This window comes from Paroedura picta, chromosome 1, assembly GCF_049243985.1.
Source record: "Paroedura picta isolate Pp20150507F chromosome 1, Ppicta_v3.0, whole genome shotgun sequence".
Lineage (NCBI taxonomy): Eukaryota > Metazoa > Chordata > Lepidosauria > Squamata > Gekkonidae > Paroedura > Paroedura picta.
The window spans coordinates 73,167,086-73,292,797 of record NC_135369.1 but is presented as its reverse complement, the minus strand read 5'-3'; the positions used below and the strand labels follow the sequence as shown (position 1 = coordinate 73,292,797).

Sequence of the window (125,712 nt, the reverse complement as noted above, 5' to 3'; positions counted from 1 at the left end):
TTTTGATTCCATGCTCCCCAACATGCCACTAGCTGGGTGACCTTGGGCTCACCACAGCACTGATAAAGCTGTTCTGACTGAGCAGTAATATCAGGGCTCCTTCAGCCTCACCTACATCACAGGGTGTCATGGGGAGAAGAAAGGGAAGGTGACTGTAAGCTGCTTTGAGACTGCTTCGGGTAGAGAAAAGCAGCATATAAGAACCAACTCTTCTTCTTAAGCCCATTCATTGACTTAAGAGAACTTAAAGGGTGTAACTCTGTTTATAATTTCATTGCTTCTTACTGAGCACCAGGAAATGGACAGAGATAGTGCATACCTGTTGATTTCTGTCTTCTACACCTTTCTGTGACCTTTGATACCATGAGCCAAGATGTCCTGAACTGTGATAGTATTGGGAGGTGCCATGTTCATTGTTACCTTCTGCAGCTGGGATATCATTTAAATCAGTTTTCATTCTGCTATGAGCAGCTTCTAGAATGAAAAGGATAATAAAAAATTAATAAAGTTTCTCCATTGCGAAAAGCTTCACTAGCACAGGAGCAGGCAATTTTTTGTCATTGACAATCTTACTAGTTTCCCGCCTCCCAGTTTACATGAATAACAAGTAAGATGTATTTCCAACATGCAAGAGACTTTTCCGCCTAGAACCAATGAGAAACAAATAGTCCAGATCAGTTGATAATTTTTTTGGGCTTTCCCAATGGAATCTGAGAAGCCAAATATGCAGAAAGAAGACAGGAGCATCTCATTTCCTAATCTTTACTATCAGCACACCCATGGCTACTGGAAGAAAGTGGGTAGGTCTGTCCTTCATTGGCTAAATGAGCCAGATCAGGCAAGTGAGTGTTCTAAGTAAGAGCCAACATGAAAACATTGACTTGTGACCAGTTGAAGCATATTTGGTGGCTGACCTCCCCTACTCCATATGCTTTGGGTGGCATGTGCCCCCTGGCCCAAGCAAAATTTAAATGGTTCAGTTGTTACCCTGCACTTTTTGTGTGTGCAAACTTCAACAATATTAGGGTGCAGAATTTATTCATGCTTTGTTTGGGGGTGGGGGTTACATGCAGGATTTGAAGTGCAATCTTCAATATTTGTAAGTCACATTGTATGAAGTTATATTTTCCCCCTGAATAACCAGTCATAGTATTATTTGAAAGTCTGGGCCTTAGCTGAATTTACTCACCTGGTTATAGAATTGTTTGTCTACAAGGTATATAAAGCATCCTCCCTCCCACCCACACTACAGGTCTTCTCCTAACCCTAGCTGCTACCTGAAAGCTGCTGGTGATTCAACTCAGAAAGTGTAGGGTGGAGGCAGATTTTGTGGGGCAATTGCCCCACAACCAGGAAGTGGCTTCAACTTCAGTTGCTGTACTTACTGAACCTTTACTTGGAGAGAAAATTATTTATGTTTAGTTATTAATATTCTGATTCAATAATTGTAACACTCCATAGAGCTGCCTTGAAGAGATCTTAGAAACTGCAGTCGAACCAAAATGCTGCTGCCAGGTTTATATCTATTAAAATCCTCATCCAGCTGACAACTGCTTCTAGGATAGCTAGTCACCTATTGCAGCAGGTGATTCTTGCCCCCCCCCTCCTGTTCCTCTTCACAACATCCTAGAATTGTATGCATGGAATGGAATCCAAGTCTATTAATCTCATCAGTCTGTGACATCGGTGCCTGTGGGCTGTCAGATTTCTCTATGCATGTGTGTGTGACAGAGACGGATTGCAGGCTTGATGTTCTTAACTTGATCTCAAACTATTAATTCCTCTACTTCCCTGTCCTTTCCAAAATCTATAAAGTGTGCCCAATAGAAATACCTGCTAGTTTGAAGGCTATGTTTTACTTGTTTGCTAGACCAAATTTTTTTGATTAATTTAATGTATTACATCACATTGCACAATATGCATTGCAGCACATAAATGTAACCCACAGTGCAATATTATAACAAATTGCTGGCCACTGCTTTCATCTTCTAAAAGAGAAGCATATTTCCAGCCGTTGTCTGAGAAATGTAATGTCTATATTACCAACTTGGTATAGTGGTCACTCTAATTTGGTGAGCTGGGTTTGATTCCATGCTCCCCGACATTCAGTCAGCTGGGTAGCCTTGGGCTCACCACAGCACTGATAATGCTGTTCTGACTGAGCAGAAATATCAGGGCTCTCTCAGCCTCCCCTACCTCACAGGGTGTCTGTCATGGGGAGAGGAAAGGGAAGGCGATTGTAAGCTGCTCTGAGACTCTGTCAGGTAGACTTCTTCTTTTGCAATGCAATGCATTGAAGTTATCAGTTTTGAGCATGAGTGATTCCTGGTAATGCACCAATATATATTTAAAAGTGCATCCTAAGCACACTTGTTAGGGAGCAACTTTTTGTGAAGTCAGTAGCACTTACTGGATCACATGATGCAGGCTGTAGAATGTAGGTTTGAGGAGTACATATTGGGTGCATGACTGTCACGGCCAAGCCTGCTGAGAGTCACCATGGGACCCTGGACAAATATTCCTTCTGGACCACCCCAAGTGACCCCGATCAAAACTAAATATTAATGGTTTGCTGCTGCCATCCACAAATAGAATAATCGTTAAGAAACATTGAAAGAAAAAGGACAGGATTATTAAAGAACAGATTTGACTTAACTTATTTACCCAATGGAGATTGAAATAAAGGATGGAGCAACCCCCTCAGATTTTGAAGGAACAACTACCTTCCACATAACATTAAATGAGGAGACAAATTTGAAGAAAAAGAAAGCAGGGAAAAGAGGGACTACTCATCCTTCTTTCTCAGAAAGACTACCCCATCCTTCTTGTAAGATTTCTGATTTTTGAAAACCAAGCACATTCCCTGTCCTTAGACCTTACTCCAGTTAGCTGGATCCTGTGCTTGTTCTCAAAGGACTTTCCTGAACTGGTGTTTTCTTTTACTTTCATAGTACATTCCCGGGGGGGGGTTTCCTTATGCATTTCACCCCACTTTCTAACTGGACGTTCCTCCCCCCCCCCTTTCTGCATTGATTTCTTACTCTTCAGCTTTCAGAGTGCCTTCCATTAGCTGTTTCCCTGGGTTTTAAAGAGTGCTTTTGTGGAAATCTCCCCCTTTCTTCACCTTTGAGCCAAAGTTATTTTAAAAGTAGAAAGGCTTCATCAGTGTTTTGGTCCCCACACTTCCCCCAGTCCCGGGGAGGCCAGTCCTTCACTCCCCCACTGCCCATACTGAGACTGGTCCTCCCACTCTGTACCTGCCACTCTCCTCATCAGTATACCATCTCCACTGGTGTTCCAGTTTTCCATTTTTTAAATGTTTTATTTTTTCATTTCCACTGGGCTAGTAAGTCTAGTGCAAAAGCATGTGGAACTCTTAACTGTGTTGCTAAGGGACTAGATATTGGCATTAAATTAAATGATGGCAAAAAGGAGAAACAGAGTTCAAAAGCACAGGTCGTCAGGAAAACAAGGTGTCATCAGGAAGGGGAGTATGGGTTTGATTGAGGGGCACTAGATACTCCAAAGCCTCAAGGGCACAAAGGTACCCCCCTGATTTTTTTCATTGGGGCATAGAATACATACTCTGCAATTTCCAAGAGAAATTTGGATTTTTTTTAAAAAGTGCAGAATGCAGGATTTGAATGAAAGGAATACTGATTCAACACCTTCAATAACCAAAATTAAACTGTGAGTGCAGAAACAGGCAAAGTGTAACTAAGATGGGGTTTACGTTCATGTACAGGGGGGATGCGGCCTTAACTTCCCCCTCTCATTTATTTTTCCTGTCCCTGCCCCACAAATCCACCCAGCATCAAATCCTTTCCATTCACCTGCACCAAATGCCTGCTCCAATTCCTGCAATTGTTTTCATCCAGATCTAGGGATTGTTGGCTGCTTTCTTCCTAACTCGCACTCCTGTGTGTATTACAGTAGCAGAAACAAGCCAATAATAAGGGTTTACTCTCTTCTGTCAAAAGTTCCCTTGCTGATTTCTATAGCTCTGGCACAGGTGCTAACCAACCATCTTTCTTGCTCAGTTGGCAACCCTACCTGGAACTTTCAGTGCTTTTTACACAGAGATCTTTTCTCAGTGATCTTCATTTTGAGCAACTGCCCAGGAACATTTCCCCCTCTCCAGTTCTACAATGTGACCCTAGACAGCCCTGCCTCCTCCATCATATTCTTCTCTGGGGTGTGAGATAATGGAGGCTCCCTCTCCTTTCTTCTTTCATTGCCTCTAGCTAGGGCCTTATTTACCAGCTGACAATCCTTAGGGGAGAGAAACTTCGTTATGCAGTTCAGGAAATGGTACAGGAAATGGAGCAACTTTCATAGGGTAGTGGGCTGCAGAGTGATTGGCACATCCACCGTTCTGGTGAATACATTGTTTTGGCACCATTCCCAAACTTACATCTCCATTTGGGCAGGGGCCCAGCTGCCGGGGAGGGGGGCCAGCCAAGCTAGAACACCGCAGGCATGGAGCCCAACTCTGGGCATCCTTAGCCAACTTTACCTGCAGGGTGTGGTTCTCAATCTGTCCCGCCAAGTGTATTCATTCATCGAGTATTGGGAGCTCCCAGTGCATCAGGCACCATTCCAATAGGGCAAGGTCCAATCTGTTCTGAAAATGCAGGACTTTGGTGGTTTCATTCCAAATGGTCACTTAACCAATGAGGTGCCTGAAATCGTTCATGTAATGGATCAAAGGGCATCCTTTTGCTTGAGGTTCATTAGCTCTACCATGGCCTCCTCTTCCTGGAGCAGATCCCCTAAATGTTCCCAGAGGGCTCTGCCTACCAAGTCAAAGTCTGCTAATTCTGGGGTACAGGCATCATGCAAGGACACCCACTATCCCTCTGCTTCCTCTTCCAGTTGTGAGCTGATAAAGCGAAATTGGCTCGTCTAAGTAGGGAATGTGTGGCCCCACCCTTAGATAAAGCTTGTTGCCTGCACCAGGATATACTCAAGCCTTTTATGGACCCATTGTACTTTGCCAGTAAGGTGTTGGTGCTGGGGACACCACTCTTGGAGGTAACAGCAGTTGAGGTCCAAGGGGCATCAGTGCAGGTGCCAGGTCTGGGACCTCGAGCCCGGGAGGTGGCAACTGATATAGAGTGGGGAGTAATAGATGCTAGTGTTAGCATCATTGGCCCTGGAGGCAGCAATGGACAGGGACACTGGCCATCATTGCAGTTGGGGGTTGACCTTCTGGGCAGTAGTACCAGCTGGGCTGGTATAGGCCATCATGGTTGGGTCACTAGCCACTGACCCAGGAATCACCCCTGTGTGCTGCATCTGACCCAGTCTGGAGTGGGGAGGTGATCATGCAGCATCCTGCTGCACAGCAGCGTTCTGGCTGTTGCTGCTGTTCCACTCCTGGATGGCCACTGCGGGCACAGTTGAAGGGGCTGGAGCTGGAGTAGTGGGGCCTGCCAGAACTCAGGACAGGGACGGCTGCTTGTCTGGTTGGTGGCTGTCAGTGTGCTACCATGTCTGGGCCCTGTGACTGGCATAGGTTGGGCAACATATCCAGGAAACATGGTATGCATGTGGAGTGTCAGCTGCCGTGCTTGTTCCTGCAGGTCCCAGAACTCATATTCCAGGACACAGTTGAACCAGTTCTTCTCCATCTTCCATCTTCCTCAGTTCCTGTCTTGCCTGGGACACCAGTTCCTCACTCCCAACAGTCATCTCCAAGGCCTGCAACCACAAGGGATCAAATTCCCCAAGCCCCTCAGTCAAGGTGTCCATGGTGAGCTTATTCAGCTGATAGTTCTTTGCACAAATCTCCTGCAGAGCCTCCTGCAGTTGGTCTTCTCTGTAGCTGGTGGTTTTGCTGGTATCAGAGGTCACTGGCATCTCAGCAGTTTCCTCCAAATGAGGGTCTTGGCCAGGGGCACCTTAGATGATCAGTGTGGTATGGCACCCAGTCATTGTAGCTTGAAGCCTCCATTCACACTGTTTTTTGTGAATGTTGGGAATCTGTGATGCTCCGTGGCAATTTTCTTCATGAAGGCAGCTCTGAATCTTAGAAAAAAACTCTCAGTAGTTTATTGGAGAGACATAGTAATTGCTACTTAGGATGCTTCATTGCTGAAATTGACTACATACAGAGTTTGTGGTAATTACAAAGCTCTGATTGCCCCCTCCATGCCAGTTGGCTTCCCTCAGTTTGTGATCTTATAGAAGGTACCCCTTATCATTAAAGTGAAAGTATGACTTACGACTTAGCATCTAGAGCAGGCTTTTTCAGCCAGGGTTTCCTGAAACCCTGGAGTTTCTTGACAGCCCTGGAAGGGTTTCTCGAATACGTGAGAGTTAATTAATTTTTAATATATTTTTGAAATCTGTTAAAAATTTGAGTGATATGACCATATATGGTCATGCTGACTCACTGCTTCCTCCCATAATGGCCAATTATGGGCCTGGAGGGGATGGGAAGAAGCCTAAGGACGATGTGTACACTGAAGTAGAAGAAGAGTAATTTTTTATATGCCACTTTTCTCTTCCAGGAGTCTACAATTGCCTTCCCTTTCCTCTACCCCCAATAGACATCCTGTGAGGTAGGTGAGGCTGAGAGAGCTATTACCGCCCGGTCAGAACAGCTTTATCAGTGCTGTGGTGAGCCCAGGGTCACCCAGCTGGCTGCTTGTGGAGGAGGAGGGAATCAAACCTGGCTTGCCAGATTAGAAGCCACTTAACCAAGCTGGCTATACCAACACAGCTATGATTCCCAACCATATTCTGCACAGTTGCACCACTTCTGGGATTTCTCAACAGTAAAAAAAGTTGAGAAAGGCTGACCTAGAGGCAGGAAGAGCAGTCATAACACACAAAATGTGATAAGAGGTCAGATGGCCTCAGAGGCCAGAGAGTGCTTGAGAAAATGGGAGAATTTTCTCTACTATTCCAATAGTATAGTAGGAATAGTAGAACCAACCATCTGCCTGAGGGGCATCTTGGGACTTCGGTCAAGTTGATATAGCAGGTGCTAGAGATGAACATGATGCCTAATAAAGATATCAGTAAAATATTAGACCTTTTCACTTATTACATTTTTGGAACTGCTATCTCATGAATGAACTCTACTTACGAGCTTCCCAATACACACACATGCCATTTTGTACAAACTTGGATATTTTCAGGCCCATTCCACACAAGGATCAATGTGGCAAATTGCTTACAGAAAGAAAAAATGGAATTTAAAACAGTGGAATTTGGCGTAACACATACCTGCCTTTGTAATGGAATCCAGTTGCGTTTTAATCGTTTCCCACAGGTTTCCGGTCTCGCCAAAAATCGCTAGAAAGGAAGCAATTTTTCCCATCCCACCCTTGGCCATCAATCAAACGAGCAACCAATGGGCGGTTGTTACCATGCTCCGGAAAAGCCCCTACCCCTTTAAGAACAGGTTTAAAAAAACAAGAAAAACACACATTGCAACAAATATGCCTTGATTCCTTGCTTCCTCCTAATGTAGAGACCCATCTAGCTGGCAGCTGGCGTGTGAGCTGCTGATTCATCATTTCCACGCTCCCCCAAGTAAAAAAAAAATCTCCCTCCCATGCACGGGCACGATTTTCGGCCGAAAATAAAGGGAACTTGCAAATGGGGCTGTGTTGTGCTTGGTGACTTGAGGGGAGCTTTAAAGCAGCTCTGTGGATGGACTGCAGCAGGAGAAGTCTCGCTGGGTGAATGAAGGCTCGCCGGCTTGTTGCTCTCCGCTCGCTCCGAGAAAAAAAAATGGTGATCGCTTTGCCAGAAGTTCAGAGGAGAGAGCCAGGGGGAGGGACTTTGCTGAAACTGCAACAATGGGAACGCACAGGTCTTTTTCGCTAGTGTTGCAGATTGCTTGCAAGAGTGTGGCGCTTTCTAGAGGGTGAATCCACTTTTCAGGATTTCCCTGGAAGCGCTACAACGAAGCACTTTTCGCGGGTCTGTTTCAGGAGTGTGGCAGATTGTGTGCGATGTCGTGCATAACTGCAAATTAGTAGCGTTTGTAATTTGCCACACTCCTGCTACATTTAGCTTGTGCGGAATGGGCCTCAGTCTTCAGTTCATGAGTATGCATACCTTCAACAAACTTTGGTTTCTGACTGCATACACCGAAGCATGGAGGTATATTGATTGCCTTATACACAGAATGGCAACTGTCAAGAAGACTGTGTATGGTGTCCTTCCCTTATTCATTGTTTATTTAAAATGTTTATTAGCCATCTTTCTCCCTTGAGAAACTCAGGGTGTCTTACAACATAAAAAAACATTAAAAAAAACCAAACTATTTTCATGAAATAATGTTATAATTATGGTGGACATAGTGGCAAGTTTTTGGACCCAAGAATTAATAGGATGAAAGTTAAGAATAATATTCAAATTGAGAAAACAATATCGTCTTTAACTACTACTAGAGAAGAAACCTTACAAGAAACCTTGTAAAATTCTTCAGTAAACTTTATATCTCAGAGGTAGTGGATTAGAAATATCATATCCTTCAGATAAAAATTAAATCAATTACAGCTTAATGTAGTCAAGTGGTTCTGCTGCTTCAGACCAACATGACTTCCCCCCTGAATCAATTATCGCTTGTAAAGCAGTTAATGTAGTGAAAAGGCTGAAATTAAACAAAATGCCAGGGATACATGGATTTACCTCAGACAAACCCTTCTTGGAAAATTTGATTACCTCCATAATTAATGCTATAAAATTTTGATGCAATAATGCTAATGCTACAAATAAAATTATGAAACATGGACATGATTTATAACATGGTATAGTGGGAAAATTATTCTTGTGCACAAAAAAGATTAACTACCAACGAGCATTTAAGGATTACAAGATATTAACTACTATTCTAGCTTCTTGTATCTTGTATCTTATAGTATCTATATATACAAATTTGTTTATTATGTGCTATAAAGCTTCATATATTTATTTATTTATTATTAAGGTCACTAATCTAACTGATTATACAAAATCACAACATTTAAAATTCATGTTCTTGGACATGGAAAGACCTTTGACAGATTAGAAAATCAATTTCTTTTATCATGATTGAAAGCATATAGATTTGGACAATATTTTATACAATGGGCTGAGATTATATATGCTCAATCATGGGCAGGACTAAGCATATTAGATTCTTAATCTTTGTGATAACAAGATATTTAAAACTGGGATGTTCTCTATCTCCATTGCTTTTTGGCTTTGCTTTAGAACCTTTACCAATTCTTATCAGAGAGAAGTCTTTGATCAAGAAAATTATACAAGCTTCCAGTGAGTATAAACTTGTCTTATTTGCCAATTATACGGCTATATTTATACTGGATATTGACCAGTCATTTTAAGAGCTCCAATCTGTCAATGATGTCAGGTTTCTGACTATAAAATAAATACATATATAAAAGTCAGAGATGCCGTCAATAAATGTGGACCCAAGTGAATTAGATGTTAATAATTGATAAATTATTAAAGAGCCTCTTGTGGCGCAGAGTGGTAAGGCAGCCGTCTGAAACCTCTGCCCATGAGGCTGGGAGTTCAATCCCAGCAGCCGGCTCAAGGTTGACTCAGCTTTCCATCCTTCCGAGGTTGGTAAAATGAGTACCCAGCTTGCTGGGGGGTAAATGGTAATGACTGGGGAAGGCACTGGCAAACCACCCCGTATTGAGTCTGCCATGAAAACGCTAGAGGGCGTCACCCCAAGGGTCAGACATGACTTGGTGCTTGCACAGGGGATACCTTTACCTTTAATTGATAAAGAGATATTTCTAGTACAGGTGGTACAGTTAAGTGTCTTGGAATTAGTATTTCCTTGTCCAATACAGAAACATTAACTGTGAATGATACCCTGATGATAAGAAGTATTAAAGAAACATCTTGGCAATTATTAAATCAATCACTATTGGATAGGATGAATGGTATTAAAATGATAATTTTACCTAATCTTTTTTTATTTGTTTCAAGATAGATCAATCACTATTACTGAAAACAAGTTACTGGAATGTCAGAGTAGGTTGTCTTCTTTTAATTGGCAAAAGAAAAGGCCCAGATTGGCTTGGTGAGATGTTCAATATAAATGGAATAAGAGTGGTTTGACCATTGCAAATATCAGAGTATATTATACTGCAACAAGATAGTATTGGTTACCCCCATGGTTTAGCATGGCAGATCTAGACATGTTATCATTAGAACTATCATAAACTTCAATGCCAAGAAGCTGTTTCATTCTACAGAAACCAGAACATATCAACCATTATAGGGGTAATAATTGACATATATGTGTGGTATTAGAGGTATGGGACTAGTATAAGTTTCCTCCCAGATTTTCACCTTCGTATTCTGCAGTAAGGGACCTGTGGCCTCTAAAATAGGGTAGAGTAATTTGGATTGCAAGTGGTGGGAATGATGTAGTCTAGATGAATACTGAGACTTAGTTATTAATAAAGAAATAAAACAATATCAGAGTGTTGTAATGGGCAGCATCAAGAACCCAAAAAGGTCAAAATAAGGGGAATGAATTCAAGCATGAACACAACTTTAAAATTAAGTACTAATATTTATTGAATATTCTTTTAATATTTATTAAAATTCCAGAGAACAGCTAGAAGAGATAAGAATGCCTTCTTAAATGAACAGGGCAAACAAATAGAAGAAAACAATAGAACAGGGAAGGCCAGAGATCTCTTTAAAAAATTGGAGATATGAAGAGAATATTTCATGCAAAGATGGGTATGATAAAGCAGTGGTCCCCAACCTTTGTATTACCGGGGACCACTCAACGCCAGGGACCACTCACCGGGGACCACTCAACGCCTTTTACTGAGGCCCGGTGGGGGAGGGTAGTTTACTCCTCTACTCTCAACCACTGCCCTAACGCTCTCTGATTGCTATGGTCAGTCCTAGAGGAGATCAGCCCTGACTGCTCCTTAGAAGGCCAGATCCTGAAGCTGAAATTCAGATACTTTGGCCACCTCATGAGAGGGAAGGACTCCCTGGAGAAGAGCCTAATGCTGGGAGCGATCGAGGGCAAAAGAAGAAGGGGATGACAGAGAATGAGATGGCTGGATGGAGTAACTGAAGCAGTAGGTGCCAACTTAAATGGACTTCAAGGAATGGTAGAGGACAGGAAGGCCTGGAGGATCATTGTCCATGGGGTCACGATAGGTTGGACACGACTTTGCACCTAACAACATTTATTAAAATTAAAAACCCAAGGCTTATTTCATAGTCTCAATAAAATCAGTACACACAGAATTCCAAGCAGCGATAAAAACTCCCCTCATCCTCCGCTCCTGGTCCCGAGATATTTATACCTCAGGAACCAGATGTTTAGTGGTCTGAGGAGGTGCCCAAGTTCTTCCTGGGCCTGGCCTCAACCAAAAAACTGGCGGGAGACCTCTGTATTACAGGTTCTGCAGAATTGCAAGAGCTCCATCAACTTGGTGGGTCATAACCCACAGTTCTTGATTTTATAAGACTTTCCCAGATAATTTCAGGTTTACTGCTAAATTTCTTTGGTGTTAAAGGCATCAAGTAATCACAGATTGTGTGGGTACTGGCTAAATACCAGGAAAAATTTTTTCACAGTCACTAATTCAGCAGTGGAATTAGCTGCCCAAGGAGGTGGTGAGCTTTTCCTCACTAGTGGTCTTTATGCCCCCCGCAGGGTGTTACGCTCGATGGGGACTAATTTATTGGTGGTTCCTAGTACCCGAGATGCATGTCTGGCCTTGATCAGGGCCAGGGCCTTTTTGATCCTGGCCCCCGCCTGGTGGAATGAGCTCCCGGAGGAGCTGTGGGCCCTGTGGGATTTACCATCCTTCCGCAGGGCCTGCAAAACGGAGTTCTTCCGCCAGGCTTATAGTTGAGGCCAGCACCTCCCCTATTTAGATTGCCCCCCCTACATCAGTAGTGACCCCTGGTTTCCCGGATAGTTCTGCCACCATCAGGTGGGGTGGGTGGGGTGGGGATTGTTTTTAGGTGTTTTATATATTAGGGGTTTTATGGGGTTTTTACATGTTGTTACCCGCCACGAACCTCAGGGGAGCGGTGGGTTAGAAATCTAATAATAATAATAATAATAATAATAATAATAATAATAATAATAATAATAATAATAATAATAATAATAATAATAATAATAATAATAATACTTATCCTGGATGGTTTAGGCTAATCCTGCATTGAGCAGGGGGTTGGACTAGATGGCCTGGATGGCCCCTTCCAACTCTATGATCATGAGAACTGTAAGATATAAATTATGTAAAAGTCCAAGATATTTTCAAATAAAGGAAAAAGTAGTAAAAAGTCACTGTGTTCTTTTAACAGATCTATTTGATTTATAATCATTTTTATATCACTAAGCTTGTCCAGATATGGATTATGATTCTTGAATACTCCGAAATGCCTGTCTAGTTGCTTCTCTGTTATCATTTCTAGTTTTTTTAAAATGAGCAGAAAGTTATTGACCCTTTACCCAGTGGCTATTTATTCTCCTTAGTGTTACTGGGAGAGCTTTTTGACCAGAAAAATGTGCCTACTAGGTTACAGTTTTATTTACTGTGTTACTAATCCCACCCTGAATGCCTCACTGCAGGGCTTAGAGGACACGAAAATTAAAGGACCAGCTCACCAAGCATAAACATAAGGAAAAAAAATCCTCTTTACATGCCACTTTCTTATATCTTCATGGTACTTGATGAGCTGCATGGAAAGTTAAGGGCCAAATTATACATGACGATGTCCACAAGTTTGAACCATAGACACTGCTGCCAATTTAAAGTGATTTTAAAAGACTGCAAAGGAGCTCTCGTCCTTTTCCTTTACAAGTGCTGAAGCAGCTGGGGGTTGTGTGGCTGTTTGGGCAATTGAAAAACCATACTAGTTTGTGGGGGGAAAGAGTGCTTCAACTTTCTGGGCTGCATTTTTAAATCATTTAAACCCAGTTTTAAATGACGGTAGTGTCCAAGGTTGGGCCCATGAATGATGTCATGTCTAGTTTGACCCTAAATGAAGGGATATAAAGAAACTTGCTCCATCCTTGTAATATACTTTCCTGTTAGTTGCTATCTAGTTGAGTTGTTGCACTAATCATGCTTCTGAGGAAGGAGGGGTTAGTGCAGGCCTGATTCTTAAAAAAAGGTGTAAAGAGCAGCAGCTTCAAATCTGGTGAACCAGGTTTGACTCCCTGCTTCCCCACATGCAGCCAGCTGGGTGACCTTGGGCCCGTCACAGCACTGATGAAGCTGTTCTCACAGAGCAGTCTTTCTCAGAGCTCTCTCAGCCGCACCTACCTCACGGGTGTCTGTTGTGGGGAGTGGAAGGGAAAGCGATTATAAGCTACTTTGAAACTCCTTCATGTAGTGATAAGTGGGGTATAAAAACTAGCTCTTCTTCCTTTGGATACCTGAGGGTTTGTTTGCTTTGGTTCAAATAAAGCAGATTTAAACCCTTTACCCACTGGTGTGGACTCCAGCTTTTACAATGTTCATTTATGTTCCATTTCACAGGAATTTGGGATCCAAAAAGAAAACATAACAAACAACAACTCTGCTTTAGTAGATCCTTTCTAAAATGGCATGCATACATTTAAAAAGCTAGACTTTTATAGTCTGGATTCCGACACTTGTCCTTGGTAAAGATTACCAAGGGCAATTGCCTTTCCTTATGATAATGCTCAAATCCTAATAATACCCCTTTGATTTCTAGTTTCCCTATCTATACAGCTGGCTAAGCAGTAATCTTATCTATGGAAAAAATAGGGTAAGGGCTAAAAGCTTGTGTATGGGTACTTGACAATACATTTAACTGAAATAGTGAAAATTTTAGCTAAATTAGATCCAGGAGGGATTGTGATTTAGCGGTAGAGCATCTGCTTGGTTTACAGAAGGTCCCATATTAATTCTAGAATGTCCCATAATCAGATAGTAGGTGGGGTGAAAGACTTCTGACTGAGAACTTGGAGGACCACTGCCAATCTTATCAAAAAATATTGATTTTGATGGACCAGAAAGGTCTTATTCAGCATAAGGCAGCATCCGGTGTTCACAATGGTGGCAGATCTTCATCTCAATATTGGCTCTCAATACCTATAAAGCAAGTGACTGGGGTGAGTTAAATGGTTAAGCCTGTGTAGACTTGCTCACAATTTGGCTCCTGAGTACTGTATTTCTCTTTAGGAAAAAATACCACATGTGAACATAGAACTATTTGTATCTCATGTAGTGCAATCTTCCATCATCATCAATAAAACCAGACCCTGGAACCGTGAACAGCGAGGACAAATGGTTCTGTATACCTGAGTAGAACCCCAGATTTGCAGAAAAAAATGGAATCTAAAAACAAACTATGCAGAATAATGGAAACAACACAAGTTGCTTTAAGAAATGAATACCCCTAGTGCCCATTGCTTAGTGATCAAAAGAGTATTGTCATCCCTTGTTTCTGTGAAAAAGGCAAGGACTGTTTTGGCTGTACAGGGTAGACTTATTGGGGTCAGGCCTGGTGGAAATGCTGGCCAACCTGATGTCATACAACTTGCATGACTCATCCAGGTCTGGCTGCTGGTTATTGTCCAACAGTAGTCACTGCACAAAAGCCAGTAAGTTGTAGTGGTTAAAGTTTTAGAGTTGGATTTGAGAGACCTGAGTGACTTTGGGCCAGTTACACATTCATACCCTAACTTACCTCACAACCCCCAAAGTAGCTGTGAGGATAAAATGGAAAAGAGGAGAATGAGGTAAGTTGCTTTGGGTTCATATTGGAAATAAAAATAATAATAATAAGGTCACCAGAATAGTGCAACTGGCATTTTATCCTCTTCGCCAAGCTAAACTACTAGTTCCCTACCTGTCTTGGGAGCACCTAGCCACATGACAATTACCTCCAGGCTGGATTACTACAACTCTCTTTATGCAAGCCTGCCCTTGTCCCTGAGCCAGAAACTGCAACTGGTCCAAAATGCAGCAGCTTGGGTTCTTGCCAGAACACCATGGAAAGCCCATATCAAGCTTGTCCTCTGACAGGTGCATTGGCCTCTGGTTGGATTCCAGATCAGATTCAAGGTTCTGGTTTAACTTTTAAGGCCATCTGCAACCGGGCCCAATGTATCTAAGGGGCCACCTAACTGACTATATGAGTATCTGCAGGTTGCTAGCCATGAGAGAGGCCAAAGCTGGGAGTGAGCTGAGACTGGCCAGGGAAGCCCACTATAACAAGAAAAGCTTTTTCGGGTATGTGAGGAGAAAATGTAAGGTAAATGAGGCAATAGACCCGCTGTTGGGTGAAGATGGAGAAACTCTGACAGAGGACAGAGAAAAAAACATAAAGACAGTAGCTATTTTGCCTCTGTTTTCCCAGAAGGATATGGAACACATCTAGGGATGGTGGTAGGCAAGGTATGGTGTCTGGGTGGCAGGTTGACATGGATAGAGATGTTGAGAAGCACCTGGCTCCACTAGATGAGTTCAAATACCCTGGATTGGATGGTATGCACCTGAGAATACTCAAAGAACTTTCTGGAGAGCCTGCAGAATCCTTGTCCATCATCTTTAGGACCTCTTTGTGGACTGGAGAAGTGACAGAAGACTGGAGGAGAGCAAATGTTATCCCAATATTCAAAAAAGGGAGAAGAGATGACCCGGGAAACTACAGGCCAGAGAGTCAATTGCAGGGAAGACAATGCAGCAGATTTTAAAGGGGCAATCTGCAATCATTTGGAGATTTAGCGGACATCACTCTAAATACATGTAGATGTTATCTCACTAATGCCTCTCTTTGTCTTAACTTCTGGAAAACTGAACTAAAACCGTTATTATAGTATGGTTCTAAGGTTTCTGTGACATCCCCTACAACTCGTTGTGGTCCCCCACTTGAGATATTTTGAACCTGCCCCCTCTGCAGATCAAAAAACCTAGAGATCAAAAAAGCCTGGAGGTTCCCCTCAAAAGAGAACCTCTAGATAAACACATACAAATTGGGGCCAGGAACCAATTGAAGGATTGTCCCACAAACCAGATGGAAACCTGAGGTTTGCAGAAAAATCTGAATTCGTTAAAACAGCCCCGAACCTAAGTAATTGAGGATTTTAAAAAATACCAATAAAATAGTAGCAATGTTTGTGACTTTGAGAAAAAAAATATTTACTTACATTTTGCTTGAGTATATTCTGAGATCTAGTGGCCATTTTGATTGTTGCTAGGCAACCATAACAATATTGCCCAGCCTTCCAAGCCTTGGTCAATCAAAGGCAAGATGGAGGAGTCTGAAGAGGTAAAAAATGGAAGGGCAAGAAGGAAACAGGAAAAGGGGAGAAAAGAACTATATGCAGAGTGGGGGAGGACAGAAAGAGGTAGTTTGATGAGTGAGAGAGAAGAAAAGAGGGAGGGGAGAAAATGAAGATTGGGGTGACAGGTGGATTGGAGGGTGGGAGTGAAAGGGGAGAGGCTGTGGGACTGCCAGGAAGAGGTAAAAAGTGTACTGTAGAAGGGGAATGCAGGGGGGGAATCAGATACCCTCATGGGACTTCTGCTTGTAGATGTCTAACTATGACTGATTCTCTGAGGCTACTGTAAATGTATAAGCTCTTGCTGTTCTATTTTCTATACTTGGAGACAAGTTCACACAAATGCCTACCTTCCAACGGTAATTATTTAATAGGTGTAGTGCCTATTTTCTCTTAGTTCTTCCATTAGCTGGGTGGCAGTATGTCCTGAACATGTGCCTAACATGGCACATACTGTGCGTCCCAAATCGAGATATATGTGCCACATTAGACCTATTATTTATTTTGCAGTTTCCTTCTTTTATTGAAAGTTTTAACTGTTCAAGTGCTTCATAATGGATTTAACCCTAGAGATTTAGTATTATTCCACTCATAACTTTAGCGGAATTTCTTAGTGCACGGCTGTAAAGAGGTTAGCGAAACCAGAGAGGGCATGAATGTCACAAAAAATATAATTGACAGTCAAACTTAACTTGTCAGCAGTGTTTGGTTGGCACTGAGCACCATTATATTATTGCTTCCCTTGACAATTAACCCGGCCGGATGGATGTAGATTTCTAAGCAACTGAGGCAGGGAGTACTGACTGATGAAAGCTCATGCTGAAATACATTTTGTTAGTCTGGACTCCAGGCCACCCTTCTTCCAAGCAGCTGAAGAATTAATATATTGCACAGAGGAATATTAGGAAATTCTTTCTCTAGGAAGAAGAGTGTTTTTTTTTATGTTCCATTTGCTGAAGCTCCTAGTTAGCTCTGCCTGTTTCCTCCCCACTAGGACTGCCAAATCCTTAGAAGACTCTCTGTTCAACATGGTTTCCTCCTAGGTAACTCTGTGTAGGCCTACCAGACAAGTTACACCAAATAATCAACATTCAGTGTTAGTAGTCTTAAATGTTTCGTAGAAAAGGGATAAGGGAGATGTTACGAAGAGAAGCTGGTATAAAACAAAATCAAATTAAAAGAGGTCCAGTGGGGTTCCTTAATATTTCTCCCTTAAAGTACACCTTCTTACACACTAGTATTGAACATATCTGAAACAGTAAGTAAGCATTTGTTAATTCATGCAATTTTTGGGGGGTGGGAGTGTGGGGGGAGGAGCACGTGACTATAAGAAGAACTGAACTTTGGATATACTGAAAAAGGTTTTTTAAAAAGTTGTGTTTGGCTCCCAAACTGCTTAATGTATTAATTAATGGGAGGGTATCACATTCAGTAAATTCCTTAAGAAATGCTGAATTTTGGCCACTCCCAGGTGATTCTGTTTCTGGGTGTGCATACAAATGACTCAATCAGGAATGAGTAAATTTCCCAGGCTCTGTTACATCACTATTGTTTTGATTATCCTCATTCAGACTGTTCCCACATGGAGGTGGACAATGCGTGCTGCCTCCTGCTTGTAAAAATACGATGGCAAACCACATGTTTGGGCACTTCCTGATGGGGGTCTCCTCCAACCTTTTCCCACCATCTTGTTGCGGCTTTTCCCTTTCTAATGAGGCGGCGGAGAAGCTGGAAGCATAGTCAACCTGCTGGTTTCCGCTCGCTTCTCAGGTTGTCAATCAACATAAGCGACCAATCCCTCCACAGTGGTGGCTTCCCTGGCCCTCCACTCCTGTTTTTAACTTGTTTAACATTGTGACCAATAATACATTTTATTTCACTATCCAATACAACCTTTAATATGCAATTATCTGAATGACCACTGTAATCATACTGGATGTATATCTATGGGTGAGGGGCCTATTTGGAGAAGGGGAAATGGGTGGCATGAACCACTGGCCTCAGAAATGCTGTTCCCCAGGTTTCACAAAAACTGTGCATTTTGACATTGTACTTATAGCTAGATAACTAAATGCCTATTATTAATTTCATGCATGGTAAAATAAGGGAAGCCTCTCTCATCTGTGCACTGTTAAAGCATTCAAAATATCAAAAGTATTAAAGTATATATAATCTTTTTTTTTGAAGAACAGCTGTTTTTATACCCTGCTTTTCACTACCTGAAGGAGTCTCAAAGTAGCTTACAAACACCTTTCCCTTCCTCTCCTCACAACAGACTACCCCACGAGGTAAGCAGGATTGAGAGAGCCCTAACAGAACTGCTCTGCAAGAACAGTCCTAAGAGAACTGTGACTAGTCAAAAAGTCTTCCAGCTGGCTTCATTTGGAGGAGTGGAGAATCAAACCCAGTTGTCCAGATTAAAGCCTGCCACTCTTAACCACTACAAAGTGCAATAACACTGTATAAACATAGAAACCCAATATAGTTAGGGAGGAGGGACAATGAATATTTAATGGATGTAGCAAATGAAACATAAAAGTCTTGACCTGCTGGAAGGAAATGTTGACCAAAGGAGACAGACAAATTTCTCTGGGGAAGGAGTCCCAAAGTTTCAGGGCCATGACTGAGAAGGCCCTTTCTAGAATTGCCATGTGCCTAGCCTCAAATAGCAGAGGCATCCAAAAATGGGTAGGTTGGTGGGTAGGTTCATATGGGAGAAGGCGGTCTTTTAAATATGCTAGCCCCAAGCAGTTTTGGCTTTATAGGTCAATAAAAGCACCTTTAGGGATATGTACCAAGAAAAAAAATGATACTTTTTGGTTTTGAGATTTCCTGGTTCAGAGAAACCTGAATCCACTAAATCACTGATTTGGTAATGGATTTTAGTTAGGCTGATTTGGAAAATTCAAGCCAATTCACCTGAATCAGCCACTGATTCTGCTGTGGAGAGAAACCTCTCCAGGATTCTGCTTTTTGGTGGGCTGTGCATGTACATGGGGGGAACCACTCTCCCACATCCCAACAAACAGCTGCTCTCTGGAGAGAAGCCTTTTCAGGAATCAGCTGTTTGGTGGCTCTGGAAGCAGTTTTTCCAGCCTTGCTTGGGGGATGATGAGCACGTTCCAGCTCTACACCCAGCCCCCCATCCAAGCCTCCATCCAGCTCAAGCAGAATTGGGAAGGCAGACCTCAGAAGTGTCTGCATGAGAGAAAGACCCAACCAAACAGCTGATCCCAAGAATCACCTGTTTGCTTGGATCTTTAAATGTCTCTCCAGCAGACACCTCTGAGGCTGCAGAGAGTGGACTTCTTGCAGCTTCAGAGGGGTCTACAGGAGAGAAAGGTCCTACAAAACATCTGATACTAAGGATTGTCTGTTCAGCAGGCTTTTTCTCGACCCCAGACCCTAAACAAAATAAAACGTACATATTGCATATATATATACCCAATGGACAGAGCAAGGAGAAAAACATACCGTTTCTGCATTAGGAGAAATACCTCGCTTTGGAGTTCCTTTGGATGCTGTTAGTCGATTCTAGTGTTTCCATACTTGGGCCCTTATTTCCCAGGCTGAAATTCACAACATGTTCCATACTGAGTCCAATGTATGCAGCCTCCTATCATGCTTTGCTCCCTTTCCCTTTTCAAAAAAGGTTTTTTTTTTGTAAAATGGTGCCTACTTGCACCTTTGCTTTTGTTGCACCTCTTAATCCCACCAATCTGCACTCTTGATTGCCTCTTCCTTCCCACAAAGTGTCCTGAATGCATTTTTTAAAAACCCTGAGTTATAGTATTATCCTTATCCATTGTTGTTCCTCTATATATTTATGAAACAGCCTAGGGGGTGGGACATGTCCGGCTGTCCAAGTTGGAATAGGGCCAATCAGGGTGCAGCCAGCTTTGCCCTGATTGGCCCTGCCCCTGCAACTCCCGCCTCTGTCCCTGGAGTCTAGCCTCTTTGCTCTCAGATGCCTCAGTGACTGGAGACAGCAGCAGGTAAGGGGAAAGGCTCCTGGGTAAAGGATTGTGGTGGAGGGCTTGCTAATGAGGGCCTCTTGGCCTGCTAGGCTAGGCCTGCTGATGAGGTCCTTTTGGCCTGTAATAAGGGCCTCTTGGCCTGCTAGGCTGGGCCTGCTGACGAGAGCCTCCCGGCCTGCTGACTGCTCGTTAAGGACTGCTAAGGAGCCCTGTCAGCCCTGCTAATGAGCTGCTTAGCCCCCACCCACCTCACTTGATTTGTCTGCGAACTGCCGCCAAAGGCCACCTTAAGCTGCCGGGCCAGGGGAGGGGACCCTTTCAAGGCCCATTCTTAGGAATGGGCTTTGGAGCTAGTAACATTATAATGCTGCTGTGTAAGTTTGTGACTACTTTTTTAAAAACTTAGAAACAGTGTTGTAACCCGATCACCCTTTTAAAATAAAAACGGCAGATTTATCAGAATGGATGGAAGGAGAGGGAGGGAGGGGGAAGGGAGCGAGGATGGTGACATGGAAAGGGGCATTCCTAATCAACTCAAAATGGTGGGTATGGGGGGGAAACCCAATTGCATGCATTTCTGCATTGGGCAGCCCCAAATTAGATCCCATTAGACCCAAGATTCCTTTGCTGCAGCACAAGTGAGGGGGCAATTTTTTTTTGGAGGGGGGGGAAATTAACTCTTTAAAAATGAAAATCCAAATGATATCACTAGAGTGGAAACAGTCAGAAAGATGATAAAACTGTGATCCCTCTCATCCTAACTCTAACATATCCTAAATGACAGGAAATTAAGATAGAGTTTTAAGTCATGGACTTGCAAGTATTTAGAAATCCTCTATTACTGCATTCCAGTCTGTTGGGTTACTTTCTTGTGGTCTCAGTTACAAGTGCTCAAGATGGAGTTCAGATTAATGTGGATACTGCTTAGGAGTGTCTTGCAGTCATGGCCAAGAACTTCTTCCATATGCCCAGGGGGTTTATAATTTCCTCCCTGCCACTCTCTGTAAGATATTTTTTTCCAGATGCCTATTCAGACTGGAAATATCCAAATGCACATCCCTAATAGACTCAGACAACAAATCAGCAGCTATTCTTGATGAGTAGGGGATGTTGTGTGATGTGTATAATTGTCCTGATGTTAACATTTGTGATTATACACTTAAAGCACTTCTTAAATGAAGGCTGCTGCATTATAGGTCCCGTCTTGGCTGGGGAAGAGGGGCGAAGGTGAAACCTGGAGAGAAGGTGCTACACTGGAAGCTATCCAATAAGAAATAAACAGGAATGTGTGGCTCCACCACTATGGATATGTGTGGTCTCTACCATAGAACTACCTGCAAGCAGTAAAAGTTTCCAGATGTGGTTCTTTGCATGCACAGAATCCTATTACTGGGCCTGCACAGAGACAATGAAAAAAACCCCACAAAGTCATTACAAAGACATGCTTGATTAATCAAGCATCACTGAAACAGGGTGAAATCTTTTTGCAACTCAGTGTAGGGACAGCATCACAAACTTGCATTCTATTCTTAAATATTGTGACATTTTCTTATTTTTGAGATTGGCCTTTCATGCACTGGCGTTTCCCTGAGGGTTCATTCCACTCAGGTGTATTTTTCTCTTCTGCATGCCAACTCACTTTCACTTCACAAGTAAGTCAGACTTGTTTTCTTTCTGTTTTCAAAAGCAAAGGAAGAAAAAAGTCAGGACTCACAGACAAATTTGAACCAACAACCTTCTGATCCTTAGGGGGCAAAAGCAGACAGCAGCCTTTGGGAGCTGGGAGCTGGGAGCCTTCTCAACAGCAGGTTGTATGATGCACATGTTGGAAGGAATGGAGGGGGAAGCAGCTAGAGGAACCACATGAAAGACTTGTCTACAGTTCTGACATTCATGCTGAACCCAGATTTTCAGTAGATTGAAGGGGTGGGGTATAAAAAATTAAAATGCTTAAGCAATACTGGAGCTTAGACAACCATGAAGGCAGAAAAACCTTCTACTAGGATAGCTACCAAGAAGTGAAAGCAATTTGAAGAATCTCTCCTTACAAATTCAAAATGTACACCCTGCCTGAAACTGACCAATCGGCAGCACATGAAAAAAGAAAAAAATGGACAGGTTTTCCTCATTAGTAGGCAGAGTAATACTCTGTGATTTAGAGGAGAAATATCAGTGAAAGAAGAAATATGCAGAAACAGTGATAATTTAAATTAAGCTGTACATTGTTTCATCTGCCAAACTACATTTTGGGCTAGTTTTAAAATTAGTAGTAAAATCTTCACGTAACATTCTTTTCAGCACCATGACTCTATTTTAAAAATAAGCATTTATTTCTTTTATGCTTCCAAGTTTACATAGTTAAAAAGAGATGAGCTATCACAATAAAAAACTTTAACTCAGATCACACAGGCATATGTTGGTAGAACTTATAGTTGGTTGATATGTGAAATGGACTGAGAAATGGAATATTCACCCCATCAGGAGATGGCCTATTTTAGTGTGTTCTTGCTTGTAGCCTCCAATGGATAGTCAGTCCACTTATGTAGCAGCATAAAACAAGCAGTGTAAGGAAGAAGGAGGATATAAAACTAGTATAAAACTATTAATTACTTTAAAAAGTGTTTCCTGGAAAGGAAATTTCTCTCTTGAGTCAAAGAAACATTTGGCAGTTATTAGATTTCATTGTAACTTCTAGGCTCACCACCAGACACTGTGGTGTGAAGATGAAATATGTCTTGTTCCTACTTCTTCTGAAGCAAGAGAGGAAAACCTGATGTGTTGAAAGCTCAAGTCCAACGATAGAATGGAATATTTCACTTCTACAAAGTATGGTTTCGTTGTCAGTTGTGCTGTTACTATAACAAACTGTACCATTCACCGAAGACTTCTTTATTTCTTGGAAATGTGTGAAGCTTGCAGAAATGACTAAGAACTCTCGGACTGCCACCCAGCTCTGACAACACAATAAGAGAGCCTTACTAATGGCTGCCTGAAGCAGTTCCTCTCTGCCACCATAAAATCTTGTGTCCAAATATGAAAGAGATTTTTAAATGCAATACAGGTTTCCAGCCTCCTGCCATGATTATTAAGCATTGTTATTTATCAGTGTCCCTAGTCATTCTGCATATTGTCATCTACCAATAGGGAGTGGGTTTGGGAAACTTAAAGGTGTAATTGTTTTTATTGCTTTGCGTTGTTTATTTGTGTAGTTGAGTTGCCAATTTTCTCTTGGGAGGATGAAGCTGTGGGAGAGGGAGCTTGGACGTTATTGGTGAGGCTAGCCCTTGTGTCAGCCTTGCATGAATGATGGCATGTGCATCTGAGCACAAGACTGGTTTGTGTGCTTTCCCTGGGAACAGAAGGAAGCCTGCCTGTTGTTAGTTGAAGGTGGGTTTCTGGGGTTATATTAGTGTATTGCCTAATCAGTTTCAGCAAGAATAATCATGAGCTTCACATCATTACCTCAACAAACTCTTTTGCTGCTAATAACAAGTGAGTTCATTGAAAAAATCAACAGAGATGTTACACAAATGAGATTGGTGGCTGCAGAGTCTGACTCCTCAGATATACCTTTAGTTTCTTCCTTCTATATTCACCTATATTCACCCTAAAATGAATCTGTTTCTAGATCTTTTGCCATGCCATCCTAAGCAGAGTTTCGCCCTTCTAAATCCATTGGAGGAGGGTTGGCTCAGTTAATTACAGAGATCTAGGGGAAGATGTGTAGGTGGTATTCCAGACATTTACCAAGTAGTACACAGGTTCAATCCTTACAATGTTATTTATCTATTTATTTATTTATATACCACCCTCTGGGAGCTCGTTCCACCAGGTGGGGGCCAGAATGGAAAAAGCTCTGGCTCTGGTTGAGGTCAAGCAGGCTTCCTTGGGGCCAGGGACACCAGGAGGCTGGAGGTGATAGAGCGGTGTAGGCAGAGAGGCGACCCCTCAGGTATACTGGGCCCAGACCATGTACGGCCTTGAAGGTGATAACCAAAACCTTAAGCCTGATCCAGAATTCAGTTGGGAGCCAGCGCAGCTGTTGGAGGATAGGCTGGATGTGGGACCTCCAAGGTGTTGCTGTGAGGACCCTGGCAGCTGCATTCTGGACTAATTGTAGTTTCCGGATCAAGGATAAGGGCAGGCCAGCATAGAGTGAGTTACAGAAGTCCAGTCTAGAGGTGACCATTGCATGGATTACTGTGGCTAGGTGTTCTGGAGCCAAGTGGGGCGCTACTAGTTTGGCTTGGTGGAGGTGGTAAAATGCCAGCTGTGCTACTGTCGTGATCTGAGCCTCCATTGAGAGGGAGGCATCAAGTATCACTCCCAGGTTCCTGGTGGAGTGGGCCACTGTTAGCTACACTCCATCCAGATTGGACTACGCGCTTCCTCGCTTGGACCTTTCCTGCCCAGCCACAGGACCTCCGTCTCTGAAGGGTTGAGCTTCAGACGACTCTGCTTGAGCCACCCCGTCACCACTTCCAGGCAGCTGGCTAATGTTTCATGGGGAGAGTCAGGGTGGCCATCCATCAGGAGGAAGAGCTGGGTGTCATCAGCATATTGGTGGCAACCCAGCCCAAGCCTACACACCAGCTGGGCAAGAGGGCACATCAAGATGTTAAATAAAGTTGTTTTCTTGTTGTTGAATGTTCTGTGCATAGAATGACTGATCAACATCTGTAATTATTTGAAAAATAACATCGGTTCCACATAGTATATTTCTGATAAGGCACTGGAAGAGGAGAGTGTATCATGGCTTAAGTGCCACTCAGTGCTTAACACCCACTCAGGGTGGCTGTCCTGTGCCTGAGTGCCTCCTCCTCCAACTGGCTTGCTTGTCTGTCAAGCAGCCAGCCAATCACCTTCCGTCTCCCACTCTTGACCACTCCTCCTCCTTCCACTTCTCTCCAAGGCTTAGAGGATGAATGAGAACTGCCCCTGAAGGTGAATTCCCTTCCTGGGGGCCTCTAGTCTGCAGCATTTCCAGGTCCTGGGGGGAGAGGCCATTCACAGAGTTCTTCCACAACTTACAATATTTTACAACTTGTTATTTGGAGATCCTTCTTGCTTACTGTAAGTTGCTTAGCAACCTGCCTTACCATCAGTTGATAACAAAGTGGCTTACAGGATCTTAAAATATATATATTTAAAAGTTATGAGATTCCAGCATGCTGTCTTCACTCTTTACTTCAAAAAGCAAGGCCTTGTTCCTTTCAAGAGCAGAACAAAGCAATGTCATGAGTGAGATGACTTCTTAACAATGAAAATCTTAGACCTTGACATGTACTATCCATAACCTCTGAGCTACTGATGGTTGCTGAGCAATATACACCTCTCACGCTATTAATAAATCTCTATCTGTCAGCCTTGGTATTTATGATATTAGGACACATTGCCCTGTTGTGCAGAGTGAAGGCTAAATTCAGATGCCAGTTTCAAAGCTGGTGTAAAGTACACCTTGTGCCAGAACTTCTTGTGTGTATAAGCAATCACGTAACTGTCTTTCTCCGCATTATACAACATGTACACAAGAGCTTATCGTGCCATAGATATTCCTTATCTTTTATTTTGTTTATTGCTAACTAAGGCAGTTCAATTATATTTGAAACTCAAAATACCCCCTTGGGTTCAAAGGGACACAAAAGCTTAAAATTCTCTCTCTCTCAGTGTACTGGACTTAAAAAGTTAAACCTGAAACACCTCAGCCTCTCTGTGTCTTTTGCCACCTGTTACTCAGATGACTTTACTGACTTTACTTACACATGGCCACGTTGTGAAAAGTGTTATGATGTAACCAGTTGTGATTGTTCACATGTCCAAGTACCACTGCTACTATTAGAAGTAGTGATAAACATATGGATAATTGCAGAGAGCACTGTGTATGATTTAAATACCCATGAATGGTTTCACATTTAGGCAACCTGTGTGTCAGGATTAAACCAGGAGCGGAACTGTGTAATTTCATGTCATTTCCCTTGGTTTTTCTTTATGAAACACAGCTTAAAAAAAAAAGAGTGCAGCTTATGAGGCTATGATTTTATGGGACAAATTGTGCAGGGGGGTCAGGAATATGGACCTCAATTCTTCCTTCATTTTCCATCTTGATTGCTATTCACCAGCTACTTTTATGGTTTGTTAAATATCAAAGCCCAAACAGCTGCATCACCTCAATACCCAAACTCCATGCCAAGGACAAATAATTATTGGCCTTTCCCTTAAATCAGAGATGTAAATGATTGATGGCTCATATTCTACCATTGTGGTCAAGTCTGGAGCCTTCAGTCTAAGGAGCCTTCCTTCAGTTAAGAGGAGCTACTAATGTTGGCAGAAGGCTTCTACTCACATTTATTGAGTAAATGTGCTTGAGTATGGCTGGAGTATTTTTTAAAAGCATATTTTGATTACATTTCACAGAGGTGTCAAGGTCCCAATAAAAATGATCTACACCACTTTTGAATACAAAAGCTTCTCAAATAGTTGGCTTGGGAATGTTCATTTCCATTTTATAGGGATAGTGAACACTAAGGCCCACCCACAATCTCCAAGTGATATCCGATTGTTATTTGTTCAGGAGATCATTTACAGTACTGAAGTTTAGTCATTCACAGTGTTAAAGTAACAGTCTAGTGCCACAACTGTAGTTTGAATGCTTATAGATCACCTAAATGGGGGGGGGGACTTCTCAAAGGGTCTTGTTGGTTTCTACTATAAGGCCACCTATAATGATACCACTGATGCAGGGGAGTGGCTGGGACCTGCAGCCATAACTGTCTCAGGGTCATAGCCGGTCTGATTCTGCTGTGCCTGTGTACCTGGCATGGTTCCAAAGTGGCTTCCCTCACCTTGAGGGAAATTTCAAGGCCTAGGAGTCTGTCAAAGTACAACATTGCAAGTAAGAATTCTTTTAGAAGTCTGAAGTTCACATGAGATTAGAGAGATCAGACAAAATTACTTGTAAACCTGCAGTTTATATATTGCTACTTGCAAAATCATAAATCTGATGGTTCTTTAGTTTAGAAAAAAAGATGACTGACTGAAAGAGGACATAAAATGCAAAGTATTGAATTTTTCTTTCTCAAAATAAATAGCCATTCAAGGAAACTGAAGTTGGCAGGGTTTAAATATCCAGTGGAATTCAGCACTGGCTGCTTAAAGAATAAATAGCTTTATGGAGAATAGAGAAAGAATTCTGGAGAGAGACAGAGAGGAGAGTCCTAGCCATTTAACTAACTACCTGAAGGCAATCAGGGAGAAAGAATGCTCAACGGGGCAGGAAGCCTATCAGGACGCTGGAGGAGATTATTTGAAAAAGAACCCAATGTCCCCTGTAGGACTTTCTTCATATGCTGCTGAATCATGCGCACTGCAGATCTTGCATATTCCAGCAACAAAAAGGAAAGACTACTTTACCCAATGTATAATAACATTATACATTAACTTAAAAAATATACATGAATGATTTTTAATTACATTTCATTTTTTAAATATTAATATTAGGGCACAATTATGACCAAGCAAATATTTCTTAATATAATTTCAAAGCTACATTTGAAAAGTCAACATATGACAGAGAGTCAGGTCATGTTAGCCTGAGAAAAATGGACATGGACTAATCAGAATTAACACCAAAAGAAGCTACAGAGTGAACACATGAAGAGCCTTGCTGGATCAGGAAATTGTTAATCTATCCCTGTATATCACTTAGGGCCTTCCCCATCTTAGGGCCTTCCCCCTAGCACTGGTATTCAGAGATTGTTGTCTTTGAAGATGGAGTCCCTTTAGTTACCATGGCTAGTAGCCACTGATGGGCGTGTCCTCCATGTATCTGTCTAATCCTCTTTAAAGGCCATTATTATTATTATCTCCATCTACTTCCATACTTATTTCCATCATTACTTATTTCCATCTAATGGCAGTGAATTTCAGACTTTAATTATTTGTTCAGTAAAGAAGAATTGCTGTTCTCAAATCTACTGTCCATCTGTTTTCTTTGGGTATCCTCAAGTTTTAATATTTTTATAAATATTATATTTTATAAATATATTTATAAATATAAATTATATTTAATATAATTTTATAAACATCTAGCATATCCACCATCAGTCATTTTTTCTAAACTGTTAAGTCCCAGACTCCTTAGTTTTTCCTCTTAGGAAACGTGCTTCAGCCGCTAAATCATCTTGGTTACCTTCTTGTGCATTTTAGCTCTGAAGGCCAATTTGGTGATATGACAACCAGGACTATTCACAGTACTCCAAAGGAAGCCACAACATTCAAAAACTGCAATATTGCCATTTTTATTTTCAGTTCATTTCCTGATAATCCACAGCATGAATCTTAACTTTTCAAGGCATCTACACATTAACTTGACATTTTTGTTCAACTATGCACTACAAACTCAAGATCTCTTTTTACCTCAGTCTTTGTCAGCTTATATTTAAAGTTTCATACAATGTTTTGTTCTAACAATTTTGAACTACATTTGCCATGTTGTTGCCCTGTACTCTGTTGGAACGCTTGATAATCTGTCTTGGTTTCACCATCCTGATTAATCTGGGGCTATCAGCAACCTTGGTCACTATACTACAATTCCAAATAATTTACGAAGAAATTAGAATCATAGAGAATTAGAATTAGAGTCAAAGAGTTGGAAGGGATCTTCAGGGTCACCTAGTGCAACCCCCTGCACAATGCAGGAACTCAAAACAACCTGCCCACCCACTCGCAATCTGCACAGGGTTGTTGTGCAGATGAAACAGGAGACAAAAGAACCAGTTTCATCTGCAGAATAACGCTGTGCAGTAGGCCTCAAATCTTCAGAGAGTTGTAAAGAAGAAAGACACATGGCTTGGCTGTGTCTAACCCCCAGCCAGAGCAGTATTTTAAGTGAGAAGGGGCTTTTCTGTGGCCTCCCTGTCAACCAACTGTTTGGCAGAAGGGGAAAGTTCCCCACCCTCAAAAGGAATGCCCTCAGACTCCCCTGTGTTGCTCTTGGAAACGCCTCCCTCCCCTCAGTCAGGGGTTGTCAGAGGCTCCTTCGCAGCAGGCCTGAAGGGAGGGGAGGGAGAGCACTCACCAGCCTCCTGCCAGCTCTGTCAGGGTTATGAGGCAATTTACAGTTGGACATGACAGTTAGGACAGCCTTGAGGCGAAAAGGGCTGGCACAGCCAGTACAAACCTCCATTCTCATTCCCCTTGGCAGCCCTACTGACCTCCTCTCCCTGCGGTGGTCAGGAGCAGACTGACAGTGATGTCTCCTGATTGCCCTGGAACTCTGGCCTCTCTGCTTGTCAATCCGGGGCCAAGGGGCCAATCCGGGAGTTTTGATCATGGACTCAGCCCACCCCAACCCTCCTTACTGTTTTATTAAGAGGGACAGATGAGTCAATGGCAGATATGTGATGCAGGAAGCTGTAGAACTGTTCTACCACCACATACCCTTCCATCTTCCCTGGAAAAGGTAAGCAGGAGACTTCCTGCCAATGGCCCGTTATGTGCGGCCGCCGAAACAGCGATTTCAGGTCACATGGAAAACGTGGAGGGGGAAGACATGAAGCAAACCACTTACACACGGGACAGGATGCAATGGCGGCAAACCCCAGAGTAACCGATTATGCACGCGACTCCCGCGCCGCTTCTGGTTGTGCCCTGGTCGCCCGGAAGCTCCGTTTTTTATCACGTTATGCTGACGCGGCTTTTTCGGCGGCATGCACCAAGTCTGCAGCCAGTTGCAGCTGGCACCGTGCATTATCGATGATTTTAGGCGACGCCATTCCACCCCGAATGCGGACCTTCCCCTCTGTGCATAATGGGCCATTGTGAGAACTATTCATTTATTTCTACTCTCTGCTTCCCATTATTTAACCCCAAAAATCGATAACTGAAATGGCATGCAGTGTTACTCATCTAAGGCACCTGATAATGTAAGGGCTACTATCTGGTGAACATCAAGCACTTTTAAACCTCACTTATTTCAATGGGAGTGTTGTCAAATGTGCTTAAGGAGAGAAGAGCTGGATTTTTTATACCCTGCTTTTCTTTACCCAAAGGTGTTCCAAAGTGGCTTAAAACACTTTCCCCTTCCTCTCCCCACAGCAGACACCCTGTGAGGTCAGTGGGGCTGAGAGAACTCTGAGAGAAGTGACTAGCCCAAGGTCACCCAGCTGGCTGCATGTGGAGGCATGGAGGATCAAACCCTATTCTCCAGACTAGAGTCTGCCTCTATTTAACCACTCACTACACCATGCTGGCTCTCAACACTACCACTGAGAAAAATAAGACTTGAAAGTACTTCATTTGGCTGGATCATATGGATGTGCAAGGCAGGAGACAGACCTCGGGGAAATGGAATTTGTTACAAACAGTTCTCCATTATTATTTGTTTTCTCCTGTACCCTATCATTTGGATACACTGAGTTCCCTCATCTTTCTCATACACATGAGCAAAACAGTCTACATGTTGTTGAGATTTCAAGTTCTGTAAGCAAAGAACTCACATCATGAAAGAGGGAGCAGGAGGCGGGGGTGGGAGCAGCAGTAAAGTTTGACCAAGACACAAGGAAGCCATGAATTACTCTAGAGTCATAATTGTACTCTCTGTAGCAAATTGTACCTTTCATTTCCCAGAAAAATGGGAATAATGAATTAGAAGATTTCTTCCTATGAAGTGTGTGTGGTTCTTTTTTTCCTCTAGAGAAAAAATAGGATAAAATATATATTACAATCCTAAACAGATTAGGATTGTGCTAAATAGTACAATCCTTTCTAATTCCATTGACGTCAGTGGGCTAAGAAGGGTGTAACTCTCTTTAGGTCTGCACTGCTAGCCTGAAAACAAACCACATATTCAAGAGGGATTCATGCCAGACTTTAACTGCAAAAAAAAAAAGGCAAACAGATTTAATTGCCTGGTATGCAGACAGATCACTTAGATATGATCATGAAACATTCATAATATTCAAGAATGCCACAATATCATGAAAGATAGACCTCTCCATGGCTGTTAGCCCTGGCAGCACAGCATCTTTGAATTCAATGAGCCTCTGAATAGCAATGGCTAGGGCAAACAGCAGGGGTAGGCCATTGCTTTCATGCCCTGCATGTGAACTTCCTCACACCATCTGGCTAGCCACTGTGGGAACAGGATGCTGGACTAGATCAACCTTTGATCTGATCTAGCATGGCTCTTCTGCTGTTCTCGTATGTTTACCTTGTTCAAACATAAGCACACTAGAGTTGCACAAAGTAACTGCAAAAATGCTCCAGCAAAACAGGAGGGGGAGGAAAGCTAACTCTGTTTGAAGATGCATGTGAGATTTTGAACTAAACTGCTTGTAGAATATATTGGGACTGCATAATTTAAACTTTTTTGATATAGAATTTATATAGATATAGAAGTAGAAGATTTCTATCTTAGGCAGCTGGAAAATTTTATTGGGATCAGACTGTTAAACAGTCTCCTTTTCTCCTTCAGGGCAGCCCAGTTAAGTTGATGGGTAATAGGTCCAGAATAGACAAAAGGAAATACTTCTTTACTCAACCAGTAATTAGAGGAATTTATTCCTGTGATATCTTGATCACCCCCCTCCCCCACCAACAAGCTGGCTCAAAGCCATTTCCAACATAGGTAATTGATGTTACATAGTCCATAAAAATACAAATATTAATCCATAAATAATTAAGTTAGAAGTTTGTTTATATATTGCCTCTTCAGAGTCCTGCTCAAAAAAGCCATCAATTTCTTTTAAAAAATTTAATACAAATCAAGCATTTATTTGGCAAAACCAGAATACCCTGATTAGTTAGAGTTTTCCACCAATATGAGGAGCAGAAATTTTCACTGGTTTCACAATTTTCTTCTTTGGCACAGCTGACGGTGTCTTTGTTGTGGAAGGTGCTTTCTTAATAGTCACTTATTCCTTTTTGCTTCCTTGGCAGCTCTAATGGCATGCTTCCTTTGGGCCTTTCACACTTCAGGGTTTTGATTTCACTTAGCCATTATTTCAGCCAAAGGGGTCCCTGTGATCACTCTATGGCCATTGAGAGCACATGGTGTATGTTTCTTTTGCATCTCTTCTGACTGTCCTTTCTCCCACTTGTGTTGATACAGAATAGTCCAGTTGATCTGTTGAGTGTTTCTCTACAAGAGGACTGCTGACTCAAATTTTGCATTAAGAAACTGGAAACTGTTGCCATCTGTGTGTATGTAGTGGTGGCCACGGCCCAGGTAGATCCTTACCCATTGAAGCAGCACAACTCAGTCTTCCTAATGGTGGCAACTCCAGCCCATCAAATCTTTAAAATGTTAGCCATTAAAATGAGCCATTAAAATAAGGTGAGGAGCATAAAAGCACCACAAAACATCCATAAAACAGACTGGAAGCAGGTTATAAAACAAGTATAAAAATAAGAATGTGTAAAAACAGATATTTTGACCTGGTGTCTACAAAACTGCATGGTAGACATGGTAGACAAGCTTCAAGAGTGAGGGTATTCTAAGTATAAGGTACTGTGAGGACCCTGCTCCCTCTTCCAACTGAGACCTTTTAGATAGTATAGTTCCCCACATTTTGGACTTAGTTGTTATAGGCACCCCCTTTTACAGCCTAGATGCCAAGGGGATCTGAAATTTGGAGTCTCATAAAAGCACCTGGGTTCAGCCATGAGAAATTCTCAGATATAAAGAGAGAGGGTGTTACTGTAAGGACAGCAGAACAAGTACAATCTTCCCCATCTCAGTGGTATGTTGTTTTTAATAACAAAATATTTTTTTTGACATGGAAGACATCCTGACAAACCCCACTATCTTGACAAACTACAGAGGTGCCATCCTGGCTTCAGGACATTGCTGTTTCACTAATTCACTCCTGGTTTTTTCTTTTCCTTTATTCCTCAACCAGGAAGGGCACTTGTCATTAATTTGCCCTCCATCATGTTTCAGGAGTTATCTTGCCTTGCCCAAACTTTTGTCCATGCAGTTCTTGCTCACATGTTAATCATGTTGTCTCACTCAGGCTCTTTTTGCCCATAGACATTTTACATGCAATCACCTAATCAAGGTATTTTCCCCCAATATTTCTTGGCAAAGTTTGACAGCAGGTAACTTTAGGGCAGTCAGTGAAATTCAAACTTTGTGTTTTGACTTAATCCAAAGCAGGAGTGGCAAACCCCACTGACCTGGGGATCCATAAAAGAAGGACCCCATGCCCTAGCAAATTATCTCTCAGATCCCTGTCCAGGGTGTATTATGCATGGCAGGAAACCTTGCAAAAAGTTTGTCCAAAAGGACATTGTTTTTATTTCTGCACATTGCAGTGTTTTCACTGTGTTAAACTCAGCATCAGATTTCTGATTCTGCATGGCATCTCCCTCCATAGTGTCAACTGCATTTTTTTAGTGTAGCATTTAAAACTGGATTTGCAATTACTTTTCTTTTGTGACAATACTGAGTATGCTTTTCTCATGCATAAACATTAGAATGTTGGTCTCCTCCCCCTGTGACAACCCCTTTTCTTCCTGGAGTCCCTTGTCCACCAATAGGAGCTCAAGGTGCCTGCTGCTGATTCTCTGCCTCTGTCAGCGATCACGTGAACATGCATGCCATTTGCCCTGGCAACCACAGCAGTTGTGTTGCCATGTAAATTAGGATTACTCTTCTGTGGTATGCATCTCATTTTCTGATACAGCCTTCTGCGAACACTCCTGAGACTACAAAGCTCTACCTCTGATCAGTGACCGGGGGGGGGGGGGCATTAGAAAGTTCATCGGGCTGGCAAAGCGGAGAAGTCTGAAATGCCAGTTCTGTCTTGAATGAGGAAGCAGAGCTGCTTCAGGCTATGTACGGAGGCTTCTGTTTTGGCTTGCCAGTGATTGAAAAAAAAACTTCATGGGGTAAGGGATGGTATGGTGGGGGCTTTAAGTAAACATGGGAACCTGTGGTCTGCTGTAGTCTAGCCTTCTCACTCTCTATGAGGAACAGTATACTTCAGAGGGAGAAAGGTGGTAATTTTGGCATTCAGAAATCTGTGTGTCCCCACGGAAAAAGTCTCCGTGTTCATTAACTACAATTCCCATAAGGCCCTGCTACAGGAGTGTGCCAGAGTGGCAGTCAGGTGGCACTGTAGCACAACAGAGGAAGTTTCCTCTTCCTCAGTTACAGTCAGAATGGTTTCAAATGCCTAATTGCTGAATGCCCCCCCCCCAGTATCAGAGCACATAAACGGGAATATTTTAAAAATGTCTTTTTAAAGGATTGTTGTTCTTCTTCTTCATCTTCTTCATTCATAATATCCCCAGATTTCTGCATAGCAGAACTCTGTTTTCCTTCTGAGAACCTCTGCTGCACTTTGTAGGTTTTTTCCTCCTTGGTTTTTGAGCTCCTTGATTTGCTCCCTGGGCCTAGGGAACACTTTAGAAGTAGATTTTCCTGTTTTGCACAGGAAAATCCAGCCGTGAAAGCACATTGAAAGTGCATTATCTATTGTATGCAGACTAGGCCCAGGTCTTCAGCTGCTTCTGTTCCTGGAGCTCTGCAGACCTCAAGCCCAGGATTTAAGGCTATATGTCCCTTCCCTATTTACCTATTTGTGTTTATGTTTGCTCTCACTCTCTTTCTTCATAAGTTTATTTTTGGGTACCACTTCTGAGATCTACCCTGGTATACAGAGTTTATAAGATCTTGTGTTATTCCTTTTTGGAACCCTTTTAAAGCTAACTTCTCCTTCCATGGGCACACAGTGTCAGCAATGAAAATATCCTGCTTTTAGTTATCACCACCTTATCTCTGAAGGCAGGACATAGAAAGCAAGACTGTATGACCACTTGTATGATAATATCTTACATCTGTTACTTGCACAAGTAGGGGACCAGAATGAGTCCATTACTCATAGGGATCACACAAAGTAAAAGAGCTGATTCCTGAACGCTGCCTGTGCAAAAATGGTAAATCAACAATGATTTTTGAAAAAATGATCCCTAGGACTGCTGGATCTCGTGTTGTCACATCAGGTATAAATATTCACTCTCCGTGGTGTTCCCTACAGTACTTATGACACAGAGTCAAATGATTTCATGACATGCTTTTTGTACCTCTTGTTCTCGTGTGTGCTTTCTAAAGATAGGCCTAAAAAGTCAGAGAACACCATGAGAATTATGGGTTTCTATCCCCCTATTGTACTTTATAATAATTATAATTATTGTAAATACTGTCCCAGACACTATAATTTTCCACTCTCCATTGGGTCCTTTTTGCATTTTCTTTTTTTTTATGATTGTTTTCTAAGAACATTTCTATATGTCACCTTATGCATGTTTAAAATAGGAGCTAAATCCAACATAAAAGAGTGGGCAGAGGGTTCTTAAGTAAAATAAAGTAAGAACTGGGCAAGTTTGCCAGCCTGGGAATCATGAAATCATGAGGCATTAGTTCTAGTTCTCAGTTGTCAATGAGCTATAAGTGCAGTAAGACCCTTTTGGAGTTGTGCTCTCTCTCTCTCTCTCTCTCTCTCTCCCCCCCTCCCCCAATAGCTATTCAGAAGTCCTTCAGTGAACTTGTAGTTTTTGCCAACAATAGTTTTTCCTCCTATATGTGAAACCGCTTAAGAGTTTAATTGTCACTGGCCTCTCTCCGAAAAACCTGGGAACTGTAGTGTTGTGAAAAGGCTGAGAATTTATGAGGCTGGGGACTTACCTCGGCCCCAGAGCCTCTATTGACGAGGCGGCGGGGGCGGGGCGGCAGAGGACGCTATGCGTCCCAAGGGTGGGGGGGGGAAGAGAGGAGGAGCAAGGCGTGCTTGGGCTTGCCAACGCCGGCGTGCTCGTCGCGCCTATTTAAGGCGCGGCGGGTGTCGGCCCGCCCTCTTTCCCCCCGTCTTGGAGCCAAGTCGGCGAGCGATTGGCTCGCTGCGGGAACGGGTGAGCACGTGGCGGGCTCGAGGACAGGACGCAGACTTTGTGCTGCTTCTCGGCCTTCTAGCCAGCCACGTAGGGAAAGGGCCCGCTTGACTCCTGAGCTGTTTCCCTCTGGCTCCGGAGTCAGCACAGTAAAAAAAAAAAAACAACCTGGGAGGTTTGTCCCGCGGTGAAGCGCCGAAGCGGGGGATGGCTTCCCGAAAAAGGGGGCGGGGGCCCAATTCAGGCGAGGAGGGAGCGGGGGCCAGCCCCATGGGGGGGATACGCCTGAGGCGGGCTCAGGGTGGCGGCGGGCCACCCGGGAAAGCGCCAAACGGGTGTGGGAGAGATGGGCCCCAGCAGGGTGCAGGGCAGCTTCATCTCTCGCGGGGACTGCCAATGTAGGCCAGTTGAGGGCGGGGCCCAGCTCAGCAGGGGGCAGGGAGGCCAGCGGCCGGAAGCCCCAGGCCCAGAGTGGGTGACTTGCCTGCAACCAGTGTAGAAGCAGAGGCTGCCCATAGCCAGGCTGAAAGGCCTCGGGGGCACTCAGCAAAGAGGAGCAACAGGGCCAGGGCCCCCAGGGCAAGCACCAGGGGCAGCAGGCCCAGCTTGCAAGGGCGCAGAAGCAGGGGATCCCAAGGTGGTGGCCAGGGGAATGGAAGAGGCAGAGCCAGGCCTCAGTCTGCATTGGAGATGGCTATGGGGATTTCTTCTACAAGTGAGTCCTCCACAGAGAGCCAGTTAGGGGGGCGGAATGAGAGAAGGGCCTCCCCGGGAGAGGGTGCATCGGCGTACTGGCAAGGATATGCCCAGGCTGTAGCTCAATTTTCAGGGGCTGGGGCCAGGCAAGGCCGGAATACCAGCGCCAACTCTTCTACCGAACCTGGGGTTAGGACCAGCTCCTGCAGCAGTGAGTCCCTCAGGTTGGGACATAGGAAGAGAGGACGGAAGTCCGGACGCAGGCGGCGCCGGGCCTGGCATCATTCAAGTTCCTCGGGAGGGTCCTCCTCGAGTGATGGGTTAGAAGATGCTCACAAGGCAGGTTGCTATTGGCTAGAGGGGGCTTTCGTGCTGGGTTTGCCCGCATGGCTCCACAAAAGGGGCAAGGCAGCCAAGCGGCTGATTGAATCTGGAGAGGTGGTTGGCGCCATTAGAGAGCCGCCGGCCAAATACACAGATTCTGATGCTCCCCCTGGCATCCACTTAACCAAGAAAGTGAGAGAACGTGCTCTTGAGGGGTATTTCATTGACATGTTTGATTTTGTACGGATAGGAAAGAGGGGGGGGGAGACACAGGGAAGAGACGTGACAAACAGAAAGTTGATCAGCCAAAATGCGATAGAACCTTTAACAATTGGTTGCGAGGGTTCGCCGAATTTATGGCATTAATTGCGGCCGCGTACCCGGAAAGGGGATGGTATCTGGCTTGATACCTTGCCCACGTGCTAGAGGCCAGAGAGCATGGGGGGGAGGACGCTGCCCTAGATTACGACCACGATTTCAGGGAGGTAGCCTCCTACAATTCATCAGCCAGGTGGGATCTTAAACATCATGACACCTGGCTGGTGAAGGTTGGCCCCAGCGTAAAAGCCCACAGGGAGAGGGAAAAATGGGGGGTGCCGGGGCGGCGGTCTTCCGCCCTTCCCTGTTGGGATTATAACCGGAAAATCTGCAGGCGGCAGCCATGTCGATACAGCCACACCTGTGAGGTGTGTGGGGGCAGCCACATGGCCCTAGCCTGCCCCAGAGGCAGGGGGGGGGCTCCGCAGCCCTTTCAAGGGGCCTGGTCTTCCAACAAGAAGGATGGGGGACCGGGACAAAGTGGCCCTTCTTCCACTGGAAAATCTGCTTGAAGCTACCCCGGCGGAGTTGCTGTGCTTGGCACGGTCGCCGGTCAAGGTGGATGTGCTGAGAGCGGTGCTTACCAGGTATCCTGATCAGGGTGCAGCCCAATATCTATTAAAGGGGTTTACCAGGGGTTTTCATATTCCCTTTACAGGTGAGCGGAGGGCTACGGTCTGTTTGAATCTCAAGTCAGCCAGGGAGGCCCCGTAGGTAGTGAGGGAGAAGATTGACAAGTAGATGGCAGCTGGGCGCATAGCGGGCCCCTTTGCTAGGCCCCCCTTCAGCAATCTCAGGGTGTCCCCCTTGGGGGTGGTCCCGAAAAAGGCAGCAGGCCAATTTCGGTTGATTCATCACCTGTCTTACCCGCGGGGAGCTTCCGTGAATGATAGTATCGCACCAGAACTCTGCACGGTGCAATATACTTCATTTGACAAGGCAGTAGCCATAGTTAGGGCGTGCGGCCCTGGGGCCCTCATGGCAAAATGTGATGTCCAGTCAGCCTTTCGGCTTTTACCTGTACACCTAGAGGATTTTAACTTGTTGGGCTTCAAGTTTGAGGGTGAATGGTATGTGGACAAGGCTATGCCTATGGGCTGCGCAACAGCTTGCGCAGCCTTCGAGACTTTTAGCACATTTCTGGAGTGGGCAGTCAAGGACGCAGGGCTCTTTTGGGAAGCCACCCATTATCTTAATTACTTCCTTTTTGTGGGGCCCTGGGGGTCCCAGCTGTGCGCCGACAGGTTGGCGCAGTTTCAACTTTTAGCCCACGAGCTGGGGGTGCCGTTGGCACCGGACAAAACTGAGGGGCCGGCATCTACCCTCACGTTCTTGGGCATACAGCTGTATTCCGTTCGGGGGACTTCCAGTTAGCCAGGCGATAAGCTGGCTACACTGGGGGTACTTTTGCAGGATGCCCTGGGTAAGGCAAAGGTTACGCTTAAGGAGCTGCAGGTATTGCTAGGCCATTTAAACTTTGCTTGCCGAGTGGTCACAGCGGGCAGGGCATTCTGTGCCCAGCTGGCTCGGGCAACTGCCGGGGCCAGGGGTCCGCAGCACCATATTCGGCTCACACATGGGCTGAAGGCAGACCTCAGAGTGTGGCAACGATTCTTAACTCACTTCAACGGGGTGGCCATATGGCAGACGCCTTTAGAGGTGGGAAACTCATTGCAGGTGCACTCAGATGCATCAGGCAGTTTAGGGTTTGGCCTCTTTTATGATAACAAGTGGTGCGCACAAAGATGGCCAGAGGCATGGGGAGCTGAGGTCAGGAGGGATTTGACATTTTTAGAGTTGTTTCCAATTTTGGTGGCAGTGGTCCTCTGGAAGGACGATTTCGCCAACAAAAAGGTTTTATTCTGGTGCGACAACAAAGCCGTGGTGCAGGTTGTCAACAAACAGAGCTCCAAGTCAGCACGGGTGATGGGTCTGGTCCGGCGCCTCGTTTTAACCTGTCTAGAATGTAACATTAAGTTCAATGCCTGACATGTTGGTGGGGTGCAGAATGAATTGGCAGATGCTCTATCTCGTCTTCAGTTCGACAGGTTTTTGAGGCTCACCCCCGGGGCCAAAAAGGAGCCGGAGGAATTCCCAACCGACCTGTGGGGGCTTGGCGAAGGATGATACTGCAGGCAGTTCTGGGCTCGATGGCTTCCTCCATGCGCTGGGCCTATGAAGGGGCAGCAAGAGACTTCCTGGCATTTGCCAAGGCCTGTGGTCACTGCTCCTCCTGGCTCATGAGGCAGCCTGTGCTCCTGCGATATTTGACCCACTTGCGAGACAGAGGGGTAGCCCCAGGCATGATGAGAGTTCACCTGTCCAGCCTCTCCTTTTTCAGCAAAGTCCTCGGATCATGGGATCCGGGTTCTTCCTTTCTGGCCCGTAGAGCCGTGGAGGGGTGGAGGCAGAGGGACAGGAGGCTGCCTATCACACCTGGGTTATTGCGCCAGTTGGTCCAACAAATTCCAAGGGTTTGCTTCAACAAATTTGAAGCCGTTTTAGCTAAAGCGGTATTTACGTTCACCTTCTTTGGGGCCTTCCGTGGCAGTGAGCTCTTGGCGCCCACACGCTCAGCCTACACGGGCTCAGCCATGGCCATCGGTGACCTGACGATGGCCAGGGGGCACCTGGTACTCTCAATTAGGCGCTCCAAAACGGACCAGTTGGGGAGAGGCTCCAGCATCACCTTACACAGGTCACGGCACAAAGAAGTCTGCCCAGTGCGCAGCATGTTGGCTTATTTGTCAGTACGCCCTAAGGGGCCTGAATGCCTGTTTGTACGTAAAGATGGCTCAAGTTTTTCAAAGTATCAATTTGGGGCTGTTTTGAGGAGCTGCCTGCGGAGGGTGGGAGTACACACAAGGTTGTACAGTGCGCACTCGTTTCGCATTGGGGCGGCCACCCAGGCACACAGGCAAGGGGCTTCCCCTTGGCAGATCATGAGGCTGGGCAGGTGGAAGTCTGGGGTGTATAAGGGCTACGTTCGTCCAGTGCAGCGCAGTAACCTCTGACTTGTTTCAGGACGGCTGTTACCTCACCCGCTGGTGTTGATCGTGGGCCACAGTTATGTGTACTGGGCACAGCGCTACGCAGAGGAATCCGGTTGGATTGAACAGTTGGGCCTGGAAGATCAGTTGGCACTTCATTGGTGAGGCTATCGTGGTATGCGGTGGCCTGCATTACGGAACATTGTTTACAGTACAGTTCGTGAGTTCAGGACTCCCGCAGTTGTTATTGTTCACCTGGGAGGTAATGACTTGCCCATAACAAAGGGCGTGCAGTTGATCAAGAACATCTCCCACGACCTTGAGGCCTTCCATCGGCATTTTCCAAGGACCCAATTCATCTGGTCAAGTATTGTGGAGCAGCTAGCCTGGCGAGGGGCCCTTCATATTGGGCGTGTGAACAAGACTGTGCGGAAGATCAACAAGGCAGTGGCCAGGGCAGTGGGTCTGTGGGGATGTTTGGTGGTGGACCATGGGGACATTACGGGTTTGCGGCCTGAGTTTTATAGGCCGGGTGGCGTGCATTTAAATGCAGAAGGGATGGATAGATGCGGGAATTCTGGCCACGCTTCAGGTTTGGTTGAGGTGCGGGCAGTTGGCGGGAACGAGGCCTTGAAAGGCCTGCGTTCTGGTGGCGAAAATGGCATGGTGAAGGAGCCTCTGAGAAGGGTTCAATGAAGGCATCGGACTTGGTAAGTGGGACCTCGGGCCTGAGGCGGCTTGAAGCGAGCTAGGCTAACCCGCAAGGGATGGCTGGATGCTCGCTGAGCCAGGTGGCCTATGTGTCAGAGGAGGTCTGCGCCTCTCTCTGGCACATTAGGTTGGAACACCTCCCAGTGAGAGGTTCATCACTCTAGGGTGACCTGCCTCCCAGGGAAGGGGGCAAGAGGTGCGCCCTATGAGCAATGAGCCAGAAAGTTGCGGTTAGACCGCTGGGTTAGGCTCCTTCAACCATGACCATTCTGTTGCCAACCAGCCTTGTGATAAAAAATAAAAGCTGTGGCCATGTTTTGAAGCCATCTAAGTGTCAGTGTCCTCCTTCCGCCCCATCAGACACGCCTGCAAGTCAAATAGCTTTACATAGTATTACAAATTCAAGTGTTCCTTAGCTAGGACCCAACATGACAACAGGCTTATATTTTACATTTCTAGTGTTGAAGTAATGCACTTCACTGAAAAACTACAAAAACTGTAGAAAGATGGAACACTATGTCAAGGCATTATGGGTAACAGGATCACTGCTTCCTCTTCTAAATTTTTCTATTTAGGGCATGTCTAGCTGTCCTTTATTTATAAAAGTATGTTCTGCCCCTTGACAGTCCACAGGAAGCTAAACACAGTCTAAAATCGACAGAGTAATTATCATCATCAGCTTTGCGCCTGCCGATTGGCCCAGCCAATGGTCTGTCCGGAGGAAGGGGCCAATCGGCACCCTTCCTCATCCCGGACAGAGCCTGCCCTAACTCCTCCCCCTAAGCCCTTACGGCTTTATTCAGTCCGTGGCGCCCACGGCACTGTGGGCTGTGTAAAGACATGAATCCACTGAGAGAGGTCATCAGGAAGTATCAGCTGTAGCATCGCCACTATATGTGGATGACACTCAGCTATACCTTTCTTTTCCACTTAATTCCAAAGATGCTGTTGATGTTCTGAACCAGTGCTTGGAGTCATTTGGGCTGGATGAGTGTGAACAATCTGAAACTTAATCCTGACATAGCAGGTATTCTTCAAGTTAGTAGAAAGACACATTGGGGACCTGAGCTCTCTCCTGTTTTGGATTCAGTTATTGTACTCTTGAAAGGTCAGGTTCACAGGTTGGAATGCTATTTGACAGAGCAGTCACCTTAGAAAACTGGTGGCTGAGTTGGCTTGGAGTACTTTTGCCCATCTTCAGCTGGCAGTCAGTTATGTCTGTTCCTTGTCCAGTCAGACCTAGCCACAGTGTTTGATTCCTTACTTATATCTAGATTGGTCTATTGAAAAATTCTGTACTTGAGGATTCTTTTGAAGAGTGTTCGGAAGCTGAAGCTAGTGAAGCATTCTATGGCTAGAGTGCCATCTACAAGAAGCATGTGACCACAACTCTAACTGCTGATCAACTCCCAAGCTCAACTGAAGGTCTTGTTTTTGTCCTTTAAATCTCCCAGACCCCCACCCCAAAAAGTACAGTATGTACATTCTTAGATTTAAGCAAATACTGGTACTGAATTAGAATTAATGCAAATGACATCTGATGTATTTTTTTAAAAGCTTGCTTTTTATGTTCTTGCAGAAGCCAGGTTAATACAGAAGGCAGTTAAGGGTATCAGAAGTCATCTACAAAGTATCCATTGGTTTTCATAACTGTCCAAGTTTTTTCCTCTTAATTTGGATCTAGTGCATACACACACATACTTGTGTGTACACACACAAACGGACACCCACTCATTTCTGCAAGTACAATAAGTGACAGTTTTGAATTTGAGGAACTCAAATAACAGGAAGGAAGCTGATAATTGAAGTTGTATTGTATTGCTTCTTACCAGAGTTCTGTTGCCAGCTAACAGTAGCCTTAATGTTCATTCATGCATAAAGGAAAGTGTATGGTTCAGTAGTGCCTGAATGTTACAGTTTCAAACTGCAAGTGGGTTGCCCCTTGATGTAGCAATAACTCTGAGGAGGGAGGGGGGAGGAGTAATGTATCTTTATAATTTTTGGTTTACACTGTAAGCCTCAAGAGGTTGATACACTGTATAATTCTGTACCATAATTTGTTCATGAAATGCCTTTACATTATCTTGTGATGCTGTGGTAAGATCACAGCTCACTCATTACTTCTATACATGTCATTATATGAGACAATAAAAGAAAATGAGGCACTTCTGAGTATACCTTTTAAGGCCTGTGTGATCATTTTGACAAGAAATTGACCTCCAGCCTATATCATTTTTACTGGCATGGAAAGTGAAACAGGATGATGGACTAGATCAGACACACACACACACACACACACACACACACACATATATATATATATACACACACACACACACACACAACCAAACAAACCTTGTTAAACATTTATCGGTGATATGACCATATATGTCAACTTGCCTCCTGTCCCAAAATGGCCAATGATGGGCCTGGAGGGAACAGGAAGGGGGAGGCAGGTGGATGTGTACACAGCTATGCTTCCCAAACATTTTTCTGCACGATTGCACCACTTCTAGGGCAGAGTCTGCACTTACTTTCTTTATTCCATTGTCAATCCTGTTGAGTTCAGATCGCTTTGAACTCGAGTCTTTCTCTTCCCCCCTCTCCATTATTTATTTATTTATTTATTTATTTGTTTGTTTGTTTGTTTGTTTGTTTGTTTATTTATTAATTACCCACCACACTCGGTACACCGGCTTGTTGTGGGTAACAACATAAAAACCCTACAACAATAAAACCCCATTAAAACCCCATTAAAACAATACAGAACAGTACAAAACCCCAACATGGTAATAAAAACAATTTTTCCTCATGATGGTACACCTGCCACTGGGCAGCAGAGGGCTGTGTCAAGCGATCATCACCCAAGATGTTCTAATGGGTGGAGTACTTTCCTGAGGGGGGCCAGACCAGATCTGCCTCCTACACTGGCCTCAATTATAGACATGGCAGAAAAGCTCCATCTTACAGGCCCTGTGAAAAGTTGACAGCTCATGCAAAGCCTGTAGCTCTCCGGGGAGCTCATTCCACCAGATAGGGACCAGGACTGAAAAGACCCTGGCGCTGGTCGAGGCCCAGTGAGCTGGGAATGACCAATAAGTTGGTATCCACAGAGTGCAAAGTCCTGCGGGGGACATAGGGTGACAAACATGGATCCCAGACCACGAAGGGCCGTAAAGGTCAAAACCAAAACTCTGAACTGGATCCAGGTTGCAACTGGCAACCAATGCAGCTGCCTCAGCACAGGCTGGATATGGGCCCTCCAAGATGTTCCTATGAGAATCCTAGCAGCTGCATTCTCACCAGTTGCAATTTCCAGGTCAGGTTCTGTAATTTGCTCTTCACAGGGCTTCCCTTGTCCTTGACATGGAAATTACAACTGGTGCAAAATGCAACTGCTAGGGTTCTCTCAGGAACATTGTGGAGGACCCATATCCAGCTGGTGTTGTAGCAGCTGCATTGTTTGCTAGTTGTTTACCAGATCTAGTTAAATCACTGGTATTAACTTGCAAGGCCATCCGCAGTCTGGGCCCAATGAATATGAATGTTTGACTTCCTGTGCCACTGCAGGGCCTTGTGTTCTGTATATACAAGTAAGTTGGTGATCCCTGGCCCTTGGGAGGTTCACCAGACCTCAATTAGGGCCAGGGCCTTTTTGGTTCTGGCCCCTGCCTGGTGTAATGAGCTCCAGGAAGATCTGAGGGCTGTGCCAGAGCTTCTCTAGTTCCACAAGGCCTGCAAGAAGGAGCTCTTCCACCAGGCATTTGGTTGAGGCCACGCTGAGGAAGATCTGGCCCATCCTCTGGTGTCTTGTGTTTCTGCATTCTGATTTACATCCCCTGGGTACATGGAAGTATTCTGGTGGCTTGGTAAAGTGTGTGTGTGTGTGTGTGGGGGGGGGTTCTGGAAGGTGAGTTGAGGTAGGTGGGAGGACATTTTTATTGTTGATTTTACTGTTTTGATTTTGTTCTATGCCTCCGTGGGCTAGCAGTGCTAGGAACGGCAGCCAAAAAGTCAAGCAAATATACAAATAATGAGTTCTACATCTGGGTCACAAAAAAGAGCAGTATGCATACTGGATGAGAGAGAAACTTCTGGGGAGCAGTGCCTGTGAACGTGATCTTGGGGTACTTGTGGACTATAAGCTAAATATGAGCAGACAGTGTGATGCAGTGGTAAAGAAGGCCATTACAGTCTTGGCCTGTATCAATCGAGACATCACATCAAAATCAGAAGATGTCATAGTCCCACTGTATACTGCATTATTCAGACCCCACCTGAAGTACTGTGTGCATTTCTGGAGGCCTCACTTAAAAAAGGATGTGGACAAAATTGAGAGGGTTTAGAGGAGAGTGACAAGAATGATCCATGGCCCGGGGACCAAGCCCTATGAGGAAAGGCTGATGGACTTGGAAATGTTCAGCCTGGAGAAGAGGAAGTTGAGACGGGATATGATAGCTCTCTTTAAGTATTTGAAAGGTTGTCACTTAAAGAAGGACCAGAAAAGATTCCTGTTGGCAGCAGAGTAATGGGTTTAAACTTCGTGGAGAATGTTATTGGCTAGATACCAGGGGAAAAAATTCAGAGTAGTTCCGCAGAGGAATTGTCTGCCCGAGGAGGTGGTGTGCTCACAGGCAGTCTTCAAGCAGTGGCTGGAGAGATACTTATCCTGGATGCTTTAGGCTGACCCTGCATTGAGCAGGGGGCTGGACTAGACGGCCTGTATGGCCCCTTCCAGCTCTATGATTCTATGATTCTAGATGGCCAGTGGTCTAATCCTGCATAGGTCTTTGTATGTTCTTATTTGTTGGGGACTTTTAAGGAAGTGTGGGGTGTGGGGGAAATGAGGCTATTAAATATTCATGAATGGGCTGAGGTGTTAGCAGAGCAGAAAGTAAAGGGCAGTTTTCTGCAGGTTGATTAGATAGAGCATTTGAACTTGGTGGCAAGGCTGGAGGGAGATTTCCTCTTTCCCCCAGCATTTATTGAGATTAAAAGAGCCATAACGGGGTGAAGCTGATTTGGATACAAGTTATACTTGTGTGCTAAAAGAGTATGCAAGCAATTACTCCCTGGCTTCTCTAGTAATAGCTGATTAATCAAGCCTTTAGTATTTGGGTTTGAGTTCATTGCTTTGTTCTGTGCTGGAGCAAAATGAAGGACATTCAAGGTAGACAAGTGCTCCCAAACATCATTAGTATGATGAATGACTGGAAACAGAAAGATCAATACAGGGGGTGGAGAAACATCTCCTGAAACTTCATTTTTCCTGTGAAACCAAAGAAGGGGTAAAGTGTGAGGGGGCTCAAAGGGTAGACTCTGGTGCCTTGCCTGATGGTTCAGGGTTGAAAGGAACCTTGTTGGAGAGGCATGTCTTTGCTGCTGCTCATGCTATTTTAGAACAAAACTTACAGGGAACTTAGAAAACAGCACAGTGTGTAGAAAAAGGGGTAAAAGACTGTTTTTCAAAACAATAAACTCAGACAGAGTTTCAAAATCCTCAGAGCCATTACAGCAAAGGGTAATCGCCATGAGGGGAGGGGGCCATAGCTCAATATCTGGGAGGATACAATTTGCATGTATAAGGTCCCCAGCTTATCTCTGATATTTGGGCTGGGGGGAAAAAAACCCACTCTCTGTTTGACATACTGAGTTAGACAGTATTGGTTGACTGGTAGAATCTTATAAAAGTTTACTGGAGAGAAGCACACAGTCTTTATGGTGGCATCTGAGGCTACTCTTGCATGCTTGCTGGAACTGTCAACTTCTTTTCCATTGTGTATACACATTGGCATACTGAAATGTCATGGAAAGAAGGGGCAGATCATTTCTTAATAGGGATGTCAACCCCTAGGTGGCACTTGGGGACCCCCCCCCCCCGTTTCACAGGTCATATCCAGACTAAAGGGATCTGTTCCCCTGAAGAATATGGATGCTCTGGACGGTGGACTTCATACACCACATTTCATTGTCCCAACTCCACCCCAATGTCTCCAGCTAATTACCAACCCAGAGCTGGCAACCTTATTTCTTAAGCTGTAACTAAAACTGCAAAAGAAAAAAAGAAAAAGAAAAAAGTAGTTTGCTCCTCTAAATGGAAACTCTGTAATAACTGCATCCTAGCGAGAGTCTGTGTTTGGCAGGGAGGTTTCACTGAAAGTTTGTGGGCGTAATTCATTCACAGGCCAGATGGACAGCAGCACCAATAGAACAAATGGCAAGCCGGCCTCTATCACCAGCAAAGTGCATGGCTTGTTTTAATCTGCATTGGTCTCCAGCAGCAGTTCACCTTTAGCCCCTTGACAAATCCTTACAAGCTATATATGTGCAAGTCTAGCTGGAACAGTTGAACTGTAAACAGAGGCCGAGATCAAAGGTGAGACAAACAGGAGGCCGTGAAAATTAAGTAGCATAACCAAGAAGCTCTTAGATGAACTGCCGTGAACAGGAGATTGAGCTGAAGTCCAAGAAGCAGCCCAAACGCCACTGGTGTTTGCTTACCCTGAGGAGCAGAGAGTTCTGTTTGCTTTCCAGATTCCCCATCAGGAATTTTGCTGACTAATGCTAGCAAGGCAATAGGAAGCTGTAGGAGTTAAAACAAGACTATATACTTTGGGATAATTAAATTAAATGGCAGTTTCAAATGGATAAACACCCCAATAAACCAGCACTTTCCTTCCACACCACTGCTTTTTGCTTGTATTGTTCACTGTGGTAGTGAATACTGGGCAGGCATTTTCACCATGACGATCAGCACTACATCCCCACCCCCCATGCCCCAGTCCAGAGGTGCTGAATGATCTGAGATGTGATCTTCCCAGTTGTTTTGAAAGCTAAATTGTAGCATTTGGATTGGGGGGATAATGTATGAGGTGGTACAGTTTAACTCTTTCCACTGATCAGAATGTCCTTCCCTATCACTGGACTGTTATTGGTCCAGGAAGGAAAAAGACAGTCACTCCACCTTTGCCTGTTTTTTTCTCTTCCCCTGCTAATAATGGCTTGGCGGTGAGATTAATTTTTAATAGTGATACAGAAGGGTGGGAAGAGGAAGATCCCTTCTATCTCCTGCCACATCACCAATACAAATAGGGCTGTGAAACTGCAGATTCTGTTGAAAAATGTGATGGCTTTTTGATCCTCTTCTTTGCATTTGTTCTAAGAGTTGCTACATATAGCAATGTTTTCCTCCTTGGGGAAACTCCACACATGCTTAGAATTCCATTGTTTCAAGCCCAGTCCCAGATCTGCTACGTTGTTGCTGAAAGAACCGTGCGCAAACATTCGAATTAATTAATAAAGCTAAAACTCCAGCATCCAGATGGGGCCTGGAGATCTGATCTGCAGAACACAGAGATCACTGCCCCTGGAGAAAATGGCTGCTTTGGAGAGTGGACTGCATGACATTTTAACCTGCTGAGATCCCTCCCTTCCCCAAAGCTCACCCTTCCCAGGCTCCAAGTCTCAAATCTCCAGGAATTTCCCAACCCAGAGTTGTCAACCCCAATTTTAGCCCTCGCTTTAGGCTGCAAATGGAGGATTACATGGTGGAATATTCCCTTATGTCAAAATAATTGGTTGGTTTCAGCATTTTTTATTACCCTGCTGAACTGACTTCTGGCACTGGTGAAGAATGCTGAAACCAGTCAATGGAAGGAAACAAGGCAACGTTTAGCCCTCCCCCCCCCACTTGCACTCTATTTTGTTTTTACCTATGAATAAGCACACTAACAAATATATTCCTGTTGGGCTCTTAACTAAGAAGGTTGTTAGCCCTCCCCCTTCCCCCATGACCTGATTCTTAACCAAATCCAGCTAGCAATGGCTAGTTCAGATATAGAGACAATGTAAAACCTGAGAAATTAGAACCTCTTCAATGATGTCTCATGTAAGAACTCAGGGTTAAACTACACAAGATTGTTTTTAACATGTTGGATCTGGATTCACTGGACTTGACCTGCTTTACCTACAGCCACCCTGCAGCTGCAAGGAGCATCCATTCAGGGAGACAGTTTGTCTCAGGACTGTGATTCAGGGGGAGAGGGGCCTCCTGCTTTCTTCCTTTTGTGGTTTCCTTGAGTTGAAATGGCCTGGAGGGAGTTATTTGCCCCAGTTACATGGGGCCATTAATGTCCCCTGGGGCCATTTTGGCTCAGGACAATGGAACAGAGGAAAAAGCAGGAACTCTCCTCTCTCTGCTCCATTGTCCCAACCTGTGTTGGGCTTCCACATAATTTTAAATGGACACAAATAAGTTGTTGGTGGGAAACTCTGCTGGAAATAGAAATCTTCATGCTGTAGCATAGCTGGTATTTTCCCATCTATGCCAAACAAAGCTATTAGTGACCCCAGAACACCTAGCCACTGTGACCTACATGGGTCTTCTCTTGACCTTGTTCCAGAAGCTATAATGGGTCAGAGAGGGGTGGTATATATGTTAAATTATAAAGGAAAGAAAGAAAGAAAGAAAGAAAGAAAGAAAGAAAGAAAGAAAGAAAGAAAGAAAGAAAGAAAGAAAGAACTGAAGAATCCAGGAAGCATAATGAGAAAGCTCCTAGCTTGCTGCCAACATCCCCAGAAATCAACTCTCAGATCTTGACATGGTTTATTTAATACCTTTTACCACTGTTGAGAGCCTGAGTGTTATTTTTGATGCTTCTTTATCTATGGAGGCCCAGGTTAAAGATGTTTTGCTACCTTCTCCAGGCATGACAGCATACAACTTACCTCTCAGCCCCTGACCTCTCCAATGTGATTCATGCAACTATCACCTCTAGACTAGATTTCTGTAACTTGGTCTAAGCAGGGCTGCCCTTGAATCTGCTCCAAAAGCTCCAACTGGTCCAGAATACAGTCACTTAGGTCCTGACTGCGGCCCAATAGAGAGCACACATTACATCTGTGCTCTCCCAGCTGCACTGGTTCCAGATTGGAGACTGAATCAGGCCCAAGGTTCTGATCCTTACTTTTAAAGCTGTAAATGGTCTGGGACCCTTGTATCTATGGGACCCCTTCTTCCACTATGTCCTCCAAAGTGCATTAAGATTGAGTGAACAAAACTTGCTCAGGGACCATCATGTCTTCCATATCATTGCCAGTCTGACAGCAGTGGTAGGGATTTGCCAAATAACAGTGGCAAATGCTAAGGTTGCACCAAGAATCACCACTCAAGATCCCCCCTCTGAAGGTTCTTCTGTGTTTGCTGGCAACTGTATTGAAAGACATGTATATCAAAGCGATAGCTTACTATCTTCCTGTATTCAGTACAAAGACTTAATATCAAAGACTGGTAAGCTTAAGGATATACAAACAATAAAGGATGAAGGAGTAGAAATTCAATGGTTAGAGTACAACCAACTAGTATCCAGATTTAAAGCAGAGTTCCAGCAACCGTTAAATCTAGAGGCCCCAATACCAGAGTTTGAAAACTTAGTAATCCAAGATAAACCACATTTACAGGGCCAAATATATAAACTGTTACTAAGGTACGAGACAGAAATGGAATGGGTAAAGCCATGTATGATCAAATGGATGCAAAATATTGAGACTAATGTGACAATGGAACAATGGGAGTTAGTATGGTCTAGAATACCAAAGTATACCAACAGTCAAATACTTAAAGAAAATTGGTACAAAATGTTTTATAGGTGGTATGTAACTCCAAAAGTGATCGCTAAAATTGCCAAAAATTGTAACAACAAATGTTGGAAATGTGATGATAAAGTAGGTTCTTTTTTTCATATGTGGTGGAGATGTGAAAAAGTTTATAAGTTTTGGGCAAAAATACATACTATTATGCAGAAAATGTGGGGTCTTAGATTCCCTATGAAAGCTGAAGCTATGTTATTAAGTGTTCCTCCTCAGTGCCTCCCAACCCACACGCAGAGCTTCTTCTTCTACGCGACGACGGCAGCAAGACTAGAATTGGCCAAGAAATGGAAAACGCAAGAACTACCCTCGACAGAAGACTAGCTGAATAAACTAGCTGACTTTGCCAAGATGGCTAAACTGACACTGATAATTAATGGAAAAACAGAAGAGGCCTTTCAAGAACAATGGGGCCCTTACCTGAACTATCTAAAAAAATAACACAAAGGGGATTGAAACAGGGAACCAAATGTATTAAATGAAGAGCATAGTCCTCTTTTTTCTGTATTGACAACATAGATTGCATATATCTCACTGTCTTTAATTTTGGAAAATAAAAATAAAAACTTTATAAAAAAAAAAAAAAAGCGATAGCTTACTATCTTATATATGGTTTTTACTCCGCTTAGCCATGGATGGTGTTTGTAGAATTATAGTGTCTATGTGTGGATATGCACATGCTTAGTACTAAATATTAAATATATTTTAGTCTATACCTCCTAAACTAATTTGCAGGTTATAGTGTTTCACCATGAAAATATTTTTGTGTTTTATTTTTGTGATTTAATGTGGTGCTTTATATATATACTAGGGAATAAAGCCCATTTATAAAAATGGGCAGAGGTTGGGCATAGTGAGAATGGGCTTCGGAGCGTTTGTTCAAATGGAGGTAGCGGCGCAGGGTGGGCTGGGGGGATGGGGCGAGTCATCGGGAGGCGAAGGACGCATGCTCGGGTATCCGGGCATGCGTGCAGGAGCGTGGGGGCGGGGTGCTTGGGGGGCGGAAGTGCGTTGGGCTCTGCAACCAGGCATGCGCGTGAGTCCGCGCATGCCTGGGTCATTCTAGGGCCGGTGGAGCAGGCGAGCAGAGCAGGGCGGCTGGGGCCAGCGTCGGCGAAATGGGAAGGAAGGGGCCGGGCTGCGGAGGACCAGGAAAGGTGAGCGTGGTGGCGGCGAGGGTGGATCGGCATAGGAAAGGGGTGGTGGGGAAGGCCGGGGACAGGAGCTGGGAGTTATGTCGCGACTGGTTGTTTGGACCTCGTGTCGGGGTGGGAAGGGGTCTGGGTAGTGTGGTGGGGTGATCGGTCGGCGGCAGGGTGGGTAATTGTGTGGTTGGGGGGGGTTCTGGAAATGTCGGAAGCGTTAGCGGGACGGGAAGGGGTCTGGGGAGGGTGGGAGGGTGATCGGATGGTGTGGGCGCGGGTGAGTGTGTGTGCGAAGCGTGGGAAGTGGCGGCGGGGTGTGGGGAGGGTGGGGGGGGGGTTAGCGGGCGGCGCGCAGGTGGGTGAGTGTGTGGACGGTTGTTTTAAGGGTGGAATTGGCAGGGATGCGGGAAGGGGGGCTGGTCGGCGGGCTGGTCGGCGGCTCCTTCGTCGTCGTCGGCGAGGTTCTTTCGGCGGGGGCGGGCTTCGCGCCTCTCGCCGCGTCAGGCCGCCAGGCAGGGAACCCCCGGCAGCTGCGCTTCACTCCCTGGGTCGCTTCGCTCCCTTCGCTCCGCTTCGCTCCCTGGGTCGGCGGCCTGATGCGGCAAGAGGCGCTTTGCGCCTCTCGCCGCGTCAGGCCGGGAGGAACTGCGAGCCGCGCGCAGTTGCTGGGGCTGGGAATCGGAGGGACCAATTGGCAGGCGCGAAGCGCCTGCCGATTGGTCCCTCCGATTGTCTGTCGTGAGGAAGGGTCCAATCCGGACCCTTCCTCATCACGGACTAATCCCACCTCCACACCCCTTACCGAATTATTTAGTCCGTGCGCCCGTGGCGCCACGGGCGGTTTAAAGATTGCTTTGGTTTACAATGCATGGCTCTGCAATAAGACAAGAGAATATGGTTTGGTGATTGAAGTTTTTTTTTTGGACCCCACTTTTCTCTACCCTTAGAAGTTTCAAAATGGCATACAATCGCCTACCCTCCTCTCCCCACAACAGATATCCTGTGAGGTGGGTGAGGCTGAGAGAGTTCTGAGAGCTGTGATTGTTCCAAGGTCACCCAGCTGGTTGCATGCGAAGGAGTAGTGGGGAATCAAACCTGCTTTTCCAGATTAGAGGCCACTGTTCTTAATCACTACACCAAGCTGGAAGGCAGCTGCACCCAAGGGGACAGAGCTGATTAGCTTGTAGAGAGGTGTGAGGTGCTCCACCCTTGAGACAGGGTCCCTGCCATCTGATAGACTGCAACTGAAGAGGGCAACTGGCCCTCTGGCCTCAGAACTTCAATTACCTTTTTATCGGGTACTAACCAATCTCTAACTCTATATCCTATAGTTAGGTTTGCATGTCATTCTTTCTTCCATTAGCCAAACAACAAGGAAGGTTCACAGTGTAAATAAGTCAGATTTACATACACTGTGTACCTCCCTTGTTGTTTGGCTGTGGCATGAGGTATATGGCATGATTAAGGAGCTATTTCCTATGATACAGAACCATATAGAATATAAATACTTAAGGGTTAAGACATCACTAGATAACATTACAAGGCTCATCTGCTTCCAGAAAATAGGCATGTTTTTTTTAAATGAGAGATTTATCAGTTAAAAAGGCAGAAAACTGGGCTTTCACTTGATAGGAGTTTAGAGCTGTCTAATAGCTAGGATTACAGTTGGAACAATAATAAAAAAATAGACAAGCACTCCCTGAAATTTGGAACAAGCTGCAATTTCATAAAATATCTAGTGATTGTAATTTTAGCTCTGTGGTTCTATGAGAAATATTACATGCTTAAGGAATAAGACACTGTTAAGGAAAGTTACAAACTTGTCCATATTGACAAGCCTAAATTTACACACAGAGATTAGTTAGCATGCAAGATAAATGTGCAGGCTTGGCCCTGATAACATATGCAAGGCTTAGAATCCATAAGAGAGGCAGTATTAACTGTGAAGCATTATTCCAAAGCATGTCCACATTCACAAACACAACCTACGTTTACAGTTGAGAGATTCATTAGCATGCAAGATAAAATTGCAGGCCAGGTCTTGATAACATAAGCAAGGCTTATAATCTATACAAGCTGTAATTAGCTGTAATTTTGGATGCAATTAATACTTAAGTCTGGTTCATTATCCAGCATGAGGAGTTGGAGACTTGTCTTGATTGTAATATTTGAAAACTAGCATCCACAAGAAATTACAAAATAAAACAATTAAAGTATAAATTAAAAGCTATGGTTGTATTTTGAACAAGCTATAATAAGATAGATTTCAATTGATTAAGATGTCATCTCTGCTATTTAAGTATGTGGAGCTAATCCCTGCAGCTACACAATGTCGCCACCATCTCAGCCCCGTCTTGGGCATGGCATGGATCAGGCCCTCTGTTGCCCTGTGCGAAGGTAACCTAGAATTATCTGTGTTTCCTTTTTTGCCACAGGGGCTCATGGGGCTTGTCCAGCCATAGGCCCATGTGGGTGTAGAAGGTCCGGCTCCCCCCTCTTCTACGGAGGCGTGGGGGGGGGGACAGAAAATGCCCCACTTGGCTCCATGGCACTTTCCAGCACCACTGGGCCAAATGGGGCATTTTTTTGCAGGAATGTGGGATTGTGTTCTCATATAATCCCACCTTCCTGCAACCCCCCCCCCCCCCCGCCATCCACATGGCAGAAGCTTCCTGCCATTGGGACACAAAAATTTGGGGCAGACAGAATCCACCACCAAATTGTGTTGCCTGTAGGAACATAGAAAGCAGTGGAGCATGCAGCTTCCTTCCAACACACCAGCAGTCACCCAGAGTGGCGTTGCTGATGCAAAATCAGCCGCAGTGTTGCATTTTGCTTTTGTGTCTGATTCTTTCTTCCATAACATCTATATTTGGTGCAGTGGTTAGGAGTGAGGACTTCTAATGTGGCGAGCCCATTTTGATTCCGTGCTTCCCCACATGCAACCAAGCTGAGTGACCTTGGGTTCCCCACAGCACTGAAAGCTGTTCTGACCAAGCAGTGATATCAGGGCTCTCTCAGCCCCACCCACCTCACAGGGTGTCTGTTGTGGGGAGAGGAAAGGGAAGGCGACTGTAAGCCGCTTTGAGCCTCCTTCGGCTAGAGAAAAACGGCATATAAGAACCAATTCTTCTTCTTTTACAACAGGACAAGAGAACACATATGATGAAGTATGTATATATTCACCATTTCCCTAAGAGTAGGTTGTAGGAAGAGTTAAGAGAGATTTAGAAGGATCAGGTATGGACTGAGGATTTCCACAGTTACTAAATTGTCTCTGCTATCTCTCTTAGCATGGCAAACAGTGATTTCTCATTGTTTTTATCTACTAACCCATATAGTTAACCTGTTACTAAATTCAGCTACTGTACTGGAGAGTAGAAAAAGTGACACAAGTTTTTAAAAGGGGATCCAGAGGGGACCCAGGAAATCACAGGCCAGTCTAATGTCTATCCCAGGCAAATTAGTAGAAACTCTAATCAAAGAGAGAACTGTTAGGCACAGAGGGAGAAAGCCTGTTGAGGGGAAATCTGCAAAAGAAACCTTAGGCAATATATTTATTTTCCAATGAGAACAAAGTTTCTGAACAAAGATCAAGAGTATGTTTATGTAACTAGGTGGTTATCTACTTGTGGCTTGTGTAGCACTGCTGAGAAATTTTGCTTCGATTCAGCTGGAAGTGGAACTGAATCTGGTATTTAATATGGCACTATATTATCCGCAAGAATCTAGTAATACCTGTCCCCGTTGGCAAGATCCAACTATTTGTTTATTCAGACATAAATTCTGTTTAGGAAAGGTCATGCACCTCCCCACAATTTTATTTTTGTTTTATAATCTATTCACTTCCCATTCTCTGATCAGCTAGGAGAGTGCCTTTCATTTTGCAGGCAAAGCCACTGCTCATTATGGTTTCATTATCATTTTATAATAGCAACTTTATAATCACAAAAATAAAATAAATGGATATTTAACAGTTGTTTCTGTAATGTCATGCTAGCCCAGTGGCTTCTTGGTGTACCAAATCAGGAAAGGTCAGCAGCATTAGAGGAAGGGGTAGGTGTGGCTTCTGCTTCCCAGACCTGTGCCTCTGCTGACTGGGTCCATGGTGGGCTGCAGGGGTGCTGCTTCTGGTTGCTTGCCTTACACTCAGCAGGGGTAGCACAAGAGGTGGCTTGTTGATCCTCAAATGCGGCTCCTATCCCAATCTGTGGCAGGCTGCAAATGTTACTTTGAATTCCCTGAAGGAAAGGCAGAATCAACATGTAACAGATTAAGGTGGGAGGAAGAGAGGTGAAAGGAGGAAAGGAGGAACATTTAAATGGAGTCTTGGGGAACTCCAAGATCATGTTGACTTTTCAAACTGACAACCCGGTGTCACAATTGTGTTTTACTTTTACAATTTTGTTACAAGCCAAATCTGAAAAAAGTCAGAACAACAGGGAAAACACTGGATTGTAAAGCCATTGGCTAATTATGACAGGAGTCTAGTGTTAAGGGCACTGCAGTACTAACTTGTATACCAACCTTGGAGGATAGTGACAATTAAACTGACACATAGCCACCAACAGCAGATGCTTTAATGGGGTAGGAAAAGCCAACAGCAGATGCTTTAATGGGGTAGGAAAAACCATGAAGTAAAGTGTGGTGTATAATAATTGCATTCAAAATGTAATAATTCTTTACCAGACTTCTACACTTGCTAGTTTGGCATACGGTTTGCCAGCTTTCGGGGGGGGGGGGGATAGTCCTGTTCTTTAACTGAGATTTAATGTGTGGAAACTTTTCATGGCATGGAAGTAAATGACGCCACTTGGTAAGTAATGTTCCATTAAGCCTGTGTTAAAGTGCCAGGACATATTTCTCCAGGCTATTTGGCAACTCTTGTTGTTAGGTGCGAAGTTATGTCCGACCCATCACGACCCCATGGACAATGATCCTCCAGGCCTTCCTGTCCTGTACCATTCCTTGAAGTCCATTTAAGTTTGCACCAACTGTGCAGTGAACTGGCAACTCTAGTTCACTGTTAGTGTATCAGATTCTTTCTTTCCACAGCTTCACATTATAACTGTTTTGTATAAGAAACCCAGAGTTTTCTCTGATTTCAATATGTTAGTTGGGTTCTTCTATACTAGCCCTCCCCATGCTTTACCTCATATATTTCCTTGCATACTCTACAATGTCCTTAGCTTCCTCTCCTTCCCCTAATCTCACTCCTCCCTTTCTCCCACACAGGAAGGGCAAATCTTTCCCCCAGGTTGCACAATTAAGAACCAGAGGCTGCTGGGCAACAAACTTAGTCCTGTAAAGTGATAGAACAGTTTTGGTGGCAATGTGGCTGCCCAGTGAGATATGAGTGGTTGAAAACCTTCCAACCAGTTGATGCCAGAATTTCACCTAGAGCTTTGTGTTGACTCAGGTGTGGGATTCAAATAGGTTCTCAGCTGGTATTAACCAGGAGAGTGTTTTACATTCCACAGCTATGCTATAAATTGCTGTTCTTTCTAATCTTTCCGTGTATGGATAGCAATTATAAAACCACACAAATTAATGCCTAACTGTTCTGACAAACTGCCAGCACACGAGAACGTGCAGGAAATTCCTTGAGTCACAAATGGCATTCTAAGCTATTCAAGCATCCATGAATTAAAAAGTAACCCCCCCCCACACACACACACATACACAAACCCTGACGCAACAGGCAGGCATGCCTTGCAACACATGCTGCAGTGTTGGTTGTGCCTCAGAGCGTAGGTCTAAATCCCAAATGACTGGTACATTTTGAAGCTTTCTTGCATCAGCCAAGATTGAGTGAGCATGTCAATTATTGTACCCATGTGACACATTCACACATATTTTATTTATTTTAAAATTTATATCCCACCTTTCCAAGGCAAGATATGTGTAGTCATATATGACAATCACACTGTCTAAAATGTGCCTAAAATCCAAACGCAAACGAGAAAAGCAAAAACAATATCAGAAATGGTTGAAAGATCTGGCATTAAATTGACATTGCAGTGTTTCTTTACCATCTCATCTCTGTCTTCTGATTAAAAAACATTAGTAAATTGGAAAATATTAGGGATAATCAATAAAATGTGCTGGTTCAACCATGGCGGTGGTAAATCAAACATACTTATGTGGTGCTGGAAATCCAGGCAAAACTTATCTTTCCTCATGAACCCTATCTTCTTTCCCAGGGTTAATTGTGTTGTGTATGTGAGGCAACAGAGGGCTGAGCTTGGGGTCTGGAGCAGGATCCAAGCAGCCCCCAAGGACAGCCAATGAACTGCCGGATCCCAACCACAGGACCCAATAAACTTGAGCCGTGGACAGCCAATGAGCTGCCAGGTTACCAACCACGGGGTCCAATGAGTTTGAATCAATCAGGCTCTGCTGATCCATTCAAGGCTCAGCTAAGGGCGTGTCCACCTCTGCCATGTGTATATATTGGGGGCTTGTCCAGGCAAGTCCCCAGTCAGCGTGGTTACTTTCAACCTGGAATCACTATAAGAAATAATAAAGAGCTGTAATGCATGACTGCACCTCGCTTATTCCCTATCGAACCCACTATACAACAAATTGCCACACCTCACCCTGAAGACTCAACTCCTTTTTATTTATTGTAAAACGTTTAAGACCACACCTATGCAGGTCCCATGTTCTCTATGCATAGGATAGCAGCATTGTAATCATCAACACAGAACAGTGGTTGTGCACTTATCAGGATAACAGTCGTTATCGTTCTACAAATCAGTTCTAGTTTTGTCTGTGAAAGACATGGGATTGGTTTCTGATTTTACAGGAACCCAATAGCATTTCTGAGGGTGAAAGTTTCATTCTTGTTCCTGCACCTGACATGTTAAGGAAATGCTCCTTCTGGATATGTGAGAAAGATTTATTAGGCCATCAAATTAGACAGGCTGCAATGATAAGGAAGCCCATGTGGGATGGGTTGACTTTTTGAGCTGGCATTTGCTAGCCACAGCTTACCACAATGTGTTGGGGAAAGGTGTAGTCCTTCAAATGGGAGTCTCTGCCAACATTGTCACAGCACATGTGTAGTTGCATTTCTTTGCTGAGTGCATATAAAGCATGGGAAATCCTCCTCAGTGGATTGTATAATGTTGGCTAGTTACTCCCCACAGGTAAATTAAATGGCGGGTTTTCTTACAGTTTTAAATTAATTATTCTTACAGTTTTAAATTAATTATTATGTAATATCAGTTTTTCATGATGACTTTCAGAGGCAGAATTAAAGATATTTAGAATCATAGAATCATAGAATCATAGAGTTGGAAGGGGTCATACAGGCCATCTAGTCCAACCCCCTGCTCAACGCAGGATCAGCCCTAAGCATCCTAAAACAGCGGTCCGCAACCTTATGGCTGCCGCGGACCGCTGCTCCGGAGTGGGGGGAGAGGGCAGCCCAAGGGCCCACGCACGCGCAGCACCCCCAGCGCAAATGTGCATGTGCGGACTGCTGCACACGCGTGTTTGTGCCCGGCAGGAGCGCAAATGTGCATGCGAGGCAGTCCACGCATGCATGTTTGCGCCGCCGCCATGCCGGCGGCCGCGGCTCCCCCTCCCAGCCCCTCCGGGCCGCCAGCAAATCGGCCGCCAAAGCAGCCGATTAGCTTGCGGCTCGGCAAGCTTCTCTTCCCCCCCCCCCGAAACAAAAAGCTTGCCGGGCCATGAGCTAATCGGCCGCTTTGGCAGCCGATTAGCTCACGGCCTGGCGAGCTTCTCACTTCGGGGAGGAGGGATGAAGGAGTCACGGCCCGGCGCCAAGGCCCGCGGATTGGGGACCACTGTCCTAAAGCATCCAAGAAAAGTGTGTATCCAACCTTTGCTTAAAGACTGCCAGTGAGTTCATTCAAAAGAATTTTAAATGAGTTCATTCAAAAGAATTACTAGCAGTTACTAGCAGTTACTTGCAAACCTTCTCTTATCTACTGTCACACAAAGTCCTTTCAGCGAATCTCCAAACATCACGCATGCACACAACCAGACATTCCATGCAAAATATTTTAAGGCATATGAATATCTAGCAGGCCCTTAGATATTTCCTTTTCTCATATTTGATAACAGTCAGAACTTAGAGACCACATGAATATTACCTCATATTATCAGACAAATGTTGCCAACACCCTGGAGGGAAAAAAAAAACATGCCTTGTCCTTTGCATAGAGACTAGGGCTGATTCTGCATTTACTTTGGTTTTTCTGCTGTCGATCCTGCTGAATTCATATTGATTAGAACCTGGGTCTTTCTCCCCCCCCCCCAAATTGAAACAGAAAGCCTTCTGCACTTGATTGGGGAAGCTCCGAGCGGGGAGGGGAGTGCTGGTCACAAAGCTGAACTACCGTTCCTGAACTGGCAAGGGGGGGGGGTCAGGTGAAGTCCAGCCAGCATTAGTGCTTTATTCCTTCTCTTTTGACTCCCGAGCAAGCAGCAGCCTCTCAGAGAATGAAGCAAATCTCTGCTGAGAGAAGTGTGGGCTTCTGGAGTGCAGTCACTCTAAAACAGGGAGGGAAACCTTACAACCGGGAACCAGGATATTTTTGAATTGATGCCCTGTCCAAATAGGGAAGACTGCTTTGGAGCAGGATGTTAATTCACAAAAAGGAGAAATCTACATTTACTGGTTGCGTTTTTTCAAATATCGAGGCTTATATCTACTCCTAGATATTGCTGGGGAAAGGTAGGGTCACCGCAGATCAATCATGCATGTTGCAGAGGGAAAATTTAAAGCTCCCAAAATCAAAATGAAAATCAAATTCAGTGTAGACAGGAAGGATTTATTTGGGCTGGAAGTGAATAAAAAGCCCCATGCAGACAACACCCAGGTGAGATTTTAGAATTGTCGACTCTAGGTTGGGAAATTCATGGAGATTTGGGCTGGAGCATGGGACAGATGAGCTGAGGGGACAGAGGGACCTCAGCAGGGTAGCATGCCATAGACTACACTCTTCAAAGCAGCCATATTCTCCAGGGTAATAGATTTCTGTCAGGGATCAATTGTAGTTCTGGGAGATCTCAGGCCCTACCTGGAGGCTGATAATATTTATTATCAATCTTTGTTAATTTACTTCCATGCCACAGCAAGTTTCAGTGGCCCATTTCTACATGTTAAGTCAAGGGACAGGACTTTCTCCCCCTCCAGTTATGGGAAATGGCAAATAGCTAAGTGGCAGTTATTAAATCTATATCCTGCTGTTATCAACATTATTTTCTTATTTTATGTGTTTATACTGAATGAATACCAAGAAGATGACAATTTATGCATTTCACATTGCATCATTTGAGGCTGTTTTCCATGAAGAAGTAATTCTGTCCAGAGATTGGACTTTCATTCAGTTCCAAATGAGTAATTACGGCACACAGCCATAGGGAACTGTTGGAATATGCAAGTGTATGTGATTGAACAGAATACGGGGAATATCCTGCAGAGGAGATGTGTAGTTAAGCATATTTAGATCAAGAACTTCCTGATATTTTTCAAATAATCTCTGTTTCCTTATTGGCTCAGATGGAGACTTCCTGCTCCTTTGAGCACACTTCTTCTCTGCTTGCTTTCAGAACAGATAGAATGACTGCAAAACAGAACAGACTCATTCTCACTCGCTTTTTATACAAAGTTGTTTCTCTTCTAAATAAAATTATTTTATTCTTTAAGTAGCTGGTGCTCTGATTCTCTTTGCAAATTTAAACTCTTCCAACAGGAACAAGGATATCATATATTTGATTTTGCTCAGTAATTCTTGACGTTCACAGTAAACAGGCAAAACAAGAGGGATTGTGGATAAACACAGGCACACTTCTCACTTTTGAAGCATTCTCCTGAGCCACACAGAAATCAAAATATCGGTGGTACAATAATCCACATATTTTGTTCATTATTGAAAAGATTAACAAGTGATTTATATTTGGAAATCTTTCCCATGCAAGAGGCCTGTCTGTTTAAAAGTGTGTCTAGGAAATAGGATTATGAGCTTGCTCAGTATGCCAATATTTTATTTCATTTGCAGGACGGAGGGACCCCAGCAGGTATTGCCCAGTAGGCTCTAGTGAGTCAAAAGGGAGACTCACTATTGTACTGGGAATGACAGCAGTACCTATTATTCTGTCAACCACTACTTTTTTTGGCATTTGGTTAACCTCCTTCCTTCAAGTTGACAGATACTGTGTAGGTCATAGATATACACACCGTGAAATGGATTGCCAAGGGCAGTCAGTGTCCTCAGACAAAACTGATGTTGCATAGGGATGTTGTGAATCTTGCCACAGAAATGTTAGATGACCAAACTTACTGTACTTCAAGTTAGCAATCAGATGTGAGCTGATCCCCCAGTCTGTTCAGTTTGTGCTGAGCAGCAGCAAATGGTTGGGAAGCATAGTTGTATATACACACCCACCCACCCATGCCCCCCTCCTCTTCCTACACCCTCCAGGCCCATCATTGGCCATTTTGGGAGGGGTGGGTTGACATGAACATACATGGTCATATCACCCAATAAATGTGAAACAATTTAAAAAATTAATTAATTAACTTCCACCCATTCAGGAACCTCTCAAGAACAGTCAAGAAGCCACAGAATTTCATGAAATCCTATTTGAGAAAGCCTGCATTATCATCATTAAGAACTACTTTGATGAACACCAGAGGGTAGGATTTTAGTGAAACACAGCATATATTGATGGCTAATTTATACAATTTGCGAACAATCTAATTGTTTATTGAAACAATTGCCTGTTGAACAGCCTCAGGAATAGTTTGGCAGCTGGAAACCTTTTGTTTCTGGGCACAATTCAGTGTGGGTTCTTACCTTTAAAGTCCTAATGGTTTGGGTCTGGGTCCTAGACCAACACTCTGAGTGCTACACTGCACTGGCTTTCAAATGCATTTACATAAATACTTAATTGTTCATAGTGATATTGTTAACTCAGACCTATATCGGATTCATGTATCATAATTTTGATTCTGTGACTTCATTCTACCAATGGCATAACCTTCATCTAGCTCAAGGAACCTTCTGCTAGAGGGAAATGTCTGTTCTGTTGGAGCAAGGCTCTTTACAATATCCCAAATCTCCAGTGCTAGTTAGTGGGACAAAAGCACAGGTTCTGGTGAGGCAAACACAAAAATGCAAACTTACATCCCACAGATCTGCTTGTATAATAAATGTGTATAGGACCCTGGAATTCCTTTGTGGTCTCTTATTTAAACACTAACCAGGATGAACCCTGCTTAACTTCCAGGATCTGATGAAACTATACTACCTGGGCCATCCAGGTCAAGGTGTGCAAGAAATACAGCAGAATGGAAGTGCATCTGTTGGGAGGTAGGTCTGAACTGGGAAATGGGTTGTCCTGTGCTGGATGGGATAACACTCCCCATCAAGAAGCAGGTTCATAGTTAGGGGGTGCTCCTCTTGGCCTTTGGCTAGTGAGCCAGCTGTGATCCTTCCTGGACTGAAAAGATTTTGTTACTGTGATGCAAGTAATAACATCTAGATTAGTTTACTGCAATGTGCTCTATTTGGGGTTGCCCTTAAAAACTATCCAGAAGCTACAGTGGGTACGGAATGCTGCAGCCAGAATATTGACTGGACTGGGTCATAGGGACTATAGCACTTGAGTCTTGTTCCACCTACACTGGCTTCCAGTGTGCTTCCAGGTTAAATTCAAGTGCTGTTATTGACCTTTAAAACCCTGTGCAGCCTGGGATCAACATGCCTTAAGGATCACCTTCCCCCTATCCATTCACTCTGGTCATCCTTGGAGGCCCTGCTTTAGTTGCCCCCATCATTTGAGACTAGATGTGTAGCAACCTGAGAAAGGGCCTCCTCCATTGTGGCAGCAAAACTTTGGAATTCTCTCCTTGTATCAGTGTCTTTCATTAGCCAGTGAAGACTTTTTTGTTTCATCTGGCATTATCCTCTATAATGATTACTAGCCCTCCTTCTAATGTTTGTTTGTGTATTTTAATTGAATGTTATCATTTTAACTGCATTTTAATTGTTTAAATGTTTAAATGTTTTTTATGTTTGCTGCCTCAGAGACCTTGATTGTATAGAAGGGTGAAACATAATATTTTAAATAAAATATAGATACTGTGACATCTATCATTTCCTGTCCTCAAATATTTAATTGCACAATATCTTGTACAAGTAGAAATGCAATCTGGGATACAATAAGCTTGGTTGAATGCAAGCTGCTAGCATGACCTTTTTTATTTCTTTCTACTTGTGCAAGACCCCTGACAGGAATGGAAATCTTATCCAAACCATAGGATTCAATCTCACATTTTTATGAACTCTTTGGCAACCAAAACATATTGTAAAAACCATACACAGATCTGGTAATAATCGCAATATTAGAGAAGAGTCTTAGGTATAGACCCCATAGGTATAATGACCCATATTAATCTGTGTCTTCAACCCAGCAACCAATAATCTTGTATTCATTGGACCGCACATACTGTCCGTCTTGAAGATGTGAGTTCCATGCCATTACTCATATAGTAGTTGCACCTGTTGTTGCAATATGTGAAAAACTCATTTGAAACCAGCTCAACCAAATCCTGTTGGATGGAATCCAACTTGCTGGACTGATAGCAGATTCCATATGCAAAAGAACGTTTGAAAGGCAAGGATATGTGTTGACAACACAGCTTGATCTTCATGTCAAGTGTAGAATTAACACCATACTTCAGCCCCAAGCAGGCACAGATCACTCAATGGATATTGTCATAATGTTCTAGGAACTATGGCATCATCTTGTTATTCTCTTTTCTGCAGTGTTGTTCAAGGATATTTGTTAATATATGGTTGTCTTCCCAACAACTATGTACAAGAAATGACTTACTAATGACTAATTTTGTTCTAGCACTTTTACTGGATGAAACATTAAAATCTGAAAGTATTTCTCAAGAAACCAAACTTCACATCAGGAAAAAATATTTGCAACATTTTTTATAATAATCAAAATTCAAGCATCTCCTGAGAATTCTGCTTTGTTAACATTGAGACAATGGAAATCATGGGGTGATTTGAATACAAAAATCTAAAAAATGGAGGCCTTGTCTGTATTGTATTTCATTCTTTTTGTTTCTTTTCTTGACATCAATATCCCTTCTTCTACTCATCCATATTATTTCCTTCATTCTGACTTATTCATTGCAAACAATAATTCCAGGCGCAGATTGTAATTTATGAACTCATTATTATTCCATGGGTTTCTGAATTTTGGAGATTCTTTTGATGTTCATAGAATCATAGAATCATAGAATCATAGAATCATAGAGTTGGAAGGGGCCATACAGGCCATCTAGTCCAACCCCCTGCTCAATGCAGGATTAGCCCTAAGCATCCTAAAGCATCCAAGAAAAGTGTGTATCCAACCTTTGCTTGAAGACTTCCAGTGAGGGGGCGCTCACCACCTCCTTAGGCAGCCTATTCCACTGCTGAACTACTCTGACTGTGAAAAACTTTTTCCTGATATCTAGCCTATATCGTTGTACTTGAAGTTTAAACCCATTACTGCGTGTCCTTTCCTCTGCAGCCAGCAGAAACAGCATCCTGCCCTCCTCCAAGTGACAACCTTTCAAATACTTAAAGAGGGCTATCATGTCCCCTCTCAACCTCCTTTTCTCCAGGCTGAACATTCCCAAGTCCCTCAACCTATCTTCATAGGGCTTGGTCCTTTGGCCCCAGATCATCTTCGTCGCTCTCCTCTGTACCCTTTCAATTTTATCTACGTCCTTCTTGAAGTGAGGCCTCCAGAACTGCACACAGTACTCCAGGTGTGGTCTGACCAGTGCCGTATACAATGGGACTATGACATCTTGTGATTTTGATGTGATGCTTCTGTTGATACAGCCCAAAATGGCATTTGCCTTTTTTACTGCTGCATCACACTGCCTGCTCATGTTTAGTTTACAATCCACAAGTACCCCAAGGTCTCGTTCACACACAGTGCTACCTAGAAGCGTATCCCCCATCCAGTAGGCATGCTTTTCATTTTTCTGACCCAGATGCAGAACTTTACACTTATCTTTATTAAATTGCATCTTGTTCTCATTTGCCCATTTTTCCATTGTGTTCAGATCTCGTTGAACTCTGTCTCTATCTTCCGGAGTATTTGCCAGTCCTCCCAATTTGGTGTCATCTGCAAACTTGATGAGTAGTCCCTCCACCCCCTCATCTAGATCATTAATAAATATGTTAAAAAGTACCGGGCCGAGCACTGAACCCTGAGGTACCCCGCTACTCACCTCTCTCCAGTCTGATGAAACACCATTGACAACAACTCTTTGAGTGCGGTTCTCTAACCAATTCCCTATCCACCTAACAATCTGAAAATCCAGATTGCAGTCCTTCAACTTATACATCAGAACATCATGGGGAACCTTGTCAAAAGCTTTACTAAAATCCAAGTAAATGACATCAACCAAATTTCCCCGATCCAGCAAACCTGTTACTTGGTCAAAAAAGGAAACTAGGTTGGTCTGGCAGGACCTGTTGGAGACAAATCCATGCTGACTTCCTTGGATCACCAAATTGTCCTTCAGATGTTTGCAGATCGCTCCCTTTAATATCTGCTCCATTATCTTCCCCACAACAGAGGTCAGACTCACTGGTCTGTAGTTTCCTGGGTCATCCTTCCTCCCTTTTTTGAAGATCGGAATAACGTTTGCTCTTTTCCAGTCCTCCGGGACATCTCCAGTCCTTAAAGAGGTTCCGAAGATGATGGACAAGGGCTGTGCAAGTTCTCTGGAAAGTTCTTTGAGTACTCTTGGGTGCATTTCATCCGGACCAGGGGATTTGAACTCATCCAGTGCAGCTAAATGCCTCTCGACAACCTCTCTATCCATGTTAACCTGCCACCCAGACACTATCCTTTGGCTACAGCCATCTCTAGATGTGCCTAAACACTTTGACCTGTGGGAAAAAACAGATGTAAAATAGGCACTAAGCCTTTCTGCTTTCTCTGCATCTTTCGTTAGAGTTTGTCCATCCGCACCCAACAGCGGGCCTATTGCCTCCTTTACTTTACGTTTGCTCCTCACGTAACTGAAAAATCTTTTCTTGTTACAGTGGGCTTCCCTGGCCAATCTTAGCTCACTCTCAGCTTTGGCCTTTCTGATAATTGATCTACAGTGCCTAGTAACCTGTAGGTACTCTTCTTTAGAGCTCTGTCCTTCCCTCCATTTCCTGAACATTTTCCTTTTCTTTCTTAGTTCCTCTTGAAGTTCTCTGTTCATCCAAATAGGCTTCTTAGAGCTCCTGCAGTGTTTTCGTATTTCTGGAATAGTCATTGATTGAGCATGCAATAGCTCTTGTTTGAGTAGCGCCCACCCTTCACATGCTCCCTTCCCTTCCAGCATTCTCGTCCATGGTATGACACTCATCATGTCTCTGAGTTTATTAAAGTTTGCCCTACGAAAATCCAACATCCGCGTCTGGCTACAAGCTTCCTTGGCTCCCCATCTCAAAAGGAATTCTATGAGGACATGGTCACTTCCCCCTAGGGTCCCCACCTCCTTCACCTCATCCACCAACTCTTGCCTGTTGGTCAGTATTAAGTCCAGTATGGCTGAACCTCTTGTGGGTTCATCTACCATTTGATAAATGAAATTGTCAGCCAGGCAGGTCAGAAACTTGCATGACTGAGGACGCTTCGCAGAGTTTGTTTCCCAGCACACATCTGGGAAATTGAAGTCACCCATGATGACAAGGTCCTGCCGTTTGGATATTTTCTCAAGCTGCTCACAAAGTGCAGCATCCACATCCTCTCGTTGGTCAGGCGGTCGGTAGCAGACACCAACCACCACGCTGTTTGTTTTCCCCTCGCTTATTTTCACCCAGATGCTTTCCACTGTAGATATGCTCTCCTTCACTAGAATTTCCTGACAGGTAAGCCCTTTCTTCACATACAGTGCCACTCCTCCACCTCTTCGATCTATTCTGTTTTTTCTGAACAGTTCATATCCATCCACCATTACATTCCAGTCATGAGAATCATTCCACCAAGTTTCTGTGATGCCTACTAGATCATACCTTTCCATCAGCATGAGAAGTTCCAGCTCTTCCTTTTTATTGCCCATGCTTCGGGCGTTAGTATAAAGACATCTGAATCCTTTTACTTTTGGTTCCCTATGAGCTGGCCTTGCCGGTTGGGCTGCCTCCGATAGTTTTCCTTCCATACACTCCCTATGTTGATCGTCTCCTTCCCCTAGTGGCTTTAGTTTAAAGCTCTCCTGATGAATCTCCCCAGGTTGCTGCCAAACACATTCTTCCTCAGTTTCGATAAGTGCAGTCCATCAGGTGCTAGTAGGCCTTCCTCAAGAAAGCCTATCCCATGGTCCCAGAAACCAAATCTCTCCTTCCGGCACCAACTACGCAGCCAGTGATTCACCTCCATTATCTTCCTCTCCCGACGCATTCCTCTTCCCTTGACAGGCAAGATTGAAGAGAATACCACTTGTGCCCCCATTTGCTTGAGCTTCCTCCCCAGATCTTGATAGTCTTTTTTAATAGGAGTGATGGTATTCAGAGACATGTCATTCGTTCCCACATGGACCATCACAAATGGGTAGCGATCCGTAGATTTGAGTAGTTTGGGCAGCCTTTCTGAAACATCTTTAATTTTCGCCCCTGGCAAGCAACACACCTCTCGGGTTAGGGGGTCGGGCCCAGCCACATGGCGATCCATTCCTCTTAGCAGGGAGTCTCCAATTACCAGTACTCTCCTTTTTTTTTTCTTCTCAACTCCATTTCCTACTGTCCCCGTGGCCTCTTCCCTTTGTCTTAGAGTTTGTTTTGGGACCTCTTCCCTTGTTGACCCTTGCACCTCCTCTGCAAGGGCCTGAAATCTATTCTGGAGCTCCAAAGGCCCCGAGAACTGTCTCGCCCTTCGCCGTTCAGTCTTTTTCCGAACTGCCTGCAGAGGCTCCCTATTGTGGTCAACCTCCTTGTCCTCTTCAGGACTGGTTGTATTCTCTTTATTCTCTTTATTCCATGTTGCAGAGCTCTGGACTACGAACTCCTCCCCTTTCTTACTTTGGGTCAGAGTAATAATTCTGTTTTCTAGTGCCCTAATCTTTTCCTCCAAAAGTCTTACCAGCTTACACTTGGGGCAGCTGTAGTCCATCTTGTCTTCTGGGAGGAAGGCAATCATGTCACACTCACTGCAGATGATGGGATGAGTGTCCTGGAGGTCCATTGTAATGTCTAGGCAGTGGAAGTACTAGGGAAATGTTCTCCTACTTCAACTTTTTTTCCAGCACCGTAGTTGTGCCCCTCAAAGCAGCTTGAGCTGCAGGCATTAGTGTATCAGACAGAATAGTTTTATTGATTAAGAAAACAGAATGATTTGAAATTAAAACCTAAAAGAAAAAGGAAACATTTCAAAATGTATGTAACTTTAATTTAATCCAGGACAAAACATATATGAGTGCACTTGTTTTCTACAAGTACTTTTCAGGCCATGTCAGTAAAAAATGGCCTGGACTACATTTTGAAGCATCATATCCATCTTGCAGTAATAGTGGAAATATGGCTGAGTGGAGTCATTGTCCTTATGCCTATTAGCAAGCTAACTAAGATTTAGATGTTAATGTAAGTACAGGTATAATAAACACAGAGGCTCATCAGGCCTACCAATTTGTAAACAAAAAGAAAAAGAAAAAAGCAACCATTCTGGACTGAAAAGTATTGAAACAAACTAATCAGTCTTTAAAGATTTTAAGAGGCAAGGCTTGTAATTTGGGCACACATCCAAACTAGCAGCAAATTTATTAAAATTTCACTTGTTGATTCCAGAGAAGGTAGAATTCTCATCTGATAAATTCTCAGGAAGTGACAAATTTCTTTCTAGTTTTTTTTTAGTTTCCAGTTTTTTTCTAGGTGACAAACAATAGAATCTGTTAAACTTTGAGGCTGATTGAATTACTATGTGCACAAATGGCTTTTCCGTATTTAAAATAGGAAGCCAGTAATATTAGGTTTCTCAGAACTCAGAATCATGGCCACATTTGTCACACTTGGACATTTCTTCTGTTTAAATACCAACAGTAAATTAGTGATGCTGAGTCACTTTTGTTTAACTCATGTTTGTTCACTATGACCTTTAGTCCACTATAACGTTTGCACTGAGAAAGCCCACTTCCTTCTTTCCTGCCTGCAATACTCATAATCCTACTGTTAACCAAAAATAAAATCTGGGTGAGCCATCAAGATTTATCTGTCTCTATCTCAAGAGAAAAGGAGATGTGGGATAATTGTGCCATTTTGCAAGGGAGAAGCATATCCTGCATTCAGAAACTTATCCTGTGTCCTTCCCACCTCTTAACTCCACAATTAGACCCAATTGCTTCTGTGAAACGCCTCCAGAGTTAAGTGGTTTGATGACTGTAGTGTCCTACTGGTTCCGTAGGACTGCAAAGAATGTGCGGTTAGCATGTATTCTTATCATCATGCTACCCAAAAGGCAATGGCAAGAGACAGGTGATTAATGTTTGGGCTACAACACCCAATACACTAGTTTTAAAAATGGCCAGACTCCCATGACTAACGTGGTAAAGTCCGTGAAGTCTTCCAGTATTTCCATTTGGTTGCTTGATAACCTTGCCAATTGATCACCAAGTATAATACAGATAATTAATGCAGATAAATGACTGGTGTCATTGGGAAAGGTTTGGGTTTTTGGACCATGGATTACGCTACCGTGATGAGGCTCTTCTATTGGGAGATGGTTTGCACCTCATGATGATGGGGGGAAATATATTTGTGAAGAGTCTTGTGGACCTGGTGAGGAGGGCTTTAAGCTAAGTCCAATGTGGGAGCGGGACGTATATTCAAAGCCTAGTTTGATGATGATAACTGCAGATGGGAACATTGCAAATTTAAAAGGAATGGCACATAATTTATTTAGTTATTATTTATTTTTTAGACTTATTACCCACCACTCCCAGAACCGGCTTGTGGTGGGTTACAATTATTCCATATAATACCCTATAATCCCATTAAAAGTCTCTGGACATAAAACCATACAATAAGACAAAACCACAAAACCCCAGAAAAACATGGCGGTATTCAACCTCCTATTCCCCCCCCCCCCCAAACTAGCATCTAACAGAGGGGTAGGAAGAGGGAGCATAGAGTGTTATATTGCTATATCACATACATTTCTTAGCACCGGGGAACTATGCAGTGAACTATGAACTTACAGGAAAGTTCAAAAATTAAACACCTGGGATACTCCTATGAAGGATTACAATGTCTCTGCACTAATGTGCAGAGAATGGGAAACAAGCAGGATGAACTAGAAGTCTTAATAAAAGAAGGGGACTACGATCTTAGGTAATACAGAAACCTGGTGGGATAACTATCATAAGTGAAACAACAGGATTGAGGGGTACAACTTATTTAAAAGGGATAGACAAAATAAAGAAGGGGAGAGGAGTAGCACTATATGTTAAGAATATAAATACTTTTGAGAAAATACATGTGGCTGAGCATGAGAGTTCAGTTGAGAGTCTTTGAGTAAAAATAAAAGGATTTGCAAACATCTGGAGGACAATTTGTTGTGCTCCACACAATCAAAGGCTTTAGCATAGTCAATGAAGCAGAAGTAGATGTTCTTCTGGAACTCCCTAGCTTTCTCCATGATCCAACGTATGTTGGCAATTTGATCTCTAGTTCCTCTGCCTCTTCGAAATCCTGCCTGTACTTCTGGAACACAATGGAAAAATGGGCAAATGAGAACAAAATGCAATTTAATAAAGATAAGTGTAAAGTTCTGAATCTGGGTCAGAAAAATGAAAAGCATGCCTACTGGATGGAGTAGGTAATGCTTCTAGGTAACACAGTGCTTGAACGAGACCTTGGGGTACTTGTGGATTGTAAACTAAACATGAGCAGGCAGCATGATGTAGCGGTAAAAAAGGCAAATGCCATTTTGGGCTGTATTAACAGGGGCATCACATCAAAATCACAAGATGTCATAGTCCCATTGTATACGGCACTGGTCAGACCACACCTGGAGTACTGTGTGCAGTTCTGGAGGCCTCACTTCAAGAAGGACATAGATAAAATTGAAAGGGTACAGAGGAGAGCGACGAAGATGATCTGGGGCCAAGGGACCAAGCCCTATGAAAATAGGTTGAGGGACTTAGGAATGTTCAGCCTGGAGAAAAGGAGGTTGAGAGGGGACATGATAGCCCTCTTTAAGTATTTGAAAGGTTGTCACTTGGAGGAGGGCAAGATGCTGTTTCTGTTGGCTGCAGAGGAGAGGACACGCAGTAATGGGTTTAAACTACAAGTACAACGATATAGGCTAGATATCAGGAAAAAATTTTTCACAGTCAGAGTAGTTCAGCAGTGGAATAGGCTGCCTAAGGAGGTGGTGAGCTCCCCCTCACTGGCAGTCTTCAAGCAAAGGTTGGATACACACTATTCTTGGATGCTTTAGGGTGCTTAGGGCCGATCCTGTCTTGAGGAGGGGGTTGGACTAGATGGCCTGTATGGCCCCTTCCAACTCTATGATTCTATGATTCTATGAATCTATGAATATTATGTATTCTGGTGGAGGTCTGTTATACACCACCAGGCAAGGCAGAGGACTTGTATGAGATGCTCCTAGACCAGATTACAAAGTTCTCAAATACACGGAACCTAGTGGTCATGGAAGATTCCAACTCTATGATTCTATGATTCTATGAATCTATGAATATTATGTATTCTGGTGGAGGTCTGTTATACACCACCAGGCAAGGCAGAGGACTTGTATGAGATGCTCCTAGACCAGATTACAAAGTTCTCAAATACACGGAACCTAGAGGTCATGGAAGATTTCAGTTATCCAGATATCTGTTGGAAGACCAGCTCTGCTAAAAATGAAAAGTCCAATAAATTCTTGACTAGCATCGGTCCTGCGTGTCTGGAAAGTGCAGGAAGATCTAGATAAAGAATATTTACAGCCTGAAATGGTAACTGAAGTAAATGGCTGGAGAGACATGGGAAGTGAGGTGAGGTTTCTCAAGCTTGGCCTAGGAATTAAAAAACAGTATTTGCCAGGAAGGTCCTATGAACTCAAAGGCAGAAGTGGCCCAGTATTTCAAGTGGAGTTAGCTTTACAAGAACGTAGACAGTGAAACTTGGGGGGGGGAATCAGGTGATCCACTTTTATTAGGCAAGTAGTAATCAAGCTCGCTGTACCTAAAATACAGCAGGCGCTAGGCATGGGAGCCCCTGGCAGCTGCACTCTGCGCGGCTGCCAGGGGCTCCCTTGCCTAGTGCCCGCTGTATTTTAGGTACAGCGGGCTTGATTACTAGTTTGTGGAGTTGATCTTTATAGTCTGGAGATGAGAAGCAATTCTAAGAAATCTCCAGGACTGACCTGGAGGTTGGCTGTCCCTGGTCTGAACATATTCCTTGAAGTCTGAAAGTGGGGCCTCAAAAGGGTGTAATGCCCCTGCAGCCACCTAGTACCCCTTACCTATTTCAGATCAAGAAAACATCGCAGAGAGTAGGTAAGGTTGCCAGATCGGTGTAGGTTCATCTTCTGGAATTCCACACTACCTAGGTCAGGGGTAGTCAAACTGCGGCCCTCCAGATGTCCATGGACTACAATTCCCAGGAGCCCCTGCCAGCAAATGCTGGCAGGGGGCTCCTGGGAATTGTAGTCCATGGGCATCTGGAGGGCCGCAGTTTGACTACCCCTGACCTAGGTAAGTGTGGCTGATCCTGAGTTGAGCAGGGGGTTGGACTAGATGGCCTGTATGGACCCTTCCAACTCTATGATTCTGTGATTCTGTACATAAACATGACTAAGGTCAAGACTGCTTTGTACAGAGAGACCTCCTCTTAGGGTTGCCAGCTTCCAAGTGAAGCACTAAACCCACACCAAACAATGAACTAGCACTCTCTCTACCCCATCTCCCTCATGGGTAGTAGAGACAGAAGGAGCAGGGCAGACAACTGTGTACTGTGACCACATTGTACCCCTCAATGTGGATTAGGGCAGGGGGATATTTCAGTGTCTGTGGTCTAATTCACACAAGAAGGGAAATGACATTGAATGCAGAACTGGGAGGAATTGGTTGCCATGTAATCTCCCCCTAAGAAGAGTCTCCAGTCTGATTTTCCCTTCATATATCTGAGAACATGGCTCTGGAAAGCTCATCTGTAACCACTATGCCACAATTTCCAAAGGTCAGTCCTCTCCCACACTCAACAAACATTCCAAGCCACAGGTTCTTGACACCAATCCCTCCACACCCATGCCCCCATTTGTCACCACACCACCACAACCTCCCACACAACACACACATTCAACCCCATGCCCTTACAGACTGGACAACTCCTCCCTTCCTCTTCCCACTGGCACGTTCTAGCACCCGTTGTATTCCTGGATACAACAGGCTTTGCACCTAGTTCGAACATAAATTTACTCCATGGATTTCAGAATTCAAAATATAATAGACTCCCTTTTCAACAGAGATCATTAACCTTTTTACCAGCATTGTAATTGTCCCTTTCAATGCAGCTTTAGCAGCAGAAATTAACAAGTGAATCTTTTCACAAGGTGAAGTTTTTAGAACCTCTTAGACACAGATATCAGGGCCAGTTTACAGGTTGGTAGCCTTAATAGCAGTTTTTAGGAGGATATATTAAAATAGTGCAATTGTCTTTAACAAAGCTAGTTGATTAAGGGTGCAATTCTAAGGAAGCCTTCCAGAAAGTAAGACACACGTGAATAACATTGTACTTCTGTGAGTAAACCTGCTTGCACCCTTAAACTTTTTAAAGCATGTTTTAAATCAATAAAGAAAACAACTAAATCATAATAAATATTGTGGGATGATCATACTGGCAATATGCTGAGGATATTTATTCAAGAAAACTCATTTTCATGACTAGGTAACAGTCCAATGATTGCTGCTTGGAAATTCACCTGAAAGTCTGTTTGTCTCAAGACTTGTTGTAAACAAGTCTTTAAAGCTGAATTCATCCTTCTGATTTAAAATCCACAGTATAGAAGAGATCTTGGTGGGAGTTTTAAGGGCAATTAGAGGGAAATTGTTTAGTAAAAGTAGAAGAAAATGTTTTAGCAAATGTTTCAACAGCATCTCTTTGTTTCCTAGCAACACATAAGACATTTCACCAAGAAAATTAAGGAATGACTCTACAGGTGCACAAAGGGCACTCTGTTGGGTGCATGAGACTCATCTGCTGACTTTATTACATGTAATTTGTTATTTACCTGAGCACTTCACCCTAATCATGAGGATATTGTAAAATAAACCTGAAGTTTATCTCCAGTTCATCATCTATGACTGGAAGAGGCAAGTATCAGACAGCACCGAAAGTTTGAGAGTTACAGAAAACTTTTAAAGCACATTATTTTTAAAAAGCAACCCTTGGAAAATCTGAACACAAAGTCAGCAAAATACATGTAGGAGGGAAGAAGGATTAGGATGAGTCTTGGTGCATCATGTTTTTGCAATGTGACATGTTTCTGCATGTAAATGTGATGTAGTTGAGAGCTGAAGGCACATCATCCCATAGAACAGGAAAGAGACCTTTGCTTGCTGGGAGCACCTGTTTTTTTAAGGCAATTTCTTCTGGGCCGTACCTGAAATGACATATGGGTACCTTTACAATACAGTCCTAAGCATAGTTATACCCTGCTAAGACTACTGACTGAGCTGTTCTTTAACATTCTGCCATTCCCCTCTCTCCTTAGGGTCTGGGCCTCTATTAGATTGGCCTGATTTGACAGGTCCCCAGTGATAACATCCCAATTTCCATTGGCCATCTTTGGTCTACCCATTGGGTTTGGTCTACCCACTGGGATATAAATTAAATTGTATTTCGCCATAGTTTGGGTTGAGTCTTAGAATGTTTTTAACGGGTTTAATGGGTGTTTTATTATTGTATGGGTGTTTTATTATTGTACTAAAATTGTAAACCGCCGCGAGCTCTGGGAATGGCGGTCATACAAATCAAATTGACTTGCAGTTGGGGCCTTCTGGGTGGGAATAAGGACAAGGACACTCTGCTGGCTTTAATATGGCCACAGCTTTATTTTAATACAACATTGTTGGCACGTAACTGGAGCCTGCACCTTAGTTTAACCATATGCCACAGCAGCACCAGGGATTCCCTTGCATCCCTCTTATGTTATACAAGTCTCCCTTTCCGCATGGCCACATATTGGGAGGTGTTCCAACCTATTTGTGGCAAAGGGAGGCACAAACCTCCTCTGCCCACCTAGGCCACCTGGCTCAGCAAGCTTCCAGCCACCCAGCCGGGTGACCTCACTTGCTTCAAGCTGCCCCAATTTCTGGGGCCCCTGTATTATTAGTTCGATCCTCCGACCGAACTGTCACTGGCAGGCTCTGTTCGTGCCAACACCGCCCCTTTAAAGCTGTGACTTGAAATATCGAATAACATTCCACAACACCAGATAACTGAATGCATAACTATCCCAGAAAGATGAAAACACTGCAGGAGCTCTAAGAATCCTATTTGGATGAACAGAGAACTTCAAGAGGAACTAAGAAAGAAAAGGGAAATATTCAGGAAATGGAGGGAAGGACAGAGCCCTAAAGAAGAGTACCTACAGGTTACTAGGCACTGTAGATCAATTATCAGAAAGGCCAAAGCTGAGAGTGAGCTAAGATTGGCCAGGGAAGCCCATTGTAACAAGAAAAGATTTTTCAGTTATGTGAGGAGCAAACATAAAGTAAAGGAGGCAATAGGCCCATTGTTGGGTGCGGATGGACAAACTTTAACGGAGGATGCAGAGAAAGCAGAAAGGCTCAGCGCCTATTTTACATCTGTTTTTTTCCCACAGGTCAAAGGGTTTAGGCACATCTAGAGATGTCAGTAGCCAAGGGATAGTGTCAAGCGCTAAAAGAACTCACAACAAAACTTCTATGATAAGAAAGCTTTAATGGAAGTTTACTCTAGTCACTATAACTGAAGAAGTCAAATCTACCCCACAATAGAATTGCAAGCCCTTTTCAATCCAATTCTCCCGCCCAAAACTTGAACGTTCCCAAGGGGAGGGGTGCCCTCTTCCCCAGGTGCCATCCCAGGCATCCTGCCAGAGGTGCTACAATTCGCACGTCCTTGGACTGGCCAGCGCCTAGTGACAAGATACAATGTTGCTGTTACAAAATGCAGAGCGAGCGGGCAGGGATCAAAGCACAAACAATTCAGAGCGGGCACTACAAAGCATGATAACATGGGAACAGAGAGTAGGCTTGAGTTACATGGAAATCCAGGAAAAAAACAGTGAAATACAGACAAGATGGGGTAACCCCTGTTCATAGACAATTCATGGCAGAGAGCAGGCACTGATCCTGACATTCCTCCAACCCCAAAACAACTTCCCCTTACCCGTTGTCCTTGGGCCTAGGGCACATTGGGAATTCCTGGAGGAACGCACGAAGGAGTCTGGGGGCCTTGATGTCGGAGGCACCAACTCACTCCCTATCCCCCATAGGGAAATCTTTCCATTCAATCAGGTACTGCAGTTTGCCTTTATGCCGAGAGTCCAGAATCTTGTTGACCTCGTAGTGGGTGTCCTTGTTGATGAATACAGGCACAGGTGCAGACAAGGGAGGGTGCCAGGTGTCCGGAGGCAGGGCACGTTTCAGCAAGCTGGAATGAAAAACGGGGTGTACATTTCTATAAGTCTTTGGCAAGGCAAGTTCCACCGTTACGGCATTTATCAGTCTGGTCATCCGGAAAGGGCCCACAAACTTGGCCCCTAATTTGTGGGAGGGTTGTTGGCACTGCAGGTTTTTCGTGGACAAGTATGCCAGGTCCCCCACAGCCCAGGCCGGGTTTGCCACTCGTTTCTTGTCAGCTTGAGCCTTGTAGGCCTGCTTGGCTTCCTCCAAGCACTTCACAATCTCTGGCCAGGCTCTGGAGATCCCACCAGCCCACTTCTGCACATCGAGGGCCTTGGGGGAAGAAATTTCCCAGGGGGCACAGCTAAGAGGTCTGCCCCATAGATGGCTTTGAATGGGGACACACCAGTCGAAGCATGCACCCCTTTGTTATAGGCAAATTCAGCCAACGGGAGTAGGGACACCCAGTCATTTTGTTGATGGTTGATAAAACAGCGGAGGTACTGTTCCAGTATCTGGTTCACCCTCTCAGTTTGCCCATTCGTTTCAGGATGTTAATCAGAGGTGAGAGCCTGCTCCATTCCTAGCAGTCTCAAGAGCTCCTGCCAGAACTTGGCAACAAACTGTGGGCCCCGATCCGTGAGCAGTCTACTAGGGATTCCATGTAGCCGGTATACGTGGTTGACAAACAGGGAGGCCAGCTTCACAGCCGAGGGCATCCCCATGCACGGAACAAAATGGGCTTGCTTTGAAAAAGCGTTCACCACCACCCAAATTACACTTTTTCCGTGGCAAATCTGTGATAAAGTCCATGGTGACATCCGACCAGGGCCGAGAGGGGGTGGGCAGTGGCTGCAGCAAGCCCTTCTTCTTACCCCCCATAGGCTTGGAAGTCAGACAAATGGGGCACCCCTGTATGTAAGTCTCTACATCTCTCCGCAGAGAGGGCCACCAATAGTGCCGCCAGTCTAGGTGGAGCGTCTTTACGAAACCAAAATGACCAGCGGGCTTAGAGTCATGGCAAAATTTCAAAACCTCCTTCCTGGCACACAAGGGAACGTACAAGCGGTTGTCTTTTAGAAACATACCCCCCTTTTCCTCAAGAGAGGGGCGTAGCATCAGAAATTCAGTGTCAGTTAGAATGTCCTTCTGGACCCAACCCCCTGGGAATGATCCACCCTCCTTTGCTTTACTGCGCGTCATGACTATCAGCCCGAGTTGGGAGGGCGTGAACACCATGTCCACCAATGGGTCTCTTTTACTGTCATACTGAGGGAGGCGCGAGAGCGTGTCTGCCAAAAAATTCATTTTCCCCGGCAGGTGTTTGAGAGTAAAGTTGAACTTGTTGAAAAACTCCGCCCACCTCATTTGCTTGGCGGAAAGCGAGTGGGGCTTCTTGAGTGCCTGCAAGTTCTTATGGTCCGACCATACAACGAAAGGGAGAGCTGCCCCTTCCAGCCAGTGTCTCCAGGTTGCCAGCGCCAGTTTGACAGCAGCAGCCTCTTTTTCTCAGATTGCCCAGTTTCTTTCTGGGTCAGAGAACATTTTAGACAAATAAGCGATTGGGTGCAGCATGCCGTCCCCCCCTTCTTGGAGAATCACCGCCCCCATCGCTACATCCGAGGAATCTACTTGCACCGTGAATTGCTTTGAGGGGTCTGTGTGTGCGAGTACTGGCTCTGAAGTGAACAGAGCTTTCAGGTGGTTGAACGCTGCTTGGCATGCCGGCATCCACCTTAGGGGTGCACCCGGCTGTGCTGCAGCTTTGCCGCCTTACTTGGTCTTTAACAGGTCGGTCAGGGGCAAGACGACCTTAGCAAAATTGGGGATGAAAGTTCTGTAGAAATTGGCGAACCCTAAGAAACTTTGGAGCTTTTTGCATGTTTTTGGGGGTTCCCACGCTAACAAGTCCCGGACTTTGCCAGGGTCCATTTCAATCCCCTTGCCCAATACCCTGAACTCCAGGAACTCCACAGCATCCCGGTGGAATTCGCACTTGGACAGTTTGGCAAACAACTGGTGCTTTCGAAGCCTTTGAAGTACCTCCCGTACTAGCGACACGTGTTCAGTTAGGTTGTTTGAATACACCAAAATATCATCAAGATAAACCAGGGCCCCTCTGTACAATAAATCATGCATAATTTCATTAATCATATTCATGAAAATGCCCGGAGCGCTGGCGAGGCCAAACGTCATGATGTATTCAAACTGTCCTAGGGGCGTGTTAAAAGCGGTCAAATACTCATGTCCCTTCTTAATGTGCACCCTATAGTAGGCTTCACGCAAGTCCAGTTTGGTAAAAAGGCTTGCCTTTCCCAAATGCCCCAGCAGGTCTTTGATCAAAGGCAGTGGGTAGGCATTACAGGTGGAGACTGCATTCAGCCCCCGATAGTCCGTGCAAAGACACAACGTTCCGTCCTTCTTTTTCACAAAAAGAACGGGTGCCGCCAAAGAAAAGCCCGCAGCTCCTGCAGCTCCCTTGGGCTCATGGAGTACAATTTGGCCTTTGGGAGCGGTTCCCCAGGCTTGAGCTCAATCGCACAATCCGTTTTGCGGTGGGGGGGGGGGGAGTTGTTCACATTCAGTTTCTGCAAAAACATCCCGAAATTCCCAGTACTCTCGGGGCAAGTCCTCACACCCCGCCTCTGCTACCGCCGCCTCTGCTACCCCGCTGGCTCTGGAGGCTCGGCCTGCCGGTGTGTCTCGTACCCAGGGTCTAGGAATTGGACCGAGCCCTTCTTCCATTTTACGGTGGGGTCGTGCTTGCGCAGCCAATCAAGACCCAGCACACATGGGAATGCTGAGTTGGGGGCTACCACTGGCTGTATCCGTTCCTAGTGCTCTTTAATGTCCATCTCTAATGGGAGTGTCTTGCTTGTCGCCTCCCCTCCGGGGCACACTTCCCATCCAACTGAGCAATGCGGAGGGGTTTCCCTAAGGGCACTCTCCCAACTCCCAAAGTCTCGGCTAATGGGGGGTTAATCAAAGTCTTAGTGCACCCAGCGTCCACAATGCATGGGGGTTGGACTAGATGGCCCCTGTGTGGCCCCTTCCAACTCTATGATTCTACGATTCTATGAAAAACATGTAACTAGAAAAAACAGGGTGGGTGGGTGGGAGCCGACTGCTTGCTGTGAGGCCAGAGGGAAGGAAGAGGGCTATGCAATGCCGCCAGTGCCTTTTATAGGGTCCACGAGCCTGCGTCCGTCACGCTCCCTCGCGCGCATGCTCGCCGTGCCCCAGCCTTTCCTTTTTGGCGCGCTATAGCGGCCTTGAGGGTTACCTCTCCAGCCGCATAAATAAACAAACAAACAAACAAACAAATATTAGGGGACTCCTTATGAATCCTCTTGAACAGGACAAAAAGGGACAGATTCACAGATCCCCCAGCATTTTCATCAGATGCACGAAGTCTCTTCAATGGCTGAGAGATATGCTGTTGCAAAGGGCAAGCAATCAAGAGAATATGATTGTGCAGAGAACACAAAAACAGGTCCCAGTCATGTACTTATTGAAGAGAAAACATACGTTACTGTTTCAAACCTAGGGCATAGTCCAGTGTTGTCTTGTGAAAGCCTGCTGAAATGACAGGAGCAGTTCCTTCCCACTTTTGCAGCTGGGCTTGCCCAGGAGAACTTCCTGTCAAATGGAGCCTGTCCTTGGATTGTCCTTGCCTCTGGACTGCATGGATATTGTCATTCATTTGGATTGGTCTCTGTTTTTGTTAACTCTCTTGTTCAATGATGAACAAAGTAATTGTGTTGCTTTGACCTCATGCATTTTTGTAAATCTGTAAGCCTACAACTTTAGGTGCAAAAGAGGATAACAACTTATCAGCGATATCCCAAATACTTGGCAAAATATAGCTCAGATATGTGAATCCTTTGTTAACTGACCAGAGAACTATTGCATCTAATTGCCTTACTAAAGTGTTGGAGAGCATGCAATAATGATCCCATTCAAACCAATCCTATTCAAAGGCTCCTTGGTATCTTAAAAATGTAGATGCCCTGTGAAATCAGGTGGAACACACACGGCTCAGACATGTAAATTATTTCTGGCACCTTTGATCTCAGTCTATGATGTTATTGTTGAACATGGTCTGTATTTACTGGATGACACGGTGCTTGGATTGTCAAGGACAATGAGCCCAGCCCAGGGTGAAGGCACTTATAAAATAACTATAACTATCCATCACAAAAAGCCAGAAAAATGAATGAGAACAATAAAGCATAATATTGATGGAATGTGATACAAGCCAAAGCAGTATAGTGGAAAAACTGAGGTGGGGTGAGTCCACCATCATCTATACCCAGGAAACAATCAGCCTGTGTAAACCAGTCTCTATGTTTTCACCTCAGACTCCATCCCAAATCACAGCATGCTATTTCCACCAAGGAGACTCATACAGCAATATGTAGGGAAACACTGAATGCGATGGAGATCAGAATCACGGAGACTGTTTCCTCATCCAAAATTTGGCCTGACTTACCACTTGTCTAATTGTGGGGCTATTTCCCACTTGGTGCCATTCTAGAGCCATCCCAGGCCTGGACCAACTCAAGTCCTCAATTGCCCCACAGCCAGGGAATGGAGATATATCCTCATTCCCTATTTTGCCTCAGGCATCAATGGAGCCTATGTGGGTCCTAGGCCATGCATCTGCGGAAGAATTGGGCCACCCCGGCCTAGCTCCTCCCTACCTGAATCCAAGTACAGGGTCCTGAAAGGAGAAAAGAAATGCCCCAGGTGTTTCCACCACACTGGGTAGCTCTGTACAGAGTGGCAGAGCCATCTGGGGCATTTTTTTTTGTCTGAGTTCTTACATACAATTTTTAAAAGGGCCCACATCACTGCACAGCATGACAGAGCCTCGCCGTTCCAGCTGCTGTGCAGAAACACACATCCAGGGGGACAGGGTGCAGTGGGCGAAATACTCCCCCGTGCAGAGCTGGGAAGAGGCAGGGCAAATTGTCCTGAGCCAAAAACCAGGTAGTGGCATGGCACAATGCCTCCCATGCAGTAAAGGTTATAGAGCTGGAAGAGACCACAAAGGGAAAAGATCATAAAGCATCATCCAGCCCAGCCCTCTGGGGACTTAACAATCACATACTCCTGACAAGTGCTCATCCAATTGTCTCCTAAAAAGTTCCAACGAAGGAGACCCCACCACCCTCCAAGGCAGCATATTCCATCTGCGAACAGCCCTCACCATCAGAAAATGCTTTCTAATATTTAGAAGAGGAGGAGTTGTTTTTTATTACCCCCCTTTTCCCTACCTGAAGGATTCTCAAAGCAGTTTACAATTTCATTTCCCTTCCTCTCCCCACAATAGACACTTTGTGAGATAGGTGGGGTTGAGAGAGCTCTAACAGAACTGATCTGTGAGAACAGCGCTAACAGGACTGTGACTAGCCCAAGGTCACCCAGCTGGCTGCATGTGGAGGAGTAGGAAATCAAACCTGGCTCTCTGGATTAGATGCCACTGCTCTTAACCGAACCCAGCTCTCCAGATTAGAGGCTGCCATGACTTTGCTCTGCAAGGACTCAGTATGATTGTTGCATAAATGCAATCTGACAGACTTAACTGTTTTCACTCATGCTTAATCTGATAAAGTGAGCTCTGGCACCCAAAAACATGCTGGAATATATGTTAGTCTGTAAAGTGCCACTGGACCCTTTGTTTTCTTTAAATATCTATGTAACCACACGCACAGAGGGAACCACAGTGGAAAACATACCTTGAATGCACAAAGACTCAAGTTCAGTCACTGGCATCTCCAAGTAAAAGGATCTTGGGCAAAAAAGGAGGCAGTCATATATTACTCAGCAAGCTTTATGCATATAAACTGCCTGTGCTTTCACTAGAGTTGGCTGTACTGCAGACAGGCCCAATATCCTCCGTTCCTCTAGCAAAATACGCTTGCCTTTCCCTTATAATGTCTCATTTTTTAACTGTTTCCTGAACAATGAGTTTTTGAGCCCAGTATGTTCTTCCCCCAAGAACCATGTGGCATACAGAACAGACATTTCATGTTATTTGTTTGTTGATACTGACAGAGCCTCCTTTCGAAAATGGATTTCTCTCTCCTAGAGCATGTTACTTGCCATGCATTTTCTTCATTCTCTGACTAGGACCTAAAAGAACCCCAGAAACATCTGTCTTAAAGCTGTCAGAGGTTACATTCCCTTCTTAGAGTTAATGCCATCTATGCTTCTTTTGTTTCTTGTTTAAAATAAATATTGTCCTTGGAGTAAAATCGGCTCTGTAAAAAGCCTTCTTATTGTCTCCTGAGTTGTTCAGAGGAGACATCTGTCTTCTACCAGAGCATCACTCTGTGCACTTAAAGTTGGCTTGTCTTCTGACAGCTTCCTCCATATATGAATTTGCCTTCTTCTTCCTCCTGCTGCCTTTCCTTCGGTATCTTTACTGCTGTATACCCTCTCATCCTTTCATATCTGTTGAGATTCCTCATTCCTGGCAGCTACTGGAAGCCTATGTTTGAACTAAGTGCCAAACAGAGGTACCACAGGGACTATCCATGCAAAGCTTGTTTTGTGCTGCTGAGGGACTCCTTTTCCACAATCAGCTGGAAGCAGAATTATTACTGGGCTTCCATGTGGAACTTAAGAAAACTATAGCAGTAATGGGTTTAAACTACAAGTACAACGATATAGGCTAGATATCAGGAAAAAATTTTCACAGTCAGTGAAATTAGTTCATCAGTGGAATAGGCTGCCTAAGGAGGTGGTGAGCTCCCCCTCACTGGCAGTCTTCAAGAAAAGGTTGGATACACACTTTTCTTGGATGCTTTAGGATGCTTAGGGCTGATCCTGCGTTGAGCAGTGGGTTGGACTAGATGGCCTGGGTGGCCCCTTCCAACTTTAAGTTTCTATGAGTCTATGATTCTAGTCCCCTTAAAAAACTAGTAATGCGTTTCTCATAGGAAAGATTCTTCTACGCCTTTACTTTAAAGTAAATCATGTTCAATAAAGGTTACACTTCTTGCAATTTTCTTTTTGTTCATATGTTTTACAACATAGTTGGTTACTTCCTATTCTCTCTGCATCAAAAAGTGACATTCATTTTATAACCATCAGTACTTTGGAAGGGTTATGTGAAATTAAGTTCTGTTTTTCATTTTTGTTTTTGGTTATTTATTACTGTAGTTTTATAATATCTCTTTATTGTGAAGCTTCTGTCATCTCTTCAACTTCTTTATGCAATCATTTCATTACTTTTTCATTCAACAGTTCTTTGGCTAGTTTTCTACTTCAAATATTCTTATTGTGTGTCTTCATGTTCTTAGCAATTTCCTGAAATTCTCTTTTTGCTCATTTGGAAAAGAAAGGTCTTTTGCCTTCTAGGGCATCTTTGAACTGGGTTGTTAACCACACACATATCCTGTTAGACTTGTTGGTACCTTTCCTAACCTGAAGTATGCATTCTATCTGGGCTTTAATTGATGTGGTTTTAAATGAACTGTTTTCATTCTGTCCTTGTTAAGAACTATGTTTAGTAATGCTTTTATGGATTGATCTCACCCATAATTTGAGAGCCAAACAGCAAGAGAGCACAAACCAAGGGCATTTCCACACATTAGTAAAAATAGCATCATGTCCATGGAATGGTAAAGCGAACTGGTGGAAGACAACAACACACCTTATAGGCGTTGAGCTTCCACCTGTCAATCAATTCAGGCAACCAATCCCCTTCCTCCATATTCTGAAACAGTTTAAAGTTCTTGTGACTTCTGCTAATTTTATTTTTTAAAATCATACTTCTTGATTGCCAATTCAGCCGCCTCATCTTCGGCATCTATGGAAGTCAATGGTGCCATAGACTATAATGGGAATGTTGGTGTTCCCGCCTTTCCCAGAGCCTGGGGGGTGGGGGTACAGGTACAACTTCCAAAATTTCAGAGTAGCTCTGGGAGGCTCTTTCCTGATGCCCCTCCCAATTTCAAAATGATTGGTCTAAGGGGTCCATATATAGGAGCTCCCAAAGAAAGTGCCCTCATCCCTCCATTATATCCAATGGAGTGTTTATGATACGACCCCAATGCTTACAGGCAGGAATCTATGAGCAGAAGCCTATGCAATATCCAATAAAATTGAGTATTAAGAGTAAAAATCACTGATGGACTAGCAGGAAAATGGGCAGAATACCTGGGATACTGTTTTGATTTGTTTATCATATTTAAGAAATGGAAAATATGAAAATAGAACTCTTGGGACTTTCGTTAATTAAAATGGTAAAATCATAACAAAGAAAAAAACAAATGAATAAATACTTTAGAAAATTTATTTAGCCTATAGATCTCCTTTTGGTTTGGATCCATTACTTGGAGGAATTGATGGTTCAGCTACTATTCTTCCAGGTCAAACACTGAGAAGGCCTATCTTTAAACCGCTCCTGCGGAGTGGATTAAATAAAAGGCTAAGGGCTGTTGGGGAGGAGTTAGGGCGGGCCCTGTCCGGGATAAAAACTCGGAGGGCCCAATTGGGCCCTCCAACAGTCCATCCAGGGACAAGCCGCCAATGGGGAGCTGTGCGAAGCGCGGCTCCCCATTGCCGGCTTGGCCTGGCCTCGCCCAGCTACCAAAGGACTCACCGCGCCAAAGGACAAGCAGCCTTACAATGCAGTGAGTCCTCATGGTGCCCTCCCCTCACCCTAGGGAAAGGAGCAGGGACGCCACGTCGAAGATGTGGCGTCCCTGCTCCTTTCCCGACCCAAAAAAACGCTGCCTAACACTCCCTACTACCTCCATCGCCCCACAGACCCTGCCATGCTGCTGCTTTCTATGCAACATGCACACACATAGGCCTTGGAGACTACCCCCCCTCGCCCCCAATACCCCTTCCCGCGACGCCGCTGCTGCCTACGCTACACACAAGTACGCACACACACACTCGAACCCACCCATTGAACACTCACCCCCCCTTGCCCCTCAGACCCCTCACCGCCATGCTACCACACCAAGACGCACCGACAGCCACCGGACCCATTCCGCTCCGCCACCATCCTCGCCCTTCCCACCCTCACCACAACCCTCCCTTTACCTGGCCGATAGCCGCTCACCCTGCACCTCCTTACCTTTTCCTTCTCCTCTGCTGCGCCGCCCCTTCCCGGACATCCCTCCAGCGCTGCGGCTAGGCTGCGCCACCCGCGCAGCGCCAGCCATGGTGCTAGACTGAGCCAGGCATACGTGGAATCTCACACATGCCTGGTTCCCCTGTCCATCATGCTGTCACTGGACCGCCCCATCCACCTCCACCACACATGCGCAGCCTGCCGCGCATGCTTTTCCCGTCTGCGTCGCCCGCCCCGCAACTCCAAGTCCCCTGACAAGCCGCAGGACTCACCGCGGCGACAGAGCGTGTGTCCTTGCTTCCCCTCCCCCACACCCCAAGTGCCCGTATGCGCTCCGCTGCCCGCCGCTGGACCGACCCGTCCCCCCGACAAGCCACAGGACTCACCGCGGCGAGACAGCATAGAATCATAGAATCATAGAATCATAGAATCATAGAATCATAGAATCATAGAATCATAGAATCATAGAATCATAGAATCATAGAGTTGGAAGGGGCCATACAGGCCATCTAGTCCAACCCCCTGCTCAACGCAGGATTAGCCCTAAGCATCCTAAAGCATCCAAGAAAAGTGTGTATCCAACCTTTGCTTGAAGACTGCCAGTGAGGGGGAGCTCACCACCTCCTTAGGCAGCCTATTCCACTGCTGAACTACTCTGACTGTGAAAAACTTTTTCCTGATATCTAGCCTATATCGTTGTACTTGAAGTTTAAACCCATTACTGCGTGTCCTCTCCTCTGCAGCCAACAGAAACAGCATCCTGCCCTCCTCCAAGTGACAACCTTTCAAATACTTAAAGAGGGCTATCATGTCCCCTCTCAACCTCCTTTTCTCCAGGCTGAACATTCCCAAGTCCCTCAACCTATCTTCATAGGGCAGTGGTCCCCAACCTGCGGGCCGCGGCCCGGCGCCGGGCCGCAAAGGCCATGGCGCCGGGCCGCGGCTCCCTCTCCCCGCTCCTCCCCCCCCCGCAGTAAAAAACTTCCCAGGCCGCAAGCTTGCGGCCTGGGAAGCTTCTTACTGCGGGAGTGCAGGGAGGGAATCAGGGCCGGGCCGCGTCCGTGCAGGCCGCGCCCGCTCGGCCCGATCCGCGGGCGCGGCCCGGGGGTGCGGCCCGATCCGTGGGTGCGGCCCGCGGGCGCGGCCGGGCGCGGCTCACGGGCGCGGCCCGTTCTGCGGGTGCGGCCCGCGGGCGCGGCCGGGCGCGGCTCGTGGGCACGGCCCGAAGTATGGGCGTGGCCCGCGCGGGCGCGGTCCCTGCGGGCGCGACCTGATGCCCTGCCGGTCCCCAGCCTAATAAAGGGTGGGGACCACTGTCATAGGGCTTGGTCCCTTGGCCCCAGATCATCTTCGTCGCTCTCCTCTGTACTCTTTCAATTTTATCCATGTCCTTCTTGAAGTGAGGCCTCCAGAACTGCACACAGTACTCCAAGTGTGGTCTGACCAGTGACGTATACAATGGGACTATGACATCTTGTGATTTTGATGTGATGCCTCTGTTGATACAGCCCAAAATGGCATTTGCCTTTTTTACCGTTGCATCACACTGCCTGCTCATGTTTAGTTTACAATCCACAAGTACCCCAAGGTCTCGTTCACACACAGTGTTACCTAGAAGCGTATCCCCCATCCAGTAGACATGCTTTTCATTTTTCTGACCCAGATGCAGAACTTTACACTTATCTTTATTAAATTGCATCTTGTTCTCATTTGCCCATTTTTCCATTGTGTTCAGATCTCGTTGAACTCTTTCTCTATCTTCCGGAGTATTTGCCAGTCCTCCCAATTTGGTGTCATCTGCAAACTTGATGAGTAGTCCCTCCACCCCCTCATCTAGATCATTAATAAATATGTTAAAAAGTACCGGGCCGAGCACCGAGCCCTGAGGTACCCCGCTACTCACCTCTCTCCAGTCTGATGAAACACCATTGACAACAACTCTTTGAGTGCGGTTCTCTAACCAATTCCCTATCCACCTGACTATCTGAAAATCCAGATTGCAGTCCTTCAATTTATCCATCAGAACATCATGGGGAACTTTGTCAAAAGCTTTACTAAAATCCAAGTAAATGACATCAACCGAATTTCCCCGATCCAGCAAACTTGTTACTTGGTCAAAAAAGGAAACCAGGTTGGTCTGGCAGGACCTGTTGGAGACAAATCCATGCTGACTTCCTTGGATCACCAAATTGTCCTCCAGATGTTTGCAGATCGCTCCCTTTAATATCTGCTCCATTATCTTCCCCACAACAGAGGTCAGACTCACTGGTCTGTAGTTTCCCGGGTCATCCTTCCTCCCTTTTTTGAAGATCGGAATAACGTTTGCTCTCTTCCAGTCCTCCGGGACATCTCCAGTCCTTAAAGAGGTTCCGAAGATGATGGACAAGGGCTGTGCAAGTTCTCTGGAAAGTTCTTTGAGTACTCTCAGGTGCATTTCATCCGGACCAGGGGATCTGAACTCATCCAGTGCAGCTAAATGCCTCTCGACAACTCCAGTGCAGCTAAATGCCTCTCGACAACTGCCTGCTTCCCCTCCCCCCAACCCAAAGCACCAGGACATGCTCCGCTGCCCGCCGCCGGACCGACCCGTCCCCACCCCGCATGCTCCACCCATCCAGCCCTAGCGCTGCCCGCCGCTCTCCCCGAGCCTCTACTCCCTTGCCCATTTTTATAAATGGGCTTTATTTCTAGTCCACAAATAATTGATTGAATAAACCACAATCATGATTTAGCATAAGTGTCTATATATTCCAGGAATATTATTTTGATGTTTAAGTGCTTTTTATTAAATTTTGTAAAACTGGGCTTAATTTATTAGCTTTTAATCCTACCTTACTCAAAGGAGCTCAGGATGATTTACCTGTGCCCTTCATTTTATCATTGTGTTATCCCAGTGAGATAAGTTAGCTTGAGCAACTGATTCAAGTAAACTGGGTGGCATTTGACCCGAAGTCTTAATAAACAAGTAAGTAAGTAACAAACAAGTAAAATGAAAAATGAGTCCTAGGCATAACTGAGCATCTCAGAGTTAGAATTAGATAATTTTGGCTGGAATCAGCAGAGTTGGACTGGGGAAATTCTATTACCACCAGTCTTACAATTGGGGGATATTGTGATCAATGCTTTTATTGTTTTAATGAGTTTTTATGGGATATATTGATTTTACTCTATAAGCCGCCTCAAGGTGACAGTGTCATGAGAGGCGGGGTATAAATTAAAAAATAAAACAATAAATAAATAAACATATCTGTTAAACAGCAATTTGAATTATTTATTTCCATATTTCCCCTTATTGTTTTAACCCATTTACAGTTCTTCACTCTCACTGTATTATAAATTTCATTATGTTTGCCATGTGTACATTATTTAAATTTTAATCTGCCCTGTTCTATGACTCAAGGTTGGCAGTAAAGCTTTAAAAAGTGAGTAGAATCTGCACATAAAACACACCTTCAAACATAAAGCGCTATTTGTGAAAGCTACCTCATGCCAAAGGAACTGCAGGCACCCAAAGTACGTACAGATTTTCTAACTGAGCACTCAGTAGCTCATCCTGTTGAAGGTGCTGAGTTCTGGACTCATTACTGGGGCATGTGCACAATGAAACTGTAATATAGAATGATGTTCCAGACAGAGACTGTGTGTATGCCATTTAATCCAGAAATGTGTTTTGCTCTCCCTCAGATTTACTCAGAAGTATCAGTTGCTGCACAGTCATATGAGTGACCCTTGGCCAGGCTGCAGCACACAGCTCATCCATTCCAAGCACACATTGCTTGGATTGAGTTCCCAAGGTCATGTGCTGCATATATGCTGCCTGCGGCTCTGAATTGCAAAAGAACAACCGCATTGTCAGTTCCAGGGCTTGCTGCAACACGCTTCCTCTTACTTGTACTGTAAGCTCCTGAGGTCACACTCCGAAGTTCTTACTCATTTCCACCAGCACTTTCCCCCACTTCACACCCATGTTTTGACAGAAGGAATAGTGGCAGATCATGACACACAAAAGCAAGTATTATGAATATCTTGGACTTGGTTTTCACAGGTTGCTTACTGAGCAGCACCTGTACTAGCTTGGAGCATCTGAGGGTAAGAGTAAGGAAGCACCCCAGAATTTAAGAGGTTTAGGCACGAAGGCCTGGAGGATCATTGTCCATGGGGTTGCGATGGGTCGGACATGACTTTGCACCTAACAACAACAACAAAGGCATGAAGGTCATTTGCTGTTCTGAAAAGCATATTACATTGCTTTGGTATAACACTGATACAAATTCCAAATATTACACTAGAATATTATAGAGCATTGTCTCCATTGGAGAAAAACTCTTCTTTCTTTCTTTCTTTCTTTCTTTCTTTCTTTCTTTCTTTCTTTCTTTCTTTCTTTCTTTCTTTCTTTCTTTCTTTCTTTCTTTCTTTCTTTCTTTCTTTCTTTCTTTCTTTCTTTCTTTCTTTCTTTCTATGTTCTATCCTGGCACTCCTTCAAGGAAAGTTATCCCATTTTATCCTTATTCCAATATTGGAGGTGATCCCATTTTATCTTTAAAACAATCCTGAGAGTTAGTGGTATGGAAAGCAGAGGCCAGACAAACTCCTCCACATAACTTATTTTGGATCTTGCAGCACCTTTTATCCTGTCCAAGATACTGGTGGACTGTGCCAGTAATTCACAGATGACTTACAGTGAAGGCATAGGGTTTTTCAAGGCAAGCGATGAACAGAGGCATGTTGCCACTGCCTGCCTCTGCATAGCAACCCTGGACTTCCTTAGCAGTCTCACACCTAAGTATTTAAACCGGGTCAATCTTGCTTAGTTTCCAAGATCTGGCAAGATCAAACTAGCCAGGGCCATCCAGGTCAGAGTTCTTCCATCTGTACTGGCAGCCAGTTCCGAGTGCTGGGTTTAAAGCTCTATCTGGCTTAGGGTCAGCATACTCGAGGACTGCCTGCTCCCATAAGACCCTACCTGATCACTTCAATCATTTTAGGTGCCCTTACCATATGAGGCTAGATGGCAACCTGGAGTACTGTGTGCAGTTCTGGAGGCCTCACTTCTAGAAGGATGTAGATAAAATCGAAAGGGTACAGAGGAGAGCAATGAAGATGATCTGGGGCCAAGGGACCAAGCCCTATGAAGATAGGTTAAGGGACTTGGGAATGTTCAGCCTGGAGAAAAGGAGGTTGAGAGGGGACATGATAGCCCTCTTTAAGTATTGGAAAGGTTGTCATTTGGAGGAGGGCAGGATGCTGTTCCCGTTGGCTTCAGAGGAAAGGACACGCAGTAATGGGTTTAAACTACAAGTACAACGATATAGGCTAGATATCAGGAAAAAATTTTTCACAGTCAGAGTAGTTCAGCAGTGGAATAGGCTGCCTAAGGAGGTGGTGAGCTCCCCCTCACTGGCAGTCTTCAAGCAAAGGTTGGATACACACTTTTCTTGGATGCTTTAGGATGCTTAGGGCTGATCCTGCGTTGAGCAGGGGGTTGGACTAGATGGCCTGTATGGCCCCTTCCAACTCTATGATTCTATGATTCTATAACCCAAGAAAGGGCCTTTTCAGTCATGACACCAAAAAAGTTGGAACTCCTTCCCTAGGGAAAGTCATCTCCCTCCTTCTATCATTGTCTTCTGCCACTGGATGAAGACTTTTTGGTTGGATTTGGCATCCCTTCATTAATTCATATTAGCCCTCTTCTTTGATTATTTTTTAAAACATTTTTAATAATCTAATGTTTACCCCTTGGGAACTTTGTATAGGGTAGAAAGGCAGCATAAACATATTTTAAATACATAAATAAAATAAAGCTGTATAAAACATGGGAGTCTTGTCTCCTCTGACTGATGGTGTAGGACTGAAGTTTTTCACATCCTTTTCTTTAACTAGAGGTACCAGGGATTGAACAAGAGACCTTCTGCATGCTAATCAAATGCTTTACCACTGAGTCTATTCTGACTGGTAGCAGACCTCTCAAGTTAGAGGTCTTTCATATCACCTACTCCCTTGTAACTAGACATGCCAGGGATTGAAGCTGGTACATCCTGCATCCAAAGTAGATGCTCTACCACTGATCCACAACTCTTTTCTTTCTTAGCTAGATGCTGTACAGAATGCTGAAATGACACAAACCTTACCTGGGATGGAGAGTAAACAGATGGCTGGGACAAAGGTGAGTAGAAAGGATAACTAGTTTATTAGGAGTTGATCATTATTAATAATATACCAACATCAACAGCACTTTATAAAGTAACTTAAGTTTTAAAAAGACAGTCCCCTGCTTTAATGATCTTACAATATAAGCTTCAAATAGAGACAAACAAGAAAGGAGCATCTGCAGATTCTGAGGCAATTTAAGCTTCCTCTCTTCCATGAAAGAGAAGAGAGGGTCAGGGTGCTCTATACATTTTACTCAATATGGGGCAGTATGTGCACAGCTGATGGAAGGGAGGTGGGCTTCTTGGTAGGGCATTTGCCCTATATTCATCACGTCCCTGATCATCCCAAAAGATTAAGGGGTTAGAGTGCCTTCCTTAAAAAAGGAAAAGCTGGGGCTTTCAATGTAGAAGACAGACAACTCATAAGCATTTGATATGCATTTGATATGCATAAAATTGCATGTGGTTTAGGGAAAGCAGATGAGGAGAGAGCCACTGTGCAGAGTATCAGTGTGGCATAATCTGGGTAACCCAGGTTCAACACTCAGTTCATCCATCAAGCATGCTGGTTGTCTTTGGGAAGACATTCTTTCTCAGTCTGCAGTGAGGATAAAATGGATGAAGGAAGAACTATGTACACTGCCCTAAACTCCTTAGAAGAAAGGCAGGATAAAAATGCATATAATAAAGAAAGCTTTTCTCTCATAATTCTCGTACTCAGAAACAATGAATCGAAAGGGCAGTAGATAGGCAAAAATACTCCACATAACACTGAATTATGAGACTTGCTATCGCAAGATGTAATGAAATATTTTAGCTGCAATTTTCACAGTTTCTTATTAAAACATTGTTGATGTGATATGATTACAAGTCACCATGCATTAACAATCACTATTATTCTTATATAATTTCAATATATTAATATATTTCAGCAAAGCCACTCTGTGAACATCAGTAATTCCAAAACTGTATTTGGTGGCCTTATTTGTTGTCCTGCTCATGTAGGGTTGCCGATTCCCTGATTGGGTTGGGATCCTTAGCCCCCAGCTGGCATTTACGGCTGATGCTCTTTGCAGAAGCAGTAGAAAAATAAGATTTAAAAATGTCTGATGTCCAACTACATGATGTCACTCCCAAAAACCCAGAGCCAAAGCTTTTGGTGATTCCTAGAGAGTTTTCCATGTAAGTGACATCAATCCTCTCTAGGAATCATCAATCTATTTAAAGGTATGATTTCACTTCTGGGCTTCCTCAGAAGTGATATCATGTTGTCAGCTGATGGCCACACCCATGTCCCCACCCCTAGTCACCTATTGGTTTCAGGCTGAGCTTGGTAACACTACCCTCAGGTCTTGTCCTGCTAGAACAAAGTGACCATAATTTAAAAGCTTGCTTTTACTGGACCCTGTTTACTGAAAATGTGCAGAAAATAAGCACACTTTTGTTTCTACCATAACTGTTTTTTTCTGGCATGATCAGGGCAGCATGAAGAATGATTATCACAGTTTTCAAAGTCCCTAGGGCATAAGTCTCTCTGTGTGTATATTTGCTTTGAAATGTTACTCCCATACTTATAAACTATGACAGTTTAGGTTGATAGGCCTTCTCCTACTCAAGCTGCTAATGACTTCAGGGCACATGTAGGAAAGGTAGGTCTGTGCTTTCTTTTAACCCTACCACCAGGAAGTCCACCATTATTCTAGACTAGATTCAAAGGCTTTGAAAGCTCCCCCCCCCGCCATGGCCACCCAGCAGACACATAGAGGCAGCATTGCCCCCAGGTGCAGCGTTTCTAGGCTCAGTGAGAATGCCTGCTTCCCCCCATCCCCCCCTGGTGGTGGAGTGGCCTTACCCTTGAGCCTGGAAGCACACCTGGGGCCTCTTTGAGGCCCCGGGTGTGCTTTTAGGCCCAAGGGGAAGGCCTGCTTCCCCCCGTCTCCCCCGGTGGCAGCATGGCCTTCCTCTCAGGCCTAGAAGTACACCCGGGGCCTCGAGGCCCTGGGTGTGCTTCTAGGCCCGAGGGGAAGGCCTCCTTCGTTACTCAGGGCCATTTCGCACGGCTTCAAAATAGCACAATGGTTACTAATTGGAAACGCTACTAATTTGCCATAACCCACGACGTCGTAGACAATCTGCAACAATCCTGAAACCGACCCGCAAAAAGCGCTTCGTTGTAGCGCTTTCAGGGGAATCCAGAAAAGTGGATTCACCCTCCGGATAGCGATACACTCCTGCAAGCAATCTGCAACAGTAGCGCTAAAGACCTGTGCGTTACCATTGTTGCTGGTTCTTCAAAGTCCCTCCTCCTGAGCCTGTCCTCTAAACTTCCGGCGAAGCGATCACCATTTTTTTTTTCTCCGAGTGAGCGGGGATAAACGCACCAGCGAGCCTCTTTCTGTTTAGAGGCTTCCCTGGCTTCAGTCCTTCACCTTTAGTCACTAAGCACAAACCACATAAAAGCCCGTTTGCTGAAATAAAGTCCCTTTATTTTTTACACATAAATTTAGCCGAAAATCGGGCCCGTGAGAGGGGGGGGGGATTTTTTTTTTATCGCTCGAGGCAGCGTGCCAACGATCATACAATCAAACGACAGCTCACATTAGGCAGCTGGATGGGTCTCTCCGTTGCAACGAATCTACCTAGATTCGTTGCTATGGGTCTGTTTTTTTTTAAAAAACCTTTCTTAAAGGGAAAGGGGCTGTTTGGGAGCATGCTAACGGCTGCCCATTGGCTGCTTGACGGCCAGGGGCGGGACGAGCTTGGCAATAGCGCTTCCTTTCTAGCGATTTCTGCCGAGACCGGAAGCCTGTGGGAAACGCTAAAAAACGCAACTGATTCCACTACAAAGGCAGGTATGCATAACGACGAATTCCACTATTTTAAATGGCGATTTTTCATTCCGCAAACAATTTGCAACAAAGATCCCCGTGCGAAAAGGCCCTCACGGTGTCCTGCCACTTCCCCGTCACTTTCTGGCCTGTCCTGGTGAGGGCCAAGAAGCCTGTCCTGGTGAGGGCCTAGAAGCCTTTCTGGTCTGTCCTGGTGAGGGCCTAGATTGTGCCCTTACCTGATTGGTTAGAATTGCTGTCTGTCCTGGTTTGCTCCTCACCTGGACTGGCCCCGCCCACTCTCTGCCCACTTACCCCTTATCGAAATATGAAGGTGGAAAGATTTGCTTGTTGGAGATCCCATCTGTTTCTACCTCCTTCTGGCCTCCTCTCCAGGGCATGATTGATGTCAATTGGAGCAGGCAAAGTACTCCATTTGCTTGTAAAGTAAGGTGACCAGATTTTGACATTGGTAAAGTGGGTCACCATTGACCGGGGGTGGGGGGTTCTTGATTTAAAATTTGGTCTATATGGAGCAACAAAAAGTTGCATAGAACGCATAGAATGCAAAAATAGTATTGTAATATATATTTTTTAATTTCAACATAAGTACAATTTGCCAGGTACCCCCAGATGTCCCTCCAAAAGTGGGACAATCTGGTCACCTTATTGTAAAGAGATGGGCTAACAAAACCTTCATATCTGGATTACCTTGAAGGCACATCAGGCAATGGGTCTTCTATAAGAGGTCAACTACACAATCTGCATCTGGATGATGGCCTACCTGAGGGACCTCCTGTCTCCTTATGCCCCCCGCAGGGCTCCCTGCTCTGCGGGTAATAACCTACCGGAGGTCCCTGCCCCTAAGGAAGCATGCCTGGTCTTGACCCAGGCCAGGGAATTTCCAGTCCTGGCCCCAATCTGGTAGAATGTGTACCTGGGAGAGCTTAGGGCCCTGACGGAGCTATCAGCATTCCACAGGACCTGTAAAACGGAGATCTTCTTTCAGGTCTTTGGTTGAGGTCAGTGGTAGCAACAACGAGGCCCCTCCTCAGACTACATGGTAACATCTATTGTACCCCGCAAATGGCTGTGGGAAATGGGGATGGGGTGGGGTTATGCTGCCAATCTTGGTTCAGGTTGCTCTTTTAATGTCCTGTTGACTGACAGACAGACAGATAAAACAGTTTCATAGGGCCTGCAAAAGGGAGCTTTTTCACCAGGCATTTGGTTGAGATCAGGTAACCAGCAACATCTACAGGGCCCCTGCTCCCTCCCTCCCTCCCTTCCAGAAATCCACCCATGTGTTCTGCTCTGGACCAGTTTGCATTGTTATACTCTGTTACCTCTGTTATAGAGAGAGATAGATATGCAGCTACGTTGAGGAAGACAGGCTTTGTTACAAAAATGGTACTGAGAACTGTTTTAATTAAAAAATTTATCTCAGATATCTCCAAAAACAATTGTTCAGCCAGCTGATTGGTTATTGTTGATTAGATAGCAAAGCCCTATCAGCAAGTAAGAGGAGCACCTTAAATAGCTTGGAAACAAATGGGAGCTGTTTTAAGATGGATACTATATGTTCATATTAGCTCAGATGAGGAGCTGCATTTTTACATAATTGCCGTTTCTGGGTTATTTTTAAAGGCAGCAATGAAGTAATCTGACCTCAAGGTTACAGTAGCAGCATGCAAACATAAATATTAATAAAGAGAGAACAATTTTGTCATCTCACAGGTCATTCATTCCAGCATGAAAGCAACAGACACCACGTGATTCTGTGGCTTTCATATATTTCCTTGTGGCTCCCAGATCACTGAAATGTGACTATGATTACAGCCGGTCATCTTATTTTGGGGGAGAGCACACAGTGCATAGAGAGCTCTGCAGATAGACTGGGTGGCCCTCAGCAAGACAGACTGGAGCCATTGTTTGTTATTGGTAATGAAGGATGGCAAATGTTCCAGATTCAGCAGAGCATCCAGTGTAATCTTACTTTCTCTCTCAGCCACACAGACACTTAGACACCCAAACATATTTCTGATTACCCCTTCTGCTCTGAGTCCTATGTAGAGATCTGAAGAGTGACAGCTCAAAGACATTTCATCTATCATGAAGGGCTTCCAAAGGTATGTGGATCGGGCCTCTTACAGGGATGCATTAAAATTCTAAGCTTCTTTTCTGGAAAGGCTGCCAAGCAAAACAAGGTGGTGGGGTTTACAGTTTGCCGTGGTACTGTGTAACATTTCCCCCAGTTTTGCAAAGCTCACGTAGTTTTGACCAAGGTCACATTTTTTCTTTCATAAAGTTTTGCGAAATAACCAGCTTTTCTAATAATAAACAATTCAAGAAAAATAAATGACAGGGTTTTGGGGCAAAAGTTCTTCAACAAAAAATAACAGGGGAAAATGGTAATATCTTGGTATGCTGTAAAGTCAGCAGTAAAGAAACAAAGTTAAGATAAATCAGTGTATCTAATAAAATGAGGGATGCTGAGAACTTTGACATTAATATGATTGCCATTAGAATGCATCATGTACATATGAGTCAGGCCCCCTTCATCAGATCTGCTCAATGTTGTTCAATTTGTAATTTGAATGCCATGCCAAAGCCTCTCTGTGACCATTTACGCACTGGGAACTTCACTGCCCCAGCTCCTGTGCAACGGCAAAAATTGGGGGTAGATGAGGAGCACCAAGCCAAATGCTCCCCCGTGTGGGTGCAGGTAGAGGTGGGGCAACCTGCCACAACTAAAACTTCAAGCTGCAGCCTGGCATGAAACCTCCAGTGCATAAACGGTCATTGCCAGAGCAGTAACTGTTTGTGCTCTGGGTTATTCATTCATTCATTCATTCGTTCGTTCGTTCGTTCGTTCGTTCGTTCGTTCGTTCGTTCGTTCATTCATATTTTTATACTGCATTTTCTATACGGCACAGGGCAGTTATGACCTGGGTGTAAACTGCACCGAGCTTTTATTCCAATCCCAAGTCGATTCAGTCCCCGCTGTCTACACGGAATGCGATTTCCGTTTTGATTTTGGGTGATTGAAATTTTCCTTCTGCAGCAAGAAGGATTGATCTAGAGTGACCCTACCTTTATTGTGCTATATCTTAGAGTGCTTTTAAACCTCAATATTTTAAGATTCGGATTGAGAAGGCAGGCTGTTTTGAGTCCCCGTTACGCTCGGTGGGGACTAATTTATTGGTGGTTCCTGGCCCCCGGGAGGCACGTCTTGCCTTGACCAGGGCTAGGGCCTTTTCAGTCCTGGCCCCCGCCTGGTGGAATGAGCTCCTGGAGGAGCTGCGGGCCCTGCGGGATTTGCCATCCTTCCACAGGGCCTGCAAAATGGAGCACTTCCGCCAGGCTTATGGTTGAGGCCGGTGCCTCCCTTTTTTAGATGCCCCCCCTCTACATCAACAGTGACCCCTGGTTTCCAGGATAGTTCCGCCGCCATCAGGTGGGGTGGGTTGGGGATTGTTTTTAGGTATTTTATGTATTAGGAGTTTTATGGGGGTTTTACATGTTGTTACCCGCTGCGAGCCTCAGGGGGGCAGTGGGTTAGAAATCCAATAATCATCATCATCATCATCATCATCATCATCATCATCATCATCATCATCATCATAGATCATAGAATCATAGAATCATAGAATCATAGAATCATAGAGTCATAGAGTTGGAAGGGGCCATACAGGCCATCTAGTCCAACCCCCTGCTCAACGCAGGATCAGCCCTAAGCATCCTAAAGCAGCAGGATCAGCCCTAAGCATCCTAAAGCATAATAATAATAATATCTGGGCTCTCCTCCGTGGTAGAGATGCCCTGATTAGCCAAAGGTGGCCATGTGACAAGCTTGCTTTAAAGGAGAAGCCCCTAATTTCTCTCAACTTCTGTCAGTCTTGGATTTTTTCTCCCTCCTCTACCTTCTTCGATCTTCTCTCCCCCCACCCCCTCCAAAAAAAGAAAAAAGCTCCCTGCTTGGCTCCTCTCCCGTCCCCCTTCTGAACTACCCTAACCATGTGCAGAACACTTCCCTGTTTCAATGGGCGGGGGAGGGGGCAGGGAAGAGGAAGATCCGAGTTCAAGTCAATCTGAATTCAACAGGATTGAAAATTGAATAAACAAAGTAATTGCAGAATCTGCCCTGGTTGTGCTTTGGTAAAGGTTTTTGTTGCAGCTTCTGATTATTTTTCTGATTATTTTTCCACAAACTAAATTGTTGTTGTTATGTGCGAAGTCGTATCCGACCCATCGTGACCCCATGGACAATGATCCTCCAGGCCTTCCTGTCCTCTACCATTCCCCGGAGTCCATTTAAGTTTGCACCTACTGCTTCAGTGACTCCATCCAGCCACCTCATTCTCTGTCGTCCCCTTCTTCTTTTGCCCTCGATCGCTCCCAGCATTAGGCTCTTCTCCAGGGAGTCCTTCCTTCTCATTAGGTGGCCAAAGTATTTGAGTTTCATCTTCAGGATCTGGCCTTCTAAAGAGCAGTCAGGGCTGATCTCCTCTAGGACTGACCGGTTTGTTCGCCTTGCAGTCCAAGGGACTCGCAAGAGTCTTCTCCAGCACCAGAGTTCAAAAGTCTCAATTCTTTGACGCTCGGCCTTCCTTATGGTCCAACTTTCACAGCCATACATTGCAACTGGGAATACCATAGCCTTGACTAAACGCACTTTTGTTGGCAGGGTGATGTCTCTGCTCTTTAGGATGCTGTCTAGATTTGCCATAGCTTTCCTCCCCAGGAGCAAGCGTCTTTTAATTTCTTTGCTGCAGTCCCCATCTGCAGTGATCTTGGAGCCCAGGAAAATAAAATCTGTCACTATCTCCATTTCTTCCCCATCTATTTCCCATGAATTGAGAGGGCCGGATGCCATGATCTTTGTTTTCTTGATGTTGAGTTTCAAGCCAAGTTTTGCACTCTCCTCCTTCACCCGCATCAACAGGCTCTTTAGTTCCTCTTCACTTTCTGCCACAAACTAAATATGCAATCCTAAGTATACTTTCAAAAACTAAATCCCATTGAGTAGTCTTGACTAGGATCCTGAGTAGAGGTGCTTAAAACTGGACTGTAAATATTCTTAGTCAGTAGAAAAAAGGGACATATCTCCCAGGATTATCATTACTTCATTAAAGTGATCTGGTTCTTGAGAACTATTTATGATTTGTCTGCACAGTTGGATGCATCCTTTTGCACAGTTGGATGCATCCTATAGTGCCTAGGTTTTGCACCTGCATGGTCAGTGGCCCAAGGTGCCAACAGCCTGAAGAAAAAATGTCCTGCACCTTTAATGAGATGTTATTTAGAAGGTGATGTTATTTACATGAAAAACTTCAGCCGTTCATTTCCACATATTTAAAGGGGCAGGACCCCCCCCCCAACACACACACACATTATACCCTGGTTCAGATATATCAGCTCTTTTTCTGGTTGTCTCCTGCAACTAACAAATGTAGGTGATTTTGTTCAAATTCAATACTGCCAAAATTGGGTCTTTCCCTCTGTTTGTGGGTCTTGTCCATAGCATTTTATGCATCGCTTAAGTTTTTCTTGAGTTTTCTGTGATCTTAGCATATTAACCTGCAATTAGCATATCAATACAATGGCATATCAGTATGTTAATTATTGGCTAAAACAAAACCTTGGCTATAGCACCCTCTCATGTGTAGTTGGAATGGCTGTCATGGGAACAGGGTAGGGAAAATGTGGAGAAAGCTGCATCTGGATGCCTCATTGCCACTGAACCACATTGAAAGCTGCAGGAACCCTAGGACTGCCCCTGGAAAGGTGCTGCCATTTGTGAAAGACCAAGCACAGGGACAGAGAAGATGGAGTTAGAATGCTGAAAAAGAGTAAAGTGTAGAAATACCATTAGACCCCTGGAATAATGTCTACGACTGAGCAATAAGTATGGTCTGAGAGCCTCTTTAGATGTTGCTTTCTTTGTGTTTCTGTGCTTTATACAAAGTGGGCAAGTAACAGACATTCAAGGATGGGAGATGCACATTCTTCCTAATCAGCATCTCCCAATAGTGGATATGTTAATTACCTCTCTCAAGATAAGATACATGCTGGGGAGGAAAAGCAAATCACTTACATGGCCTTTCTGTTTCTTCAGTATATAGAGCAACTCTACAGGTGTAGAGCTTCCTTGCCCATTTTAAGGACCAGTCACAGCTTGACGATTTTCGCTTGGCACAGATGACAGAATAAAAGGCCAGACATTCCACTGGCTTCCTAGAATTCCAGGCATGACTTAAAGGTACAAAATTCAGCCTGTGAAATGGAAAGACCAGCATGTCAGCACCTGGCATAGCCATATATCACTTCAAGATTTTCAACGTCAAATAATTATTAGTAGTTTCAGCTGAAGTAATACTTAAGGACCTCATTGGCTCTAGGGCTCAACTGGCAAGAACTTCAAACACATATTATTTTAAAAAGCAACACTTGCCCCTCCAAAGGCTACTGTTTGAACAAGTGATGAGAAGCCATTTAACCCTAAATGCCAGGTTCGATTCTGCGCTCCTCCACATGCAGCCAGCTGGGTGACCTTGGGCTCGCCACGGCACTGATTAAACTGTTCTGACCGAGCAGCGATATCAGGGCTCTCTCAGCCTCACCCACCCCACAGGGTGTCTGTTGTGGGGAAAGGAATGGGAAGGCGACTGTAAGCTGATTTGAATCATAGAATCATAGAATCATACAGTTGGAAGGGGCCATACAGGCCATCTAGTCCAACCCCCTGCTCAACGCAAGATTAGCCCTAAGCATCCTAAAGCATCCAAGAAAAGTGTGTATCCAACCTTTGCTTGAAGACTGCCAGTGAGGGGGAGCTCACCACCTCCTTAGGCAGCCTATTCCACTGCTGAACTACTCTGACTGTAAAAATTTTTTTCCTGATATCTAGCCTATATCGTTGTACTTGAAGTTTAAACCCATTACTGCGTGTCCTCTCCTCTGCAGCCAACAGAAACAGCATCCTGCCCTCCTCCAAGTGACAACCTTTCAAATACTTAAAGACGGCTATTCTGTCCCCTCTCAACCTCCTTTTCTCCAGGCTGAACATTCCCAAGTCCCTCAACCTATCTTCATAGGGCTTGGTCCCTTGGCCCCAGATCATCCTCGTCGCTCTCCTCTGTACCCTTTCAGTTTTATCTACGTCCTTCTTGAAGTGAGGCCTCCAGAACTGCACACAGTACTCCAAGTGTGGTCTGACCAGTGCTGTATACAATGGGACTATGACATCTTGTGATTTTGATGTGATGCCTCTGTTGATACAGCCCAAAATGGCATTTGCCTTTTTTACCGCTGCATCACACTGCCTGCTCATGTTTAGTTTACAATCCACAAGTACCCCAAGGTCTCGTTCACACACAGTGTTACCTAGAAGCGTATCCCCCATCCAGTAGGCATGCTTTTCATTTTTCTGACCCAGATGCAGAACTTTACACTTATCTTTATTAAATTGCATCTTGTTCTCATTTGCCCATTTTTCCATTGTGTTCAAATCTCGTTGAACTCTGTCTCTATCTTCCGGAGTATTTGCCAGTCCTCCCAATTTGGTGTCATCTGCAAACTTGATGAGTAGTCCCTCCACCCCCTCATCTAGATCATTAATAAATATGTTAAAAAGTACCGGGCCAAGCACCGAGCCCTGAGGTACCCCGCTACTCACCTCTCTCCAGTCTGATGAAACACCATTGACAACAACTCTTTGAGTGCGGTTCTCTAACCAATTCCCTATCCACCTGACTATCTGAAAATCCAGATTGCAGTCCTTCAACTTATCCATCAGAACATCATGGGGAACCTTGTCAAAAGCTTTACTAAAATCCAAGTAAATGACATCAACCGAATTTCCCCAATCCAGCAAACTTGTTACTTGGTCAAAAAAGGAAACCAGGTTGGTCTGGCAGGACCTGTTGGAGACAAATCCATGCTGACTTCCTTGGATCACCAAATTGTCCTCCAGATGTTTGCAGATCGCTCCCTTTAATATCTGCTCCATTATCTTCCCCACAACAGAGGTCAGACTCACTGGTCTGTAGTTTCCCGGGTCATCCTTCCTCCCTTTTTTGAAGATCGGAATTACATTTGCTCTCTTCCAGTCCTCCGGGACATCTCCAGTCCTTAAAGAGGTTCCGAAGATGATGGACAAGGGCTGTGCAAGTTCTCTGGAAAGTTCTTTGAGTACTCTCGGGTGCATTTCATCCGGACCAGGGGATTTGAACTCATCCAGTGCAGCTAAATGCCTCTCAACAACCTCTCTATCCATGTTAACCTGCCACCCAGACACTGTCCTTTGGCTATGGCCATCTCTAGATGTGCCTAAACACTTTGACCTGTGGGAAAAAACAGATGTAAAAATAGGCACTAAGCCTTTCTGCTTTCTCTGCATCTTCCGTTAGAGTTTGTCCATCCGTACCCAACAGTGGGCCTATTGCCTCCTTTACTTTACGTTTGCTCCTCACATAACTGAAAAATCTTTTCTTGTTACAATGGGCTTCCCTGGCCAATCTTAGCTCACTCTCAGCTTTGGCCTTTCTGGTGATTGATCTACAGTGCCTAGTAACCTGTAGGTACTCTTCTTTAGAGCTCTGTCCTTCCCTCCATTTCCTGAACATTTTCCTTTGCTTTCTTAGTTCCTCTTGAAGTTCTCTGTTCATCCAAATAGGCTTCTTAGAGCTCCTGCAGTGTTTTCATCTTTCTGGGATAGTCATTGATTAAGCATGCAATAGCTCTTGTTTGAGTAGCACCCACCCTTCACATGCTCCCTTCCCTTCCAGCATTCTTGTCCATGGTATGACACTCATCATGTCTCTGAGTTTATTAAAGTTTGCCCTATGAAAATCCAACATCCGCGTCTGGCTACAAGATTCCTTGGCTCCCCATCTCAAAAGGAATTCTATGAGGACATGGTCACTTCCCCCTAGGGTCCCCACCTCCTTCACCTCATCCACCAACTCTTGCCTGTTGGTCAGTATTAAGTCCAGTATGGCTGAACCTCTTGTGGGTTCATCTACCATTTGAGCCTCCTTCGGTTAGGGAAAAGCAGCATATAAGAACCTACTCTTCTTCTTCTTCTTCTAAAGCAAGTTTCAGAGAAAGCTTTGATTTGCATTTGTAGATAAAACAGCAACAAGCAGTCTTCAAGGACCACTGTGGCCAAGCAGCCCCAGGAAGTGCTGCCTGAAGCACAGTCCCTGAACCAATATCTAAGAACAACATAAAAACCAGATGCTGGAAATCATGCAGGAACCTGGCAAGAGCATGGCTTATGCATCCAAATGGAGACTGCTTTCCAAGCAAGAGGATGCATTAGAAAGGGGCATAAAGCTTAGTATCACTGTACAGAATTAAAAAAAAAATCTTTTGAACAGAGATATTCGTATAATAGTTACTACCGAGATCCAAGAAATGCATATTTTGTCTTCTCTGAAAGCAAAAAATGGTACATATTAAATTATTATTATTATTATTATTATTATTATTATTATTATTATTATTATTATTATTATTATTATTATTATTATTATTGGATTTATTACCCGCCACTCCCTTGCGGCTCGTGGTGGGTTACAACAGTATAAAACCCCATAAATTACTACTGTTAAGGCTACTTAGGAAGATGTTAGCACCCATATGGCTTGATATATTTAGGGATGCCAGTCCCCAGGTAGGACCTGAGGATCCCCCAATTTTATAGTTCATCTTCAGGTGACAGAGATAAGTTCTTCTGGAGAAAATGGCTGCTTTGGAGGGTAGACTCCCTAGAATTATATTCCATTGAGGTCCCTTCCTGCCCCAAATCCCACCCATTCCTGGCTCCACCTGCAAATCTCCAGGTGTTTTGTAACCCAGAATTATATATCTTAAATTCAGGGGCACTATAGCATAGATAGAATTTTACTGACTTTTTGATATCCTTATCAATACATTGCAGAGAGCCAGTTTAGTGTAGTGGTTAGGAGTGCGGACTTCTAATCTGGCATGCCGGGATCGATTCTACGCTCCCCCACATGCAACCAGCTGGGTGACCTTGGGCTCGCCACGGCACTGATAAAACTGTTCTGACTGGGCAATGATATCAGGGCTCTCTCAGCCTCACCCACCCCACAGGGTGTCTGTTGTGGGGAGAGGAATGGGAAGGCGACTGTAAGCCGCTTTGAGCCTCCTTCGGGTAGGGAAAAGCGGCATATAAGAACCAACTCTTCTTCTTCTTCTTCTTCTTCTTCTTCTTCTTCTTCTTCTTCTTCTTCTTCTTCTTCTTCTTCTTCTTCTTCTACATTTCAATGAAGATCTGTTGTTGGTGTGGAATGTTGGCTTAATAGTGAAAAGGCAGGGCCCAAATGTAATACAATCTTTTGTTATCCAGTCTAACTCCATGCTTGACTTGAACAAACTGTATTTCAGTTCAAAGCTTGTGCAGTCACTTTGAGCATCAGTGAGAGCTTTCATAGCATCTAATCCATTCACCTCATCTCTTTAATCGCATTATATATGAACACGATGAAATATAACTTAAGCTGGCACCTGGGAAGCTCTTGGCACAGGACTTGCAGTCAAGAAAAGAACAGGGAAAAACTTGATTTCTTGTGTCGATTATTGAATTAACTTTGCCAAGTGGTCTTTTCTTCTCTTTCTTTAAATAGAAACAGTGAACATTGCAGCAGTTCAACATGGGGGGGGGGCTGTGAAGGCATAGAGTGCTGTCTGAAAAACGAACCATCTGATTGCTTATAGAAATCAATGAGGGTGCAAATTGTAGCATGCACTGAGGCAACTGGAGGTTCTGAAGTAGAGTTCTGAAAAGTGGTTTCCAGATATATTTACTGAGGACCTATTCCCTTTCTCTCCCTTTCTCTCGCTCGCTTTGTATTTGAGAACAAAAAAGTATATAATCTTCTCACATTCAATTCTTAAAAATTCAGAAGACAGCATTTGAAAAAGGACTGATCCTACCCAAGTTCACATGAAAGAGGCAAACTCATGTATATGTGTACCTCACTTCTTATAACTCTTATGCATTTTTACCACTATGCATAGCCAGGATATGATGGGGAGGCACATAATCCTGGGGGGAGGCAGGGGACTCTGCAGTGTGGGAGAACCTGGAGGGCCACAAGAGTGAGGGAAGGACTATGGTCCCCAGCAGAGCTTGCGTGCCACCTGCAGCCAGTGCACAGGGGGCAGAGTCGGCAGGGCCAAGGGGCCAGTCAGGCAACCCGTTTAAAGGTGCCCATATCCTGGCCCTCAGTCTCTGCCCTTCTCCACTGGTGAGGAAACCCCACCCAGCCCACTCATTTAGGTTTCATTGTTATATTGTTCATATGTTCATTATCTCATCATATTGTCACAGCTTGTGGTTGTTGGGATGTGGATAGATCATTTTGGGGGGAAGCCAAATCTGCATGCTGGCCTCCCCATTGGAGGGGGTCTTCATAAGAGGCTGTGTGGATTTGGGACTAACCCTGAGGGACTACACCCAGGATGGGCAGGCCAGCTGGCTCGCACTTCATGGGGGCCTGGGTACCCAGCAGAGACGGATGCCTGTCACCTCCCATTCGCCCAGCAGACCAGGGGGACCAGGGACAGAATCATAGAAATATGGGACCATACAGGAACCTCTCCCTGCACTCCTCCAAGTGACAACTGTTCAAATATCTAAAAATCATGGCACCCTCTCAATTCCTTAGAAGGCCAGATCCTGAAGATGAAACTCAAATACTTTGGCCACCTCATGAGAAGGAAGGACTCCCTGGAGAAGAGCCTAATGCTGGGAGCGATTGAGGGCAAAAGAAGAAGGGGATGACAGAGAATGAGGTGGCTGGATGGAGTCACTGAAGCAGTAGGTGCAAACTTAAATGGACTCCAGGGAATGGTACAGGAAGGCCTGGAGGATCATTGTCCATGGGGTCGCGATGGGTCGGACACGACTTCGCACCTAACAACAACAACAACAACAACTTTTGCTGTTGTAGAATCATAGAATCATAGAGTTGGAAGGGGCTATACAAGCCATCTAGTCCAACCCCCAACTCAGTGCAGGATCAATCTAAGCATCCAAGATAAGTAACTGTCCAGCCACTGGTTGAAAACTGTCAGTGAAGGGGTGCTTACTACCTCCTAAGGCAGCCAGTTCCACAGCTAAACTACTCTGACTGTGAAATCCCCCCCCTAATTTCTAGCGGATACCACATAGTTTAAACCCATTACGGTGGGTTCTGACCTCTGCTGCCAACAGGAACAATTTGTTCTAACTCAGGCATCTGTTCTCTAGCGAGTATTCTGCAAGTTAATTGAGATCAGGACAGGCAATTTGAGAATTACTGTCCTGGGGTTCACTTCCATAGCAGAACCTTTCCTCTGGAAACTCACTTTCCTTTATCTACTCTAGATGAAGAAGCTGTGCACACATACTATTCCACCATAACACCATTGAACAATTTGAATTATTCATCATTAAAAGGTATGTGATTTATTACTTTAGTGCTCCTCACCATCCAGGGGGAGCGGAGGGGAAAAAGGAGCAGGAAAAGATGAGTTTATGTCCTCTCCTTTCCTGCACTAGGGCAAGATCAAGCCTGCATAAACCAATAATTTCATTCTTTTATAATTGCGACCAAAAGATGACTATGATTGAAATAAGGATCCAAATGAAAGAAAATTGGCTTCAGATCAAATCCAGCAAGGATAGAAACAGTGATTGTTGGCAAAGGAAATATCTCAGAAGGGTGGAAACTGCTGGTGCCACGATTATCGGCTGACGATGCATGTCTACTTCCAGCCATAGTGAATTTATTCATTTATCTGAGACAATAATAATAGCTCTAGGTAAGAACTAATAAATACCATGAATCATTAAAGGAAGAAGGTGGAGCTATGGCAGAAGTATATTTAACAACGTAGTGCTAAGAGAATGAAATGTAGGAAAATAACTATATACTGGCAAAAGTACTTTGTTAAAAATTAGAAAGGATAATTGCATTTTTAAAAAATCAAGACTTTCTACTCCTAACATTGGATATTCTTTTTTCAACAATTCAAGGAAGCAATAAATAATCTTTTGCATGCTTGGGTACAAAGCAAGATATTGTGTTAGGTCTGGAATGTGGAAAAAGATTAGCATGGAGGAATGAGGTCAGAAGAGAAGAAAGAGTCAGAATGACAATAAAGCCTATTGAAGGGAGGGGGCTTAGAGCATGAGCCACTGGCCAATTTCTCACAAGTGATTTATATGGAATTATACAAGGATATTGCCCTCCTCATAATTTTTTGTTCTGCTCCATCATCCATTACTCCTCTAGTTTCTATGGATGGTGCAGATGCACAGCCGTTGAGACTTGGTTTCATTTTTTGTTAACTCTTAACACATTGGTTAAACATGTAGCTTGTTAACTAGGATGAAAGAACTAGGTCACCATAGAATTAGGATTGCCAGCTGCTGAATCAATTGAATAATCTTTAAAACCCTCCATGGTACTCAAACATAGTACAGGTGCCTGTGTAGCCCTCTGGGGGCTGGGAAACATCATATCTGGGGTCCTTGGCATCCTGAAGGCACTAGATCAGATACCACTTTCTTGCACAAGTTGACTAATCCAAACATCAGCAGGTGTAATTAGCTTCACCCACCACAGGGTTACCATGTTTTACAAGGGGGAAGATCCACAATCCTGTGCAGCTTCTCACTGGCCTAGGAACTTCTCTGAGACAACTCTTTTCCCTCCCCTTGGCTGCTTCTTCTTCCTGTCTTCCTAGCTTGGCTTTTCCTTTCTGCCTCTGTGCCTGTACCTTCATACTCTAGCCAGCCTCTTCCCCTTCCCCTTGCCTCTTTTTGTTTTATAATAAAAAGAACGCTATGGCACTCGGATCTGCCAGGTGGGACAGTACACAGTCTTGTGCCCAGCAGTCAAGCTCACTTGGTCAGAACCAGAGACGGGAGGGTCGAACCTGTTGGCATATGCAAGATCTGTAGTATGCATGATTTAATAGCATATAAGAGGAAAGTCCTGCAGGGGACATTGTGAGAGAGATGTAATTAGCATCATTAGAATAGCAACTTCCTGAATAGAATAGAACATCATTAGAATAGCAACTTTATCAGTCTCCTTCTATGTCCTGATTGGCTCTTTGGAGACTTCCTGCTTCTTTAAACATACTTCTTCCCTATTTGTCTCCTAAACAGACAGAATGGTTAGTTAGGTCTCTCTCCTCTCTCTTTCTATACAAAATTTGTTTCTCTCTGCCAAAGCAACCAGGTTAACCTCAGCAGCAGTGCAGGCTTGGCAATCTGCCACAGCAAGGCTCAGAAGGCATGGAGACAGAGGGCAAGCCAGGACAAGGGAGCAATGGCTTTCTGGGCCCAGGTATTTTAAGGCAGGGCATGGCTATGGAGAGGAGGAGGAGGAGGAGGAGGAGGAGGATAAGGCTTGGCACAAGAACCAGGTCTGGTGCTTTTAGTAGTTTTCCTGGCCTCTGTAAAAGAAGGAATGATGCAAAGTGTGAACCCAACTGCACATTTTTGTTTGTGGGAAAGAGTATTCATTCTGGCTAGCATAATATATATGTTTACTTAGCTATTTTCTCCACTCTCTTCCCCACCAGTATACTGAAACTAGAATCAAAGCACCAACATAGTTGTCAGATTAGAATGTCTGTAAGGATTATGCATGTTTTGGGATGGATGTAGGTGAGATAAGGACAGACTGCCCATAGCACTAAAAAGGCCCTCATCCTAATGGATGCCAGGCAAATGTACTAGAGTCCAGGCACCACAAGCAGGTTGTGAGATAAAGAATGCAAGTTTTTTTTTTGGGGGGGGGCATGTTGGAAGATGATATCATGAGTCATCCCTCAGCACAAGAGGACTCCTCAGGAGATGAGAAATCTGGCTCTTTCAGTTTGGAACTAAAGATAACCAGCAAACAGCCTAAAGCACAGTTTCAAGAGAGAGATTCTGTTGAAGGGTTATTGCCTGATAACCAGTCTCCCACACCTGAGCTAGCACACACACCATTATAGCAAAGGAGACCATCACCTAATGCCTCTTGCAGGGTTCTTTGCTTTGCAGGTGCAAACCTGTTGGTGGTCCCCAGCCCAAGGGAAGTGCAGCTGGCCCTGACCTGGTGGGATGAGCTCCCAGAAGAGCTAAGGCCCCCACAAGAGCTTTCGCAGTTCTGCAGGGCTTGTAAAATGGAGCTCTTCCACTAGACACTTGGTTGAGGTCAGGCTGATTAAGATCTATGGGCCCCTCCTTGTCTCATAGAATGATAGAGTTGGAAGGGACCTCCTGGGTCATTTAGTCCAACCCCCTGCACTATGCAAGATACTCACAACCCTATTGCTCATCCACGCTAACCTGCCACACCTTTGAACATTCACAGAATCAGCCTCTTCATCACATAGCTATCCAGACTCTGTTTAAAAAATTTCCAAAGATGGAGAACCCACCACCTCCCGAGGAAGCCTCATGCTGACCCCATATATACTTTATTCCCTGGGGCACAAGATGGATTGAAAGGGTTCTTGAGTTATGGGAAGTGGGTGGGGATGCACTTGGATTGAGTACCACTGGGATTTTAAGGGAACAGGATTTTTATGGATTTTATTGTGGGATTTCAAATACTGTAACCCGTCTCAAACCAGTGTGCAACTGGAAGTGGTAGGAATAAATTGAAAAATTAAAAAAAAATACTAAGACACGAATTTAAAGACAGAAGATGTGTAATCTACAGACTGGGTATCACAGGGAAGAAGCAGCGAGATCTTCACTGGATGAGTGCTGAATGCAGAGACACAGTTGTTGGAAGTAATTCCAGGATCAGGACTTGGGGATTGCCATGCCCTATATAAGTGGTTTGCTACAATAGGTCAGTGTGGGTGCAATGTGTGTGAATACTTGGTCACCTGTGCACAGGGCTGCTCTGAAAATCTGACCTTTGCCTGTTGGAACTTTTGACTTCTTCTGGACCCTGACTTGATGTTCAGCCCAGCCTCTGACCATACTCCTGATTGCTACTTGCCCTGAACTTGGACAGCTTCTTTGACTTTGGAATGGAACACCCTGGTGCTTGCCTACCTTGCTAAGAAGGACAGATATGGTCTATGTACGATCCCAAATTGTTTACGGTTTTAAAGGTAATTGCCAGCACCTTGAATCTGATTGGGAACTTAATTGGCACCAAGTGCAGCTGTTTCAAGACAGGATAGATTTGATCTATCCAGTGACAGCTGGTCAGACATCTTGCTGCTGCCTTCTGGACTGCCAGTAGTTTCCAAAATTCCTTCAAGGGCAGCCCTATGTAGAGCAAATTATAGTAGTCCAATGTACATGTAACTGGTGGAGGAATAGTGTGGGAGATAGGATAGTCACATTGTAGATTATTTAAAATTTGAAAGACTAGACAAAGCATACCTTCTGAAGAACTGTTAGCTTCAAATTTTTTTAAAAATGAAAAATGATGAAGGCCTCTGGAGGAGGATTTTGCCATTATTTTAATGCACATTAGCTAATAGGTACTTTGTTAGGTTGCACAAGTTCAACACATCCCATTGTGAGGGATTCTTTAGTAAGGAAGCAGGAGGAATCACTTTTGTGTAGTGACAACATATTGTTTTTGTGTGACTGAAGCAGAGAGGTGATTTTCTTGCAATAGAAACAGCAGCTGGAAAAGAGGAAGGCATTGGGATGACCTGGAAACATTTACTAACAGTGGGATATTTTGTAAAAGCCCTAAGACATATTCAGACATCTGTAAGAGAGCAATACTAGCAGGGTCATTTTGTTGTCAAATGATACTAAAAGCTCTCTCTTGTGTCTTTGTCAATAATCAGCTCTGTTGGAGAGCTTCAGCTGCCCCAGCTGTAGTTTTCCTGTCTTTTTAATTATTGACTAAATTGATGTGTAATCTACATTAAGCAATCTGCTTGCAATTAATAGGGAATTTTCTGACGAAAAATTACAGATATTAACATCCCATATATTTTTGACTTTCATCACTCCTGCATGAAATTCTATAAGGGCAATCCTATTGCCCTTATAATTTTAGGATCTTACAGAGGAGCATAAGCTCAAATGAAAATTCTTGGCCCAATTCTCCATTCATGTAAATGGGCCCCCATTTGTCAGTGGACACTCCAAATAACAGCCAGTAGGATACCCACATATTTCAAGAGACTTTCATGCATCTTCTCTGTTGTCTTTCACATCAGATTATTCACAGGCACAGGAGAAACCCATCTATCTGGATCTGGTGGGGTTTCTTTTTTGGGGGGGGGGGGGCTAATTAGAAGTTAATTTTAGATTGTTACTGTCCACATAGGATTGCAGTGACAAGAGTTTATGGACAGACAGTGAATTTGAATTGCCAGGAGATGACTGACATTTGGAGAAGGGAATACTACTGTGCTTCTAGAGTCAGCATTCTAAAAACCACTCTATAAACAACAGCTTGTAACATGATAAAACTATTGAAATGTGGAAATCAATGCCAGAGGGTGCAGTCATGGCCACAGTCACAGATTCTTGGTGACTGAAGGGAATCGCCTTGTTCAGAGGCAGGAAATTTCAGCATATCACTGTCAGGAGGCAACATCCCTTTCACTGGCCCTCTTGAGTAACTGTAATTATGACGGACAAAATGCTGGACTAGAAAGGCCACTGGTGCGAACAGCAGGGATGTTCTTATGCACTATAAATGCAACAGATAAAAAGAATAAGTCTTTACTCTGATATCTTTGTGCAAGAAATTCTTTAATACAGGCAGGTCTTCAGTTTGAAGTTTCCTCCGTCTAGATTGGTTTGATTACATAATTTTTAGTTTAGAAATTCTTAGTTCCTGTGAGATTTTGTGTATATAGTTTAAGAAGTACAGAAACCAAAGAAATAATAGAAGACAACTAGGGACAGAGCAAAATAAAACAAGAATAAAAGGACACATTAACATTTGCTTTTGAGGTGTGTTTCCCTTTCTGTCTTGGGAATTGAAGCATCTGTTTAATATATGGATTACTTTATATGCTGCTTTCCTGTCCTCATCAGAGCCACTAGAGTGGCTAGCAGATGAAAAAACATGCATAATAAAATTACATCTTAACAACCATTAAAACCCAACCTAATACATATATGCAAACATGTAAGAACAATAGCGAAAACATTGGTCAGGAAAGAGGGATCACTGAGGGAATGCCAAATTGAATTAAAATGTCTTTATCCGCTGGAGGAAGCTGACAACAGAAGAGGACAGATGAGTCTCCCAGAGGAGAGAGTTCCAGCATTTATCATAACACTTCTATGATGTTCTTATGAACTGTTACTCTTTCTTCCAGCTCATCACACTGAATGGTGACAAGTAGAGCATGTGGTTTTGACAGCATATCTGACATTACTAAAGCATGTCTGGGCTGCGATTCAGCTGTCTTGCATCAAATGGCTTTTCTGGAGCAAGATTTCACACGCGCCACTTAAAGTGCTTTTGAGCCTCTCTCTCTCCTGAGTCTTATATTCATATATGAAAGGCAAAATGTGCTTGTACATGTGCTTTTATCATGTTTTTAAATAAATTGATGACCACCAGGGAAGACAGATTTACAACCTTGTGTGTGTGTGTGCTAAGCAGATGCATTCAATCCAAAGCATGATTTTAATCCTCTACCCACTAATTTTCCCCATAGAGTTATATATATTTTAAGATTATTTTCCACATTTTAGAATGCTCTCTGTCACTTTAATTGCTCATTAACAACTGTGGCTTTCTTAACTAATTCATAATATTTTCATGTCCATTTCCTTCACTGATAACCCTCCCCAAGTTTTCACTGAAACTGACAGGGTTTGTGGAAAATCTTATCAGTTTTACGGATGTGCGCCCCCAAGGATGTGTATGTAGGCAAATGAATTCAGCACCTGGTCAAAGTAAATTAATAAGCACTGAAGTTACTGACAAGGCTTTTAATGACAGCTAGTGATTTGGAATGAGTACTAGGGATGGGTATGAACCAATTTTTTGCAGTTTGTTTTGGTTTCTGGCCATCCCTAACAACGACTCATAAATATATGGATAACACCCAGTTCCTTTTCCCCTTAAAAGTTGAGTTGGGTGAGTCGTGAAAATCCTAAAGAAGATTATGGGATGGATAAGGGCCAACAAACTCAAGCTCAATCCAGACAAGTTTGAGGAGCAATGGAGAAGCTACTTGGGGACTATAGTGTCAACCTGTCCTGGACCTCTACTGCACAGGATGCATTTTATGCTGCTTTATCCATGTTCCCTTGCTACAGGCCAACTGAGGCCCTTGCTACAGGCCAACTCCAGGCCCAGGACCACCCCCGATTGGGTCCAATTTTGTCTGGAAGCAAGAATTAGACCCATGACCAGACAAGCGCTGATCCAAGCCAAACCTCTCATATGGAAGCGGTCCTGAAGGAGGCTGTACTTTCCCTGAAGGAGCTGATCTGTAGCTTTGGAGTGCTGCTACAGGTTCAGGCTGGAGGCTCAGGTCTTCTTTGTGGCATGTAGTACTTTTCTATCAGATTCATTTGATAAGAACCTATGGTTGTCCCTTGAAAATCTAATTAATAATAATGATAATAATGATAATAATGATAATAATGATAATAATGATAATAATAATAATAATGATAATAATAAAATTGTGACCAAGCCTTGGTGATGCATACTTTGATCACATCCATGGTATAGTACCGGGAGTTCAGAAATTCAGTTTGGCCAGAAAAATCCAATGGCCAGGCTGTTTTCAAGGGTTGGTTACAGGAATTTACCACCCCTATGCTGACAGAGACATGCTGGCTACCCATTCCTTTCTAGGGACAAGTCACAGTTCTGGTTCTTCCCTTTAATGCCCAGTCTGCCAGGTCAGATTAGCCTGGCATGATTTGTTTTGCTGGATGGTTTAATATTTTTAATGACATGATTTGCTTTTTATATTGATGATTTATGGTGATTTTCTGATTTTAAGATGTTTTTTCCTGTAAGTTACCACAAGCAGGACTATGGAGAAGCATCATAAAAACTTCCTAAATAAATACATCTCCCAAGTTTGACAGTTTCACTGAAGATCAGGAAGATGGGACAGTGAAGGAAATGATGCGGTATAGTCAGCAAGTAATGTAACAATGGAGATTAGTTGCTGTCACTCTTTTACAAATCATATCATGCTGGGACTACATGGAGGTGAATCACTGGCTGCGTACTTGGTGCCAGCAGGAGAGATTTGGTTTCTGGGACCATGGGATAGGCTTTCTTGAAGAAGGCCTACTAGCACCTGATGGACTGCACTTATCAAAATGGGGGAAGAATGTGTTTGGCAGGAACCTGGGGAGATTCATCAGGAGAGCTTTAAACTAAAGCCACAAGGGGAAGGAGACAATCAACATAGGGAGTGTATGGAAGGAAAACGATCGGAGGCAGCCCAACCGGCAAGGCCAGCTCATAGGGAACCAAAAGTAAAAGGATTCAGATGTCTTTATACTAACGCCCGAAGCATGGGCAATAAGAATGAAGAGCTGGAACTTCTCATGCTGATGGAAAGGTATGATCTAGTAGGCATCACAGAAACTTGGTGGAATGATTCTCATGACTGGAATGTAATGGTGGATGGATATGAACTGTTCAGAAAAAATAGAATAGATCAAAGAGGTGGAGGAGTGGCACTGTATGTGAGGAAAGGGCTTACGTGTCAGGAAATTCTAGTGAAGGAGAGCATATCTGCAGTGGAAAGCATCTGGGTGAAAATAAGTGAGGGGAAAACAGTGTGGTGGTTGGTGTCTGCTACCGACTGCCTGACCAACGAGAGGATGTGGATGCTGCATTTTGTGAGCAGCTTGAGAAAATATCCAAGTGGCAGGACCTTGTCGTCATGGGTAACTTCAATTTCCCAGATGTGTGCTGGGAAACAAACTCGGCGAAGCGTCATCAGTCATGCAAGTTTCTGACCTGCCTGGCTGACAATTTCATTTATCAAATGGTAGATGAACCCACAAGAGGTTCAGCCATACTGGACTTAATACTGACCAACAGGCAAGAGTTGGTGGATGAGGTGAAGGAGGTGGGGACCCTAGGGGGAAGTGACCATGTCCTCATAGAATTCCTTTTGAGATGGGGAGCCAAGGAAGCTTGTAGCCAGATGCGGATGTTGGATTTTCGTAGGGCAAACTTTAATAAACTCAGAGACATGATGAGTGTCTTACCATGGACGAGAATGCTGGAAGGGAAGGGAGCACGTGAAGGGTGGGTGCTACTCAAACAAGAGCTATTGCATGCTCAATCAATGACTATCCCAGAAAGACGAAAACACTGCAGGAGCTCTAAGACGCCTATTTGGATGAACAGAGAACTTCAAGAGGAACTAAGAAAGAAAAGGAAAATGTTCAGGAAATGGAGGGAGGGACAGAGCTCTAAAGAAGAGTCCCTACAGGTTACTAGGCACTGTAGATCAATCATAAGAAAGGCCAAAGCTGAGAGTGAGCTAAGATTGGCCAGGGAAGCCCATTGTAACAAGAAAAGATTTTTCAGTTATGTGAGGAGCAAACGTAAAGTAAAGGAGGCAATAGGCCCACTGTTGGGTGCGGATGGACAAACTCTAACGGAAGATGCAGAGAAAGCAGAAAGGCTCAGCACCTATTTTACATCTGTTTTTTCCTACAGGTCAAAGTGTTTAGGCACATCTAGAGATGGCCGTAGCCAAAGGATAGTGTCTGGGTGGCAGGTTAACATGGATAGAGAGGTTGTCGAGAGGCATTTAGCTGCACTGGATGAGTTCAAATCCTCTGGTCCGGATGAAATGAACCCGAGAGTGCTCAAAGAACTTTCCAGAGAACTTGCACAGCCCTTGTCCATCATCTTCGGAACCTCTTTAAGGACTGGAGATGTCCCGGAGGACTGGAAGAGAACAAACATTATTCCGATCTTCAGAAAAGGGAGGAAGGATGACCCGGGAAACTACAGACCAGTGAGTCTGACCTCTGTTGTGAGTAAGGTAATGGAGCAGATATTAAAGGGAGAGATCTGCAAGCATCTGGAGGACAATTTGATGATCCAAGGAAGTCAGCATGGATTTGTCTCCAACACGTCCTGCCAGACCAACCTGGTTTCCTTTTTTGATCAAGTAACAGGTTTGCTGGACTGGGAAAATTCGGTTGATGTCATTTACTTGGATTTTAGTAAAGCTTTTGACAAGGTTCCCCATGATGTTCTGATGGATAAGTTGAAGGACTGCAATCTGGATTTTCAGATAGTTAAGTGGATAGGTAATTGGTTAGAGAACCGCACTCAAAGAATTGTTGTCAATGGTGTTTCATCAGACTGGAGAGAGGTGAGTAGTGGGGTACCACAGGGCTTGGTGCTCGGCCCGGTACTTTTTAACATATTTATTAATGATCAAGATGAGGGGGTGGAGGGACTACTCATCAAGTTTGCAGATGACACCAAATTGGGAGGACTGGCAAATACTCCGGAAGATAGAGACAGAGTTCAATGAGATCTGAACACAATGGAAAAATGGGCAAATGAGAACAAGATGCAATTTAATAAAGATAAGTGTAAAGTTCTGCATCTGGGTCAGAAAAATGAAAAGCATGCCTACGCTTCTAGGTAACACTGTGTGTGAATGAGACCTTGGGGTACTTGTGGATTGTAAACTAAACATGAGCAGGCAGTGTGATGCAGCGGTAAAAAAGGCAAATGCCATTTTGGGCTGTATCAACAGGGGCATCACATCAAAATCACAAGATGTCATGGTCCCATTGTATACAGCACTGGTCAGACCACACCTGGAGCACTGTGTGCAGTTCTGGAGGCCTCACTTCAAGAAGGACGTCGATAAAATTGAAAGGGTACAGAGGAGAGCGACGAAGATGATCTGGGGCCAAGGGACCAAGTCCTATGAAGATAGGTTGAGGGACTTGGGAATGTTCAGCCTGGAGAAAAGGAGGTTGAGAGGGGACATGATAGCCCTCTTAATTTGTCATGAGCTGAAGAAAATGCCCCTGGAATAATTTTATTTAGAAATTTCTCCCTTGGATCTGTGTAGAGTGGACATTCCAGTAGATAGTGTGGCAGATCTTTAACTGCTGGGTTCCCATAGGTACATAGATGTTGTAAAGGAGGAATTTGAGCATATTGCCCAGTCAGAACAGAAGAGGGCATTGACTGAAATCTCAAGGCTGAAAACGCTAGCCTGAGCTTGCTCACATTTATATTACCCAGATACAGGGCTCTGCTGTGATCTTTTTTAAGGGTCTTAAACCATGCAGCACACCCCGACTGTGCAATTAAAGATTTGTCCATTTTTGCATCCTGGAGGAAAACCCATTCTCTTAGGTCTTTATTATTTCCTAATTCTGCTAATAAATCATCTGAGACAGTGTAATGTGAAATAATACCATCTATGAAGGCAGAAAGTGGCCCTTTAACTTCTGTCACAGAGTTAAAGCACTGATGCTAAAGGAGTTTGTAGTAGACAGTATATTTTTCTTCTACCATTCTAGCAGGGCTAGATGAGCGCGAGCTCTAAAAGAGGGAAGTCCAAGCTCTGCCCTCATCAAGATGGCCTGGGCCACTTTGGGAAGAGCTAAGACATGTCTCATGAAGGTGTTCTGAATGGATTCTAAGCCACTGAGTCCTTGCTCCTTCCTGCCCCAAACTTTGATACCATACAGTAAGCTGGGGATGGTTTTAGTTGTAAACAATTTGATAGCTGGGTCTATGAGGTGTCCCCCCTTTGTATGGTAAAGTCTCACGATTGCCCCCTTTCTTGCTGAGGCTTTTGGGGAAGCTTTGTGGGCATTCCATGACAGGGTCTCAGAGAATGTCACACCTAAGTACTTAAATGATTTGCATTCCTTGATTTGGGTATCCTGTATGCTCCAAGTTGATCTTTTTGGTTTTCTTTTAAAGACAATAACTTTTGTTTTTTGGTAGTTAATGTTTAGAGCTTCCTCCCTACAGTAATCACCCAATCTATCCAGCAGCCTACTTAGTCCAACTCTGGCCAGAGAGAAAAGGACCATATCAGCATACAGCAAGACTGAGGCCCATTCCACACAAGTTAAATGTATCAGGAGTATGGCAAATTGTAAACGCTACTAATTTGCAGTTACGCATGATGTCGCACACAATCTGCCACACTCCTGAAACAGACCTGCGAAATGCGCTTTGTTGTAGCGCTTCCAGGGAAATCCCCAAAAGTGGATTCACCCTCTGGAAAGCGCTACACTCTTGCAAACAATCTGCAACAGTTTTGAAAAAGTTCTGTGCGTTCCCATTGTTGCAGTTTCAGCAAAGTCCCTCCCCCTGGCTCTCTCCTCTGAACTTCCGGCGAAGCAATCGCCGTTTTTTTTTCTCGGAGCGAGCGGAGAGCAATGAGCCGGCGAGCCTTCATTCACCCAGCGAGGCTTCTCCGGCTGCAGTCCCTCCACAGAGCTGCTTTAAAGCTCCCCTAAGTCACCAAGCACAACACAGTCAATGGTGTTGTCAATGGTGTTTCATCAGACTGGAGAAAGGTGAGTAGCGGAGTACCTCAGGGCTCGGTGCCCGGCCCGGTACTTTTTAACATATTTATTAATGATCTAGATGAGGGGGTGGAGGGACTACTCATCAAGTTTGTAGATGACACCAAATTGGGAGGACTGGCAAATACTCCTGAAGATAGAGACAGAGTTCAACGAGATCTGAACACAATGGAAAAATGGGCAAATGAGAACAAGATGCAATTTAATAAAGATAAGTGTAAAGTTTTGCATCTGGGTCAGAAAAATGAAAAGCATGCCTACTGGATGGGGGATACGCTTCTAGGTAACACTGTGTGTGAATGAGACCTTAGGGTACTTGTGGATTGTAAACTAAACATGAGCAGGCAGTGTGATGCAGCGGTAAAAAAGGCAAATGCCATTTTGGGCTGTATCAACAGGGGCATCACATCAAAATCACAAGATGTCATAGTCCCATTGTATACGGCACTGGTCATACCACACCTGGAGTACTGTGTGCAGTTCTGGAGGCCTCACTTCAAGAAGGACGTAGATAAATCTGAAAGGGTACAGAGGAGAGCGACGAAGATGATCTGGGGCCAAGGGACCAAGCCCTATGAAGATAGGTTGAGGGACTTGGGAATGTTCAGCCTGGAGAAAAGGAGGTTGAGAGGGGACATGATAGCCCTCTTTAAGTATTTGAAAGGTTGTCACTTGGAGGAAGGCAGGATGCTGTTTCTGTTGGCTGCAGAGGAGAGGACACGCAGTAATGGGTTTAAACTGCAAGTACAACGATATAGGCTAGATATCAGGAAAAAAATTTTCACAGTCAGAGTAGATCAGCAGTGGAATAGGCTGCTTAAGGAGGTGGTGAGCTCCCCCTCACTGGCAGTCTTCAAGCAAAGGTTGGATACACACTTTTCTTGGATGCTTTAGGATGCTTAGGGCTGATCATGCGTTGAGCAGGGGGTTGGACTAGATGGCCTGTATGACCCCTTCCAACTCTATGATTCTATGATTCTATAAGCATTTTGCTAATGTCTTACCTGTAGAGCAATCACTTTTGTTTGATCCCTCCTAAGTATCTTGATTTCTCCTACTCTTATTAAATGAATTCCTCTTGCAATTTTCTGGAAACTGCATACTGTGATTTCTTGGCCTTTGGCTGGGGTGCCATCTCAGAGGGCCATCATCAAGATCACGTGCATGTATATTCTTCCGGAGGTGTTAAACCATGTACCAAAGGTAAATAAAAATGCACTTCAACCATCTATGAATTTTACAAAATCCTGCCCATGCATCTTCTCTGACTGGCTGAGGATTTTTTTAGGTGCAAGCTATAATCACATCAACCTTTTTGAAAATATTTCCAAAATTTCAATAGCTTGTCACAAACCACGAAATTAAGAGCTGTGCTGTAGGTTAAGATATAACAGAAAAGTTCACATTGCATCTTGATACCACCTGTTTACTTTCCTGTGAGTCAACAGTCATCATGCCTGGCTTCAAACTAACCTACGACTTTCTCAAGAGAGTTTTAAGAGTTGTTTGTACACAGAACCTTTAAAAAAAAGTGGGAAAACATAAGTGTCTGGTCTTCAAAAGACTAGGGTAAACAATGGGTGACCTATTCCTTGTTCTTTGCCTAACCTGGCTGAACTCTGGATAAAGGCAATAAATAGCAATGGTAATTGATGCAGTTTCTAAGTATAACATCTCCACTTCCTCACACCAGATTTGCCCAGGATTCAAAGGTTTGTAAGGTGGGCAAATAAAAATATCATATTGAGCAGTTTCAGAAGAAGGACCATTAGAATGTTGGGGCCTGGTTAAAGGATTGGAGGCCAACACACACATTTCCAGGATGCTACCAACAACTAGGGATGGGCACGAACCAGCAGAAAGCAGTAGGTTAAATGAGTTGGGGCCATTCAACTCCTCCTTTTTGCTCCCCATAAAAAACAGTGGGGAATGGAAAGAAGGAGTCTTGAACCCATATAAACCAGTTTGGTTTGTGAACCAACATCTAGTTCGTATAGGTTTGTATTTCAGTTCTTAGTTCAGCACCAGGACTGCAAAGATTTAGAAGTCCAGGGACTGCAAAGTTTTGCTTATAACATGATTTAGAAAAATAGTCTCTAGAATCTCGGTAAACATTGGTCACTTATACACAAGTTGTCTGTTCTGGCTTGGATGCTATTGAGAAGCAGTTTTTTTCCTGTTTGCCCACAGCACCATGATGCTTCCGTATACTTTCCGGTTTTCCTTCTCTTTCTTGCAATCTTTTCTAAACCTCCTTCTTATGTAATGTATTGGCAAAGGCAGAATGGCAAAACTAGGGTAAGAAAATCTGTATTTTCCTCAGCCACATTGGTACCATTTGCCCTGCCTCAGTCTCCTGTGGCTAGGGTTGCCAGACTCCCTAGTAGAGTCAGGGTTCCCCTGCTGCCAGGACCTGCCCCTTCACCTATCGGTTGGAGGCCTAAGTCACATTGCTGGTGTTGCACAGCAAATCTCCTTTGAATCTGGAACCTCCAACAGATTTGCACCCAAAGGGCCCTGCAGGGGGCCATAAGGGGACAGGTGGTCTTGTAGATATGTGGGGCCCAGGCTGCACATAGCCTAAAAAGTTAATTCCAAAACCTTGAACATGATTTGGGCAGCAACAGGAAGCCAATGCATCTGCCTCAGCACTGGCTATATGTAGGACCTCCAAGATGTTCCCTAGCAGCCACATTTTGCATCAGCTGCAATTTTCGGGTCAGAGACAAGGGTAGGCTCATGTAGACTGAGCTACAGAAATCTAATTTGGAGATGACCATTGCATGGATGACTGCAGCCAAGCAATTAGAGGATAGGTAGTACACTAGTAGCCTCACTTGGTGCAGATGGAAAAACATTATGCAAGCTACTCCTGTGACCTGAGCCTCCATCAAAAGGGAGGCATCCAGGATCACACCCAAATTTCTGGCCAAGGGCAAGATGTTAAGTTGTATCCCAGCCAGAGTGGTTAGGCACACTTCTTGATCTGTTGGCTTCCTGCCCAGCTATCTTGGAGGGATTGGGTTTCAGGTGACTGTGCTCTAATCATCCGGCTATGGCTTCCAACATCTGGCAAATGTATTTGGGGGAGAGTCCACCAGGAGATAGAGCTGGCTGTCATCAGCGTATTGGGGACAGCCCAGTCCATAACTCCAGACCAGCTGGGTCAGAGGGTGCATAAAGATGTTAAAGAGTGTAGGAGAAAGCATTCCTCACTGGTAGGGATGCAACAGCTCCTCCCCCACTGCCACTCTCTGTGTCTGATTCTGAAGAAAGAAGCGCAGCCACTGAAGGGCGGTCTCCTGAATCCCAGCCCCAATCAGATGGCAGGCTAACAACTTGTGGTTGACTATATAAAATCCAGCCGACAGATCTAACATCATAAGGACAGCTGAACCACCCTGATCCTGCTGGCACTGGAGATCATCCATCAAAGTGACCAACACTGCCTCCACCCCATAGCCAGGACGGAAGCCTGACTGGTATGGGTCAAGCACTGAAGTCCTCCAAGATTGCCAGGAGCTGTTCTGTGGCAGCCTTTTCAACTACCTTACCCAGAAACTCAAGATGCAAGATTGGGTGGTAGCTGGCTGGGTCCTGCAGATCCAGCGATGGATTTCAGTAAGGGATTAACCACTGCCCACTTCATCGCCTCTGGAAACTCTCTGGTAGATAGAGAGAGGTTGACAATATCCCTAGAGGGCCTCCTATCTGCTGGTTGCTTGTCTTGATCAGCCAAGATGGACGGGGGGCAAGTGGTCTCCCTCACTGTTATAGTATTATACCATTATAACAATGTGTCTATCAGCTACTTTGAATTCTTACCTTTCATTATCTTAAAATAAGTCTCTCCTTTTGTTCCAGAGATATAAAAGAAAAATCCCCACAACAAAAACTGTAAGTTGGAATTTAGAGAACCTGACATTGTTAATAATAGTATAAATAAAGCCCAAAACTACCTAATTTGGGCTGCCTAACCCCCAGTGGGGGTGAGAATGGCCCACCCCCAGGTCTTGATGCTTCGCACTGTAGGAAGTGGCTGTAGGAGAAAAATATAAAAGAAAAATCAGGCCAACTTCCAGGAAGTTCCTACCACAGATACTCAGGTGGTTAGCCATGTTGGTTTGAAGTTACAGAAGACAGTTTTAGTTTAGTGGCACCTTTAAGACTAACAAAGTTTTATTCAAGGTATAAGCTTTCATGTGCATGCACAGATTCAGTGAAACAATATCCTCAACCATTAAATATAATAGAGAGAGGGTTGGTGGGTGGTAGTTAATTGCCTGGAAATTATTCCTTCCTGGCAATTAACGCACACTCCCCTCTCTATGTAATTATTCAGGATATTCTATTTCACTGTATCTGATGTACTGGGTATGTGCATGAAAGTTTATACCTTGAGTAAAACTGTGTTGGTCTTAAAAGTGCCACTGGGCTCAAACATTGTTCCTGGAGGTGGTGGTTCCTGGAAGGGCAAAAGGGCAGCTCTAGTAATCCGGAGCCCAAAGGCTAGGGGTCCACAAAAGATAAACAATCAAATTATATTACCATTGATTTTGTATAGCTTATAAAGTTAAAAAGTTAAAAACATAGACACAGCTCATTGGCTAATCATTGGAATAACATAATATACACCATGCAACGCTAGACCTAACACATTTTGACCCCAGAATGGGTCTTTCTCAGAGGCCTAATCCTGAACACACATGTAATGCAGTAGAAAATACAGATTGCAACCAGTGAGATAAAAAAATTAATCTGTAAAAAATGATAAGTTAAATAGTTGTTACATGCATAAATTAATTAAAACAGTTAAAGAGCCAAAGATATGTAGAGTTATAAGATTTACTTATTCTCTATGGATAACAAGATCAAATCAGAGGGAGGTGATATATGTCCATTTATCAAACGTAAGTCTCCTATTAATGCAAAAACGCAATATTGGAAACTAAGATAAATTATTTCTGCATTGGAAAATATGTGTGTTGGGGGGGGGGGGGGCGGGCAGGGGCGGGAATAAATAAAATATACCTTTTCCAAAGCTGCTAAAAAGTTTTGGTGTGTGTCAGTAGCTTCTGTGGAAATATGAAAGCAAATGAGGTAGTTAACTAATAAGGGGAAAGGACTTAGGTATTTGCTGTCCGATGATGATGCAATAGTTATAGCAAGAGGCTGGATGTGGCCTGCTTGAAGTTGTTCTGACTAGAGGTATAGAGCTACACTCTGGGTAGTTCTAGGGGCCATTCCGCACTAGGACCAATTTTGCTGAATGTTTGCACTATGCAGAAACGCTATATTTAATAGTGAAATTTCGTCATTCCACACACCTTTAATTCTAGTGGAATACTGAAGCCCCAGTAGCGTTGTATTCATTCCCCACATGTTTCTGGTCTTGCTGGAATCGCAACAAAGGAAGTGATATTTTTCCACGCTTCTTCCTGCCCCTGGCCGTCAATCCAACAGAACA

The 125,712-nt window shown here is 44.3% G+C and overlaps 1 long non-coding RNA gene and 1 pseudogene across 1 annotated transcript; both read right to left on the bottom strand.

Annotated features, from left to right (window-relative positions):
- Positions 1 to 32,060: 32,060 nt before the first annotated feature.
- LOC143823816 (large ribosomal subunit protein eL24 pseudogene) lies at positions 32,061 to 38,438 on the bottom strand (annotated as a pseudogene).
- A 36,919-nt stretch (positions 38,439 to 75,357) lies between these two features.
- LOC143838682 (uncharacterized) lies at positions 75,358 to 101,900 on the bottom strand. The gene is made up of 3 exons (XR_013231447.1): positions 101,808 to 101,900; positions 77,401 to 77,664; positions 75,358 to 75,628 (listed from the first exon to the last, which is right to left on the bottom strand). It is a non-coding gene; the product is annotated as an uncharacterized LOC143838682 (long non-coding RNA).
- Positions 101,901 to 125,712: the final 23,812 nt, after the last annotated feature.